General features: G+C 41.5%; 2 protein-coding genes across 2 annotated transcripts; both read right to left on the bottom strand.

Annotated features, from left to right (window-relative positions):
• Positions 1-57943: 57943 nt before the first annotated feature.
• PolE2 (DNA polymerase epsilon subunit 2) lies at positions 57944-84807 on the bottom strand. The gene is made up of 12 exons (XM_080278166.1): positions 84746-84807; positions 79412-79559; positions 77289-77461; positions 76195-76297; positions 73631-73775; positions 72474-72582; positions 71795-71936; positions 69744-69848; positions 67848-67978; positions 64217-64403; positions 59477-59653; positions 57944-58442 (listed from the first exon to the last, which is right to left on the bottom strand). Exons 1-12 carry the CDS (start codon positions 84802-84804, stop codon positions 58350-58352), a joined length of 1572 nt encoding a protein of 523 aa, XP_080134292.1. The 5' UTR covers positions 84805-84807; the 3' UTR covers positions 57944-58349.
• Positions 84808-86267: 1460 nt separating this feature from the next.
• On the bottom strand, positions 86268-117661 carry LOC145407248 (uncharacterized). Its single transcript, XM_080278281.1, has 26 exons — positions 117490-117661; positions 116671-116850; positions 114771-114923; positions 113824-114021; positions 111425-112226; positions 111084-111232; positions 109739-109858; positions 108680-108868; positions 107506-107617; positions 106628-106803; positions 105255-105447; positions 104555-104667; positions 104153-104255; positions 103055-103206; positions 102550-102676; positions 101611-101756; positions 99808-99983; positions 99387-99551; positions 97935-98048; positions 96489-96633; positions 95582-95737; positions 94193-94338; positions 92357-92530; positions 91366-91576; positions 88942-90117; positions 86268-86488 (listed from the first exon to the last, which is right to left on the bottom strand). The coding sequence occupies exons 1-26, from the start codon at positions 117659-117661 to the stop codon at positions 86268-86270; spliced, it is 5769 nt and encodes a 1922-aa protein (XP_080134407.1).
• Between the last annotated feature and the right edge of the window lie 17339 nt (positions 117662-135000).

The following is a 135000-nucleotide window of genomic DNA, read 5'->3' as shown; positions in this document are numbered from 1 at the left end:
TTCGCGACCCCAGCTGATTAAAGCTAGCTAAACCTCTTCAGGAGGGCTGGAACACTTCACGATATGGTTACTGTCACGTGATTTTATTCAGCAGAGGTTAGCACTCCTGACTGAATCCCTTTCACTCCGATGAAGTACTTTTCATTTTACCAAGGATGCCTTAAGACTAAAGGTTTAGTAGAGTTGGGAAGGACCTTTACCATCGCTTTTGCTAATGATTGTTATATCTAATTCCCCTGAAGTGAAAACTGCACCTAAGCTATACAAAATCATCTGTAAACAGCAAGTACAAAATGAAAAATATTTCATCTGACTGAAGGGATTAAAGGTAAAAATGTAATTCACATGCAAAACGAAGCCTATATATTATGGATAATTTTTAATTACTAAATATCGTTCAGAGCTTGGAAAGCACGAGATGTTGCACATGCGCACCAACTAACCCAAATTCAGTTAAATTAAATCGAATTCTCCGCCTTTTGAACAACAAATTATCGCGGACGTGATTATCGCAGCTTAATCACGAAAGAGCCTCTGTTTGGTAATGTGATTTGGGCTTTGTGTCTGATCACTGAACAGCTGTTTTGTAGGTCAGCCAGTGTGTTGCAACTCTGTATTTGTCAAAGTGCTTACAACAGCTGATATTACCACTGACCACCTGGTTGTGTTGCTCGCACAGTATACATAACATAACCAAACGTACTGCTATATTTATGTAGGGCCACTCATCCATACATATTTGCATTCTAGTTATTGTTTTTTATCATAATGTTAACCAGCGAAATATCTACACCACAGTTATTTCGAGAGGGATGAGACAGCGAGCACAAGAATAACTAGAAAGCACTCAGACAGGCATACCTCCGCCAGCGCCAATATAATTTGTGATTTATGTGCCAGTTCCTGTACAACGTCGTTGGTAGAGGTAATTAACTCAACTGTCTTTGTCCGCCCTATTACACAATCTCAGGGAAGCCATACCCCCGCAAAAGTCAATAAAGTTTATGATTTATTCCTGCACCCGGATCTGGAGCCACCTCAAAATCTGAACAACTATTCCTTGACCCAGTGCCCACCTATCCACCAAATTTCATCGAAATCCGTTAAGATATTCTTGAAAAATCTTGTGCACAAACAGATAAATGAGCAACCATTGTAATTAACATGAGTGATATTAGAACGGTTACCATGGTATCCTTAATGATTTCAGTACTTCCTCAGAGGAGCTTACCATGGTCGGGATCCGTTTCGCTGGGATGCACACAATTAACTGTGAATATGGTTCACAATCCAGGTTTAGTGTATACTCAGCCGCTCGTATGTCTGCCTTCCATACACCACAAGTACACCATATTGGGGGTTTTAATTATCCTAGCTACACTATAACCTAATCTCTTAAGAAAGAAGCCTGTCATTAACACTACAGTTCTTCCACTCTAAGTTAGATGAGGTATTTGTCATCTAGCAGCTTATTTCCCTCAGCTCATTGGCAGCATTTGACAATCCTAGGGCTCTAAATCCTTCCCACAGCATTTCCGAGAAAGTAACATCATATTCGAATGTAAAAATAATATCTTGATACAGTTCAGTATTCAGGGTGGAGAGATGGCAGTATCAAGCCAAATTAAAGTGGACAGAATACAATACAGAGGTGGACAGTATGTTATAGTTGGTAAAAAGGTGAGTACTAGACACTTCCCCACGTCGTCATCGCCACACCAAGCGCATATTCCCCAACCATAATGGACTAAGCAAAGCATACTGTAAATACGGTTCCATTATTTTTCGTTCGTATTTCAAGTATTAATGGTGTTCTACTTTACATTTTCCTAGAAGCTAAAGAGCGCACTATAAAATGTTGCTGGATGTCCCCACGAATAAGAGGGATGAACAGAAATTGTCTCATCTTTTTACTGTATCTTATTGTACTCTTTATTCTATTCATTTCATGAGTTCACAACTGTATCTTCTAGTCTATTAGCGTATTTTCATGACCAACTTTATATTCGTATTATAGGGGGAAGAAGAAAATATGCCTGAATATTAAAGGGGGAGTTGATAAGCGCAGTGGTTGTTGAGCCAAACGATGTGGGTTATAGTGTAGATGGTGACCGAATAGGTAAAGAAATCGTCTGTTGTCTGAAATGACGAAAGTGTGATTCCAGGCTGGGGCAGGGAGTAGTTCCGTGAATTGAACTGAGTTAAAACAGACTTATTGATCTTCCACAGCACTCACCCACATGTTATAAGAGCAACCTTGCTAATACCGATGCACCAGTCCTGAATGAGACTACTTCAGCATGTATTAAGTACGGTAGGTAACAATGTTGAAGTGGTGACATATAGAGGTGTGTGGCACTTAGGACTGTTGGACCTAAGGGAACGAGCTGTTCATGCCTTTGCCGAGAGTCGGACACTATTTAAAAAAAAAAAAAAAAAAAAACATGGTAACTTGAAGACAAAACAGAATGGGGATGAGAGTCAGGCGTGTCCGTAAGGTTACATGGCTGATACCCTTTAATGTAGTTCTAATGTATAATCATTACTGTGGGCTATATACGATATTGGACAGGGAGACTATACAGTAATGGAAAACATCTGTTAAAGGTCCCTCTCAAAGATGCTGAAAAAAGTATGACAAATAACTCCCATTTTTCACAGTAGTAAGCTTAAAATTAATTTTAAACATTATTTTTCCAAATTATCATAACCGAACACTTGATTCACATAAGATTCAATATGTACAAAGATTTTTAAGATCTTGGTCATTTATTTCTTGCAATCATATTTCTCTTATATACTGTATATGAAAACCAGTGCCTCTACTCATTACTCTGCAGTTCTTTATGTTTGATGACGATCTTAGGTGACCCTCAAGACAAATTTAACCCCATTACTACGAAGCCGTTTTAGCTTATTAAAATTCTGCAACTTCCAAGTGATTGTATTCAACGTGGCAAGTCCTTTTGTACTGAAGGAGTTCATGAAGCCTTTATTCATGAAAGCTATAATTATCTAACTCTCGCAGTCCGAAACGTTTCTTTTAAGTTGAAGAAAATCGTCCGGGAGTAAAGGATATATGTAAAACCTACGTCCATTGGGTGATGAGGTTACCCAGTCTACCAAAATTAGGGCTAAAGGATACCAAGTTCGGGACCGAAGGATACTAGATTAGGTCTCATTAGGCTTAGATTGTGTATAGTAAGTGAGTTTAAGATCGATGGTTCTTTAATTAGAAACGTCAAAATTACGCATTTCCTCGACTGGATAATCCCATTGGTATGTTAATTAGACCGTAATTTACAGAGGCACAGATACTGAACCAGCCCCATCAACCAAAGGATGTCTTTTTTTAATACTCCAAATTATTTCATTCATCTGGTAGAGGCAGTTTGAATTGCAGGAGGTCAATTAAACTGAAGAAAATAGTTTGGAGATAGTCAAAATTATATCTACGACTTGATTGTGAATGGGGTATAATATTCTCTGGTGTTATTCAATATTGTGATCCCTACCCTGACGTATGGAAGCGAGGCGTGGACCTTGCAAGAGGGGAACAAGTCAAGAGTGAGAGCAGTGGAAATGAGTTACTTGAGAGGAGCATGTGGAGTGACATGGAGGGACAGGTTGACGAATGAAGAAGTGAAGGAACGTTGTGGGGTAGATGTGGATGTGGTTGAAAAGATTAGGAGAAATACACTGAGGTGGTTTGGACATGTGGAGAGGATGGAGAATGAAAGACTGACTAAGAGGGTGTATGTAGGTGAGGTGGAGGGAGGGAGAGGGAGGGGTAGACCGAGGATGAGGTGGAGGGATGGAGTTGAGAGGTATATGAGGGAGGGGGGGGTGAGTTGGGGGGAGGGGAGTCAAATGGTGGGTGACAGAGTGACTTGGAGGCGTTTTGTCTGCGGCCACCCTTTGCGGGATTAGGGCGTCGGGCTATAGATAGATAGATAGATAGTTATTCAATACTCCTTCTGATAGACATAGACTGAGTAAATAACACACAGGAAAATATCTACGTGCCATGTGTAGAAATGAAATGACGAGGAAGAGGTGATATTAATATTTTTCAGTGTAGAAATATCTTGTATAAAAAAAAACATTAGAGAATATTACCGTGTTCTGTGTAAAAATAACTGGTAAGGAAGACGTCCTAGGGAGCCTTTTAGTATAGACATCAAGGTAGTTTGGATAAAACATAATAGGATCTTAGCATAAGGAAAATAAACAGGTGTCATTGGGAGGCCTCTTAGTACACAGGGTGCTCCATAAATTGCTCTTCACTTGGAGGTAAATTATGTGAAGCCGAGACGGCACAGTCTCCTTGTATGGTCGTGGGTGTGGCAGTGGGAGTGGGAAATAAATAAATGATACAGGGTATACATTGATAACACTGACTGAGCTGTCCCCGCAGCAAACTAGAAATCGACTGGCGGAACAGAGGAGGAGAATTATTATATGGACCACCTTCTATTTAATTTTTGTGCTAGGAAGAATGACCCAAAGGCCAGAAGCCTGCAAGATTGTTCCCTCCGAGAAAAAATAAAAACAAAATAACAGAGAGCCAAATCCAAGATCCGTTCATTTAGCGATGTCTGGACACACTGCTTTAACAGACTGGACGTCATAGGCAGTTGGAAATACAGACAGACGAAGACAGCTCCAGAGCTGACCTGTTGCATTCAGGAAGAACTGGGAGTAATGGTTAACTCTTGCATTAGAGAGACAGAAAAGAGATGAGAATTTGTTGCTAGACAGGTGCTACGCTCCCCCCGTAATGGCGGAGGAATGCCAGCAGACAGTTCAGAGAAGCAGTGTGTACGTAGTTTGGATTAAACACATGAGAACATTAACATCCACATGAAAAAATTAACTGTGAAGGAAGAGGTGCTACGGATCCTGCTAACCAAACAGCAATACGATCTACAGACAAAGCACCAAATAAAACAAACAGAAACTTGAAAATGAGCGATCCAGTCATCGCATTTGGGAGTCTGACGAGGAAGCATGTGTAATGAATTCTAATGTTTTCACCGCTGTGGTCAAAGCTTGCGATACTTTGTGCTACCTCCCGACGAGTTTATTCGGCAGAGAGAAGACAACAGCAAATAATGAAAAACAATATAATCTTTTCTGTCCAATGTTCAGATTCTGATATAATATTGTCACTGATAACCAGACGCAATGAATCATCAGAGAAACCCAAAGCAGAAAGGTTCAAAAACAAGCTCCATAGCTCAGAACAATAAAATGGTCAAACTTGTATTCTTTTTACTCTAACTTTACTTTAAACCCCCATTCATCCACCTTGAATGCCGAGGTGGAACAATAGATGAGCACTAGTAAATGATGCTGGTCACGAAGAAGTGTTATGGAAAGGATATAGAGCCGTACCACTGCATTTTTCTGCCACAGAGTTACATGATATTAATTCAAGACGATGAAAATCTGGAGAGGGTCACAGAGAAAGTACTAGAGTTACTGTGTTTTCCCTTGACAATTTTATTCAATAGAAACATTTCATACTCGAAGGAAAATATATATAAATGGTCAATGTCTATATGTATTTAATTGTCTATAGCCAGGTGCCTTAATCCTGAAACGGGTGGCCACAGACTTCATCGCCTCTGTCACTCTCCAAACCACACACACCCTCGTTCATATGCCTCTCTCTCCCTTCACTCCATCTCATCCTTGGTCAAGACGGGTGTAAAATAAAACAAATGCACAGTCTCCACCGCCAGAAATGAAGATACACTCCAGGAGGAATAACTCTTGCGAAATTTATGTGTCAGATATAAGATCGAGGTTCAGCATTTGAAGGGAAGACGGGTTAATGTGATTGTGACCTCCACCATCGCAGAGAGAGAGAGAGAGAGAAGAGAGAGAGAGCATAGGAACATTAGCACACCCAAATATTACACTGGAATATCGATGTTGGGGCGGTGAGGAAGGATATTGGATCGTCTCATCAACCTACCCTTACACCAGATCCTCAATATAGTCCTTTTACCTTTAGCATGGCCAAGATTCTTGTCCTTTTACAGTTTACTTCACATAGCTCATTGTCAGAATAAGACAATACTATGGCTGTATATCCCCTCCAAAACACTCCTGCGCAGCAAAAATCAGTTAATCTTTTACCACAACTTTATATTCAAGATGGAGAGACTGTAATTTTAAGCCAAGCTAGAGTAAAAAGGGTGTAGTTAAACCTGACACCGCTATGCCTCATTACTTTATTCTAGTTCTCTCCAAACAATTTTATTCAATTTTGAATAAAAATTTCGAAAAGTGGAATTTGATATAGCCTTCAGCTGTTCATTTACTACAAGATGTTTCCCCCACACACAAAACTGTCTGTTCGGTAGCCTGGTCAGAGTGAAGATGTCACCGTAATGAAAGGGTTAAATCAGCACGTAACACATAGATGTTGTACTGTATTCCTTGTGGCCTTCATGGATTTGGAGAAAGCATATGACAGTGAATACACAAGGAATGTGGAAAATATTAAGAATATATGGAGTATAATGGAAAGCTGTTGAATGCTCTGAAGTGTATGTACGCGGGTGCTAAGGTTGCAGTGCGTGTGGATAGTGAACTAAACGAATTTTTCTATCTGAATGTTGGATTAAAAGAGGGATGTGTCATGTCCCAATGGCTGTCCAGCCTGTATATGGATGTGGTTATAAAAGAGATACAAGGTAGGGCAGTGGATGTTGGAGCTGCTCTAATGAGAGAGGGCAGCGTTTGGAAACTTCCTGTACTGGTGTTTGCAGATGATACTGTACTGTTAAGTGAAGACGAAGGGGAACTGCAAGGCTTGGTGAATGAGTTTGGGAGAGTGTGTAAGAAACAGAATCTAAAGGTGAATGTAGGGAAGAGTAACGTTATGGTCTTCGAGAGAAATTAAGTCACTGGATGTACAGTAAGGTTGGACGATGAAGAAATGGAAAATGTGAGAGCATTTAAGTACTTGGGTGATGTGATGAGTAAGGATGGAAGTTTGGAGGATGAAGTGCTTGAAAGGGTGAAACAGGAAAAAAGATTGCTGGTTCTTTGAAAGCAGTGATTAGAAACAGGGAAGTGAGCATGGAAGTAAAAAAGTCTCTGCGTGATACTATTGTGATACCAACTCTAACGTATGGAAGCGAAGTTTGGACCTTGTTGGAAGGACACAAGCAAGAGTGAGAGCAGTGGAAATGAGTTACTTGAGAGGAGCATGTGGAGTTACTTGAGAGGAGCATGTGGAGTTACTTGGAGAGACAGACTAACAAATAAGGAAGTGAAGGAGCTTTGTGGTGAGAATGTATACGTGATAGAAACCGTTAGGAGAAATACACTGAGGTGGTTTGGCCATGAGGAGAGGATGGAGAGTGAGAGACTAACGAAGAGAGTTTGTGTGAGTGAGGTGGAGGGGAAGGGAGGGGAGGGAGGGGGAGGCCGAGGATAAGATGAGGGGGATGGAGTAGAGAGGTATATGAGATAGGAGGGGGGGAGTGTTGGAGGGCAATGAAATGGCGGGGGACAGGGCGACGGAGATTTGTTTGTGGCCACCCTTTATGGGAATTAGCCGTCGGGCAATAGATGGATAGGAAGATTTCTTGTTAATTTAGAAGGCTTCCTGGCACGTCTTCCTTACCAGTTCCATTTAGCTATAACTACCACTACTGCAAGTACTGCTGGTAGTGGTAATAGTAGTAGTTGTAGTAGTAGTAGGTAATTTTTTGCATTAAAGTTAAGAAGCTTGGGAAGATTCTGCACTCTCCTTTCCTTGTCCTTCCTACAATGACTATTCTTAGTAACGACAGGGAATTGTTAGTACGTTTGTGAGTCAACATCTTGAGTATTAGTGGGACCAGCTTATGACTGTGAAGGCTGTGTAATGCATTGGTTAGCTCTTTCAGCCGAGGATTATAAAACCCGAGTTCAATTGTCTGGGCGTTTAGCATAGTTTATCTTCACCAGGATGTAATATCAACTAGTTGGTTGTGTTCTTGGGGAAAATTAGGACTTAGCAAGACTTCTCAGGCTTAATGATCTTGGCACTGTAGACAGACAAGAATCAAATCCATCAAGTTTGTGTGCTAAGGCTGAGTGATGCGGCGAGAGTACCCGAATTGAGTGATGGGGCGAGAATACCCGAACTGAGTGATGGGGCGAGAGCAACGGAACCCTAGCTACTGATTAGGCCGATAAGACTGACTGGATCTGCGTCAGGCTGGGAGTGAAGCTGACTTTGTGTCCTTTGAGCAGAGGCGCGCGATGCTGCCTTCTGATTAAATGTAAACTTTAATTATACTATATACACTGACAATTTGAATGGTATTGATTTTAGTGAGCCGAATATACACTCACCTTCCCCTCTTTTCCTGTCATTCTCTTAGCTTCATTTATTGCTTCATCTTTCGTTCCTTATTCTCTGCTCTTTCCCTCACTTCATTCAAAACCCTTTACCTCATTCTCCTACTTCCTAATTTCCTTTCCTCTTGTTTTCTTGCTTCCTTTAAATGTTTCTTACTTCATTTTTAAATCCTTCCCGATTCATTTTTGTTCTCAGCATCATCTCCCTCTCTTTTATCAACAATATTTGAGGGTTTGCAGATCATTAACTTACTCCTCGCGAACTTAAAAATCATTATTTATAACGATTCATGCCGCCACCAGCAGATCATTTTTACAATACCAGAAGTTTGCAATTTTAGTTAAGCAAGGGAAAAATCGTTAGATTCTTTGGCTTTATTATAATACAAGACTAAAATTTCTGAACAACCGGTTAATGTGTCCTGTTTCAATAATCACGTCATTTTCTATACACTGTTAACTGGAGCCCAAAGACGTATACTGTCATGCCTTTTTTTAATCTGAAAAGGGGAGATGTCTTGTCGTGAAAGGTATAATGAAGTCATATTTAATCCCCCAGTTCGAAAAGTCTCTCAAACCGAGTAAAAAAAAAAATTGTCTGGGGCAGTAAAAAAAAAAAAAAAATCGGTGAAAATTATGTAAATTGATATGACGTTCACTTCTGTTTTTACTTCCTCAGAATTAACAAGCCTACCGAAGCAGTCTTGGAAATATCGCTGAGGTGGTGTGTGTCGTGGGAGGAGGGGTCGTTACTGACTAGGGACACAAGTGCCTGGGGGGTCCTTTAATGGAAGCCACCCCTCACAGAAAGCTGCACCAGTCAATACATAGATAGATAGAGACAGATAGATAGATAGGTAGATAGGTAAATATAGAGATTCATAGACATAGGTAAATAAATAGATAGACAAATAGATCAAAAAGATAACATTCATGGCTCATAGGTGACGATAAAGCCAGGTGACTTTATTGAAATTAACCCCCTTGTAAATAGCTGCGTATGCTCTTGATGTTTTCCTACCATCTCCAGACGATTTTATTCAAACGATGAGAGGGGTTTTCGGACTGGAGGGGTTACCAATAGCCTTCCTTAGTCCCTGGAATACGAGAGGTGTTTCTAAGGTTATTAAAATCGTCTGCAGGTAGGAAGAGTAAAAAGGAAAATAGACATCATGGGGTTGAATGGGTTTGAGGGGAATCTCTGCTACTCAAGAGACAAGAAACAAGCGCCATTAACCTCTTGAATACGGCGACTTCATTTGGGGCTCATTCTTGCGCCTTCTTTGAGAGAGAGAGAGAGAGAGAGAGAGAGAGAGAGAGAGAGAGAGAGAGAGAGAGAAAGAAAGAAAGAAAGAATGGAGACTATACATAATTATCTCCTCCAGTTCGAAAAGCTACCATATTCTCTCTTGAGCCGAAAAAACCGCCTTTAAGTGCCAAGAATAAAGTTTAAATATAAGTAACTGGAGCAAACGAGTTTATCTTTAGTATACGATGACGTCTTATTATTTTAGCTACCAATAGACTGAGTTATTCCGGCGTACTTAAGGCCTGTATTACTGCTGGCATTGAAGTTTTTCTCCATCAAATCCTACAGCCCGTTCATTTCGATAACTTTTTAAATTTTACTGGGGCTGTCGATTCATATTGATATTCAGCTTATGGGAGACTTCTAGTAGTTAACAGGTCAAAGCCTATCTCCCTTAAGTCATCTGGAACCGTAACTTTTTTTTTTTTTTTGTAGTTATTGATATCCACTTTTATTCAACCTAGGAAAGGCCTCTTGTGGTGAACGAGTTAAGATCTGTGTCCTCTAATTCCATCAGCATGAGTTTTTCTTCCATTTGCGGTATCAACACACAATCATATTTAGTTTTTGAAGGAGGTGTTGTGGTGCTTGTCCTCTCCCTCTGTAGTCGTTGCTGAGTTGTGTTATCGTTGCCGCGGGAGTCTTTGGATCACTTCCTTCATCACTGGGTTGCATATTATACCTAACTAACCTACTGATGTAAATTATTAATATTAACAAGATATCAGTAGCACACAAGTCAGTATTAAAGTGCAATATGCAAACTAAGTCGCTGAAAGAGAGGTGCTAAAGGTCTCCTAAGCCAGCGTGAACACGTAAAAGTGACAGTTTATACTTTGCACTACTAATTTCAGCTTGACATGTTTGCAGTCCTTTACATGTCTGGTTTTCCCAGGGGTCTCTCTAACAGTATTGCTCACCCTCGCTTGGGCTGCCTCCTGTGCTTGCCATTGTGCAGGTGGTCCGTGTTCTTTGGCGGTGGTCACTAACAACAGTGGCATAGAAAATATTATTAACACTCTCTCATAGTACTGACTTTTTAAGTATTTTATTCCAGCTAACGCCAGACGATTTAATTCAGCTAAGAGTGACTCATAGAGGCTAGGAGTATATAATAAGCAGTCAGCATTAATCTTCTGCTTGAAAGAGCTCTAGTATTTATTCCAGCTAACGTTAGACGCTTATATGAAGCTAAGAGTGACTCAGGGGCTTACGAGTGTTCAGGTGTAATGGTCAAAATACATCGCCGAGGAAGAGATATTACAAAACATCTAAAGCCAGTGAGAATACATCCCATCGCTGAGGGTGATGCGTGTATTTTTGGTGGTGGTCAGTAGCAACAATCCACCGCGGCCATTACCATCTGTGTGACCGCTCCACCACATGAATTATTTCCCAAACAAGCTGACTGTGAGACCCTGACCCGCCACGGTACATAGACACTTGACACCCCCACCAAATGGCAGAGGGGAGGGGCGTGGAGAGAACGAGTTTATGAGAGGACGAAACTTACCTGCGTTTCTCCTTGTCAGCACCCTCCCCATTTAATCTTTATTGAAATTTTTTGGAGACGTGGCAGCCTCTGCAAGTCGCAGCCTGCAAAGCACAGTTCAGACACAGCACAACGGGGGAATACATCAATTAACTGAAGTGCTGGAATAAAACGATCCCTGAATTTCCTATGTATTGTCACAAATAGGATACGGAGTTCAGAGGTTGAATTTGGACTTATCTTTTTCACAAGTATACCCAATCTGTGTCGAGTCAAAGAATGGTGTGTAGATACGTCATTTAATCCCCTTCACTGTGTGAGGAAACTCATTTCAATCCAGTGCCGTGTGTCTAGGTTCCATCTCTCATCAGTGACGAAGTGAATTACTGTGAATGACTACTATGTTTCCAGCACTTGACAACTCTCTCCTGTCCCGTGTGTAATGTGGTCAGAACTTCCTCTGCCTGACAAAAGCATTCATAATGGTTTTCTGTAGGAAACCTCATGTACGCTTTTCGCCCGCCGCTCAAGAAAGTGAGACTGGTTAGAAAGTACAGTATACAGTATAAACATTGTTGTTGTGTTACAGTGGAATTATAATTATGTGCCTAACAGGGGGCAGTAAGTAAGAGGGGGTTCAAAGGATGGCATATAATGTGTGTGTGTGTGTGTGTGTGTGTGTGTGAGAGAGAGAGAGAGAGAGAGAGACAGACAGAGACAGAGAGACAGAGACAGACAGACAGACAGAGACAAGCAGACAGACAGACAGACAGACAGACAGACAGACAGAGACAAGCAGACAGACAGATAGACAGACAGACAGAGACAAGCAGACAGACAGACAGACAGACAGACAAACAGAGAGGGGGAACCATAATTAAAGAGAAAGAAGACAGAGGACCAAAAACAGGAAGCAATAGAAAGAAAGGCAGATGAAATTTAAGGAGAAGGAAAAGAGAGGACGGAAATAGGAGAGCACAGAGAGGAGGAAGACACTAATTAAAGACGGGGAAGGGGCAGAGAAAAGGTGAAGGAAAGACTGATTACAAGCAGTGAGGGGGCAGAGGATGGTATGGTACAGACAAGGAAAGACATTAAAGACAGGGGAAGGGACATAGGATGAACAGAACTGGGGAAGGGTCGATGATGAGCAAGGAAAGATAGGAAGATTTTGTTCGTGCTATTTCCAGACGATTTTCGCCTTAGGATATGAGTACGTTTCGGTCTGGGTGGGTTACATACAGTCTTCGTGAACTCTGCCGTTGCTTGGGTGCCATCATAAGCTTAATAGCTTAATAAAATCTCTTGGTAGCAAAAGGAATAAAAAATAAATGACATCATCTAGTGAAAAAGTTAAATTTGATCGCGACACTGGAGCACTTTACGCCGAAGAAATTTTGTAAAGTCGTAAAAACTAATACATTTTGATTAATGACAGAGTTTAATCCAATCTTCTTCAAAATTTTGCGCCTGTGTTTTCATTTAGTCGAACCCGGAACCAGTTTTTTTTTTTTTTCTGAGAGCATTTAATTAGTTGTGTATCAGTCTATATCGGACGACTTTTTACTTTAATTTTTTTACTTTTTTTTCCCTATGGCTGAAGTAAACGATACGATATTTGGTGTATGGTTAGTTATGGATTCGTGAAAGCTGTGGAGTAAGAAAATCTATTGGTCGAAAGGGAAGAGATTCGTGATAGTGGTGTGGTGAAAAGAGTATCTGTGTGATATAAATCTGAGTGTATTTATGGGCAACGGTAAAAACGAAGGTTAAGTAAAGATGGTACGGAGTGGTACCTTATAATAGAGAGAGAGAGAGAGAGAGAGAGAATGCAAGTGATGATGATGATGATTTGTTTCAGCTTGGATAAATATAGTAATGCCACGGAAAAGAAATCTGCAGTGGAATAAAACATCAGTTTCTCACAACAGAATAGTATGCCAGTATATGTGCATGCTGATAATGAACAATTCAGCGTGAGTGGTTGCCAGTCGACTGAACAACTTACATTAAACTGTGTATCAGAGAATGACAAATGCCATTCATCTGGCTTAATTACCAACAGCAGCAGAGAGTGGACGAGTTGCCTACAATTTATCAACGCTATCACTACATTTTCTGCTTTATTCCGCTTTGCGATATTTAAAAAAAAAAATGTATTTGACACATATAGTCTGCCCTCTATCACTTTGAGCCTTGTAACTACACCGCGTTTATTCTAACTTAACGAAGATCCCTAACCCTTTTCAGCTCTTTTAACTTTGGCTCTGTCTGTCATTTTCTAGAATAATCCTTTTATAACGATGACGTATTCTTTAGTTTATCCTTGCTACCTACAGACGGTGCTATTCAACTTCAGGAAAGACTCGTGTTCATGGGCTAGAAAGAATCTCTCTTAACCCTATCAGTACCATGTATTTTATTTCATTTTAATCTTTCTGTTGTAGACGATTTTATTTAACTCTCGAAAGTGTTGTTATACTCTTAAGATTTTACAGTTTCCATTCATCCCCTCAGTACCACATCTCTAAGTTTATTCTTGCTGCCTTCAGACGATTTCATGCAACTTAAACCACGCGTGCTTAAAACGATCACTATCCCATCTACCTGACCTTGATTAGATAAACATTTCCTGCCACTCCGGATGTGTAATAAGCCACTTGTGTGTGTGTGTGTGTGTGTGTGTGTGTGTGTGTGTGTGTGTGTGTGTGTGTGTGTGTGTGTGTGTGTGTGTGTGTGTGTGTGTGTGTGTGTGTGTGTGTGTGTGTGTGTGTGTGTGTGTGTGTGTGTGTGTTTTAGCCTTTTTTACGCTGGCCAACCCCAGAAACCATACACTAAACAGAGACCGGATAACGTCTTCCATTTCGGTGAGCATAATTATCACTTGAATTCATTTGTGTAAGTTTCTATACCCTTGCTAGACCTGGGCCGTGCAGTAAACAGAGAGAGTATAACGTCTTCCATGTTGGTGCCTATATCACCTGAATCCCAGTTAGAGCTTCTGTGTGTTTGCTAGACTTCCAATGGTTGGACCTAGAGAGAAAACAGCAGTGAGGTGAGGTGAAGTCCTGGGTACGTGGAGCAATATGCCTGCGTCTGATCCCTGTATAAACACCAGCACCGCCATATTGCCTCACTCCCTCCCCCTCACCACATCCGACCTTGTGTTTCTTACGCATGGCTGTGTTCACAAAAAAAATAACTAAAACGAAAGAAAAGGGAAAAAGGAAAAAGAAAAAAGAAAAAAGAAAAAAATGCACAGAGCTTGTGTTCTCTTGTGAAAATATACACGGTCACTGCCAGTCCCATTTTGCCCCTTGTGAAGGGTAGGGGCCCACGGCTAAGCTATCGTATTCCGGAACCCATAATGGCAAGTGATCGACCTTACCCCCCTGGTAGAGCTTTAACATGATAGAAAATCCTCCTGTCACCTCTAGGAATCGACCGTACTCGTATCGCGTGTGCCAGAACCCAGTTCAACCCGAGAACTTTACCACCAGACCACCAGGTACAAAAATCACTCAAAGGATAATATTATCGTGGTATTCTTATGCAGTGTAAAGTTCCTGTGCATCACAATCACCATCATTTGTATCTGTACTCCGTCCGAGGACCACTGCATCACCGGACCTTCTTCTGGAGAAAAATGAGTTGTAATAAACTGTTCCTCATGCTGGGAAAGTATGATTCAGGGAGGGGTGTCTGCAACGAAAACAGTGCTTGTGAAAGTACCAGTGCTTTATTGGCTGTGTTTTTGTGGGTGTGTCAGTCTGCATATATTATCGGCATGAAGCAGCAAATTGTAACCATATGCGAGCATGTGTAATGCATACAACTAGCACCCATTTGAAATGTTTTGCATGGCTATATTTGAGCCCAAATGCATGGAATCACCACCACCACTACCACCTTATTCCCAGTACAGTATAATCAGTGAAGTACGTAGGACGCAACATCACAAAAATATAAAAACACAACTTTCATCAGACCGCGCAGGGAATATGGTTCCAACCCTTCATTCACTCATCAGTCAGGCTTGGAAATTGTGTCACACACGTATATATCCATGTTAGCCGCTCAACACGCGTCATGCAGCACAGGATGTGTTATATCCCAATGGTTATCAATCACCGTTTTTTTCGTATTGCCGGAGGATCAACCTGCCTCTATCACCCGTAGATTTTTGTGCATGGGATTGTGTAGTGTGCCTGCGTGGTTTTTATGTATGTATTTATATTTTATTATACCTGCGTAGCAAGAAGCTGTATATATGAGAGCGCCATGTATTTACCTCTTGTTCTGGGAGACTCTTTCGATATTTACCGTTAATATGTTGCCATTGTGGCCTCACTCTCATTTGCACACAAACTCAGTGAACTGCAGACTGAAGCCGCCCTCTGCCTGCAGTCTGCCATCCTCCTGTCGTTGGATGTTTGTATCGCACGGCAATGGATGTAGCCGGTTATATCAGCGCTTTCACGCGAAGGCGTTCAACAGCAGCACCACCGTTAATATAAACCAGTGATATAAACCACTTCCACTCTCACAGCGGCCAGACTACAATGGCCATTATCATAGGGTATTGTATGGCTCCCTTCCCCACCAGTCACCATTATCCAGACCCATTCCACCCACGCCTCTACGACCTCACCCGTCACAGCGAGTGAGATAAATCTGTGGTATGAATTTTCCCATCACTCACTTACCAGCATAAACAAAGCCCTTCTTCACTGGGTACACTCCTTCCACCCAGCACCATTATACCAGCACATCCCATCCACTCCTCTCTTCCCACCCTTTGTATGGCGATCATAGGGTAGTTTGGTTGGTGATGATGATTGTCTCTTGAGGTCTTAGTCTCGGCGTTTAAGGAGGCTCCCCAGCCGGCCTTTCCTTACCATTTTATTCTTGCACTTGGCACGTTAATATTCTCTTGTAGGTTATTTAAGCAACTTGTGTCAGTATTACAAAGACATACATAACGTACAAAATACAGCAACGTATAATATCCATAACAAATCTTAAAGAAAAGGATGCTTCGAAGTCTCCCATGGTACTGAGCATAATGTGATTACTGCGCGGTATATTAAACGAAACACATTTTTAATCTCATTTTCGCTCGTAACAAACATTAGAACAGCTTTGAAATATTCAGACATTAATACAAATACTGCCTAGTGTACAGTACATGAAAGGCAACAGAAAGTGAGCTTGTATCATGGAATTCTATAATATTTCTATACATGATCTGTTAAGGAAGTAAACAGTGTTGATTACAGATCATTGCAGCTCAGGGAAAGATACGATATATACTTACAGTACTAAGCCCTTCACTGACGTACTTAGACTATACGAGTAAAATACATACCAATGCGTAAAGGTGTCACATGTCTGACCCTTTGGCTTCTAGTGGCTTCCCTCAAATGACTAAAGTTGCATGGCATTTTCTGGAACATAATACTCCCAGAATGAGGTAGTCAGTAGTCTGAAATGGAAATAGTACCAAGTTACAAAAGTTTATAACACTTAAATTTTGTGAATATCATCACCCCACCGCTCTCCACTTATGTGCACCACAAAATTTGCAGTAACTGGGGTCGGCGAGATCCAGAAAGAGGAAAATGGGATCACACAAGGTACCAAATCTAACATCAGGGTAGCGTAAAACTCACACCACAACAATGGCCGCATATCAACGTCCATCGGGTTCACAACCACCTGAGCCACCGAGCGTAACAGTGGCATTTTAACATTGTCAGTTGAGACAAAAGTTCAGCAAATGTTCCACTGCATTTGGTTCACAGTAAGGCATATCCGTCACTTCCCTCTCGAACTCATCATATCAGACAGAATTACTACTGGCAGGGAAACATACCAAGCCTCTCTCAGCCTAGGAATGTTAACCAACAGGGGAAGCTGAATAGATAAAGATCTGTGTTATAAGGGAAGCTTTTGTCCCTCAGTGTACCATGACTTTTGTTTATATTCCTTCTACCGCCAAACTATTTCTTTTATTATACCTTAGGAAAAACGTCTCGTGCTGAAGACGTGAAAAAATAAGAAAAGGAAAAGAAAAAGTCACCGAGATCCAAAACCTACAAAGAATTTTTATTTATTTATGTCTCCAATCCTACTCGCACTGCATACTTCACAGCACATATTTTTTGGTGTGTATATTATTTTCTTCAGGACTGGCGCCTTATATGCTTTACCTGCAACCGTACCCTAGACCTCACACCTGTTATTTGCGCACATATGTAAAGGGATTGATATCACGAATATATCCTTGCCTGACCATATCACCACATCACCACCTGCACCTACATCCTCCTAACCACACCACTACCTGTACCTACACCCTTCTAACCACACCACCATCTGCACCTACGCCCTTCCAACCACACCACCACACCACCACCTGCACCTACGGCCTTTCTGACCACACCACCACCTGCATCTACACCCTTTTAACCACACCAGTCATTTGATCCACACTTTGTTCATTTTCACTAGGCGTAAATTTCCCATATCTCCATCTTGAATGTTGAGCTATAACGAGAGATTAACACTAGAATATGGTGCTAGTCAGGAAGAAGTGCTATGGAAAATATATACAGTCATAGTGTTATTATACTCTGCTACTGGGGTACGGAAAAAACAAAACTTCAGAAGGACAACAATATGCACCAAATTTAGGGGGAACGAATTACAGATCTTTACAAAAACCCACAAAGAAAATGTATGAATTTAAGTATCCTTTCTTGTACCCAATTCCACGCTGAACTGTATGCTTATTTTTTCTTTTTTTGTATTAGCTTCTTCCAGGCAGGCGACGAAAACTTTTTACCAACAACCGTACTTTACCTCTCAACCTCTTATTTGTAACCATACGTGAGGAGATTGATGTGATGAATACACCCTTCTCTGACCACACCATCATACCACCACCTACACCTACACCCGGCTCTAACCATACTTCCATGTCGTCATTTCCTACGAACATATCAGAACCTTATTATATTGCAGTCATAGCACTCCATCACCATCAGCTACACTCCTTTTCCATTCCTTTCCTACTTTACTTCCTCCTTTCAACGTTCTCGCCTTCCTCCCTGAAGCCTTCCCTCCCTCCCTCCTTCCTTCGCTCCATCCCCATCCCTCTTCTTTCCCTCAACCCCTCCTTGAGACTCTCCCCCCCCCCTGTTCCTACCTCTCTCCATCCCTCTCTGTTTCACCCACCCTTCTCACCCTCTATAGTATTCATTCCTCCATCATTCCTTCCCTCTTCTTCCTCCCTTCCTCATTCTTGACTTTCCCCGCTCCTTCTTTCCATCCTTCCCTTATTCTTTGTTTCTCTCCTTCCCTCTCTATCTTTCCTCTTTTCCTCCCATTTTCCCTTCTTCCTTCCCTCTACCCCTTCCTCCTTCCCTGCTCCCTGTCATGTCGTCTTCTCGGTCTCTGCGTTCCACATTTTCCTTTCATATTTTTGTGTTGATGCCGAGTACAGGTGATGTGTGTGTGTGTGTGTGTGTGTGTGTGTGTGTGTGTGTGTGTGTGTGTGTGTGTGTGTGTGTGTGTGTGTGTGTGTGTGTGTGTGTGTGTGTGTGTGTGTGTGTGTGTGTGTGTGTGTGTGTGTGTGTGTGTGTGTGTGTGTGTGTGTGTGTGTGTGTGTGTGTGTGTGTGTGTGTGTGAGTGTGTGTGTGTGTGAGAGAGAGAGAGAGAGAGAGAGAGAGAAGTGGAGGGAGGGGAAGGGATAGTGAAGCAATGACAACAATTTTGAAAACTTGACTGTTAAATGAGTGGATATTTGACCCAGTGCCAAACATCCAATAGATTAACGCTAGAATATAATGCTGGTTATGAAGTGCTGCGGAAAGGATGCAGAGCTATATTTTTTTCTACTACTGATCTACGTGACATGTTGCAAAAGAAATCCATACTTAGCCAGAGTTACTGTCTGCCTCGTCAATATCTAACCCATTTAGCCCAAGGACGTTGTATATCATTTTTTCTAGCGTATATCAGACTATATATTGAGCTAACTAACCCTCCTCGTAGAGAAGGGATTCATTAAGTTTGTATCAAACCTCTCCAGTCGAAAGTCTCACCAGAGCGAAACAAAACCGTCTGAAAATAACGAAAATAGAATAAAAATGCGTCATCGTAGCGAATGGTTAATTTTTACGTAAATACTCTCACACTAAAGTAAATGCGTCGTCCACTTTGTTTATGAAATTTTAAACAGCGACAAATGTTGAAATGTTAGACAGAATATTCTTACATCAGGAAAAACATTTGTGTATCACAGAAACACACAAACACATTAGCAAGAGATTACTTTCTCTTCCATTACGCAATTCACTTTAAAAGAATTACAGGTAAAAGCACACGTGCTGCGTGTTTATTGAAACGTGCATTGTGTTGGTAATAACAAACATTGTTGTGTTGCCTGATTGATGCGTCTGTAGTAAAGCCAACAAAAATGTATCGTTAATCTTATACACATTGTAATTTAAGCACATGCGTAGTTTGGTAATAGTATGTACTGTGGACTGATACTAGAGATATAAATAATTATTTGTGTGTGTGTGTGTGTGTGTGTGTGTGTGTGTGTGTGTGTGTGTGTGTGTGTGTGTGTGTGTCCTATTTCGCTATATGTACATTATACCGTATGTTACCCATTAATTAAGGCGCTGACTGGAAGCCTACACGTAGTGGCGCTGTGTACCCTGGCTGGGTGGAGAAGCTGCTGCAGCGTTCACCCAGGAGCTAAACCTCCCCACCCAGCAACTCGCTGTGGGAAGGATCCTGATCCGACTCTAGTGAGGAGCTTCCTAAGACAAGGAGCGCCGAATCCCTATATGGTATATGTTCTACACTGGACCTGTAGGACAGCTCCACAGAAGCAGTTGTTTACTTGTGGTCGACAGATTTACACGCGGTCAGACAGATCAGGGTTAAGCAACTACAGCAACAACTCATTAAATGAAGTGATACCTAGATTATGATGATGATGATGATGATTATCTGCCGGAACTTTATGATGTCTCCTTAGTAGTGATGGTGCCTCGTGGGTAAAGTTACTTAATAGAATGTTTTGTTGGTGTAACGTAAAGCCAGTGTTTCCTCGTCCTTCCTGGCAGCATGATTCTCTCCGTGGCCTGTGAAGGATGACCCGTCACACCCAATGAGAGCATGGAAGCTGAGAAGTTTTTCCATCCATTTTCATCTTTTGTCAAGTCTTTCAGCTCGTAAACTTTAGTTGGCATCAATAAAATTCCGAGTTCCCACCAAAAAGAAAGAAAAAATGTGGTATAGTTATTGTGTGTCTGTTGGAAGTGCTTCAGTATTTCTTTAGATCTGTTTCTTAATATATTTGAGGCATTTTGCGGTCTTAAGATAATTGATCTTTCTTCGTGAAAACATAATTATAACTGTGACAACCTGAAGATTAATTCACCAACTTCTGCATCTGCCCCCCCCCCCCACAGTGATGCTATGATAGAAAGAAATGAAACGTCCTTACTCCTTCAGTACGATGACACCTTATATATATATATATATATATATATATATATATATATATATATATATATATATATTCTCTCTGACCGTCATCGAATTAATCTGTCAAGTGCAAGGGTTAGCAGTCATCCCCATTAACCGTTTCAGTACGATGACTTTATTTTAGTCTTGTTGCCTGTTATATTTTTCATGGGGAAGGCCTCGCGTAGTGAAGAGGTTAAGCTATTATTACGTGCCTTATACACAAAAATGAGTGGTGTGTCCCATCATTGGTGGTGATACAATGAGATAATATTTACAATAGCTGCTGCAATACTAGCTGCCTGATATACTGCACTGAGATTTGCGATGTCCCTTCAGTAATGGTCAGTCAGTAGCATCATATTTAGCTGATATGATTTTACCTCTTGAACATATTGCACTAGTATGTGTGGCGTATTCCTATATTGGTGCTGAGATAGTGCCACTACCAAGTATACTTTATAATCATAATTGGTAATGTGACTGTGATGATGTTACCTGCATAAATGCTCCCAAATACCCTCAGTGGTGGTGGATCAATACGATATCCAGGTATAATACCCACCTGCCATAATATCATCTTCCCAGTATATTCATAATGTGTTCTCAGTTAACAGTGGGGTGATTAAGTATGATGTGAAGGTGTCCTTGAGGTAGTAAATGTGTGTTGTGCATCCCAGTATACCATAATGCGTTCTCTCTCCTACATATGTGTAGTGGGAAAGTACGAGGTGCAGGTGTTTCTGGTATAATATTCACTTCTGTTCCCTGCCAAATGCACAATCACAGCACGTGTTTCTCTCTCTCTCAGTGGTGGTGGACGGGTACAAGGTGCATGTGTACGACCAGCTAGTGACGGCGGGCAACACTATCGAGGTATGTTTCGTCGTGCCCTGACCCGTACCAAAACGTCACCATCGCATCTTGGCTACACCACACCTTCCTCAACCACCCGTCCTCGCACGGTGGTACGTACTCATTCACCATTGTATTCTGAGGCTGTGGATGTGACCCTGATCCAGTAAATATGCATCTTTTACCTTGTGTATATCGCTGCTACCGTACATCATTAATTTTCGTGGGTTTGATTTTCTTCGTAAGCTTTCATTGGTATGTAGCCGAAAGTCATTAGAGAAGGTAAATATGCAGGAGTATTCGACGTTATTCGTACATGTAAACAGTACTTTTCCTTAATGGGGCGAGGAAAGCTTAGAAGGTAAGGAGGGAAGGAAGGTTAGGAGAGAAGGAAGAAGGAATAAGAGACATGAGAGAAAAGAAGGAGGCGAGGAAGGGAAGAAGGGAGGTTTGGGAAGGAAGGAAGGGAATGGAGAGAAAGAAGGAACAAAGACGGCTGAGGAAGAAAGAGAGAGAGAGAAGAAAGGAGGTTTGGAGAAAAGAAAGAGGAGAGTAATGAAAGTATTGAGTGAAGTATGAAACAAGAAGGTTTGGTAAGGAAGAGAAGGAAGGAGCAAGGAAGGCTTGAGAAGGATGACAGAAAAGAGAGAAAAAAAAAAGAACGAGAGGAGAGAAGGAAGGAAGGAAAGAAGAGAAAAGTAAGGAGGGAGACAGGACTGAGGAGGTAGACAGAAATTTGGGAGGAAAGCAAGGGAGAGAAGAAAAGGGGAAGGGAAGGGAAGGAAGGAGGGACAAAAATCTAAAACAGGAGGTTTAGTAAGTTGAGGAAGTCGGAAGAAAAAGGAAATGAGAAAAAGTTAGTGTGTGTGACAGAGTCTGTGGGAGTTAGAGTGAGGTGGTGGTGACTTGTGTATGAGTTCTACCACCTGCAACACTACTCGCCACACTGCTCCATACACACTACCCTACACCCCAGTACTTTACATCACACATGCTACAGAACACTACACTACACTACAGCACACCATACTGCACTCCACCAAGCAACACCACATACCACAGGTAGGCCACGCAATGCACGAACCTGCATTACACTATTCCACACTTTGCTGAACCACATCGCACTACACCACACCACACTACCCCACACTACCTATGCTACACCACACTACACCAAGCAGTGCACAATAGTACACTACACCACATTACACTACACCACACAAAGTTGCACTACACTACATTACACTGTACTTGACTACACTACACCACACCACATTGTATCACACAATGCACCACAGTACACTACACTACACAACACCCCACCCTACCCTACCCTACTGTACACTACCAGACTGCACTCCAAGAAGCAACACTACACCAGATTACTGTACAGTACACTGCTCGTACATTACACCCCGTCACACCCCACAGCACCCAACTACACCACACCATACCACACACCACGCCATCCACACGGTTAAGTATTTATATTGCACATTACAAAAACAGGCAAACAATCAGGAAGAGAATACCGGTGAACAAAAATTGCTGTATTTAATGTTTAATGGACGATTTTGTGTACAGCTGTGCTCAAGAATTCGTCTACACACCCTAGGATCCAAATTCATTTACCGAGGACTCCCATGATTATTAACACTCTAAAGCTTCTCTGAATCACTCTCAGCTGAATATAATCATCTGGTGGTAGCAAAGCAAAGCAGTGGAGATGGCATGGAGATGATGAGGTTAATGGAAGCAATATTAACATTCTCAGTCTCATCTATTTTAGTCCCACCTGAGTAGAATCGACTCGTGTTAAAAAAGAAAAAAAAAGAAAAAAAAAGAAAAGAAACTTAACGCTACCATGAGAGAGTTAATGATAATACTCTGTTCACTTTATCATGACGTAAAATTACCACCTCTCCATCTTGAACACCAAGCTGTAGCAAGAGCTTAGCACCAAAATACGGTGCGAGTCACGAAGAAGTGCTACGAAAGGAATGTGGGGCTGTAGTACTGTCTTATTCTAACACTGAGCTACGGGAAACTGGCTGCAGAAGGACTAAAATTTCTGCTAAGTTGAAATGAAAGAACTACATGTCGGCATTATCTTAACAGGTTTTGATATTGTTCCGAGACACTGTAAGAATGTATTGGCCTTTATTGCACTGTTTGCATGCTTTATTGCTTTGGACTATAAGGGCGTTTTTAATTACATTATTCATTTATTTATGCCTGCTTTCTCTAGGCAATTGTAATCAGACAAGGGAAGATTTTTTTAACTGGATGGGTGAGATGACAGCCTTGATAAACTCCTTCACTACCAGAGGGTCTTCGTAAGTTAATATCGTCTGGTGATGGCAAGAAAGTAAAGGTGACTCCTCGGGTTGAAGGGGTGATTCTGTGGAACGTCGGTATGTGTTGTGTTTTGATAATTTCCCACCCGGAGTTTCTTGGTGAGAGAGAGAGAGAGAGAGAGAGAGAGAGAGAGAGAGAGCTATTACTAAATCAGAGCTGCCATGATTTTACTTCAGTCTCTGGTAGAAATCACTCGAATATTCAGTGTGTTAAGTATTTCACGTGCGGGAAAAACAAGTATTGCACATTGTTCCGGGAAAGAATTATACACTGTTTTTGAGTTCAGTTCCAAGCCTACTACTACTGCTAATACAAACACATTACCGGGTAAATGTATTAACTAGGATGCCTTTGAAATGTGGTCCGACCGCCCGCTTGGGGTAAATTTCTCCTTATTTTTAAGCCATGGCCTCCTTATTCGTATATGACGTAGTTACGGTTAATAGCACCTAACTTATGAAAATGAGGTGTCTGCATCAAGGCTTTTTTCAAATAATAACCCCTCCAGTCCGATGGCTTATTTTTTATTTAGTTATTTATTCATTCATTTATTTATTTATTCATTTATTTATCTATGCTACTTCCTGATTATTTTGTTCGGCAAAGGAGAGCGCCACCGTGCTGAAAGGGTAGATGAAGGCTATATTTAACCTCTTTATTTCGAGAGATTTTTCCTAAGCTGAATACAGACGATTCGTGTTAACAACAGTAAACAAAAAACATCACCGTACTGAAGGAATTAAGAATTTTGTCAGATAGACACACAGACAAAAATACTGACAGACAGAGGGACGGGACCAAAAGCATTACCTGCCTGCTACACGGAGGATAATTTTACGGCAACATGAACATACTCTGGCAGACACAAACACAGCCATTGCAACTCTGCGCTCTTCACTTGCAATGCTCTCACTACAAGCACTCCTTTGTGATTCATACGTGGCCAGCACGGGAAAGGATTAATTCTAATTGTCTCACTACGTCACTGGGGAGGTTTGGTCCTGCAGTGAGCCTCTTAACTCTCTAAGTCCGATGACCTATTCTTGTCCATTATTCTGGCTATCTCCAGACGATTTTATTTAACCCGGGAAAGACCTTTGATATGGAAACGGTTAATGAAAGCTATAAAATACATTCCCAAAAGTTTCTCCTAAGAATAATAAAATCGTCTAAAGGCGGCAAAAATAAAATACAAAATACGTCATTGGACTGAGGGAGTTAAGGACGGGTGCAGACATAGATTCGGATGCTGATATAGATACACACAGAACTATTGATACAGATATAGAGTTGATATGTAAACGGTTGCATATAGCCTATACGTAGAGTTTTAAATACAGAAGAAGGTATACCATACATGTTGATACAGATGAAGATCAGCATGTACTGTAAATATGGGTCATTAGGTCTGAGCCTGCACAAGGAAGGAGAATCGTATGTTGGAGCAAATGTCGTATTGTCCACAGCTCCCATCCCTGTTGTGTTCGTCTGAAGGTCTGAAGGCAGCGGCGACATTACCTCATATTTATTTATTTATTTATTTATTTGCATACTACACCTTATTATTCTTTTGTAATTCTTGTCTATCTTTTTAACATCGACACTGTTTGCAAAGGTAACATACGTACACACACCCAAAAAAGTATCGTCACACCTTCTGGACGATACAAACTGACACCACGAATGAAACGTTTGATAACAGCCTTCCTCCAACCCTACCCAGACAGCTGGATTGTTCAGTATGAAACTCATCGGACCCCCCTGTAACGATACTTCTTTGAGTGTGTGTACATAAGTTAGGGTTAATAAGGTGTTATACAGATACGGAGTAAATCGTTGAGAAGAAGGCCCTACGAACTCCACACTCAAAAGAAATTCAGTCCTGAACCCCTTGAATATCATGACATCAATTTCTCGTATAACCCTGCTGCTGCCAGACGATTTTGTTCAACTCAGGACAGCCACTTGATGGTACAGAGATCAATAAAGGTTGTGTCTAAATCCCTGGTTCAGACGTTGGCAATATCCTTTGTTCGTGAATATCGTTTGGAAATGTAAGAATTTAGTAGAAACTAGAAAGCAGTCAGAGAGCACATACCTCAGCCAGCGCCAGTATAACTCATGTTTTATGAACCAATCTCTGTCCAACGTAGTTGACGGAGACAATTAATCAGTTTTACGATTTTAGTCTATCCTCGTCACACAAAGAGAAGGCATACCTCTCCAACGTCAATAATATTTATTACTTATACCTACATCCAGATCTAGATTCACCTCAAAATCTAATAAACTTTTCCTTGACCCAGTGCTCACCTACCCACCAAACTTTACTGAAATCAGAAAACAGCTTCTTGAAGTATGTTGTCCACAGATAGACAGAGAGACAAGAGTGAATATATACAGTCTCTCAAATTTCATTGTCGGAGGTAATTACGTCAACGAATTGAAGGAACTAAACTGCCGCTGGCAGCACTAGTGGTTTTAGCTGGCCGCCATAAACTGCAGGAGGGAGCACACAGGAAAAGTAAGTAGCCAGTAAGTTTAAGGGTTAACCGTGTAATTACACTTGCCTGCAGCTCAGTGCCGCGGGTCCCGAACCAGAGGAGGTTGTTGCTATATTAAGTGCCTGTGTGACGCTGTTAGGTGCATAATTACAACCTGGCTATTATTTTTTTCTCTCTCAGCAAAAAGAAAGAACCCTACAATATTTGTCCTTTAAGAGAGAGAGGGGGGAGGGGAATTAAAGATCCATTCTTTTTCAGGCGACAGTATACATTACATTAAAAAGGAGGAATAGAAGGCATAGCCTGTGGGAAATACAGAATATGGAAAATTGTTCCAGACCTAACCAATTGCATACTTGAAAGACTGAGAGTATGTACTATAAATTCTACATTATTTTGACAGCAGTAGTAAATTATCCCTACCAACTTTGATACCAGATGTATACTGTGGGCTGGATTCACAGTTCCTGATAATGTTTCTGTGTTACCTAAAGTTTTTGTTTCACAGTAGTTTGCGAGACTGCTGTTCACTTTGTTACCATATTATTGAAACTAGACTGGGTAAATCGTAAATTGACAAGATGACGACTGAGATATTGAGAGTTTTGGTTTGCGTCAGTGCTAACTTTGCTAATCATGTTGGAGATCAGTGGTAGGCTACATAAAAATGGATTGTGAAATTGAATCTCACCAGCTCCGACACACATCAATATAGCCAACACAGGACTTCAACTTTCACAAGCATTACTTTCCTCCCCCATTCATACCTCTCCAGCATGGGAAAGGGTTAATGTTGGCTCTCACTCTCCCTCCGAAATCAAGACCCAGTCCTACAGTGAACCCAGCATGAACTGATATAGCCACAGTGATATAGACTCAACTTGAAATACGGAAATGAACTGGAATGGAGCAACTGCAACTGTGAGGAATGAGTGTAAGACTGTTTGGTGCCCTCCCCTGATGTCATTTCCTCTCACGCTCCCTCACAAGTCCCACTCATCTCGGCTATTTCCTTCGTGCAGCCGGGAGAAATGAGCAGCAGAAGGTAGGAAGGAGAGGGACAACACACACACACACACACACACACACACACACACACACACACACACACACGTACACAACCACATACTATAAACATATAAAAACGAACACACTTGCATACTAACAAATACATACTCTACAGTGTACTGTATGCTTACATACTTACATTATTCATACATACAAACAAACTCACACTTGCACATACACGCACATACTGTACATTCTCTCTCTCTCTCTCTCTCTCTCTCTCTCTCTCTCTCTCTCTCTCTCTCTCTCTCTCTCTCTCTCTCTCTCTCTCTCTCTCTCACACACACACACACACACACACATTCTCTCTTTCACACACACACATCTATTGGATCACGCAGTAAAGGTATTTTTTCTCCTCGGTGGTGCATTGGTTAACACGTCTAGGTTGCAATTAAAAGAACCCGAGTTCGATTCTCGGGCCGATCAGATTGGTGGATTCAGTTTGTTCCTCTTAGTCCCTGTTCACCCAGCTGTATAAGTGAGGATCCGGATGAACCATCGACTATTGCCGTTGTGTTCTAGAAAAAGACTTAGACTTAGCAAAACTGTCTAATTTAATGATCGATAAACATTAAGCTTTCTTCTTCTAGTGTGCACATCCATAGTTACATTTCTTCCCCGTGATGTCTTTTATTCCTGCAGCCCCAGACGATTTCACTTGGATTAGGAGAGATCCCCCACAGTGAAAATGTTGGGGCGACTCTCATTACACCCCTTGGATTCATGACATCTGGAACTATTCATGCCACCCCCAGACGATTTTGTTGAGCTGAGGAGAGACGTTTCGTAGCAAAGGTGATTTTTTTTTTTTTTTTTTTTTTTGCTACAAATATTATTAAAAACAGAAAATGCCTTTAATATGGAAGGTGTTTGTTAAGACTATATTAGAACCCTCCAGTTCATAAAGTATGTCCTAAGGTGGACAAAATCGTCAGAAAACAGTAAGAACTAGAAAACACTCAGAGAGCACATACATCCTCCAATGCCATTCCCATTAAAAAGAATCCGGTTTCGGATCCGTGGAGATATTGTGTGGAATTCATAGGATGCGGATCCGCCCCAAAATTTAATTAATTGTTCCTTGACCCATGGCCCACACTTCCACGGAATGTTATCGAAATTCATTGCGAACTTTTGGAGATCTTATACCTACTTCATAGGATCCGGATCCGGTTCTGGATTAACCCCAAAATTTTACCATTTTTTTCTTGGCCCATGGCCCACCTTTCCACCATATTTCATTGAAATTCACTGAGAATTTTTGGCGATATGGTCTGGACAAACAGACAGACAAAAATAGGTGAATACATAACCTCCTCCACCTTCGTTGGCGAAAATAATGAGCGTTGATCAATATACTGGTAATACTGAAGAACATGGGTGTCGTGGCTTGAGATGCAACAGTAGGCCTAGTTTTATTCTGGCAACCAACAGACAGTATTATTCAGCTGAGGGAAGCCTCTACCAAATAAAGAATTACTAATACTGACTAACCACTGTCGAGGCCTTCTTCGACACTCAGGGGTGCGTTCCAAAATATCTTTATTATACAGACAGATAAATAGACAGACAGATAGTTAGATATAGATAGATAGATATAGATATACAGTAGATCTAATTCTTTCTTTCTTTCTTTATACTCGTATATATGTACAGAATATGTATTTATTTATTTATTTATCTTTTTATTTACTTATACATATAATTCGTACCAAAAGCTGGATGAAAGAAAAACTCACCTTTATAGGCAGGAAGGGGACTTGAACAGGTAATATTATTCTAATTTTCTGTATATTTAATAACAATGAGAACAAATACTGGCGCAGTACAATGAGGCCGTAGTGTATATTATGTACTGTAATCCCAGGGGGCGGTAATGCCGGCTTTGTTATCACACGTCACACCCAGTGCTCTCATTATTTTTATCACTGCCAAGTTAGACAGGTTTATTTGTCACGCTGCCTTTTTCACACCAGCCACATATACACACAGTGGCCTCTCTTTATTGTTTTCAAACACGGTGTTTTGTTTCTGAGGTGTGTGTGTGTGTGTGTGTGTGTGTGTGTGTGTGTGTGTGTGTGTGTGTGTGTGTGTGTGTGTGTGTGTGTGTATTTAAGTATTTGTTTTGTTGCCTGCTTCGCCAGACATCAGGCTTACAATGAACATAAAATGAACTTATTGGAGAAAACTTTAAATAAGCCATTAATGAACTCAACCCATTAAACCTATACGTAGCATCCATTTTCACATAGTATATTCTCACGATCCCTCCCCGACCCTCAACGCAATTCCAGCTCACTCCAACCATTTTTGTGTCCCCCACGTCCATTTCTTTACCCACGGACACTTTCATTCTTCGATAAACCTTCAGTGCACTCAAAAAGCTTTCCCTTCAACACCGATTTTCACAGGTAGGCTTCCATGACCCAGTCCCACCGCCCACCAAACTTCCAACCCTTCCCAGCCATTACTGAACTTACCACGTGCACTTCTTTGCCCTACTTTTTACTTTTTCACGGTGCGATGGTGGACGAATGCGCTGGTTGTCAAGGATTGTATATCGATATGACGTGTTCAGGGGATCAATTGTACCTCATATACTGTCTTTGCAATAGCTATTATGAGATCCACTGCAGGACCAGAGAGGCTCGAAGGGAGGAATCGGGCAGAGGTCTGTAGTGAGAGTAGTACAAGTGCAGGTAGAAATATTGCAACGGCTCTTTTATGTTTTGGAGTTATTATCGGCTTCAGCAAACAAGTTGTATACATATGGTAGCGTAGGAAATGACATACTACCAGCACCCAGTTTAATCATCCTCCATGTGCAGATCAGGCTACGAAGGCGCTCTCGCTGAGCCATTGTGCCTCCTTATCTCTCCAGTATGAGCTTGTGTTTATTGAGTGGTATGCGAATGTAACTCGGCGTTTGTTTTCAGTGGAAATAATATACCCACACACTGAAACTGTGTTTATTTTAAGGCATGTGGATATATTTTACGGAATGCATTGAGGAGATAATGAACACTGATGTATTTAGTGCTTAATGTGAGATATGTGGAGTAGACTGTAGCACCAGTCGAGCAGGGCAGTACTCCCGAGGTGGATGGAAAGCTGATGACAGGGAGTGCTGGAGCTCCCGTTTCATCAGCCCTCAGGACTAGTTTCTGACCATCCCCCTTTGCTGAACTTTTTCAGTGTCTCAATTACACAGAGAGTAGGCCAGCATGCTCTCCAGTACGAATTTCTCTAACTATCTTCACCAAACTACATGCACAGTACACACTACACTTCCTATTCAAAATTTACCAAAAATGGCGTCGATTTATCAAGCCTCGGAGTCCCCAGGGGGGGGGACCATAAATGCCCCCACCATCTGCCCCTCTCCCAGTGACGACTCAAGGTGCCTGGAACCACTGTCTGACTCTCTTCTTCTTCATTTCTGCAACATTCGCGGCCTTTCCTCTAACTTTCGCTCTGTTGAGCACCACCTCTCCTCCTCTAAACCTCACCTTCTTTTTCTAACGGAGACTCAGCTGTCTGAGACAACTGACAGCAAACCCTTTTCTGTATCCTCCTACTTTCTCTATACTCATTTCAAAGCCAAAGGTGGCTGTTGTGTATATATATGCAACGACTTATCTTGCTCTCGTGTTCCTGAACTTGATTCTTCTGAATTCTCCACACTCTGGCTTCGGCTTTCCTGTCATTCTCTGACTAAATATATCTGTGCTGTTTACTTATCCCCTAATTCCACTGACTATCAAAAATTCTTCGACTATCTTACTTCTACGATGGAACACATTCTATCCATTTCTCCTTTCTCTGAAATCTCGATTCTTGGAGATTTCAATGTTCACCACCACCTTTGGCTCTCCTCTCCTTTCACGGATCCACCTGGTGAACAAGCCTACATCTTTACTATCCTTAATGACCTAGAGCAGCTTGTACTGCACCCAACACGTATCCCTGACCGCCTTGGAGAGAGCTCCAACATACTTGACCTCTTCCTCACAACTAATCCTTCTGCTTACTCTGTTAATCTTTTCTCTCCGTTGGGCTCCTCCGATCACAACCTTATTACCTTAACCTGTCCTATCACTCCGGTACGGCCTGTGGACCCTCCAGTGAAACGTCGTCTGTGGCATTTTGGAGCTGCGGACTGGGAGGCCCTCAGGCAGTACTTCTTTGATTTTCCCTGGAATGATTATTGCTTCCACGGCCGTGAGCCATCTGAGTGTGCCTTGCGCATTACGGAGGTTATTCTCTCGGGCATGGAAGCATACATTCCTTTCTCATATCCTTTGACTAATGCAAGAAAGCCTTGGTTTAATCACGCTTGTTCTAATGCTGTCCGCAACAAGGAGAGGGCCTACAAAAGGTACTGGAGCCAACCCACCCCTGAATCACATCATCTTTACGTTTCTGCCCGGAATCGTGCTAAGTCTGTTCTTCGCTCTACTAAAAATAATTTCATCCATACTAAATGCTCTCAACTCTCCAACTCGAATTCTTCCCGCTCCTTCTGGCATCTTGCCAAAAATCTTTCTAAGAACTTTACCTCACCATCCTTCCCTCCTCTTTTCTACTCTGATGGTTCTGTAGCTATTTCTTCTACTGATAAAGCAGATCTCTTCGCACAGACTTTCTCCTCCAATTCTACCTTAGACGATTCCGGTGCTGTTCCTCCATCACTTCCCCCCTCTGACTTCCTCATGGCTGACATTAAAATTTCTTCAGTTGATGTATTTTCTGCCATCACTGGCCTCAGTACTAATAAGGCATATGGGCCTGATGGGGTCCCTCCTGTTGTTCTCAAGAACTGTGCTTCTGTGCTTACACCCTGCCTAGGAAAACTCTTTCGCCTTTGTCTGTCAACTTGTACCTTTCCTTCTTGCTGGAAGTTTGCTCTCATTCAGCCAGTCCCAAAGAAGAGTGACCACTCCCAACCCTCCAACTATCGTCCAATTGCTTTAACGTCCTGTATTTCAAAAGTTTTCGAGTCAATTCTTAATAGAAAAATTTTAAGGCATCTTTCCTATCACAACCTTCTTTCCGATCGTCAGTATGGGTTCCGTCAGGGACGCTCCACTGGCGATCTTCTCACCTACCTTTCAGACTCCTGGTCATCCTCCTTTCGGGACTTTGGCGAAAGCTTTGCCATTGCACTTGACATCTCAAAGGCTTTCGATCGAGTCTGGCATAAATCTTTAATTTCCAAACTGCCCTCTCACGGTTTCTATCCTTCTATCTGTGCCTTCATCGCTAGCTTCCTTTCTGGTCGTTCTATAGCTGCTGTTGTAGACGGCCATCGTTCTTCTCCTAGATCTATCAACAGTGGTGTTCCTCAGGGCTCTGTCCTATCACCAACTCTCTTCCTTTTATTCATCAATGATCTTCTAAGCTGTACATCTAACCCTATCCACTCATACGCTGATGACTCCACCCTTCACCTTTCCATTCGGTTCCCGCAACGCCCATCTCAACAGTTACTTCAACAAACAAGGGATGAGGCTATGGCACACCTAATGTCTGACTTGGCTCGTATCTCTGACTGGGGTAAAAATAATATGGTTGTCTTTAATGCATCTAAGACTCAGTTCTTACACCTATCAACCCGACAAAATCTTCCACAGGTATACCCACTAATGTTTAATAATATTCATCTTAATCCTGCATCATCCTTGAACATGCTTGGGGTTTCATTTACACGGGACTTATCTTGGAAAGATCATATTACATCTCTTGTAAAATCTGCTTCCAAGAGATTGGGTGTGCTAAGCCGACTCCGCTCTTTCTTTACCCCTGCACAATTGTTGACTCTATACAGGGGTTTTATCCGCCCCTGTGTGGAGTACAACTCTCATGTGTGGGGAGGCTCCCCACATACAGCTCTTCTCAGTAGGGTGGAGTCAAAGGCTTTTCGTCTCATTAACTCTCCTCCTCTTACTGACTCCCTTCAACCTCTGTCTCTTCGCCGCGCTGTTGCATCTTTATCTCTTTTCTATCGCTACTTTAATGGTCACTGCTCCTCTGAACTGTCTGTTGCATTCCGCCACCTCTACGTCGGGCGCGTAGCACCCGTCTGGCAGCAAACTCTCATCCTTTTTCTGTCCAACTCTCTAATGCAAGAGTTAACCGTTACTCCCAGTCTTTCATTTATGCAACAGGTCAGCTCTGGAACTGTCTCCTTCTGTCTGTATTTCCTGCTGCCTATGATCTCCAGTCTTTCAAACGCAGTGTGTCCAGGCATCTCAAAATGATCGGATCTTGAATGTGGCTCTATATTGTATTTTGTTTTTCTCTTGGAGGGAACTGTTACTGCGGGCTCATGGCCTTTGGTTCTTTCTTCCTCGCATAAAAAAAAAAACATTATTAATATACAGTCAATATTTTACATACATTACAATCTTATATATATAGCATAAGGTATGCGAATATAATTCATCGTCAGTAGGTCACACACACACACACACACACACACACACACACACACACACACACACACACACACACACACACACACACACAGATACACACACACACACACGCAGTTTCCCCCACCAACAGCTGCGTTCAGTAATGCCAGCTTTCACATATGGCGTCAGTGCTTAGTGCGAGAGCCAATACTAGGGCAGGTTAGATTAGGCTAGATTGGACTGGGTTAGGTTGTGTGTGGTTAAGTGTGTAAATGTAACTCCTCGGCTGTTTTCGGTACCGCATCACAAGATTACATATATAGCGCAGGTGCGTAACGTGCTGGCCAATGCAAGGTTAAATTAGGTTAGGATGGGTTGAGTTAAGCTAGAATAAGTTAGGTGAGGCTAGGTATGTGTATATAATTAATCGTTTGTGTTTGGTATCAGCAGCTCATACTGTATATACCTTGACGTGAGAGTCAGGGTAGGGTTTGTTAAAGTTCTCTTTAATTGTTCCTGGAAAGAACTTGCAACCTTCCATGGCTTATTCCTGCTTGCATTAAAAACGTTAGGTATGGTGAGGTGAGGTCAGTTAAGTCAGGTTAGGTTTGACTAGTTTAAGTTTGGCTAGGTTAGGTTAGGCTAAGTTAGGTTAAGTTTGATTAGATGTATGACTATACCCCAACGTCTGTGTTCACCGTCACCAGCTTACGTCATATAACAGGCGTTTAACATGAAAGCCTGCAGGGGCTTCTGTTTTCTTTTCTTTCCTTTTTTTTTTAATTCGGAATAATCATAAGAGCATGTTGCAGCATCCATGGAATAGTTTTCTCACTGATTAAGCTGTAGAGAGCAAATTTTAATTCCGCTCCGGTAATGAAATTTATTGCCTGTATAAATAATTAATTAAACGCTGCAAAATGAATGCTGAAGTAAAGGCCTGTTTGTGTGTGGGGGAGGGAGGGGGGATGCGTGTGTGTGTGTGTGTGTGTGTGTGTGTGTGTGTGTGTGTGTGTGTGTGTGTGTGAATGCGCGCGCGCGCATGTAGGCGTGTGTGGCCTACTATTACTCATTAGGCGTTCATTAAAGCTCCATAGAGCTTTGTGATGAATGACTGCTGAAACAGAACTTGTGCTTGTGTAAGTCACGGTCGCATGAATGAATGGTTACTGTTGTTTCCTTTGTTACAACAAGTTGGTGTAAGGTACGATGTTTAGTAAAGCTGATTATAGTGCTTTGTCATGAAAGTAAGAGAGAGAGAGAGAGAGAGAGAGAGAGAGTGTGTGTGTGTGTGTGTGTGTGTGTGTGTGTGTGTGTGTGTGTGTGTGTGTGTGTTGTGTAGTTGGTGTTTGTCAGTAGGTGTGCTGTGTTGTTTGTGTGTGTGGGAATAGGATGTGTCACTAGTACTGGCATCATCGTCGTCTTCGTAATCGTCATTTTTTATCGTCTTCATGATCGCCCAACTTCACCGTTGTCATCATTCATCATCATGTTGTTGCTACTGTTGTTATTGTTGCTGCCCTTCTTCGTTCAAGTTATCCCACCACCATCACTACTACTACCACCACCATAATCATCATCATCGTTATCGCATCGTTATCATCGTCATCACAGTTATCTGTCATGATCATTTGCGTCATTGCTTTATTATGTCTCGTTATCGTCAACTTGTGATCGTATTCTTAAAACAGATCGCAAAGGAGTAACTGAACCCCAGTTATTTTCAGTTTGATGGAATAGTTCTCGTACTGGACGTGGTTTGTTTATGTGGCTCGTTATAGCGTGTTCAACAACAAGGAGACGAAGACGCTTTGCTCTCATCATGGACGCGTTAGAATCTTTAAGCCTACTTGCCATGGTACAGAGCGCATTCATTAGCGAGGTATAGGGAAGTCAAACACACTTTACTTTTACCGTGGATTTCGAAATTTTCTGTTTGAACCTGGAAGGCTTGCCTACACTTCCTTTTCCCTTGTATTAAACAGATTATTACGATGACTCCTTTTTCTCCTGCAACCCATAAACGACTTTATTCAGTTTAAAATGTCCTTTCGTACGGAAGGCGCCAAAAAAGGGTAATTATAACTTACCATTCTAGTCCGAAAAATTTGTAAAATGAATCTGTTCGTCTGTTAGTGTTAAGAACTAAATAAAAAAGGGTGTCACGGGAAGGAATGGGTTAAGAATACGACTTTTTCCACCTTATGAAATCTTTCTAGGGTCGTCATCCTTTCCCAGTGTAAACTTTGCTTTCTTTTATTTAAGCCAGTATTTACCTGCTGTTCTCACAGTATCAGTAACTTAGCCGTAAGTAAAGAAAATGAGTTAACACAGTACACGAATATATCACCCCAACCCGACCCTGATGTTCACACCTTCACCTCAAAAAGTCTCTCCTTAACTGAAGAAAATCGTGGGGAGATGGCAACAATAAAATGAAAACTATATCTTCCCAACCTCATTGATAATTTGCTCTAACCCACGTAATGTAAACTATGCCATGATTTTTACCTACACGCTTTCACTGCATAATTTTAGCAGTGTCTCTAAAGAAAAGGATTTAATTCAAGCATGGTTTCATCAGGTCAGCCCAGCCTTAGTATTTGCATAATATAACCCACGCAATGCAAATACTTTTCATTTAATAAGCCTAGTATTTATCCACAGTCTTTTACAATCATCACATCAACACACAAATCGTAAGTGAAGGTGTAGTCTTAACTTTCCCCTTCAATACGTTGGCGTGTTTTTATTTCATTCAAACTTCCTCCTCATGATGTTATTCAGCCTTGGAGGGACACTTCGAGGAGGGATTAGGTACAGCTCTTATTAACTCCTTTACCATACGATATTCCTAAGCCTAACAAAATCGACCAGCAGAGGCAAGAATGGACTACAAAAAGATACCACCGTAGTAAAGGTGTTAAGTAATGAACAGTTATATACGGTAATCATAGCCTAAATGTTCACCAGACACAACCCACGTAATGTAAACTTTCCTCTTATCAGGCCAGTATACATTATACCTATACTCAAACACCGCATCAGCATATATACTGTTATTAATGTTAGGTCTCAATCAACCCTTTCAGTACGATGACGTCCTTATATTTTATTCATTCTGCCACCATACAGCTTTTATTAATCTCAGTTTAAGGATTTACGTAAGTGAAGAGAATAAAGCTGACACTATACAATCCTTCATAAGCACCGACACACAAGCAATAACTAAAGGTAAGGACTTCATAACTTTGAAATTACATGAAGTCGCCTGGCCAACCACAGTGTTCACCAGACATAACCTTCGTAATGTCAACTTTGTCATTATCTAATTAGTAATCCTTCCCGAACACCGCACCAACACACAAGCCATAACTACAGCTAAAGACCTGAAACTTTTTAACTGTGTGAAGTCATCCCAGGGCAACCACAGCGTCCACCTGACATAACCCTCGTAATATCAACTTTGTCCTCATTACCGTGTGTTGCATATCCACAGGTAAAGCAGTTAAAAAGTTTCCTCGTAATTTTGCCCCAGCCACTGCCTCGACGTAATCAGTTCCTGTGATGTAGCCCTCATCTGCTTCACTCAGTTATGCTTTTGTGTGTGTGTGTGTGTGTGTGTGTGTGTGTGTGTGTGTGTGTGTGTGTGTGTGTGTGTGTGTGTGTGTGTGTGTGTGTGTGTGTGTGTGTGTGTGTGTGTGTGTGTGTGTGTGTGTGTGTGTGTGTGTGTGTGATTTAGTAAGTTTTATTTACAAAATTTTGGATGATGATTGGAAAGAGGTGTGACCCATTTTCGTCCTCTGTCTTTCCATAGTCGGTTTGTTTATCACTGGCAAAACTGGGCATGCTCACAACTTGAATACTAAGTCGTGGGAACATGAAATGCGATCATCCTTAGTCATGAGATACGATTGAGTCTCCTTGTTACTAGCCAAATCGACCCTTCATTCTCACTACATTTGGCCATCAACAGGTTAGAGATATTCGAAGGGTTAGAAAAACACACTATAGCAGGTTTTTATGCCTTGTAACTTTGGTTTTTGGTGACGTAAATGTTGAATAAGTGAAGGTGTGTGTGTGTGTGTGTGTGTGTGTGTGTGTGTGTGTGTGTGTGTGTGTGTGTGTGTGTGTGTGTGTGTGTGTGTGTGTGTGTGTGTGTGTGTGTGTGTGTGTGTGTGTGTGTGTGTGTGTGTGTGTGTGTGTGTGTCCCATTTTCGTTCTGTTCTGTTGTACTATATGATAGATATTTAAGTATTGTGTTTATCTTCGAAGACTTTACTGATGAATTAATGGAGCTGTACCCCAGTTCCGCTTTTTTCTGCTTCAGTGACATGATTAGGTATTTAATAGAATTACGAACAGCTGGATGATAAGTGAATTACGAACAGCTGGATGATAAGTGAGTGAAGGTGTGGCCTATTTCCTTCCTGCTCTGCCTTACAAAGTTATTATTGTTCTCGTTATGTGTTTAGAATCTGAGGGTTTGGCCCATTTTCATCTTTGTCTGCATTACTATCACGATTTTATAGTTTTATATGTTGAATTTAAAAGGCCTCAGTGAGGAGTGAATGGAGGTGTAGCCCCATCTCGACCTGTTCTGCTTTATTGACATACTTTTCTGGTTCGTATTTCCAGCTTCGAAGGCTTTCTTGATGAGTGAGGGAGACTTGTTGTTTACTTTCGTTTACTGATATGCTTGTTTTGTTTAGTATTTTGAATTTCGAAGATTTGAGTGATGAGTGAATGGGGATTTAGACCATTTTCACCCTCCTTTACTTTAATAAATGATACCTTTTAAAGTTTATTTTGTATAGTTTCGAAGACTGATAAATGAATAGCGGTGTGGCCCATATTCATACTGTTCATATGACCATTTAGTTCAGCTAATAATTTATCCTTTACAGTTTTGAAGAGTTGAATGATGATTGAATAGGGGTGTGCTCTATTTTCGACCTGTTATGCTTTATTAAAATGCTGGAAGGAGGGCAGTTTGATGGCAGAGGACAGGTTAACATGGAGACATTTTATCTCTGGCCACCCCTTCCGGGAAGTAGGCGTCTGGCTATTGACAGAGAGATAGACAATTTTTAAGATTTGAAAGATAAGTGAATGCATATGCGACACGTTATCGCCCTATTTCGCGTCATTCATTGTTATACACTTACTTTTTAGAATTTCGATTACTTGATTGATGAGAGAATGTAGTTCGTAAGTAGCAGTCCTGTATGAGATAGTCCTCGCATATAATTAACCTCTGCAGTCCGGTAACGTATTTTGAAAGTATGCTCTTGCAACCTCGACACTATTTTGTTCAGCTTCGGGGTAGCTTTTCTAACTGGAAGAATTAGATGTGGCCCTAAATTAACCCTTTCACAACCTTCACAACCAGACATCCTGCCTATGTAAAGAATAATCATCTCGTGGGTAGCAGGAATAAATCTTCTAAAAATACGTCATCGGTTTCACGTGATTGCAGTTACATGGTTCGATGGTGACAGGCAAGAGTGTCCCCGCCATCTGCTGGTACTTAGGAGGGCTGTTATGCCGCCCGGAACAGACTGTTAAACCCCCAGTCCAGTACATGAAAATAAACAAATAAATAACAGTAGAGGGGAGTTTCTGGAGTGGTGCTGGTGGTGGTGCTGGTGGTGGTGGCACTGGTAGCGTTGACGGCGGCATACTATAATGTGGTGTGGTATGAAGTGAGGTGGTGTAGTGTGGCATGGTAGTGTGGTGGTGGTGGTGGTGGTGTGGTAATGTGGTGGATATGGTATGGTAGTAGTGCGGTGATAATTTGGTGGTGGTGTGATGGTACTGTAGTGGTGGTGAGATGGTAGTGCGTGGTGGTGTGGTGTTGTGTAGCATAGTCGTGTGGTGGTTGTGTGGTGGTAACGTGGTGATAGCTGGGAGTGTGATGGTGGTGTAGTGGTAGTAGGGTGGTGCTCTACTGGTGATGTGGTGGAGGTGTGGTAGTGGTGTAATGGTCATGGTGGTGGTGGTGTGGTGTTGGTAGCGTGGTGGTGGCAGTGTGTTGGTGGTATGGTGGTAGTGGTGTGGGGTGCATGGGAGGGAGGGGCACCTTCTCTCCTGGGACACAATTTAATCAAGCAGCTCCCTGTAACAAACCAGCGCGAATCTCCCACTGTGTCCACCACTGTGTTGTATTGCCGCGCCTCACTCTGCCCGCCATGAGGTAAATGAAACTTGCACCATTACCTTCTCGGCATTTTTCTCCATATTCCCTGGATAATCTTGACATTTGGTCAGCAATTAAGAAGATGTTGATAATGATGAAGAAGAAGAATTAAAAGAAAAAGAAGATGAACTAAAAGAACATGTAGTGGATTTCCCATCTACACCACCACCACAACTTTAACTGACACACAAGGCAGAAAATTTTTGAGCTCAAATGATCTTAGAATCAAAAAGTGGCTTTGAAGATTTCGCAACAACTCTTTCATGGGTACTGTATCAGCACATTACACCTCATTATCCTCATTTCTGTCACTAATGCAAACTGTGAAACTATATTTATAACATACAAGAGAGTCTTAGGTACTATACACAAAATTTATCGCTAAAGTAGAGGTGCTATAAAGCCTCCTACGCTACTCAGAATATGGCACCTCTTGTGATATGAGGTAGAGGGGAAATAAGCTCCTTCCCATCTCTCCTTTCCATTGCCTTGGGCCTAAGGTGTTGCATGTTGAGGCTGATACGTCCATACACACCTTTGATATCTGCACTTCATAACCTTCGGCCTTTTAACAACGAAAGTGAAATGTCAGCAACTGATCGTGTGTGGCTGATGTTCTTTGAGTTTTGTTCTGTTTGAGAATTTGTGAGTCTGAGTTTTGTTTGCAAGAGATTTTTGTGAGTCGTGGGTAGCGGAAGAACTTGAGTTGAAGTTTCCTTAAAATTTGCTTCATATTTTGCAGTTTAGGGGCCACTTTTTTTACACATAATTCCGCTGAGGGGTGACTTCTTTTACAGTTAGCTTTACTGAGATTCACAGATATTCACCTTTACAATTGACAACTGTTCACAATTTCTGCACTTAAATATTCACATTGCCAATGTCTGAACAATTATCCTTCTCCACTTTCGGCAACCCCCTCCCCCCACCTCCAGCAGCCTCCTCCCCCACGACTGACAACCCCCTCCCCCTGTTTCTAGCCACTCCCTCCCGCACCTATGACCAGCCTTCCCTGCCGTGCTGTGTTGATATTAGCGTGGATGATCATTACGTGGCATCTGCCCAAGTGTGCCGCCCACCCACGATGTACTTAACTCCTTCACTACGATTCCATAATTTTGTATTTTACTCATGTTATCTCCAAACACTTTTATTCATCTACGGGAGATAAATCAGGTTGTGGAAAGATTATTGAAGGTTGTATCTAGCCCCTCCAGTTAAAAAATCCTATCGTAAGTTAATGCTTAGAGATGGCATGAATAAACAAGAGAGCAAGAATAATATAGATGGATCGTCTAACGATAATGAGGATACGGAAAATCGTCTGAAGGTAATAAACATAACAGGGAAATTTGTCTGACGCTAGCAAGAATGAAAAAGAGAAATAGTCTGACGGTAGCAAGAATGAAAAGGAAAAATAATCTGACGTTAGGAATAATAATGTGAAAAAATCGTCTGAAAGAGCAAGAATAATATGAAAAAAAATCGTATGACGGTAGCAAGAGTTACGTGGAAAAATTGTCTGACGGTTACAAGACTAAATTTGAGATCACGGAGCAGGGATTAATATTGTGGTGTTGATCATTAAGTGTGCCGTGGCCCTCAGTGACGCTAACTAAGTGGTCCCGTCCCGTGTTATTAGGATAGATGACGGCTTCTCACTGAATGCATCTTTTCTCGCTCACAAACACTTTATTCTAGGGAAAAGGGGATTCCTTCTGGTTATTGCTCAGCTCTTCCGCTTTGGCTGACTTTGCGTTGTGTTTGTTCCATCTGCATATTATATTTCTGTTTTGAAGGTCGTGTTCCAGTTATCCTTCTTTAAAGACGACCCACTACAGTCCAGTTACCTCTAAGTCAATAACCGCACTCCTACGTGAACAAGAACGTGTGGTAAACAAAGCATGTCTAACAGTCGTACCGGCCCAGGAACCGAAGTCTGGTTGTAACTGTTACACCACTGGCTCCCCCTGAAGTGAACGTTTTATATCGCCTCCTCGTGACCAGTCTCCATCTTTCTCACACGGGTAAAAAAAAAATAATAATAATAATAATCGTATCGAGAGGGTTAATCATTTGCAAGCCTTCCTTCCCTCCCTGCAACTCCCCTACCACGTCAGTATCCACCAGTCCCTGCAACTTGCTTAAACGACAGTACCCACCACCCCTGCCACTCCCTTACCACGTCAACACCCGCCACTCCCCTGCCACGTCAACACCCACCACCCCCTGCCAAGTCAATACCCACCACTCCCCTGCCACTTCAATATCCACCACTCATTGACACTCTCCCTCCCACTCTGTCTTAGCGTTGCATCTCACATCATTCAGTTCGCCTTGGTGTTTGGAGATCAGGGATTGGATTCTTGAACATTTTAACAATCAATAATCCATTATTAATCAGTTTTGTTTTTATGGAGAGGAAAAGAGAGTGGAAATCTTATCGTATGTGTTCTTTCTTCAAAATCAAATCTTAATCACCAGAGGAAAAAGTATCTTAAAAACTTTTGTTTTTAAAGAATGGTCAATGACAGGAGAGAATTGAATCTTCCCCTAACTAGTTCTTCCCGCAAAAACGAATCTAAGTTACGACAGGAAATGGATCGTAAATATGTTTGGGAATAATTATATGTTTGGAAATCCCACTCTAGTACTGCTTCTTATTTACGCAGGAGATATGGAATGGCACACTTCCACACGGGTTATGTTTCACAATTTCTTCCACGTCTAAGGCACTGAATGGCACAGTTCCACACGGAGGTACAAAATGGCAGTTTCACACGGAGGCACTGAATGGCACAGTTCCAGTCGGAGATACAGAATGGCACAATTCCACACGGCGGTACAGAATGACACACTTCCACTCGGAGGTGCAGAAATGACACAGTTCCACCGTAATTCTGTACCACAACTTGTATCATATCCGAATCAGTGAACAGTACTTTGGATCAGATGATAACTTGTGGGGAGCAGCGTTTGCATTCCGATTTTGAGTGGAACCATGACCGTGACCATGACGCGATGGTGGTGGTGGTGTGATAAACTTTAGTGGTGAGGGATGGTGGTGGTGGCTGTGGTGGTGATAGTGGTAGTAGAAACTTAATGGGTGAGGGATGATGGTGGTGGTGGTGGTGGTGAGGCTTTACGGAGGTACAGACGGCGGTGGTTGTGTGTTGAGAGCCAAGATGATACAGAATGAGAGTAAAGTACTCGATGATAGTGGTGTCGGTAGCTAGTGGTGGTGATGGTACTGTAGGAATAAAAGTGGTGACTGGTGAGAAATGACGGTGGTGGTAGCGGTGGTGGATTGATGGATGGTGGTAGTGATTGTGGTGATGATGGTGATGGTAGTGGTGATGATGGTATTGTAAAAATAAAGGCAGTGAGAAATGATTGAGATGGGGTGGTGATGGTCATGATGGTGGTGATTGTAGTTGTGGAAGTGATGGTATTGTTGGAATAAAGCTGGTGAGGAATGATACTGATGGTGGTAGTGCTGGTGGTGGTGGTAAAGGACGGCGTGCTGGCGTCTATCAATAAACCGTAAATATCGTGTGAAACACTTTGTGGTCATTATAGAGGGCAGACCGGGGGGCGTTATGGCCGGGGCGAGGCAGAGGCACGATAAAAGGCGGAGAAATGGGCTGGAAGTGTATTAAGGACCCTATATATATAAAAATACAGACGGTAGTATCGATTTTGGATTTGTGACTTTACTTCTTATTCCACTGGCGTGTTTTATCATTATTTTTGCCACCACCACATGATTTTTCTCAGTTTTTGCGAGACTTCTCACTCTTAAGGGGCTAGATGCAGCCTTTATCAACCTCTTCACTGCCACGAGTAAGTCCTATGTTAAATAAAGTTGTCTGGAAATAGCAAGAATTAAATTGGAAATACGTCATGGGAGTGAAGGAGCTGTCTCCACGACGTGAAAGATGGAGCCACACTCTTATTGGTTAAAACTTCTGTGCCAGTACTAATAGTCATTCTTTGATAAGTAAGGAGTTTATCATTCAGTTCGGGATTCTCAGGGCCTCAGTTCCTGCCGCGTTCATCTTTCATTCAGCAATATCTCTGACCTTTTTTCGAGGCCCAAATGAGGGTTACATTTATAGTGGATGCTAGTGGAATGTCCTTTCATGTGCTGGCATATGTTCGAACCCTGTTTGTTTTACCGACACGTATTCAGACTGACACATATGCAGGCAGACCGAGTCGGTAGGGAGGTGGTCTCTTATCCCAGTGGACGTGGGTGTTAGCGCTTAAGTGGTGACATTTGGAGGTGAATGGAACGTGGGGAGACTGTTGGGCTTCAAGGAACTGGCTGTTAAAGCCTATGCCCAGAGCCCAACGCATAGACTGATAGATAGATAAATGCGCGCGCACGCACACACACACACACACACACACACACACACATATATATATATATATATATATATATATATATATATATATATATATATATATATATATATATATATATATATATACACAATGAGTCTTTCAGGATGAACAGTGAAATATAACAAAAACTGAGATCCAGTAGCCCTCTCGTACTCCACAAGGCCTCGAACCCGCAACCTTAATATCATTGGTTTAGACACATCAGCATAACACTGGCAACACAAAACTCTCACCAACAATTACTGTGACCTTGACCAGTAATATGCCAGCTTGAATTTCACACCTCCCATGTTATTATTTACTTATGTTGTGTGTGTGTGTGTGTGTGTGTGTGTGTGTGTGTGTGTGTGTGTGTGTGTGTGTGTGTGTGTGTGTGCGTGTGCGTGCGTGTGTGCGTGCGTGCGCGCGCGCACTAGAAAACCAAAGTATACTGTTAGTTATTCCGTAAGTCCGCACAAAATCCATGCCTGAGGTGCATCAACGCCGGAAAAATAAGTGGAGCAATTAACCTCAAAATGAGGGACACAATTGCGAGCGACCACCACCTACAGTAAGAGCAACTTGTTCTGATATTTGAGGCTGCTGAAATGGAGCCGCTTACTGCTTTGTGAACCAATACTGAGTCGTTGATGGAGCCAGAAGTATGTCATTGCATCAATTTACCCTTTGGCTGTCACGATTTCTCTGTATTGAACAAAACAATCAAGTTTTAGTCCAAACATAATTCCTAGGTGTACCATATATAATACAAATATCAGAAAAGGATTACTTGGGGTAGTTTATGATTCCTAAATAGAATTCTCAGGTATAGATATGGCCGGAAATGGTTACTTGGTGTACTTTTTAATCCTAACTATAATTTTTAGGTGTACCAGTAGCAGAAAAATGCTGCTTCAGGTAGTTCTTGCATCCTAAATATAATTCCTATCTGTACAAATAAACAACTAACTCAGTGTCAAATGGCAACCCTTTATGGGATTATGGTGTCTGGCAACAGATAGATGGATAGACAAATAGCAGAAAAAAGGTTGCAGAGGGTAGTTTGTTTGTAATATTCATTGACTGCTACGATTCTTCAAACATTAATGATATTTTCGGTGTTAGCCTGAATTAAACACTTAAGTGCACCAGCAGCAACAAAAGAGTCCAGCTGCCATACACTTTCAGACAAAAGCACATGTTTGGCACGAGTGCAATGTTTGTGTATCAAAAGCATTACTTTCCGTTTTATGCAGGTCGATTATGTATGTCGAGTGAATTCCCCGATTCATCATCATCATCATCATCATCATCATTTCAATTCGTATCACAGAAATGAGACTGATAAGATGCGGACTAGGAAGGGGGAGGGGGGAGGGGAAACACAAACTGATCCACATCTTCCTCTGCTCACCATCAAAGCCTTAAAAAATCTTTAACTTACTTATGTCTTGAAAGCGTTAAGGCGTTAATATTCTGCATCAATGGCGTCACCATATTTTTTATATTTCTCATTATCTCTGTTTTTTACCATCTCTCACTGTGCCCTGTACAGCACTTTGACTAGTTCTAACATTTTTTTCACTATTCCTTACTTTTTCTACCTATTCCTAACCTTTCCTTGATATTATTCTGCTAATATTCACAATTATTATTTTCTCACAATTTCTCTATATTTCAATACTTTTTAAATACAAATATCTGGCCGCTACTTCCTGCTTCTATTTCTGACTTGTTCTTAACTTTTTTCTCCACTGTTTTTCACCGCTTCTCACATGTTCTCACTATCCCTTTGCTGTATCGCACTATTTCTCTAACATTAAGCGATCTGCAGTATGTGTCGACCCATATCTAGCCTTTTCCTCTCTTGGTTAAGGAAGTTCCCTATAGTACATCCTTCCCGACAGTACATTTCGACATATGGTACGGTTATTTCTTGTGTGTTCAAAATTCCGTGGTGATTTAGCGTCAACTTTGTGTGTGTGTGTGTGTGTGTGTGTGTGTGTGTGTGTGTGTGTGTGTGTGTGTGTGGAGAGAGAGAGAGAGAGAGTCGATACCTTTCTCTGGCTGTCCACTTACAGAACAGCTGGTAAATATAGTGCAGAGGCTGAGAGAAGGTGAGAGAGTGACCATCCCAATATCCATTAAGTGTAGCCTTGTCCTGTATTACCTACTTTACTTAATGAAGCCCAGGTAACGCATTGCTCCATGTTCCTTTACGAAACAATATTGCACCGGTATTAACAAGGCATTCCTAGTACCATCAACGCGCATTTAAGCTAGTGTTAATTTCAAGATAACCAGAGTTGCCTGTAATATTTAGCTTTTATTTTCATGAACGAGAAAACTTTATCGTCTGGTGTGAGCATCTGTTACATCACATGACTGGCCTCTTTAGAATATCATCTCTGGCTACCATCACACGGTTTTATGTAGATGAAGGAAGTACCCCGACGACAAAAGGATAATGTTTACTTTCATATTTATTACTCATATACAAACATAAACACCATGATCGTAAAATATATGCTTCATATTTTGATATCTGGTGATCGTAAAATATACTGGTATGTTTCATATTTTGATATCTGGTGATATCTCAAAATTTTATCAGTCGTCGTAGCAAAGGTATGAAGGATTATGTTTCATTCGTTTAACACATCGCTGGACCGCTCTTCACTGTAGTAGATGATAATAATTTGCTTTTGGTTTAGGGAATAAAATTGCTGAGAAAAATTACTGAATAGATTCACTCACTATCTACCCACTCGATGTGGTGCTGCCTGCAGAGGATTGATTCTATGTGACAAGCCTACTTCTGGAAACCATTTACCATGCTGAGTGGTAGCAATATAGCTAACGAATGGATGCCTGGTGGTCTAGTGTATTAAGATGCTTCAACCAAATGTGGCTCACAAGGGTTTAAATCCAACGGTTGTTGGGGTTCCCTGCTCACATACTGTCGGTCAGGGATGAGTGACTGGTTACTGTTGCCTTAAAAATCTGAATTAAATAGCCTAACCTCAGGTCCCCGCACTCCTGATGGGGCAACACAGGAATGAATTATACTGTAGAAGGAGAAATGAATATTATCATGAAATATATTGTGTACTAAACTAAACCCAATGCATTTCAGTAGTCATGTGAGGTGATTATGGCTTCATTAGTACGCAGTTGACTTTTAATGAGAAGAATGTGAGATCCGGTTATCAGCAGCAAAGGGGAAGTATAACTGTGATCACAATTTTCAGAGCTGGGTTTTGTGTCATTCGTATACTAGAGGTAAGTACCATTCAGAAACAGGAAAAGGGAGATACACAAAGCAAAATTGTCATCAGAGTATTCATGGAGGAGGACACATTCCTCTATTCACGCATGATTCAGTGTTTCGAAAACTCCATGTCATAAACATCTGAGAACTTGGTAACACTCATTCCAAGACCAGCGCTATACACGACAATATAGGATTATATTCTGATATTTCGTTTTCAGTTGTAGAGATGCGGGAATCAGTGACACTGTGGTGTAATATTGTTGTTAACTCCTTCACTGTGAGAAGTTCTCCCAGTGTCAAATGAAATCGTTTGGTAGTAGCAAGAACAGAGTAGAAAAATCAACATTGTAATGAAAGGTTGATGGAAATTGCTTATAATTCTCTTCCTGAGCTGAATGCAATCGTAGCGAGGTTGCCAGAATTAGATATAAAATGTCAGTGTATTGAAGGGTTGATAATGTTATTTTTAGGAGGACATTAACCCCAATCATTCTGAGTGTTATGCGTAAGTTGATAATTAAAATGTCATCTGGCCTTAAAAAAAAAAAAAAGGAGGGGTGAGGAGACGTTCTCGGATTGACAGACATTAGGGCACAACTGGCAGCAGGAACGGACACTCTCTCTCTCTCTCTCTCTCTCTCTCTCTCTCTCTCTCTCTCTCTCTCTCTCTCCACCGTACATATATATATTAGAGAGAGAGAGGGGGGGGCTACGTAAACTTCTGGATGACTTTACGCATGCGTGAAGCTTATTCCTTTGACATAAATCTTTCATATATCCAACGTTCTATATTGTCAGCTTTTCTCCTGACCACCACTAAATACCTGTTTTGTACAGGAGAGGTCAGACTCCGAGTTCGTCGCAGGTCACTGCCGGAGATAATATAAGAGATCATGAAAAGTTACTCCGATAAAATAATAATAATAATAATAATAATAATGATAATAATAATAATAAAATAAAAGTCTACGTTCCCGCTAATCCCAGTTTCAGTAATTATTAATTTAGAGTTTATTTGTATATCGATTTATTTCTATCTATCTGTCTGTCTATCTATATTAATGTTTACTTACCTACAGTAGGGCAGCGGTAAATACGCGTGCTTTAGTTCATGAAATTTTCCTAATTTTGATAACTGAGTCATAATATTATCCCCTTGTCCACTCTAACCAATAATACAACACCAACCCACATGCTTACCAGCAGCCTACCTCATTTTCTCATTAGAGTGAAAACTCCGCTACTTTGAATGACTGTAATACAATAACATTGCAATACCCACTGGAGTGTGTTTTTTGTTTCCCAGATGAGAAAGCATACAACTTTGGAATCGCAAAAAACATAAGCGGTTTGGTCTGTTTTGTTCCTGCATTGAAATTGCAAAAATTTTCATAAACGGCCTCACTGAAACATTGTGTATCAAAGCCGAAAGAACGTCGAAAATGATGAAAATAGACAAGTTCAGTGAGGGCGTGTGAACTAACTGGAGTATGAAACAACGAGAGTCATGACCACCATGTTTCAGACGTCATCTGCAATAGAATTAATTACACAATACAGTATATCCCAAGTTGAAATACAGGATTAACTGTCACCATATTCTGCCCTGTTCATTTAGATAAAAGCAATTAATTGTTTTCAGAAGAGATCATCAATATAAAGTTTGACTTGTAAAGCTACAGGTGCAGACTGTGTTTAAAACCTCTTCAGAAATTCGCGGACAGTCGTGCCGAACAAACAAATATAAAATCGAGAGAAAAAATATGTCTGGATGGAAACACGCGAGTGAACACAATGGTACAAATACGGATGAACACAAACACTGCAGGAGAAAATACGTGACGGAACAGCTAGAAATTATGTACAAAAGACAAAAATCTGGCAAAGCGAAGATTAGGTAAGGGCACTAAGAATATTATCAAGAAGGCAAGACTAACCTCATTGCAACCATTTATTTCTGCTTTTATGAAACGGATGGAAAAGATCCGGGATGAAGACAAAATAGGAACCAACTGAAATGCGAAAATGAAAAAAAAAAAGTAAAGTTCCCCGAGCACAAGGGAATATCTCAAAAATATATATTATATAAATAAAATCAATGCTAAAACCAACCGAATAAAAGATTAGGAAAAGAAATCCAAGATTATGATCAACAGAGAGAGAGGGAGGGGGGGGAAGCAGAGGATGAAAATAAGAGGGGAAAATACTGGATAGTAGAGAAGTATCTGAGTAAACGGGAGGACTGTAATGCTGTTAGTAATAATGATAATAACTGGGAATGACGATAGATATATTCATGCTTCCTCCAGACGATTTCATTCAACTTACGAACGACCTTGCCTACCGATGGGTCCAATGAAGGCTGTATCATGCGGATGCAGTTCAAAATGTTAAAATAAATAAAATCGTCTGAAGGTAGCAAGAATATAATGGAAAAGACGTCATGGGAGTCAAGCCCTTAAGTCCGGTTATCAGGTTTTCTTCTTTTTCATTTTCTTTCTTTTTTTTTTCTTTTCCTCTTTTTTTTTTTTTTTTTTCAAATTCGTATTACCACCCGACGATTTTCACTAGTACTGATTGGATTAAATACGGCTATACCTAACCCCTCAAATCCAAAAAGGCTATCTTAAGTTTAATAAAATTGTCAAGTTGCACATGAATAAGCTAAAAATCACATCTTCGAAACTTGAGAGAAATATTAAGGAAGAAAATAAGGAAGCACACGAGAGACAGTGGAAGATGATTGTTATGGTTTTGACAGTTTGGGAACAGAGCAGAGGAGAGTGGGTGGAGCGAATTGTTGTATCATAAAAAGAAAAAATGTAGAAAGGAAACAAGGAAATGGGAGAAATGAAGAGATGGGAAAAAAATAAAGGGAAAAGAAGAGAAGTATGCAGTGTAGGGAGAGATGATATAGGATAAAAGGAAGACATAAAAGAGAACAAAGGTAAGATCCAGAAACAGGAACAGGAAAGAACAGAAAGTGCTCGTGTCAGTAGACCAGCTTAATGTGCCACAAATCCCTTCACTCATTGAGCAGGCCTTAGAAATAATGACCTGTGGCAGATATAAGGTCGGCATGGAAGGATACATCAGTATTTTATTCTGATGTTATAATAACCAGGATCCAGTATACATTGGTATTATTCTCATTAACGTATAGTCAAGAGTAGAAATGTACCTAGTTTTAGGATCGAGGAACTTTAACCTGAACTGTACGCTTGGTAATTTATAACATTTATAACATCAGCCTTACTCTTTGTCTTAAATTAGTTAATCTTGCTGGCTTAGGAGATTTTGTAATATATCTCCTCGGCGATCTAGTTTGCATTTTGAGTTTAATAATTTAATATCATCTTATATGTTACTGATGCAGATCTGTCGATAATAAAATGATATGAAGTATTAGCAACAAAAATATGTAAATGTAAGATATACACGTGTACTAAGCAAGGGGTGCGACGAAGTTTCTAGTCCGAACTAAAATACTTTCTGTGCAGATTGCAAGCATAGCGAGAGTAACGATACTTTTTGCAAATACTTTTCCAGCGTCCATATACGGCCTCCCAGATCGTGGTGTATCAATGAAACAATGTGTGATATTATGTGAAAATTACCGGGAAAACAGGAGAAAAAGTCACATGTGCTCGAGTTCGCCAGGACATAAACTGTGCTGCTGTGAATAATGATAAAATGGTGGAACTTTTTACACCTTGACAATGCACTGACTGCCTGGCGTTGGGTGGAATGTGCGGCCGCTGAGTTGCTGAGAGAGAGAGAGAGAGAGAGAGAGAGAGAGAGAGAGATTTTACAAAGCAATGTGGTATAGATACAAGTCGAATTTCATTGACATATTACAGTAAAACAAATTTCTCTTATAAAACAGCCTATCAATAACATTCCAGTTATATTACGTACTGTTAAAAATTGGTTAGTGTATTTAGTGGTCATAATCTTCCATAATGGCGGCACTCCAGGAGGGGGGGGGGAAGCGAAACTAGCCTTTTACGGCTGGGTGGTGTAAGCCCCCTCCGTTTAATATTCTTTATTTCAGGTCAGGTCAGTATGTGGCCAGTGGGTAATGGACACCGGAGCTCTATTTAAAGGTTCAGGATGCAGTATTCCCAGTTCCATTCTCCCCTCTCTCTCTCTCTCTCTCTCTCTCTCTCTCTCTCTCTCTCTCTCTCTCTCTCTCTCTCTCTCTCTCTACTAAAATGCACGCTATGATGTGTGTCATTTTCAGTCTCCCCTGAATCGTGAGCTTAAAGGAAGTATATTTTCTAGATTTTCCTGAAAATTATGTCTTTTAAAAAATCGTTGATAAAGTCTGCATATTTCAAGTGTTTCTGCAACATTAAACCATACCACAAAATGAAGCTAATGTGGCCAAAAATTATCATGTTATCAGTTTTTTCAACAATATTAAAAACAGCATTCTGAGTCTTGGTGGTAGGTGGTGGCGACCATCATCCACTCACTTGATGTAGCGCTGCCTACTTCTTCCTTAGCCTTTATCATTGTTTTTCTGTGCCTGCCCTCCTCTCTTCCTATTTCTCCCATCTTTCCTGTCCTTTCTTACTGCTTTTCATTTCTTTAGAGGTGGCTTTACATTGAGTGACAAGCCAAATGGTTTCCTGTAAGCCAAGAAACCATTTACAACGCTGGGTGGTAACCATATAACCAAACCATACGTGTTCCCTACGTGTCAATAAGTGGGTTGGCGTAGGGTTAGTGCCCCTCCCCGTAAAACAAATAACTCAAAGTCAAATGGCCACCCCTTATGGAATTATGGCATCTGGCAATAGATAGATAGATAGATTCTGAGTCTTCTTCACAATACTGCCTAACACCATTAATAGGTTGCAAATACTGTAGCTTCTAAATTTAACAGTGGAAATGATGAAGGTCAATTTTTCTGAATAATCATTTATGTAAAGCCGACTCCGTGCCTTCTTTAACCTTGCACAGTTGTTGACTTTATACAGGAGTTTTATTCGCTCTTGTGTACAGTGCAACTTTCATGAATGGGGAGGCTCGCCGCACACAGCTCTTCACAGCAAGGTGGTGTCATTAACTCTCCTCATCTCATTGCCTTCCTTCAACCTGTCTCTTCGCCGCACAGTTGCATCTTTATCTTTTTTCTATCGCTACTTCAATGATCACCGCTCCTCTGAACCGTCTGCTTGCTTCCCTCCACCACTGCGGCGGGCGCGTAGCACTAGTCTAGCAGCAAACTCTCATCCCTTTTCCTTATAACTCTCTAATGGAAGAGTTAATCGTTACTCCCGGGTCCTTCATGTATGCAGAACAGGTCAACTCTGGAACTGTCTTCCTCTGTCTGTATTTCCTACTGCCTATGACCTCCAGTCAAAAGCAGTGTGTCAAGGCATTTCTAAACGAACGGATCTTGAATTTGGCTCTCAGCTGTAATCTTATTCTTATTTTTTCTTGGAGGGGACAGTTTGCGGGCTTCTAGCCTTTGGTTCCTTTCTCGTATAAAAAAATCTCTCTCTCTCTCTCTCTCTCTCTCTCTCTCTCTCTCTCTCTCTCTCTCTCTCTCTCTCTCTCTCTCTCTCTCTCTCTCTCTCTCTCTATATATATATATATATATATATATATATATATATATATATATATATATATATATATATATATATATATATATATATATATATATATATATATATATAATGTAACAGTGATTAACACATCTTATCTAAGGAGATCTTTTTATGAACCTGGGTGGCTTCTCCTCCATAGTCTATTTCCATGGGTCTTTATTGTATTTAAGTGTTAAACCCCTCCTCCCGCATTTCGAACACTGATATAAGCAAAACTAAACACAAAGTTTCTGTGATGTCAAAGTGGCGGTCAACCCTATTCTTCAGTGTCTGAGGCACGGATGCGTAGCGGTTCAGATCACAGATTAGAGGGCTGCTTCATCAGTGACGCTAATGAACCGATTGTTATGCAGGCAGAGCCGGCTATATCACTTATCAAAGTGTTATCGTGATGTGTACGAGTATACGCAGATACCGGTACAGTATATGTTTTAGTCTAATATTCCTGATGGCGTATGATATGCTGAATGCATATAACTATATATCGTACAGAAATGCGTATTAGTAGACTGCTCACTGTAGCGTGTCTACGCCACTTTTCTTTCGTCCATGTTAGATGTGAGTCCTGTTTATCACCGTTTAGGCTACCTAGTGAGTCAGTTCGGCCAGTTCTATGCTGGAATGATTGCTGTGCCCGCAGAATGGTTCATATTCATTACAAGCATTTTTATCTACTTGCGGTACTAACCAAACTACTCATGACAGTTAAGTTAGACATAAATAGTGGCTTAGGTAGCAGCTAGCTGTTTCACTGATCATTATTGTATATTAATTAGTAAGGCGAACTCAGAGCTGCTCACCTGATTTAGTTTCATTTTATGCCTTTCTTAATCGCCCATTTCCAGTAGTTCCGAACTTTAGTGTTGCCATAGTTTTTAGGCACTGACAGTTCAAGAGGATGTTGAAGTGCAACATGCAAGATAATTCACTGAAGAGGATGTATTACGAAATATCATAAGCCAACGAGAATAAGCCGTATAGTCTACTGTAATCCTCCACTCACTTTCACCCCAGCTCATTTTTATCCCACCTCACTGTCTCTTACCTACATCACCCTTCACACCCACACTCCACTTCTTCTCACCTTGCCGACCCTCGCCTGAATCCTCTCGCCCTGAAAAATAGCGAACTCGAGAGCCTATGCTGCTCTGTGTTGTAAAGTAAACAGCCTGTACCGTACTGTGTTGTGGGGTGAACAGCCAATGTTGCACTGTGTTGTGAAGTGAACACCCTGTACTGCACTGTGTTGTGAACAGCCTGTACTGCACTGTGTTGTGAACAGCCTGTACTGCACTATGTTGTGAAATGAACAGCCTGTACTGTACTATGTTGTGAAATGAACAGCCTGTACTGCACTATGTTGTGAAATGAACAGCCTGTACTGCACTATGTTGTGGAATAAACAGCATATACCTTACTGTGTTGTGACGTGAACAGCCTGTACTGCACTGTGTTGTGAACAGCCTGTACTGCACTATGTTGTGAAATGAACAGCCTGTACTGCACTGTGTTGTGAAATGAACAGCCTGTACTGCACTGTGTTGTGGAATAAACAGCATGTACCTTACTGTGTTGTGAAGTTAACAGCCTGTACTGCACTGTGTTGTGAAGTGAACAGCCTGTACTGCACTGTGTTGTGAAGTAAACAGCCTGTACTACACTGTGTTGTGAAGTTAACAGCCTGTACTGCACTGTGTTGTGAAGTGAACAGCCTGTACTGCACTGTTTGTGAAGTGAACAGCCTGTACTGCACTATGTTGTGGAGTGAACACCCAGTACTGCACTGTGTTGTGAAGTAAACAGCCTGTACTGCACTGTGTTGTGAAGTAAACAGCCTGTACTGCACTGTGTTGTGAAGTGAACAGCCTGTACTGCACTGTGTTGTGAAGTGAAGTTAACAGCCTGTACTGCACTGTGTTGTGAAGTGAACAACCTGTACTGCACTGTTTGTGAAGTGAACAGCCTGTACTGCACTATGTTGTGGAGTGAACACCCAGTACTGCACTGTGTTGTGGAATGAACACCCTGTACTGCACTGTGCTGTGGAGTAAACAACCTGTATTGCACTGTGTTGTGGAGTGAACATGTGCTGCACTGTGCCGTGGAGTGAACAGCCTGTGCAGGACTGTGTTGTGGAGTGAACAGCATGTGCTGCACTGTGTTGTGGAGTGAACAGCCTGTGCTGCACTGTGTTGTGGAGTGAACAGCCTGTACTACACTGCTTTGAAGTGAACAGCATGTGCTGCACTGTGTTGTGGAGTGAACAGCTTGTGCTGTAATGTGCTGTGGAGTGAACAGCCTGGCTGCACTGTGTTGTGAACAGCATGTGCTGCACTGTGTTGTGAACAGCCTGTGCAGGACTGTGTTGTGGAGAGAGCAGTCTGTACTGCACTGTGTTGTGGAATATTTCTTCACCACAGCAGATTCTCAGCAGCCCAGGACATCCATCTTGTAGTAAAAACCACTGTTGCAGGTGGTTCTGGCCCTGTGATCTGTCCTGTGGTCAACATCCTGCTCTTCTCGCATTCATAATATAGTTTCCCCAGTATTGTATACGATAACGTTTTCTTTTATTGACGTACAGGGAAGCCAAAGAAGATGGAGTCCCTTACATGGTTAGCAAAAATAAAGTGGATTCTATCTCGTGTATGCGAGTGTATGCGTTACCAGTGCCTTGACGTGGCATAATGTGGTACCATCTCCTCTGCCTGCAGTGTTACTCCAACCAGTACTATCCAGTGTGACCAAGGTCATGTACAGGGGCAAGCACAAAGCAAAGCACAAGGATAGTAACACACCCCCTGGTGCTATGCCCGAAGTGCTCCACAACAGCCATTCTCCACAGCGCACACGCTTCCACTGAAACAAGGTCGGGAGTGCCCATTGTCCTGGGCACTGACACCTCTTACCCTTTAGGCTCTGCTTCTACAGTCTCAGCTGCCGTAAATGATCAGGCCTGCACTTCCGAACGAATCATGCTTGGTGGTGGCAATGATGATGATGATGATGAAACCTCTCGCTTCCTAGCAGGGGATCATACATAGTAGTCAATGACCCTGTCCCCTAGTTCTGAGTGCAAGCCACCTGGAACAACACCCCCTGCCTCTTCTTGTCTTTCCAGCCCTGACAGCCCTGCCTCTCCCCTACCCCCCTACACACTTCCTGTGGACCCCAGGCCTCCTCCCCAGCCCCTCTTCTTTTCCCATCTCCTCGCTTCCATCCTCTATCATTGCCTGCTTCACTGCTAGCACCAGACAGCTTCCTCCTTTTCTATTATCTGCGTCACTCTTTCTGCTCCTTCTCTCCCTCCCTCTCCTTGCTTGCTCACCTCCCCAGCCTCACCTTCTGATGCAAGACTCCTCTGTTTTGTCCCTCTCTCCTACTCCCCTGCATCTCCACCCCTCCACCACCTCCTCCCCTCCTCTACCTTGTCTCCGCTTGCCTTAGTCACAGCGACTGCACACATGGGACTTCTCTCCTTTTCTTCTCTCTCACCTCCCCACCCACCATCCCTTTATCTTTTCACACTTCCCCACTCACCCACTTCCTGACATATCTCCATCTCTTCCCTTACCATAATGGCCCCTAAACCCAGAAACTACAACTTTTTATCGTGGAACATACAAAGCCTGCACCGCTGCCTGGCTGATCTTTCTCACTGTTCTTCGTCTTTTCACCCTCTGTCATCATAGTCCTATGTATCCATACTGAAGTGGGATATTCAAATGTTTTGAAGGAAACTTGGGCCTGCAATGATGCCAGCCAAAGTCTGAGTTCAAAAAGTGTGATAATATCAGCTCAGGTTATATGCTTATTAGTAATTCAAAAAACTGAAGATGCTGTGAAGCTAAGGTGATAGCATGTGAGAAAGTCAGAGGACTGAGAATAGTGTGGTGTACAAGTGGAACATTATGCATTGCACTTCCCTGTAAAATGATCCTTGCTATTGCCACACAAGTTTTTTATTAAGTTTAAAGGAGATCCACTGTACTTCTATCTATCAATTGCCCGACGCCTCAATCCCATTTGGGGTGGCCACAAACAAATCGCCTCCACGTCACCGTCCCCTGCCATTTCACTGCCCTGCTCCCAACTCACACCCCCTTCTCTCACATACCTCTCCACCCCATCCCTCCATCTCATCCTCGGCTTCTGCCTCCCTCTTCCCCCCTCCACCTCGCTCACATACACTCTCTTCGTCAGTCTCTCACCCTCCATCCTCTCCACATGCCCAAACCACCTCAGTGTGTTCCTCATAACGCTTCCTATCACATCCACATCCACACCACAACACTCCTTTATATCCTCATTCGTCAGTCTGTCTCTCCATGTGACTCCACAGGCTCCTCTTAAATAACTCATTTCCACTGCTCTCACTCTTGACTTGTGTCCTTCCAACAACGTCCAAGCTTCACTTCCATACGTTAGAGTTGGTATCACAATACTGTCATGTAGTAACTTTTTCACTGTACTTACAGGGTTAAAAATGCTCTATAATCTGCACTATGATGTCTTTTATTTTTTACACCACTATTGCCAGACTATTACATTTGGGTTTAGGAGGTCCCTCACTAAGAAAGGGTTGCCATCACATCAGCATTATGTCAGTGTACACAACAGTACAATGGTCACTGTACCACCAATACAACATACACAAGTGCACTACAATCAGTTATTATAAGCCAAGAATTTGTACGAAAATAAAAGTTTCATGCAATTTGTACTATAAACTGGAGGAAACTGGTAAATCAGTTTGACGGATAGTTAGCAGTCAAACTATAAAGGGCAATTTTTCTGTACTTACAGTGGGCTCAACAGCAAAAAAAAATACTATAAAAATAACTCACAATGAGGTCTTCATAATATCTCATTACATTACCACTAAGAAAATATACACACAAGTGTTGTTTCGTCACATCAGCACTATCAGCATATATACACAACACGACTATATCTCATCATCAGCAATCTGACTGTCCTCCACCTGTCTTGTCGCTGGAAGATACACCTTGAAGCTGAAGTCCGTCTTTGAGAAAGAACCCTGTGAAAATGATGTTGATATGAAAACTGGTGAATACAAGGGGCAGGACTGCTAGGGTGGTTAAAAGTTGAAAAGACCCAAAACGTTGAGAAAGCAATTAAAAACGAAACTAAAGAGGGTAGGCTTAGATGGAAAATACACCCCCTTGCACTGGTACAGGGATGAAGTAACACAGCGGTCCATGACAAATAGTGCAAGCAGTCCCAAACCTCCTACAGCATACGTATAGGAGGCCATACGAGGGGCTTCCTTGTTCATCTGATTCATGTTGTAAAATGTAACCATAATGCTGTACTCTACATTCCCCAAGCTGTAAGAATGTAGGAAATACAGAAGAAGAAAATGATGACAATGACAATGACAATGATGATGATGATGATGATGATGATGATGATGGATGAAGTAAAAAAGCAGGAGGAAATAATATGATGACAAGATAAAGAGTTAAACGAACTGTGGAAATAAAACGGAAAATCACAAGACAAAAACAGTAAAGAGTAAGCTACGACAGGGAGAATACAGTACCAGACAAGAAGAAAAAAAAGAGTGATAAGAACTCCTTTCTTTGCTGATGTTTTCCTGACAAAACGTGTACATCATGTAATACTCAGCATCATACAATATCTCGTAAACCACTAACACAAAATCTTCTATTTTGTGCTGCAAGTCTTTTGTTAGTGCAGATTATGACATCCAACAACTACAACATTAACAAAAGACCACAGCTCTTATTATCTCACTGGAAGACATGAAACAAAGCAGAATGAAACCCCAAGGTATAATCCCCCTCCACCCCACCAGTGCCACAGAAAACAGTGTTGCTGGCAACAAGTGTGCTGGATCAATGGTATCTGGGTCATCACATCCTATGCTAATACAGAGACCAGGGAGTTCTGTCCCTCCACTCCTATCCCCTTCAGCCACCTTTTACAACATGCTGGGAATGTCTAAGTAATATTCTTTTTCATCTGCCCCCCATGAATAATTAATATAACGATTAAACAAACTGATAAAAAAGAAACTTTAGAACTAACCGGGTTGACGACAACAGCATTATTGTAAGTTGCATTGAATGCATCACCCTTGTCAGCAGTGATGATGAGGTCTGGAGTTGGGTGGAGGGCCAGGCAGCGATCCAGTGGCCAATATGTTGGCACCACCTGAGGGGCTACTGGGGCAAGATGACCCTGGCTCACCACTGTCTTTGCAAACTGCAACAAGTGTAGAGAAAAGTATTATTTTTCTATCTATCTATTGCCAGACGCCTTAATCCAGTAATGGGTGGCCCCAAACAAATCACCTCCATGTCGCCCTGTCCCCCACCATTTCACTGCCCCACTCCCAGCTCACACCCCTCTCTCTCACATACCTCTCCATTCCATCCCTCCATCTCATCCTTGGCTCCCCCTCCCTCTCCCCCCCTCCACCTCACTCACATACACTCTCCTCATCAGTCTCTCACTCTCCATCCTCTCCACATGGCCAAACCACCTTAATCCATTTCTCCTAACGCTTCCTATCACATCCACATCCACACCACAACACTCCTTCACTTCCTCATTTGTCAGTCTGGCTATCCATGTGACTCCACGTGCTCCTCTCAAATAACTCATTTCCACAGCTCTCATTTTTGACTTCTGTCCCTCCAACAAGATCCAAGCTTCACTTCCATACATTAGAGCTGGTATCACAATACTGTTGTGCAATAACTTTTTCACTTCCATGCTCACTTTCCTGTTTCCTGTCATTGCTTTCAAAGAACCAGAAACCTTTCTTCCTTGTTGTAACTTTATAAGCACTTCACCATCTAAACTTTCATCCATACTCATCACATTACCCAAGTACAGTACTTACATGCACTCACATTTTCCATTTCCTCTTCATCCACCCTCACTGTACATCCCGTGACTTCATTCCTCTCGAAGACCATAACTTTACCCTTCACTACATGCACCTTTAGATTCCGTTTCTTACACGCTCTCCCAAACTCACTCACCAAGCCTTGCAGCTCCCCTTCGTCTTCACTTAACAACACAGTATCATCTGCAAACAACGGTATGGGGAGTTTCCACACACTGCCCTCTCTCATTAGAGCCGCTCCAACATTCACTGCCCTACCTTGTATCTCTTTTATAAACCCATCCATAAACAGACTAAACAACCATGGAGACATGACACGTCCTTGTTTCAATCCAACCTTCAAACAGAAAAATTCAATCAGTTCACTGTCCACGCACTGTAGGCTTAGCACCCTCATACATACTCTTCATGGCATTCAAGAACTTTTAATTACTCCATATATACTTGATACTTTCCACAATCCTTATCTATCCACCCTTTTATGCTTTCTCCAGATCCATGAAGGCTGCATACAACTTCTTTCCCTTCTCTAGAAACTCTTCCACTAAAGGCCTAAGAATGATCTACAGAACCTTTTCCCTTCCAAAACCTCCCTGTTCTTCTCCAACTAATTCCTCTGTTATTTCCCTAACTTGATCAATAAGTATCCCACAATATACTTTTCCTACTACACTAAGAAGACAAATGCCGCTATGATTACCACACACTTCTTTTTCCCATTTTCCTTTGTACAGGGGAATGATTATACCCGACTTCCAATCCTCCAGGACTTTACCTTCCTCCCAGGCCAATCTGCACATCTTCCACATCCATTCTACTACTATCTCTTCCTCATGCTTCAGCATTTCACCACATACTCCATCAATTCCTGAGGCTTTCCCCAATTTGACTTTCTTCATTGCTTGCACAACTTCCATCCTACAGATTTCTTTCTCTCTTCTCACATCCTTCCTTCTCCTAGCCATTCCCCAGCCACTTATACTCACATTACTTTCATTCTCTTTATTCTACAATTCCTTACAGTGTTCTCTCCATCTGCTTACTTTTTCTCCCTTCTCCACTATTAATCTACCATTTTTATCTTTCACTCCATGACTAACTTCTTTAACACTCTGTCTAATTCTCTTTACCATATTCCAGAACATACTCTGACATTCCCTCCACTTTCCACTCAAATTCCTTCCAAATTCCACATCCACTCTCTTCTTACTAATCTTTTCACATTTCTCTTCCTCTCTACATACTACTCTCTCCTCTGTCTCTCAACTTCCTCCATACCCCTGTTTCTCATCCACTCACTATATGCTTTCTTCTTTTGTGCCACAGCCTGTGTTATTTTTACACAATATAAATACAGTACAATGCATAGGAAGTCCATTGCTATCATTAACCCAAGGAGGTACTACCACAACCTTCATATGGAAACAAGCTTGGCAATAATTCACAACTCTTAGGTGGCAAACTCACCAACAGGTACAGGGTTTATACACAGACTCATTCCTCATCACCTATTTCTTTTTCCAAATACTTTCCAGCAACTGTCTGGTTCTCTCACATTCAAGTTACAACTCTTACAGGCTCAGGCTTTGCTTATTTCAGTTTTGGAAAAAAAAAAAAAAAAATCTATCTATCTATCTACAGCCAGATGCCATAATCCCATATGGGGTGGCTGTCTTTGAGTTAGCTGTTTTACAGGGAGAGGCACTAAACCTCGGCCAACCCACTTGTTGACAAGTACGGAACACGGATGGGTTGGTTATATGGTTACCACCCTGCATTGTAAATGGTTTCCTGACTTACAGGGAACCATTGAGGCTTGTCATTCAATGTAAAGCCACCTGAAAATGAATGAAGAGTAATAAAAAACTACAGGAATGATGGAAGAAATATGAAAAGAGGACAGACATGGAAAAAGAATGATAAAAATGAAGGAAGAAGTATGCAACACTACATTAAGTGAGTGGATGATGGTCACCACCACCTAATTTGGTTCGTGGTTAAACTTCTAGCTCACAAAAACCTTCAGCTGTATGTTACTTATTTGTAGCAGTCTGGTACTTCAGCTAAGCTTATATCTTGTATAATACAACTAGTTAAAATACAACTGCAGGGTGTCTGTGGGATGGAAATTTAACCAAGTAGCAAAGACAACAATTTGGGGGGACCAAAACAGGAGTTGATGTATCTGGGAGTAAAAATAAAAAAAAAAAGGAGTTAGTGTGCAAAGGAAATACAAAGTTCAGTATTACAGGGAAAGAAAGTGGCTGATGCTATGAAGGCCTTGATACAAAACAAGTTGCAGTTGCAATAGACTTGCATGAAGGAGCATTAGTACCGTATCTGCACTAACAAGGGTGTAAGCCCTTGATGTGGCATGGAAATGAAAAGCCAAGAGTGAGAAAAGTAGGAAATGGGGTTATTGAGGAATGTGTGTGGAATGCAGAGTGTGGACAGGATAGGGAATTATATTATTTGTGAAAGATATTGAGTAAGAAAGTATGTGGTTGCCAGAGTCAATAAGAGTGAGCTTAGATGGTGGCCTATGGTCATGTGGTGAAAATGGATGTGAACTGAGTGGTAAAAAGGATGTATCTGAGCAAGTTTCAACATGGGAAGAGGCATACTAGGTCAAGAAGGTGGATATATATTGTAAACGAGTTGCTGAAAAAAACAGGTATAGAGCTTGATGATGCTGGGGAACTAACAGTGGATCAAGCTGTTTGGAAGCCTTTTGTATGGAGGACACTGGATGCCGATTTTTAACCTGATAATCACTGAACTGACTCTGTCTGATAGGCAATTATAAAGCACACACTGATAAGTGAGTAGTGTGCTTGTCAGATAGAACAAGTATTTCAGAGCCCTGAATGGTAAGTGAATGTGAGGCCCATATAGCTGGGCAGAATTAAATACCATATTTCTTATTCTATCAAGTTTTTTCCTGCTCTCTGTGTAATAACCGGAATGAAACTTAACAAATTAATCACACTGTCCTGGCCGATATTCGATCTCAGGCCCCCACACTTGATACGCACGCACGTTACCACTGAGCCAAAAAGAGGATCCCATTCTTTGCCTCTAACCAATGCGGGCTTTAATTTACCCCGTTACATCACTCTTTTCTCCCCTTGATGATTAATTTAGTCAATTTCAAACGCACGGCAGCATAGCATCAAAGGCCACCATTGGGGATTTTGCAGGCCACACCCAACAGCATCCCCAGGATGTAAGGGCTAGGACGCTCCCAGCTCACCAACATCATTGCCCTTCAAGCCACACCTCACATCCCACACTGCTGCCAACCAATGTAATAACTGGCATGAAACTTAACAAATTAATCACTGCTCTGACTAAGATTCAATCTCAGGCCTTCGCGCTTGATACACGTGCACATTACCACTGAGCCAAAGAGAGGATCCCCATTTTGCCTCTAAACAACATGGGCTTTAATTTACCCTATTACATCTGGACCTTGCTTCACCCCACCCTTAGGTGGGAAGAGGGTCTGAATGATGATGATAACAATGATGATATGAAATAGACACAGGAGCCTGCAAAAGTTGTAAACTTTCAAAGCTGTACCCAAATACTGAGGCATTCTAAGTATCACAACATATCATACAACCAATGCATAATATAAACTGAAAAAAAGTTGGATTTAAAAATTCACTTGTGAATAATGCAGCTTTAATGGAAAAGTGTTCTATACAGTAATTCATTTTGGACTTGTAATACCAATAGTACTCAAGCAGAAGAGAGACAACAAGAAACTTTTTTTCCTCTCTCAAGCACAAGAAGCATGTGCATCAGCTGGAAGCATGTGCATCAAAATTATCTAGAGGTAGTACAGATCAGAGTAAACTAAGACATGACCATAAAGATGGAGTTCAGTAATGAGAAGCTGTATGACTCACATAGGCAGGGATGTCATCTGAATTTGAAGGGAAGTGGACAGAGTTACGACACATCTTAGCCACGATGTCTTCTCTGAATATGACCATCTCCTGCGTGCAATAAAGCAACCGTGCTGGGTTACTGGTGAACACAGCACTTGGCACCAACCGACGGATCTCTTCAGTCACGTACTGTGGTAGTGCAGGTCTGTAGGTGGAAGAAGATCCGAGTGAATACATCCCCTGCATTTGACATAATAAAACTCAAAGGCCTCTCACAAAATTCATAAAATCTGACAATGATGATAATGACAATGATGGTTGCCAAAATATAATAACAAAAGACATCATCATATTCACAAGGTTAATTGTGATTTTTTCAAATAATTTCAGTACAAGGGATCTCAGGAAAAACTAATGATGTTGTGTGATGGTTGCCAGAGAGAAATCTTTCCGCCAAAGGAACTGCCTGATTGCTTCTAACCATTCCTGCCTCAGAGATAAATAAAGTACCAGAATCTTACGGAAGTAAGCAATAAATAAACAAATAAAAATATGTAAACTCATACTTATGAGGTAAAACTGCTTGCCACAGCCTTAAGAAAGTTAAATAGGAAAATCGAATGTAAAATGAAAATTAAATTAATATGGAAGAAGTCCCTGAACTCCTCCTAATCCTAAAAGAATGCTGCCCCTGGTTTAGGGTAATGCATGCTGAGAATCCTGGATGTACAGCCTACATATGTAAAATGAACCTCAGTCTACACAACACCCTGACTTTAACTAATGAAGCTGAAATGGATATATTTTTCACACAAAGGCAAGCTGTAAGGTACAGCATAATATAATGTTTAGCAGGGCTATTCAACTACTTTACGATTAGGCCTGGATTATGATACTCAGATTGAAAGAAGGGCCAGACATTTTTTCCACATGCATTTTTTCCTCTACCTAAACATTTACACGAGGTCTGTTCAGAAAGTATTCGGCCATAGGCTCTAAAAAAATAAATAACTAACCCATTGAGGCAGGACATTAATCTCCCTCAAAGTAGGCCCCTTCTAACCTGACACACACAGCCCAGCGTTCTTTCCACTGCCTGAAACATTTTTCAAAGTCAGTTTTCGATACCTCCTACAGGTCCTTCATTGCATTCATCGTGATCTCTTCTCTTGTCTCAAATCAGGAACCCTTCGGCAGAGTTTTGAGCTTGGGAATAACTAAAAGTCGCTCAGAGCCATGTCTGGTGAGCAGGGAGCCTACTGGACATGTAGGATGTTGTGCTTGGCCAAAATTTCTTGAATCAGTTGAATGGGCAAGGGCATTGTCATGGTGCAGCTTCCAACTTGCCACTTTCCAAAGGTCTGGTCTCTTCCACAGAACTGTGTCATAAAGACAGTGGATCACATTGAGGTAGTAATGTCTGATGACAGTCTGAACTTCTGGTGCGTATTCGTGATGCACAACACCACGGTAGTCAAGAAAAACTGTCAACATGCGAGTACATTTCAGGCTGTGAAGCCTATGCCCAGTGTCAGAAATATTAAAAAAAAATAAATGCTGCTGACCTGTTGTGCTTTTTTTGGGTGAGGTGACTCTGCATGCTTCCACTGGGACAAATGTGCTTTAGTTTCAGGGCCCTACCCATACACCTAAGTCTCATTTCCAGTGATAACAGTCTTCAGAAAGTCTGGATCGGGATTTGCACACTCCAACGTGTCTTGAGCAAAGTTCATCTGAGAGATGTGATCATAATGAATGCGATGAAGCACCTGCATGATACCGAAAAGTAACTCTGAAAAATGTTCCAGGCTGTGGAAAGAACGTTGGGCTACGTGCATCAAGTCGAAAGGGGCCTACTTTGAGGACGATTAGTGTCTTTGCTCAACAGGTCAGCTATTTATTTTTTTAATCTAAGGTCTGATACTTTCTGAACAGACCCTGTACATAGGAAGAAACGAAATATTCATATATTACTTGCTTTTACATTTTCCATTAAACATATAAATAAAGAGAGAAAAGAATAACTTTGTTTTATATTTGTTTGTTTCTTTATTTTCATTCTTCTGAGTCTGTCAAGGGGCCAATGGAAAATGATTCAATGGCCTGATTTGGCCCACAGGCTGCCAGTTGGATTGCCCTGTTGTATATGATTAATGAAGTATAATGGTCAAGGGAGATATTCTCAGAACTGTCTAAAGATTCATATACTATGCTTGTGAGGCAAGGAAAAAAAGAAGGATGAGCTGGAGGATATCTGGTCAACAAATATCTTGCTGATGATTTAGAAGATAAGTTCCAGTGAAAGAGCAGCAGTTCTATCAATGCAGCTGAAGAAATGATATATGATGATGATAAGCCACGGACATGCTACAACATTAACCTCTAAAGAGAAGAGGTGTAACACTTTTATGAGATATAGTGGTTTTCAGTACACTGAAAACCTCCATCTGTACAATGGCCAATCCCTGAATGAGGTTCATACCAGGAAGTACAGAAATGGTTTTAATGACCATGTGAAAAAAAAAGACCAAAGAAAGAAAAACAGGTAAAAATATTTTATAGGTGACATCAATGAAAAGATCAGAAGAAAACAGCATGAGACTGTAAGAAATAATACTGGAACAGGTACCAAGAATGCTAAAGGCAACATCTAGTAAATTTATTTAGGGAGATAGTCTAAGGTACTGTCTATCTATCTATCTATTGCCAGACGCCTCAATCCCGTTAAGGGTGGCCACAAACAAATCGCCTCCACATCGCCTTGTCCCCCACCATTTCACTGCCCCGCTCCCAACTCACACTCCCCTCTCTCATATACCTCTCCACCAAATCCCTCCACCTCATCCTCTGCCTCCCCCTCCCTCTTCCCCCCTCCACCTCACTCACATACACTCTCTTTGTCAGTCTTTCACCCTCCATCCTCTCCACATAGCCAAACCACCTCAGTGTGTTCCTCCTAACACTTCCTATCACACCCACATCCACACCACAACGCTCCTTTATACTGAATACTGTATATTCACCATGTATATTCTACCACAAGAAAGAAATTAGAAAATGGATCTAGAAGTGGTCAAATAATGAAGCACAAAACAAAGATGACTACATATAATCCTCACTGACAATGCAGCTACAAGAAAAAACTGTTATCTGCACCAAGCACAAAAATGTTGAGTGATCACACAATGTAGATATATGGTAAGACAAGATCTGAAGGAAAACAAAAAAAGTTGGTTCTGAGAAAACAGCCAAAACTAGATGAAAAAAACATGACATAAAAGAATACACAGTATAGGAAAGTACACAGCAAGACTTGTGGGTCCTTTTGAAGCCATTTGTTGATGAGTAGGCTGTGACTGATTTGTGCTGTATTTGCTGAAGTTATGGGCAGCAAAGCAAGAGGGCCCAATCCAGTTTACCATATGAATACAATGTTTTACCTTTTTTTTCCCTCCATTATTCTCTTCAGTGATGTCATTAATACTGTACCTAATCCTGGCTATCACCAGATCATTTTGTTCATTTTAGAAGAGATCTATTAAACTGAATGGGTTAATGGATGAAGACATTAGGGATGTTCTAAAGAAAGGAAGGAATATAGTATATACCTAAGTTACACAAAGGAGATATGAGATGGTGGTGAGCTGACCTTGGGAAAATGTTGGAAGGGCCTGGATCAGTGGGTCCAGGAACAAAGATGAAGCGCGAGTGTGTCACCAGGTCTGGGAAGCCAGCCAGCAAGTTACCCAAGGATGTGAATGCTTGCCGTGCCTCTCTTGCCTGTAATGAGTGAGAGTGGGCTTACTTAATATCACGCTGTCTTCTAATCCCATAACCTGATCCTTGCTCATAATTCCTTTACTATAACTTGGAAAAACTAGATTACAATATGTAAGCATAACTGGATGATGCTGTAGGAGCCACAGGTGCAGATGTTTCCAGAGTATGTATTTCAGCTCACAATTTTCATCACAGTTATATTTAATAAACCAGTTTTTCTACCATGGGATAACAGATTTACTCTAGATGGAGAAGCAAGTCTTACAGTGATAATAAGAGTTAAAGAAAAGGACTGAAGTAAGGAAGAGCTGAAACAATAGCTTCCAAAACAGGTCAATCTGCCACACTGGGAGTGAGGCCCTCTTTGAAAGGAAACTGAAGAGTTGAGAGGAAGAATGGGACCAGAGTGTATTGGTGCTGTGATGAGGAGAGGAAGACTGAGATGGTCTGGACATGTGGGGTGGATGGAGGATGATACTTGGGTGCAGAAAGTGAGATGTGTGAATATCAGAGGTTGGGCTGCTAGAGGCACACCGAAAAAGACCTGGGATGAGGTCACAGAGTGTGACCTCTGGAATAAGGGACTGAATAGGGAGGCTGCCAGAGATCAAGCAGTGTGAAAAGCCACCATTAGGTGACCAAAGCCAATGCATGCTAGCATGTTGGAGCCTTTATAAACAATATGGATGATACAAAAATGACCTGTAGTGAAGATGACGCACTGACAATAAGTAAGCACCATTACTGTATAACAAAAGTCTTTCATATCTGAATTCCACAGGACAAGAGAATATCTAAACCATGGATGTTTTTGGATAACAGATTACTTGCTTATGTTAACTGAATATTGAGTCCTTATGAAACACAGTAATGCATTATCTGTATAAAGAGTACAGTTCTACAAATATCTATGAACTAAACAGCAAACAGCTAAAAATTACTTGAGAAAAAGCTTACTTCTCTGTTTTAAAACAAGTTTCCTTCTCTGCTTCCAACATGTCTTATCAGTCTATAGCCAGCCACCTAAATCCCAGACGGGGTGGCCATAAACAAACTGCCTCCATGTCACTTTGCCATCATGCCACAAACGTGCCTACAGTTAACCCTTAATAAGCCAAGCTTAGAACCATCAAAATTTGTTTTTTTCAGATTTGCCAAGGCACTCTAGACTGCCCCTTCACTCACTAGATATAATTTAAAGGTCTGTGAATTTCCTCAATCTTAGCAATTTGTCTGTTAATGAAACAGAGTCTAATATGGTGACAATGAAAACCTTTACCACTGTAAAGTTTGTCTTTACTTTAAATCTAGGATGTGTGTGGGCAATATGCCACTTTTAATTAAACAATTTTAAGTCATGCTTCTGATTCATGATTGAGAAGAAAAAAAAATAAGATTTCACACATTTAAATAATGAATCAGGAACATAAGTAAATGAAAATGGAGTGGTTAACAATTTTATGTCATGTTTCTGATTCATGATTGGGCAAAAAAGAAAACAAATCAGACTTCAGACATTTATATACTGAAACGGGAACATAAGTATGTGAAAAGTGAGTCGTTAGCTATCAGCAGCATAATATTGAAACATTACGTGAAACAATTTAAAATGAAAAAAATGTTTAATTTCTTAATTTCAGATATGCAATAAACCATTTACAGTATAGAATGAGTGAGAGTAGAGAATTTCAGAAGAGTAGTATCTGATATGAGTAACGGTATGGAAAGGGACACAACACTGCAGCAGAGAGAGACTGTAACTGACCTGCTGGGCTCCATGACCTGTTGAAAGGAAATTACCGCAGATTATGAAGGCAGTGGGAGGGAACCTGGAGTAACCAGCAAACAGGGTACGCAGTTTGTCCATCACCTGTTAAGGCATATCATCATCATCATCATCATCATCATCATCATCATCATCTTTATTCTGACTGATAATCCTTTCTGAAGATAGATCAGGTAGGATTTATAGTTTTTACACGAATGACTACTCAAAATCTCCAAGCTGAACAAAACTGTGGTATGTTAGCCTGAATACAATACACTATTTATAGAAGTTCATGGCAACAAATGGGTTAGTTAGATAAGTTTCTAACATCTGACAGTAATGATCTTCCTCAGCCAAACTGTCTTATGCTGGCCTGAAACACCTAGATGCATCCACAACACTAAAATGATCAACTTACATTTCTCATTTCCCAACTTTCTTCTTCTCTAACAAGACTACATAGGCAAATGGCTGCATTCATGAGGCCTCATGAGACTCTCTCGCATTTCTTCCATACAATATTGCAAGAATAAACTACAAAAAGAAACTGTCATACTCATACTTTTTTTTATGCTACTGATGCAGACATGTGATGTTAATTGATATCATTACCATCATGACAAAAAATCAAGAGTAAGAGCATTGGAGATGGGACTGCTGAGGAATCTATGTGGAGTCCAGAGGGTGGATAGGATACGAAATAATGTGATTCGTGAAAGATGTGGAGTGAGGAAGTCTGTGGACACCAGAATCGAAGAGAGTGTACCGAGATGGTATGGTCATATGGAGAGAATTGATTACAATAGAGTGGTGAAAAAGGTATATCTGAGCAAATTGAAGATGGGAGAAGATAAGTTAGGCCAAGGAGAAAGTGGAGAGATATGGTGGATGAGTGTGTGAGGATGAGATGTTTGGAAGTTGGAGAGGCAGGGCTCTTGTTTGGCGAGCCACAGCTCGCAAATGCGAGCATTTTTTCCCTTTCGCGAGCAAATTTTACATGCAAGTCACCTTTTGGCAAGGAGAAAATACATCCACTTCAAAACCCAGTAACTACAGAATAAGTAAATCTCACTTAAATGAACAAATAAGCACGTTGTGATCAATTATTAAGTCTTTCCTTGTCACTTTCCTTGTCACCATTGTGAATGTTTAAAACCTCATTATTTGATTCTAATCATCACAATGTGTAAATAAACAAATATATTTATTATAAAATATTTCGGCTGGTAGTCAGTTTGGCTACTAAAAATTTATTTGGTTCGAAAATCTGAACTCTTAGGAGCCAAGTGGCTTGCAACCATCGGCAGTTAGCAAGAGCCCTGTGAGGCTAGGGGACTGACAAGAGATTGAGCTGGCTGGATGAAAATTGTGAGAAGTGCATGATCAGAGATTTGGCACCCCTTTTTAAAGCGTCCGGACTGACTCTATCAGATACATTTATGTGAAGCTACAGAACATGGTGAATGTTTTTGGCATATCCGATACAGCCAGGATTCCGGGGGCTTGAATGTTGAGTGAATGGAAGCATGACCCATTGGACTGGGCAAATTTGGGCTGTCTGGACATTGCTACTCCTCACCCTGCCCTAGGGTGGGAAAGGAGGTCCGGATGATGATGATCATCATCATCATCATCATCATAATCATCATCCTGACCCTATTTTCATCTAAAGAAGGTGTGGTAGGATCCAAAAACAAGGAAAGAGAAAGCACAAATGTGGGTGAACTGTCAATAGCATACTGTACCTGGTGAAAAGGGCTAGACAATAACTCATACACCAAGCCACTGAAAGCCTGGCTCCACCTACATCTGCATACATTTTTTTGCTTTTACTGATGTACTTCACTTACACCTGTCAGTCATTCTATTACTTACCATGTTAAAAAAATGAGGGGTTGCAATATCCATATTATGTTGTTCTCCATATATATTTCAATCTACCAACTCAAACCTGTCAACTTCCTTGCCTCCTCAACCTCCATACCTCATTTTCACTTACACTCATTTACTACATCCATCTACCTCTTCTTCCCTCTGTCCTTCCTCACCTTAATCTTGTCAAGCCACACATCTGCCAAAATAACAAACATGGCACCAGCGTTGGCCTTCTCCAGCTTCACCAGCCGAGCATCATTCTTGGCACAGATGTTACCGGGGCCACCAAAATAGTTCACATTACCTAGCAGGGCCCTGGGGAAAGTTTAGGTACTTATGAATTTTAAAACTTCATCATCATCATCAGCAGCAGCATCAACATCAACATCATCATCATTATGATCAGCATCAACATTATCAACATCACTACCATCAACATCATTACTATTAACATCTATGCCCAAGTGCTGGGCAGTGAGGTTAATACATCTCTATGACAATACAAGCAAGAATTTCTAACTCTCACTACTATCTGTCTTGGTCACCTATTGCATGTAAGGAGTACATGGGTAGTACTGCTTCCTATCCCAATCATGGGGATCTAACCCTATGACTGACCTGGTTACCCACTGCTGAGTAAATGCAGTCATTAGCAACATATATGTCACAAACTGGTTGAAAATTTTGTTCAGTACACACAATACACAATAAATTATAAAGATTATGACTGAAACCAATAATATAATGGAATGCACTACTACATATAATGAAGTGAATAGAATGAGGTGTAACTGCATATATTTCTACTGCAACATCTTTCAGCATGTGCAGACTCTGAAAGTCCTTCCCCACCTGGTAACATCTGGAGCTTCAGGTGGAGGCAGACCAATGGCAGCCGCATGTAGAATTCCGTCCTCATACCAGCCCTCCACTAGCACCATGCAGTTGTGGGTGAACAAACCTGAAGGGAAGACAGAGGTGCTTTTTTAACCCCATCAACCAATGGGCATTAACCTATAATTCTTACTGCTGTTAGACAATTTTGTATCGAGTCAGGAGAGACCCAGAGCAGTTTTGAGGTTAATGAAGGCTACATCTAACCTGTCAGCTTTGAACTGTTTCCCCTAAACTTAATAAAATTGTTTATTAGTTCAGTAATACAAATGCACTAGAAAATACTTCATCAGACTGGGGGAGGGGGGGCTGAGCTGTCATCATCATCATCATCATCATCATCAACATTCCTACCCAATTTCCCAATAATACACAGAATGTGCAGAACACAGTAGGGAGAATAAATGGATGTGATTATTTTCAACATTCATTGTACTGTTATACTGTGTACAGGGTGTCATCGGAAAAGTTGCCATGTACTGGGAGGTTAATTCTTTTACTAATTTTCTGTAATAAATGTTATATTAACATGGGGCCAATTCTCAACCATTATGGAATTCCACGCTGACGACCTCACTGATGAATTATGAGGGAGACCATTTTAACCCATAATGTCACTGGTAATCTGAATTATGGAATGGTTTAGAATTAGACCCATTTTGATAAGACATTTATAACATCATTCCAACCTCTACTTCCACCTCAGGATGGGTGAGACAGAATCTGGAAACAACAGAATACCATAGCATAAAAGCAGAACCAAAACAACATGCCAGTTGCAATAACAACAGCTTGCCCAGTGAAATGGGCCAAGCTATTACCCACATATCATTCAAGCTTTCAAAATCTTTGTGTAGCTATGTGAAATTTTAGGTACAGAATTGGTATGCATGTATTTAAATTTCTTTCATCTTACCACAGCCCAGATTTCTGTCCTTTTGCTTTTTATTTCAACTAAGCTCAGTGGCTGAAAAAGACAGTGCTACAAGACAGTGCTATGACTCTCATGACTATCCTTTCTAGTGCTAATCTGATGTTACAAATCAGCATTCAAGAAGAAGAGATGGCAATTTTAGACCAAGTTACAGTGAAAAGACTATAGTGATGGTGTGTACCTGTGTGGAATTTAGTGGTGGTGAGAGACAGTGGTACGGCGCCAGTGTCGTCCTCAAGGTGATGGCGTCCCTCCACCAACTGTGTCAGCAGCCCCAGCACCACCACTTCCTCCAAACGGGTGCTGGACCCCAGCAGATACTCCACCTGGGCAATTACTATATATATATATATATATATATATATATATATATATATATATTTTTTAACCTTAACTAGCTAGGGAGAGATAATCATCCTTCTATAGCTTACTTACTGTAGTTCTGTGGCAGAATATAACAACTGTACAGTCCTACATCCTTCCCACAGCACTTCTTCAAGACTGGCACCATATTCTAGTGTTGTCTTGTTACAACTCAGCACTAAAGATGGAGAGATGGCAAATTCAGGCCAAATTAAAGTGAATGTAGCATAACATTAGGAAAGGATAATACAGGCTAGACAACTGCTGGTTCTGGTGCTCTTCCCCCACCCCCCCCCTTCTCACTGCTACCAAATGATGGGTATTTTATTCTGCTATGGGAAAACCTCTTGAAGTGAGAGTTAAAATGGTTTTACTTAATCACTTCACTACAAAACATCTCACCTAAGATGAACAAAATCACTTAAACAGTACCAAGAAAGAAAAAAAAGATATCACTCTACTGAAGAGGTTAATGGAGGTTGTTTCTAAGAGCCTCCCAGCTAGAGACATTCCTTCACCTTCTCCCTCATCAGCGTGCAAAGCTTTCTTCTCCCATACCACAGTGTCCATCTATCTGCTCTCCCAGTCATACTGTACAATTTTCCACTCTTTCTTTCGGCCTTGCCTGTACCTTCGTGATCTCTGTTTATGAAATAATATATAATGATTACCATCCATCCATCTATCATCCAATCCTACATTGCCCCATGAGGAGCATAGGAGCCCGGGGCTAGGCAAGTTGGTCCTGACATTTAAAATGAGAGTGACCAGCCTCACTCATCCCGGAGTGGCATTATGTGAGCTATAAACCCCAACCACCCCTTGGATATAAACCTATACAAGCTCAATCTGATTGGAGCATCTTAGTTACCCACTAAACCACCAGGAATCACAATCTGGTTATACAGTTACCACCCAGAGCAGTAAATAGTTTCCTGGTGTACAGGAAACCATTTGGCTTGTCACTCAGTGTAAAGTCACCCACAGGCAGAAGAATGAGGAAAGAATGTTCCTTCCTCATTCTCCTGCCTATGGAAAGAAAGACAGAAGAGGGAGTGTAAAGTCACCCACAGGCAGAAGGAAGAGGAAGGAATAAAGGAAAGAAAGACAGAAGAGGAAGGAAGGAAGAGAGGAAAGGGAAGACACCCAAAGCAGCACTACATTGAGTGAGTGGATGGTGAGTGCCCCCTAATGAGTACCTCTTCCATAAAGGTGTTTCCCAAGATAAATAAAAATAATCTGGAGGTTGAGAGACTAAAGCAGAAAAGGACCTCGTTGTACTGATGGGATTACTGGACAATTATTCTAATTCCCTTACTATATGAAAGCATTCTAAAGCTGTATGAAATTATTTGGATGTAGCAAGAATATAAAACGACTATCGTAGGAACACAATTAATGAAGTTAGTTCCTTACCCCTTTACTATGAAAGGTCTCCTAAATGCTAAATAAAATGAACTGGAAGTAACAAGAATAAAACAGCACAGATGATGTTAGGGAGGAGTTAAGGGAGACTTCCTTACCCTTTTGTTATACCAGATGTTCCCTAAGCTGAATAAAATCATCTTGAGGGAGCAAAAATAAAATTAAAAGCATGAATGTAGTTATGGGCTACCTTTAACAAGACCAGACTTTCTTGTCCTTGTACTGCACAAAAATAATCTGGAGATGGCTAATAAGAATAAAATTAAATATGTTATCACTGGGGAGATCAATGGAATTGAAACAGTTCCTTAAAGGAGTGGTTCTCAACATGAGTCATATGGTTCCCCAGGGAGTCATGCCATGGTTCTAGGGGGCCACATGGAATAACAGAACATCAGGGGGGCACAGTAACTTTCTGAGTGGGCCACCCAAACTTAATTGACAGGTGTACCACCAATTTTTCATAATCCTCACATTTCATTTTCTCTAATTTCAGCAGCATAAATATTAGAAATTACCATAATTTAAAACATATATAACTGAAAAAAGGGCAGCCTCTACTAAATGAAACTTTATGTTCATCAGAAATAATCTTTAACATTATAAATGCTTCGAGTTGACAAAACCAGACAACTCTAGCACATTCAAACAACAAAAGGTTAGTCACTAAGCTGCCACCAGCTTGGATCATTCATGTGCCTTTGATTACTATTTTTTTTCCAAAACAAGGTACGATTTGAATGTTAGATTCACATTTCACCATTGCTTATCCAACTGGCAGCAGATATGAAGAGGTCAACAGAGGGAAATGAGGCTTAGATGGGGTCATCAGAAAAAAAAAAAAAAAAAAAAAAAAGATAAACCCTGCCTTACACCATCACTACCAGAGGTCCTCCCTTAGTAAAATAAAATCATGAAGTAGCATGAATAGAAAAAACACATATGACTGAGGCCCACCTTCATGAGGCCAAATTTCTTGGTGGCAGTGTGACTGGTGGAGCCAATGACAGGCTGCCGGAATAGGTCGTGGTTGCATGTGCGCTGGTACACTATTGAGTATCTGCAAGGAGGGCATGATTTCATTAATCCCATCAGTACCAGATGGCTTTATGAAACTAGAGATGCACACTGAGGCAGAGGGAATACATATGATTCTGTGACAATATGAAACCACTTGTAAGTTGAAGGGCAGCCTGCATTTCAAGTGCGGTGGTCATTACTTGGAAAACACATGTACTGTTATGCAAGGGATTATTATACAAAAGTAACAGGTAACCTTTTCACAGGGTAAATTATTTAAGAGTTGTGGGATTCCCAACTCCACAACCACCTCCTTCATCTCTTACAATTCAAAAGGAGTATATAAAGTATTGTACTGTATATAACTTCCTCCCCCTTCCCTATGCCCTGCGATACCTACTTTAAGCCAGGAAAAACAGATCTAACATGACCATAAGACTGTTAACATTAAAAGAGTCTCACCTTAGCCCATTCGGCCTGGTTGATGGTCACGTGTATTCAAACTGGAGAGTTAATTTAATCAATGATCACAGAGACTCATTTCTGTCTTACAACTAAAGTTCATCAAACTTCAAGCAGCTGGCTCAGTTCCATCAGATGAAAACAAACCAACTATACAGTAGGTACCAAAACTGCCAGGCTGAGATGTGGACATCATCCAGCCTTTTTATCAGAAAAGGCTGGATGACTCCGTCGCTGATGTCTGTCCAGGATGCAACACAGCACACCATACTATTAAGCACATTATGGAAGACTGCATTGCACACAATCACCTATGCCAAAAACACAACATACACTCCTTGAGAGTTCTGTGGGAAAGCCCAGTTTCAGCTGTGGCCTTCCTTAGGGGCTCGAAACTGTTCAGCCAGACTGCCTAGGGAACAACTACTACTACTACTACCAAAATTGCAGCTATACATCATTCAAATGGTATGACAATCCTTCATTAGGTCAGTGATAGCAAGCCTGCCTCTACATACTGTATTACATCTACATTATTAAGCTGTTGTGTCCTCTCAGTCTCTGCCCACCTGTCTCTAAACATGGTTGCTTTATCCATGGCGTCCCCATGCAAGTTTGAATCTCTGCCTGATGTGAGTACAAACTTCCTCCGCTCTACACTGTATGAGAACTTTGGAATTTTGAAGATGTCAACAACATGGAACAGAGTTTCAATGTCATCATTCTCTGATGTCCCAACCTCCTGAAAAATAAGAGCGCAGGTTGTGTATTATACATTTATATGGTGCTCAGTTTTCCCAACAAAACTTTAAATCACAAACTTTGCTGTTGTTCTGAATTAAGGTCCTACACATGAATCTGGTGGACCTGCAGGCTGAAGATGCCTTTCCCTTTAGTCTACTAACTTCCTTTCAGAAGGAAGGGAGTTGAGGATTACAGTGTTATCCAGTTTATTAGTACAGTGCTACCATGTGAAGAAGTCCCTCTCCAATACCACAGCAAACTTAACTATTGTTGTACAGTTGCCAGTAAGGTATTCCTGATTGAAGAAGTTACCATACTTCCATTCATGATTACATCAAATTAATATTTCAGCTTTAACCAAATTAGTATCTGAAAATCTAGCCAGTAAAAACTAAGAAAAATCTGACTACCTGAATGCTCAATGATACTCTGTAACTCTTTTACTATGATATTCCTCTCCAAAGCTGAATAAAATTTGGGGTAAACAAAAACACTATATCCTATCAGTGTCTCAAAAGAGTTTTAGGTTAATTATATTACAAGCACATTCAATGAATGACAAGGACACAAAATCCTTAAAACAGCATACAAATAAAACATAAGATCAATACTAGACAGGGAGTTGCAGATGATGCAGTTATGCTTGCTGATAACAAGGATGGTGCTGTGGAGAAATTCTGGATGTGGAGAAGGGTTATGCAAAAGTCTGAGTGATTATTGAAAGGATAAATGTAGTTAGTGGGGTACACAGGCACATTTGATGGAGTCATCAGTGGCACTGTGCCACATGCAGGAAAAAGGCAGTTAATACAGGAACTGCTGCCTTATGCATTGTTTGTAGAGAGAGCACACATCTAAATAATAAAGCCATCCTGTGTAGATGTGTGACTGTCTGTGCATTTATTTGTTTCTTTCACAAGAACAAAAATAAACATTGACCTAATTCTTTTTTCACTGGGTTGGGGTGATGCCCAGGAGGAAAAAAAAAAAAAAAAAAAAAAAGCAATCATGCGCAAAGCAGCGATGCAAAATAACCCACAAAAATATGCAAAAATCATTTTTACAACCTTCTGGTCCAAAATCTGTCATTGTGAGCTTTATAACGGTATAATCCTGATGGTGTTGCATACCACAGTTTAATCATTTGCTGTGATCTGAATCACAAGGCACAACTGTGCTGTCTCAAAACCTCACAAACTTTTGGACCGTAGCTAGTTGATGGCTGGGGTATAGGTGAGGGCCTCATGATCAAAATAAAAAATTTCAGTTACAACTTCTTAATCTGCTGCACGGCGAGACCACCACAAATTTTTGCAGGTATTCACTAGTAAGAGACATAATATAGGTTAGTGGTATGAAATGTAGACTGCAAGATATAGTATCATCACTAGCTATAACAAGCGGTGTGTGTGTTATGTACAAGGGTGATTATGTGGTTCAGCCAAGGCTAACGGACAATGATAAGGCACCTGAATGTGCTGGTGTGCTTTGCTACTCAGGAGATACAATTAATGCAAGGAGTGTTGCAGAAGCTTGCTCAATCACATGAACCAAGTGGTTGAAAGAAATGCTGAGAGCTATAGCTCCAATGGAGAACTGAAGGGAAAGTGACTCTCTCCCAACTTCAGGGAAATTATAAGCTTCATGTGTGAGAAGTGTGACACTCTTATGGTCATAAAACATGGACATTAGGTAATGAAGATGCTTGCAGTTTTGAGTACAGGAACTGTCCAATAAAATGAGAATGGTGAAGTGAATGTGCACTGTCATACTGACTTTCAAAACAATGTAAACAGAAAGCATAGTATGCTTGGTCACTGAGGACACTGGAGAGGTGATGCACTTCTGTTCCTGTAGCCTCACACAGTTCTTCCAAGCTGGAGGGGCATGGCACAATTTCACCATGCTGAAGTAAATAGACTACAGCAGAGGCCCAGACATGACTGACCTGGGCTGCCTTGTGGATGTGATCCCTGGAGATGAGTGTGGAGTTAATTGGTAGCTTCTGTACGGCCTCAATCACCTTCTCCACCCACTCTTCATGCTCCTCTCTCGGCAGTGGCTCCAAGAGCTCACACAGATACTTTGCTGCTTCACTGTGTAAATGAGAAAAAACAACAGCACCCGTCAGTCCAAAATTATTGCACCTCTGTGATGTGTACAGTAGGAGGAGCCTGAGGATAGGCTGCTGTAGTCCAATATATTTAAAGGAAGGTGACCAGCTGACACAGCCAATTACCACTTGAGAATATGAACTGATGTATCCACTGGAACATCCCTGAGTACATTTTGTATTTCTGATAATGGAAATAGGACAAAACCTAGAACATCTACATATCAAAGATGCTGAAAAGTTTTTACTCAAAATGAGCTTCATTTTAGTGTAATCTACTTATGAAACCCAAAATCCACGAATATTACTACCACATGGGTAGAAAGAATAAAAAAACTAAAGTCCTTCCCTGAAAGACAGATGTCCAGCCACAGACATAACAATACTGTATAGCACACTGCAGTAATTACTGTATAATTCATTATGAACAATTAACTCAACCCCAATACCTACATATTCCAAATATAGTATGTATTTTTCTTCGTCAAAGAACCATTACATATGTACACATACGGTATTAATACTGGAATTACAGTATACTGATGACTGCTAAGATATATATACCATACAGCAGAACACAATGCATCCTCCAATAATGCTGATCACCTACATTACAACCCAGTAGGCTACTGGTTAGTTTCTAAGCTGTACTACATTGTGGGAAGATCCACTGCAGTGCATGATAAGGATCCAAACATACTCAAAAATGGCACTTCCAGCCATTGCATGGACACGTACCCCACAGCACAGGGCACATGACTGCTCAGAGGTTCACTGGTGTGGGGTGATGGTGTGAGTCAGTGATGGCATGGAATGTTAGTGTGGGTGATGGTGTGGAGTTATAGTATAGCCTACATGACTGTGTGGTGTGGCTGATGATGTGGGGTGATGGTGTGGTGATAATGTGGGTGATAGTCTACATGATGGTGCAGGATGATGTTCAAGGTGATGGTGTGGGTGATAGTGTGAGGTGATGCTGTAGGCAGGTGTGGGTAACAGTGTGGTTTACCACCATACTTCAATTTAGTTAAAGTGTTTTTAAGTGTCATTATCATTATTTCATACATTTAAGGCCAGTATGAGATGGCTAGGGCAAACATGAAAGGTCATTAGAGGTGACTCTACAAAGGATGTCAACCACAAGTCATTTTCCCATGGGCTCTGTGTCTTCAATATCACAATTTTCCATAATACTTTTCCAGTTGTCGACCATATATCTATTACAGCTAAGCCTACTGTACCGGTATTTTTTTTTTACATAAAATTTTTATGAAACTGTTTTTAAAATGTATAGAACTGCTAAGTTTGCCTTTTCACTACAGTATTTCTTCTTCCCACTCCCTACCCTCCCACAGCCAGCGACTAGTGGCAGCAACTCCTGCTACCTGTAAAAATCCAGCTGTCACTTAGAACTTAAAGATGCTTAGGTTTGGACCAAAAAAGCATATGTTATACTGAAATTTGGACTATATGATGGCAATGAAAACCAAAGGATGTTGCCTTCAACCAGGTCAGTCTCATTTGGCAAAAGTTCATTACATTTTTTGTGGTTACGAGTGACAAGGTTCTACTACAAATACTTTACGGTAATGTAAAAATTATTAATTTCTGGAACATTATTACATATAGCTACTACTACAGTGATCATGATATGGTAATCCTTAACCCCTGGCGGGCTGATCCTTTGTTAAGGTTAATTACCTTCCCTGAGTCATAGTTTTATGACCAATATAAATTGCACCTCACATGAGGCTTGGAGCGTGGCCAGTGGAGACCTTTAGTGTACCGGTACCTCATACGCGGTCTGCACCTCAGCAAGGGTTAGGCAGACATAGGACACTTATTTTGCAGTTTCTTGTTTTTCTTTATCTTAGCTCTTTATGGAATTCTTTGAGTATCTTCTGATTGTGCTGTCAAGGATCTTTTTTTTTTCTTTTAAATGCAGTGACAAATATTTAAGAAGTGGTGTCTGTTTACATTCCCTAACAGCGATGAAGACAGACAGATGCCATCTTCTGGTGCGCAAAGACAGACGAATGCCAAACGCCATTGTTTAACAAAATTACCGTACCCTTTTCAGTGGTTGTCATCCAAACCAACCCTAAATTTTCATAACTTGACCCACCTTACCTATTTTAAGCTAACCTAACCAAATTTAACCTAGTTTATCCCTTATATAGTTATATTTTCATTATTTATTGATGGACCCTCTTCATACTCTGAAATGCAGCTGTACACCTTTGCAGTCACTGAATCCGTTCAAAGGTAAAAATTTTTGATAATTTTTTAATCAATTCAAAGGTAAAAATTTTTGCTAACTTTTATGAGATGGTCCTATATCTCCTTAACCCCTTGACCGCGGGGCGTCACTTTCGTGACGCTTGGGAGCAAGGGATCATACCGCGGGGCGTCGCTTTTGTGATTCTGTGTTATTTTGAATTCACCCGGGCTTCCATGTGGGGGCTTGTATCATCTATCGGTACTGCCAATGTCCAACACTAGTCAGCACTCCTAATCTCATCTGTACTCCCATCCATTGTTGACAATTTAGCCATTTCTCCCTGTTCTTGACTCCCCTCCCTACCCCCCCTCCATTACCCTATCCTCTCGCCTGCCCGGCCGTGCTACGCTAAGTAAATCTTCCCTGGAATTTTTCACTGATTTCATCCATTGAAATAAGCCCTATGTCCTATTCTTATACCAAATAATATATACAAGAAAGAAATAAGGTAAGTGAGAGTGCCATACACCTGGAATTGGCTAATTATCACCTGACAACACCTCACGTGCACTCGTTCGCTAATTTTCGCTGTTTTTTTCCCCTTGAAATATGCCCTATAATCTATTTTCGTAATAAATATACATGTAAGGAGGAAGGGAGAACCCTAAGTGATATTTACATTCACCTGGAACTACCTAATTTATAATGTATTGTCTAGATTTCCTGCCAATCATATCAGTGCTAGACAAAGCTGTTTCAAGATATAACATTGGTAGCTCTGATTATATATCTCCTAAGTAGGCCTCTAATCTATTTTCGTAATAAATATACCTGTAAGGAGGGAAGGGAGAACCCTAAATGATATTTACATTCACCTGGAACTACCAAATTTATAATGTATTGTCTAGATTTCCTGCCAATCATATCAGTGCTAGACTTAGCTGTTTCAAGAAGTAATATTGGTAACTCTGAATAACCCCTAAAGCAGGCCTCTAGGCTAGCTGGTCTGGCAACTGCGTTATCAGTGTAGTCTCATCTACCGAAGTGAGAGGACGTATGTTTCATCTTGCTGACTTCAAGGCCTTTTTTCACCCCCATGCAAATGGCTCTGTGACCTTTACCCCCTACTAAACCTCGTGTGGAAAGAGGTAAAGGGCTGACAATTGATAAAAGAGTGACTACGATCTTTCTATTGAGTAAAACAGTGCAAGTGGAATTGTAAATAATGTGTAAATAATGTGTAAACAGCAAGTGAAAGTAATGAATGTAAATATACGTGAACAATGGAAAATAGTTTTATAAGTTATTTCAAGTGACAGTGCATAACACTGTAAATAAAATAGAAATGTAAATAACGTAAATAAAATAGAGAACGTAAATAGAAATGTAAATGAGTAGTATTATAAGAATACGAGTATATACCCTAGAAGTAATGAAAGTGAAAGTTTCACTCTAGCATGTCTGAATGCTATGAGTTATGAGAGTGAAGATGAAAGTGACATTCACTCTCAATGCCAGTATACAGGACGAGAAAGTGAATGCTACGTATTTTACTGAAAGAAATTGAATCCCTACAGTGACAATAAACTAATACTACAGAAGGAAACTTATGGATAAAGACTGTAGATATATATAAGTGTTATATAGTAATAGAAATATAAAGTGTGAGGGGTTTTATGAATAATAAATGACAGACTACCATGAGCGAACTAGTGCCAGTGCGCCGATCAGACGCGCTCGTAATTTCCATTGCTTTCACAGTGTTTTTTTTTTTAGTATGGATCCCAAACTACTTGAAAATTGTAGAATAGTGTTTATAGTGTTTGTATCTGGCTGTGGTAATCATATTACGGGTTGTTGGGAAGTGTAAAGTGGAGACTTTGTTACCCTACTTCAGAGGTCTCCACAAGTCCTACGGTAACCGACGAAGGCTCAACAATCATTCCAGGAGAAAGCTGAAGGTATGTGCCATAAGCATATGTAATTTTATTATTCTAGGACTAATAACTGATTTTTGGCAAATATTTTTTGAGAGTCTGTCGGAGCCCAAATAACCCCGCGGCACACGCAAGTAATTGGTAAACAAGCCCGCGGTGTAGGGGTTAAGGATTACCCAGGCTATACAGTATTTCATATTTAGTGAGAAAAACTACATTACCCATCATACTGTAACAATGGAAAGGGGACTTTAAATTTTCACCCAAAATTTGAACCATGTTATTGTAACAACTATATTCTTTCACTATTAGGTTTGGCTTATTCCTCTGGGTTAACTACTCTACCTATGCTGAAGATTTTTCACCTGAACTGCATTTTCTAAATTATGCATACAACCTACCATAGTATTGTATTTAGATTTTTGCAGTTTCTCATAAAGTCAGTGTACAGTTCTCTCTCTTAATGAAGTACTAGGCTCGTCTACAATCATTTCACTGCAAACCCACATGACTATACTGTTTGTAACCTTTTTCCTACTGTATAGTCATCAGTCATAGGACAACTTAATGGTATTCGTGAAGTTATTTTACTCCAGAAGCACAATATCTATCTATCTATCTATTCCCAGATGCCACAATCCCTTACAGGGTGGCCATTTGACTCTGAGTTATTTGTTTTACAGGGAGGGGCAATAACCCTCCACCAACCCACTTGACACGTAGGGAGCACGTGTGGTTTGGTTATATGGTTACCACCCAGCATTGTAAATGGTTTCTTGGCTTACAGGAAACCATTTGGCTTGTCACTCAATGTAAAGCCACCTGTAACGGAAAGAAAAGCAATAAGTAGTGACAGGAAAGATGGGAGAAATAGGAAGAGAGGAGGGCAGGCACAGAAAAAGAATGATAAAGGCTAAAGAAGAAGTAGGCAGCATTACATCAAGTGAGTGGATGATGGTCGCCACCATCTACCACATGAAGCACAATATCATGACACTAATTTCATCTTACCCTCTCACAGCCAGGCCATGTAACTTGAACAAATTCACAACATCGCTTTTGGATGCCATTTCTAAGTTTTGTTCGATAAAAGAGGAAAGTATGTATTTGAGTTCCCCTATGGCCTTGTCAGATGAGGTTATGTTGTGGTGTTTAATACTGGGACAGCTTGCATTACTGACGTCCTTATTCTTTGTTTTTACATTCCTTCGTTGGTGTAGTTGATTGGTACTGTTAGCTGTCCTCAGTCAAATCCTGCTAAGCTCGGAATATGAAAAAACACGAGATAGTCAAACTGTCGAACAGACATTTGGCGCGAAATTGTAGTACTTCTAAACACAGACCGAGGAATTCTGGCTGCACGAATTTCTAGTTCTACATGAGTTATCATTTTAATATTATCATTCAGTGTGTACGCAACATATATCATTCATTATTTGCATATCAGTTTAGCAACATCTAACTCATTGGCCTGATACACAACTAAGTAGCAAATGATCCCTACAAATACCCATATTAACTCAAAGCTACCCAAGTATTTTCAAGGTTACCTCGAAGCATAACCTTTGAGAACGTTTATTTATTTGATTCTGGCAACTCTCAGACTAGAGTCGGTATCGATAATGAATATCAGATCCTCTCTTCAATTTGCACCACAAAGAAAATGAAATAATTTGGCAAGGGCAAACAAAACCTCAGGTACTGACGTGGGCTTTATTGACATGGGTACAGTCACGAAGTCATAACCACAGCCTTATTTTACATTTTATTTATTTACAAAATCTAAACTATAGTCACTATGCAGTCTAAGAATCTTAAAAAGGAGCAGTTAGAAAGACATCACAGCACACCCCTCTAAGAGTTTACGAATAACACAATTGTATATATATATATATATATATATATATATATATATATATATATATATATATATATATATATATATATATATTATGAACTACGCCACAGTATACACTGCAGCATTGATGGCGAGTTAACATCACCGTCAGTCTCAAAAAAAAAAAAAAAAAAGTCTACGTAAATGTACAAAAATGCTATAGCCGATTTGCTTTTGCCGCACCCACAGGGGCGGCCAAATTGGCTATTGTGCTTGTTCCTGTGTCGCTTGCTCTCTCAGTCGCTGAGTTACAACTTACTAAGCCGTAGGAGACACCGCCCAAAAACCGTTAAGCACAGTTTTTTTTTTTTTTTTTTTTTTTTAAACAAGGAACACAAATTTTTTCAGTGTGGTGGAGTTTCACTCACCCCATGTTATAAGCATGGTCGGATACCCGATGAGTGCCCCAACAGGGGGTCCCTGGTGATCTAGGCCAAAGTTGTTATGCACGGCCAAGGTTTCTGACCAAAGAACATGAAATTTGCATACTGATAAATGTTCACCCCGGTCACGTTTTGGGAAGTGTAGAATCAATGAGGGTCGCTCCTCACGGAGGAGGGGGTGGTTCCCGGAGGTCCTAGCAAAGCCATTAAGCAGGGACATAGTTTTTAACCCAGGAATACGAAACTCTACCTACTAGTAAGCGTTTACCATAGCCACACTTAAGGCAAGGCGGGACCTCTGATGACAACCCCTCATGAACTGGAAGGCGGCCCCAAGGGGCTTAATGTCATAATTATTTACAAAACTTGAAATTCTGCTCAATGGTACATCTTTTGTGGGGTCCGTTTTAAGCAGAAGACCCCCAGAGGCCGCACCCCCATGAGCGGGGCAGCCCCTGGAGGTCCTGGCCAAACCTACAGTACAGTAGGAACGTGAAACTTTACATAATGGTAAACGTTCACCCCGGCAGCGTTTTAGGCAGGATGGGACCCCCGATAGCCACTCCGACGGGGGAAGGACTGTCCTAGGGGGACACCACCATGGTGTTTAGTAAGCACACGAAATTTTGCACATTAGACCTTCATTCGGACCAGAGTTTACAGAAGGTGGGACGCCTGAAGTTCACCCCTCCGACACCGAAAATAATCATTTCTTTTCCCTTACAATACTGCAGGGGTCGCTATCAAATGTGTCTTTTGTCTTGTTATCTGATGGAAGTGGACTGCTCTCACAACCTGAATACTAAGTCGTGGCTACACGAAATTCAGTTAGCCTTTGTATTGAAGCAGGAATGAGTCTCCTTAGCTACCTGGCTACCAGTCAAATCAACCCTCCAGTCGTCATTGACTACACTTGGCCATCAACTGAACTGTAAGGGGTTAGGCATACGGATCTTTATCAAATGAAAACAAGCCGACAATAGTAACTTCGGACTCAGAGATCGGCGTGCAAGAAAAGATGTGTTTATGCACAGTAAAAATACCGGTACGGTTAGATAATGTCTACTTCATAAAAAAAAATTAAAGTAACCTACATTGTGATCCTAACTATACAGTAGTGTTGAAGTTTTTCCAAGTAAGCTCCTGATGGTCATGTTACTGAAGATAACACTACACTTAGTTGATGAACATACAGTACGGTAGAATAGCCTATTTACATACTTCATCACTGTATCATTACTGTCGTAAAATCTAAGGTAACGTGGTAGCAGTCCCATATTACCACTATCAAGGTGTAGGGACCCCAGGATGTTATTGTAGTTCAAAATATTAAGGGTATATATCCAGCCTACGCCCATGGTGGCGTTATAGCACATGATTGAAGAACCCTCCACATATGTACAAAACCTTACATAAACATACATAAATATTACTAAAGTTAAGAATATAAAGTATAAATCTAGGTAATCCTTATATAATCCTTTCGTTGTTATGACCTTAGAAATAGCCTGTCTATAAGTATTTCATTCAGGTTTGAATTACGAGACTGATTATTATTGCGGCCATACTTGGGTATAAAGGTAGGCTTGGCTAATACCAGGCGAATTTGTTCAGGTCAACTCTGATACACAGAGTTGCCCGATATTTTGTCACTGCTCCTCTGAACTGTCTGCTTGCATCCCGCCACCACTACGACCGCCACGTAGCACCCATCTAGCAGCAAACTTTCTTCTCTTTTCTGTCCACCTTTAATGCAAGAGTTAACCGTTACCCCAGTCCTTCATGTGTGCAACAGGTGAACTCTGAAACTATCTTCCTCCGTTTGTATTTCCTACTGCCTATAACCTCCAGCCTTTTAAACGCAGTGTGTCCAGGCATTTCGAAATGAACGGATCTTGAATGTGGCTCTCTATTATCCTTTTTTTTTTTCCCCCTTGGAGGGAACAATCATGCGGGCTTCTAGTCTTTGGTCACTTCTTCCATGAAGGCTCCTCAGTCCTTCTTTCTTTCTGTCTTCTACATGAAGTCTTTCTAAAGCAGTGTGTCAAGATATATCAAAATAACCAGATTTTGCATTTTACTCTTGCACGTTTGACATTTTGGGGGATCAGTTTTCTGTTTATGAGCATTTAGTCACGTGTTAAATAAATTATGTAAAGCACAATAGGGTACGGGATGTGGATTCACAGGTAGTACTGTATACAAGTAGGAGTTTATGAAGGGATACAACGTATTATAAATTATACGGTTTTGATACACCAGTTTGAAATGTTGACAGGCATTCAAAGATCTCCCTCAAGTACGAGTATTCCCTACAGAATTATGGTACTTCTATACTGCCGTCACCTCTATCCCCTTTCCTCATCGAGGCAGAGGATGCATTTATCACATACCTCCCCTTCCCCCCTTATAATTCCAGCTACATCCCCGATACAAAGCTTCTCCCCATGAAGACGTTTTTATACTATACTTCTTTCACCTTAACTTGACACAGATTTACGTCCGTTTGCAAGGTATTTCACGTAACTCCAAGGCAGAAAAAGACAAAACGACGGCTTTGCATCATTTCCATGTCATCTCATCATGACTATCCTTATATTCAAGTGTAAATCTATTGTTACAACTCAGCACTGAATATAGAAAGATGGGAATTTAAGGACAAGTTAGTGTGAAAAGAGTTTGGTCATGTATCGTGCGCCCACTGCTGCCGGGCGTGTCTGTAGCCTACTTGACTTAATGAGAGTTTGTTGAGCCTGGACGAGTCTGGGATGTAGAAGGATGCTACTTTATTCATTTGTTAATCTCTCTCTCTCTCTCTCTCTCTCTCTCTCTCTCTCTCTCTCTCTCTCTCTCTCTCTCTCTCTCTCTCTCTCTCTCTCTCTCTCTCTCTCTCTCTCTCTCTCTCTCTCTCTCTCTCTCTCAGTTACTCTCCTCTTCTCCATTCTTCTTATTCCTCTCCTCTCTCGCTCTCCTAGTGGACCCCTTCCTAACATAGTCGTGTGGAAACTTGAGTCGTGGGGCTGTGGTAGGTGTGGTGGTGGTTGTGGCTGTGGTGGTGATTGGTGGGAGTGGAAGAGGGTCACTGCTGTTATTGCTGACACGCCCTTTGCTGTGGTCCGGCTGAGTTTTGCTGTGATTTGAAGGGGGTGATGTTGCTGTGCTTAATTCCTGCCGTCCTCTGTTATAACCCGTTGTTGTATTTTCTTGCTCTGCTCTGTTGTAACCTGTTGTTGTGTGTTCTTGCTGTGCTCTGTTGTATCCTGGTGCTGTGCTATTCTGAGGTGCTCGATTATAGTTCATTGCTTTATTCTCTTGTGGTGTCCTGTTGTAGTTCGACAGTGAGTTTTCTTGCGATGTTCTGTTATAATCCAATGGTGTATTCTCCTGATGTCTTCTGCTGTAGTTCACTGATGTGCTCCCTTGTGGTGCTCTGTTATAGTTTGCTGGTGTGCTCTCCTGTGGCACTCTGTTATAGTTTACTGACGTGCTCTCTTGTGATGCTCTGTTAAAATTTGATGATGGGTTCTGTGGCGTCCTGTTGTAATTCAGTGATACGCTCTCCTGCGGTGTTCTATTGTAGTTCGAGGATGGATTTTCCTGTGGTGCTCTGTTACAGTTTGACGATGTGTTCGGCTGTGTTCTGCTGTGAATTGAGGTTGCGTTACCATCACCCTGGGTTTTACCATAACTGGGGCCTGGGCTTCTATCCGGTACATGCTGTGATCTACCATAACTCCGAGGCAACGTACCACTGCTGTACCCATTCGATCCCTCCCATTGTCCCCTGTTGTACCCCCTTGTATCACCCTCTTGTACCTGCGTCCTGCCTCTCTCCAACTGATGCCCCACATTGTTATCTGCGTTGTAGTTCGTGGCAACATCGCAGTGACTTTGGTCCCTGCGAAGTGTTCCGTGGAAGCTGCTCCTGCGCTGGTGGTGATAGTTGTGGTAGGAGGCGCACTCGTTGAAGCAACAATCAGGTGGGCAGACAAGGCGAGGGGGAGGGGCTGGGCGGTGCAGGGCGGAGGCAGAATTGGAGTGAGGTGAGGGCACAGCTATACGGCGACTTCGAGGACCCAGCGTGGCATACCCAAGAGGGGGACCTACAGAGGAAACAATAAGGGAAGCAATTTAGATAACATTTCGGTAATCACACTTTTTTGCTGTCCATGGCCTCCACATCAGTATTCATAGTATGTTTTCCCCTTACATAATGACTACCACATTGGTTTTCTCAGTCACCTTCTTCCAACCTGTATCATCCACACCAACATCAATCTTAGTCTCTTTTCCTCTGCTTACAACCTCTACATTTATACTTATTCTTCCCCTCTGCCTATTAATTCCAACATACCAATCTTGTTAGTATGTTATCTCCCCTATTAAACCTCCTCAGTCTGCTTTTCGCACTACCTATGACCTCCACATAAGCACTACCGGTTTTCTACCCCCTGCTTTAAATCTGTCTTTTCCTCATGCTGACAATTTCCACACGAGTTTTTTCAGTTTCTCGATTTTGTTGTATAACTTGTGTGTGTGTGTGTGTGTGTGTGTGTGTGTGTGTGTGTGTGTGTGTGTGTGTGTGTGTGTGTGTGTGTGTGTGTGTAGTGGCAATGTGTGATGTAATTAGTGGGATAATTCGTGTGAGGAGTGGCAGCGAATGGCATGCGAGTGTGAGGCGTGTGTGATAGTACGTGGTATGGCAGTGCGTGGTGTGACAATATATGGTGTGGCAATGTGTGGTGTAGTAGTGTGCGTGGCATGGCAGTGTCAAGTGCACGTGTGTGAAATGTGGCAGTGTGAAGAAGGTATATGTGGTATGGCAGTAAGATGCGCAGCAGCAAATGGTGTGGTGTATCAGTGTGTGGCGTGACAGTGAATGGTGCGCCAGTGTGTAATGTAGCTTGCCTATGCCATCCCAGTCTCAGTTTTAAGGATACCGTCTTTTGAGCTGTAGTGTTGAATATGAGCAGTTGAAGTTGTAATCAAGCATCGAGTATCTGAGAGTCATTCATGGACGTTATAAGCATTAGATAACTTAGATGTGATTAACTTGTATGTCACTCTACTTTGCATATTCAGTTGCTAAACAGAGAAGTTTAGAAACGATCCAGGATTATATGGGTTTCAAAAATGACTGTCAAAAATAAGTGGAACCTGTGGGATATGTTGTTTCTATTAACCTTGGCTGCTGCCAGATGATTTGATTTAGTTTATATGAAGCTCCTTTAACTGAGGTTGATAAGGCCATATCTTTAAGAATGTCTATACAGTATATTATGACATCTTTCTGCAAAAAAAATGCGTGCATCCAGGGACAAGGAAAGTGAAACTTGAGTAGAGGCACTGACCTCCGGAGTACGGCGACTGGCCACACCGGGCCTGATAGTACTCTGCACTGAGGCTATACAAGTTGTTGGGGTCCAGGCTGGTGTATGTGGGGCCGCGGACCCCCTCTGGCTGTTTCTGGGGGTAGTAGGGACATCCAGGAGGGGGTGGAGGTCGCGTGTACCCTTGTGACGTGGTGCGAGAATGGCTTGAGTGATATGAGGCCAGGGAGATCTGTAGAGGAAAAGTTTACAAAGAACCTTAATATTACCGTGAACAGGAGAGATTCCACATTAATACTACCATGTATAGAAAAGAAACCAAATTAGCATTACTGTTTACAGGAAAGGGAATATACTAGTACTACTGGATACAAGGGAAATCCACCTTAACCCCTTTGATACTATAACGTCTTCTGTATTTTATTCTTGCCCACATCAAGTGATTGCATTCAGACTGAGATTTTCTAACCTGGAGGGGTTAGATAGTGTTCAGCAACTTCAGTACTACATGACAGACGTATCCCAAGCTTAATATAATTGTATGGAAGTACCAAGACTAAGATTTCAAAAAGATGTTACCGGGTGCAGGATAAGCAAACTTCCACAGCAGTTGAACATTATTTTTAAAAATTTTTGTTTTTAGTATTTTTTACCTTAATTTTCGTGGTTGCATGAATGACGACATAATTATAAACAAACAGTCCTATAGATAACTTAATTCCTTCAATCCGAGGACGTCATTTATACTATGAATTTATTAAAGTTGTAAAGATCCTCTAAGAGTAAAACGGATAATGAGAACTATATCTGACCCTTCCAGTTCGAAAAGATTCTCCTAGCTATATAAAATCATCGAGAGAGAGAGAGAGAGAGAGAGAAAGAGAGAGAGAGACAGACAGACAGACAGACAGACAGATAGACGGACAGACAGACAGACAGACAGCGAGGAAAAAAATGACGCGATCATATCGAAGAAGGGGTTAATCTCAAGGAAGGTATGTATATATGGTACCTGATCCTCTTGCTGTGCGTTGAGGGATGCGGCGTGGAGTGGCTCGTGGGAGTTGGTGGCAGAGGTTTGCTGGTCCTGGGTGTGTAGGGCTGGGGTTGGCGGCTGGTGTGGCGCGCCGGGGAGACGATCATAGGTGCTGGAGGTGAGGGAGCACACTTCAGGGTTACCGGGTGGCTTCGATGGAGGTGGAGAGAACGAAGAGATTTGATTGGAGCGGCGAGAAGGGCTTGACATAACTCCATTTCTCTCCTTTTCTCTCTCCCTCTCTTTCTCCCTCTCCCTGTTTCTCTCTCGCCGCTCTCTATCATTCTTCACGTCCCCGTTCTTGAAGGATGCAACGGTTCCATTCGCTAGTCTCCTCTCGCCAGACTGAGACTTGGGGCTGATATCTTCGTCCTCATCCCTGCTGTCTGCCTCATCCTGGAAAGATGAAATAATCTTTTTTTTTTTAATGAAAAGAAGAAGGAACCAAAGGCCCGGAGCCCACAAACTGTTCCCACCAAGAAAAAAACAAAAGCAAGAGAGCCAAATTAAAGATCCTTTCATTTCGAGATGTTTTGGCAAACTGCTTTTGAAAGACTGGAAATCATAGACAGTAGGAAATACAGACAGAAGGAGACAGTTCCAGAGCTGACCTGTTGCATACACGAAGGACTGCGAGTAACGGTTAACTCTTGCGTTAGATATTAGGGCAGAAAAAGGATGAGAGGTTGTTGTCAGACAGGTGCTAGGCGCCCTCCGCGCCGTAGTAGTGGAGGGATGCGAGCAAACAGTTCAGAGGAGCAGTGGCCATCGAAGTAGCGATAGAAAAGAGATAAAGATGCAACAGGACAGTGAATAGACAGAAGTTCAAGGGAGCCAGTAAGAGGAGGAGAGTTAATGAGATGAGAGGCCTTTGACTCCATCTTGTTAAGAAGAGCTGTATGTGGGAAGCCTCCCCACAAGTGACAGTTGTACTCTACACAAGGGCGAATAAAGCCCGTATATAAAGTCAAAACCTGTGCACGGGTAAAGAAGACACGGAGTCCTCTTAGCACACCTAATCTCTTGGAAGCAGATTTTACAAGACAGGTAATATGATCTTTCTAAGTTAAATCCCGAAAGAATGAAATCCCAAGTATTTTTAAAGATGATGCTGGATTAAGTTGGATATTGTTAAAAATTAAGGGATACTCATGTGGAAGATTTTGTCGGGCTGACAGATGTAAGAACTGAGTCTACCTCTTTATTTCTATCTATCTATCCTTCACTGCCTGGACAGTTAGGCTTCACGGCCTTTTCCGTTAATACGGAGTACAGACACACAGACTGCGACAAAGAAGGTACGTGAACTATATTTTTATTCATCCCCAGCTCCACTAACAAACACTCCACACCACCGCATGGGTATACCCGAAGGAAAGGAGGCGGGGGTCAAATGCTCCAACTTGGGGAATCTAAACTGAATCATGAAATACTAGTGACTTCAGTTCACATTATTTCCTTTCCTCCTTCCCTATCATCGTTCCTTGTCCTCCCTTGACGAAATGCAGGCTTTGTGCCTGTGGTGAGTATGCAGAGTATTTAGTGTTTGGTTATGGTGCAGGTCAGTGGAAGACCTTAGCCTCACAGCATCACCTGTCTCCTTACAGCTGGCCTCTACAGCGCATCTACGATGAATAGTTTCTTTACAGTCTCCCAACCATGTCAAAAACTAATGAAATCTTGTAAATTAGGTAGTAAAATTTTGGGGAGCCTGATAGTCTGAATCTCTTCATTAATTCAGAAACCCAGATGTGTCAAGGGATCAAATATCGCAGTTGTTACCGTGGAGAATGAAATGAGAACAACACGTACCTTTGTGGTGGTGGTGGAGGTGAGGGAGAAAAGAGTCTCGTCCTGGGAACAGCTTGGTCGCCGGTTGTGGCGGTGATGGAGTGAGGGAGAGGTGAACAGGTGACCACTGCCACCTTCACCACCCGACTTGCTGCCGGAGCATGACCCTGGGAAAGTAGTCATACTCATAACTGATATTAGACAGATTTTATGACGAAAAGAATTTCCAGAGCAGTTGTACAATTATCATTCCTGTATCATTTTTGTCACATTTTTCACATTGCTATACACTCTATCTCAATTGAGTAGTGTCTGGTTGTTGTGAGAGTTAAGGCAAAAGTACGACAAACGACCTTATGTGGAACTTAAGCCGAAGAAAGATTATGAATACGGAAAAAGATTTTTTTTTTTTTTTTTGTGGCACCATTATCTTCTTTCTTATTTTCATCATCCATACCTACCATCCCTCCAGTACATGTAGTGGGTACCACCCAGAAATAGGGAAAATGAAATTTAATTATCAATAAAGTGCCCAGTTGGAAGAACTTTGGATTCAATAACTTATCATTCAGGCCTTAGAAATTCTCGACGCCATCCCATCGTTAATATACCAACCACCACTGACTTTAAGGACATGAAGCAGAGGAGAAACGAAGCCCCAGATATCTTACGGTCCTTCCTCTTTCCTCCTTCCTGTATCAGATGAGGTTCAGAGAGTTTGTCAAAAATTCATTTATACCGTGTCAGAGCGTAATGAGCTTATGCTAACTTATGTATCATTAACCAAGTAGGACAGATTTTCCCTTAATTTGTTTTAAGTCCTGGAGGTGTAAAGGAATTAATGACCACAGCTGTACATGACTGCTTCCAAAATAATGCAGCATAATGGGGGGAGGGGGTATCGTATTATTTCATTCTTACGGCTGTATCATTAAAACTGAATACACCAATTTGTAGACAAGCCTCTAATTTATGGCAGACAGTCTCTAATTTATGACAACCTCTAATTTATAACAGACAGCCTCTAATTTAAAACAACCTCTAATTTATGACACCTGTGAGGAGAGGAAATGGTTAGACTGTATACGACTTACTAACGAGGTAGAAAGGTCAGACTTGTACTGTCCATCATGTACCTCAAAAATTATATAAAAATTCTAGGGTTTGCCTTCCCCTTCACAGTCTCAGGATGAATATGTCTGATACTAACAGTTCCTCGTACCTGTGTGTTTACCTACTAAGAAACCTGCTTACCAGCCTACCTACCAATGGGCTACACCTACCTACATACCAATCTGCCAGCCATCTTACCAACCAACTTTTCTATCTCTGCCTTACCTACCTACAGACTACTTACCAACCTGCCAATCAACCAACCTATCAACCTACCTACCTGACTCTGTGATTTACCTGTCTGCCTGGCCATGGTGCGGCGGCGTACGAAGCAAGCGATGATGACGATGTTGAGGCAGAGCAGAGCCAGGCCTGTGACGCTCATGATCAGAAGGATAAGACGGGGAAGGCGCCATCTGTTGCCACTAGTACCGTTGCTGATGCTGGCTGGGTCTGGCGGGAGAAATGCACAAGTGAATACAATCGTCTGGTGACAGAAAAAAATAAGTAACGGTCTAGTAGCAGCAAGAGTTTAATAATAAGTAAATGTGCACTTTCTTCCTGTGCATTCATAGCAAACATGGAAACTGCATACTCACGCCTGCGATATGCATGCCGGTTGAAAAAGAATAAAAAATAAAATCACTGCGCCATAATAGAAGCTGTATCACGAGGCAAAAGCCTCATAAGCACAATGGTGACATATAATGAAGGTCCGATGTCCCAGGATACACTCAGTGAGTCCACAGGTGTTGCTTTTGGTTCGGGGGGGGGGGAGGTCTAGTAAAAACGGTAGTGAATACATGTTGCCGCCAACTGTTTTATCCATTAATTCAAGTAAAAAAAAAAAACTTAATTTGATATCAATTTTGTTAATTTTACATTCATTTCAGTTAAGTTTCGTACAGTACTTTTAATACTGCTTACACTACTGATGTACGGAGAAATGTGATATAGCATGATATGTATGGGAGTGTGGTGTGGTTTTGTCTGGTGTGTGAGGAATGTGCTATGGTGTGGTGTGATGTGATATCTGAAGAGAGAGGTATGATGTAGTGAAGTGTTGTAGCTTAGTGTGGTCTGGTATAGCGTAGTATAGTGTAGTGGAGTGGAGTGTGGTAATGTATAGTATAGGATGGTATAGTGCACCGTGCCGTAGTATACAGTAACGGATGTGTGAACCAGAGTACAGTAGTAAACTAACCTTTGGTGGTAATGAGTAGTGGCGGTGTAATCCAAGGTGAGGTGCCCTGTGTGTTGGTGGCTTGAATGGAGAACACGTACTGGGTGGAGGGTAGAAGGCCGCTTAGGGTAGTGCCTGCCGTGTTGCCCCCACTGATCTCAACAACCTGGAGGCATCAAGAATATCATCGTCATCATCATCATCATCATTACTCTTTCCATTATCATTATCAACATCTTTATTATATTCCCACTGTTATATCCTAGGGAGATGGCATTCAGTAACAGGAAAATATAGTTAACCGTTACTCCCAGTCCTTCATTTATGCAACAGGTCAACTCTGGAACTGTCTCCCTCTGTCTGTATTTCCTGCTTCCTATGAATCTCCAGTCTTTCAAACGCAGTGTGTCCAGGCATCTCGAAATGAACGGATCTTGAATTTGGCTCTCTCTTGTATTTTGTTTTTCTCTTGGAAGGAGCAGTTATTGCGGGCTCTTGGCCTTTGGTTCCTTCTTCCTAGCATAAAACACACACATACACACACACACACACACACACACACACACACACACACACACACACACACACACACAAAGAAGTATTATCATAATCATCCTAATAAGATTTAAATCTATTCCTCGTCTTCTTCTTCATCATCATCATTTTACTTAACCCCACATCTCATCGGTATAATCATCACCGTAAAAACACTATATATTTCCCATTACATCCTTCATCATTCTACCTCCCACTATGGCGAATGGGGAGTGTAGGATCCAGAAATAAAAAAAAAAAAATGCAGAAACAGGATAAAAAAACTATCATTAAAATGGATATTGGAAATCGGCCACACTCCCTCATTCACTCGTCAGTCAGGGGTAAGTAAGACCTGTGAAGCATATTGTCTACTGCTATTCCTTCTTTTCTTCCCCAGCATCACCTAATCCAATATAATGTCACCAAGCTTAACCAGATCTAGCATGACATCACCGAATCTAACTATGTCTATCGTATGTCCCCTAACTTTCTCTTTTCTATTTTGACATCACCTAACATGATCTGATACTACTCAGCCTTTACATCACCTAATCCTGACATCATCTAACTTGAACCGATATACAGTAGTCCAGCCTTAATATTACGCAACTTTATCTGATGCTTACTCGTTTTTCCTAACATCATCTAACGTTCTCCCTGACTCCTCCTTAGTCCTACCTGACATCAGCTACCTTAGTCGTACCTGATATCACATATCTTAATTCCCCCTAAAGTCGCGTAATTTATCTGATGTCAGTAAACCTGATTTTGTTCTCCGTATCATCACAGAATTGACCTTGAAGTCATCTAACATAAAATACTTCCCCCCAACCTAATGGGCATCACCCTGACAACAACTCCACCTAACTATTTCTTCCCTAACCTGCACTAGCTTTGCCTTACCCTAACAAGTAGTCCTCCCTCATTTACCTGTGGGGTGAGGGCTGTTGCAGTGCGGTACCTGAGAGAGTAGCCCCTTGGTAGGCCCCCGGAGAAGCTTGGAGTCCAGGTTAGCGTCACTGAGGAGGAGGTCACGTTGGTTGCCTGTTGGAGAGACGGACATTACGAGCGACATCGGTTAAATATGTCTGTGTGTGTTTAGAGCATTAGAATCTTCACTGTTTTTATGATTATTTTTTTTATGAACTCCATGAATCCGATTAAATATCTTTCCGCTTTTCTTCTTTTTCCTCGGTCGATTTTATTTAGTTTGAAACAGACTTTTCCAACTGACGAGGTCAGCTATGTAGCATTCATAAATATCTCCACTACTAAATTAAGTCGTATGGAAGTAGCAAGGATGAAATGGAAAATACAGTACGTAATCGGACTGAAAGGGTTAATTTATTCTTGCTACCATCAAATTATTTGACCTAGCTAAGGACTTCAGTCGAAACGGTAAAAATAAAAAATCCCCATTAATCCCATATTTGTAATGACTTCTGATGGTAGCGAGCTAAAGCAAAATAATCTGGGTAGGAAGAATGATGGTCTGATATGGTGAATGAATGTATGAGAAAGCGAAGAGTGAAAGATAAAGAAGCAGAAGTGACGATGGATAGACGTAGGTAGTATGATTCGGTAACTAACTATGTGGGAGAGTGGGGTATGGAAGTTAAAATGCAGGACAGAAATGGATGGATATTATGAAGTGTGTGGAGATAAATGTGACAGAGTTGCACCTTCTTTGAATGCTGTCAGTCTGAGGATATTTTCTACCCAATAGGTGACTGTAGTGCTTTGTCAGCTGTTAACCTCCCCCCCCCTTTTTTTTTTCTCGCAGTACATTTCCTAATTCCAGCAGGTAGTAAGCGAATTAGAATATGAATGAATCCATAACTATACTCTGAGTTACTGTATTTTGCGAGCTTATTTCATTAACTGAAACCATCTTTGCTGTAAAAATTACTATACCCCTTTTAATCCAACTTGGCCTAAATTTGTCATCTCTCCATCTTGAATTCTGAGCTGTAGCAATAGATTAATACTAGAATATGATGCTAGCCACGAAAATGTGTATTTGTAGAGTTGCAGTTCTACCACTGTGCTACGTGAAATAAGCTGCAAAGGAAGAAAAACTGGGCCACGTAAGAGTAAAAACAGTATGGTAAATGGCAACATCCAGCCCCATACTACCCGTTAGGAGATGTAAGGCCTGGGGGTAGGCTCTCTTTGGCCATAACTACTAAGGGTAGGTGACGTGCCTTCTCCCCTCCAGTGATCTATTATAAATTCAGTATGATACAGCTGATAGACCTGAATTCACTTTGGAGATTTAGACCAACAGACCACCAAGCGATCCATGTTCTGTTTTACAAGCATAAAGATAGAACAATAGATTATAAAGCTAAAGTCTGCATCACTGGGTGTCCGTGCACACACCGTAAAGTTTGTGGGCTGGTGTGGTCGTGATGGTGGGTTGAGTGTGAGTGTGGCAGTGTGGTGGCCGAGTGGGTTGTGGGCGGTGCAGGTGTACTGAGTGTAGTCTGCCTCCTCAACATTGCCCACTTCTACCACTGACGCCCACAGCACAAGACCATCCACAAGCTGACAGGAAACAGAAACTGAATTAAAATAACACTGGCTGGCACGATTAAGTATAGTAAATGACTGACACTGAAATAATGCATATATTATGTTCTGTAGCTCTCAAACGGAATAGGAATATAAATTAGTTAATACCAGATAAACATATTAGAGAGACGTAGCTACGTACAGATAGACAGACACAGATATGTAATTACAGTATTCCCTAAATTATTCGGTGTCATAGTCATGGAGGAACTGTGCCCACCAACCATACCTGTGGACGATGAACGGTATACTTTGGTCCTGACTGTAGCGTGAGACCTGCTGGTGTTGTCCATGTGAAGGTTGGTGCTGGTGCTGCCCTCACACGGCACACCAGACGACCACTGCCGCCCAGACCCGCCCATGACCCATTGGCGCCCGCGGCATCACTGGCCATGCGGGGTGGCTCTAAGTGAGAGTATTTGAAAAACGCAGATAGTAGACATAATAGATATGGTAAGTTTGTAAGAAAGAGTGTTATATGGACGTTAATAATGCTAGGGAACTGACAGGGGATCGAGTTGGTAGGATGAATTTTATACGGAGAACACATGACATGAGTCTGGCCTTTTTTTTTTTTTTTTTTTTTTAATCCACGGATTGACTCGATCTAGAAGCTGTATGTGAAGTGTATCTATGTGGAAAAAAAAATTAAATTGTGGAAATGGTTAAGGTTTGAGGCGTAGTCACGATTCCGGGGCTTAAATAATATATGAATGATTGTGTGGCCCGTTTAACTAGGCATGCCGTTGAGTTTCCCCTGTTTTCTAACTTTCTCTTTCCTTGTTTTTGCATCCTACTGTACCTCCCCCCATCCTTAGGTGGGAAGGTTTTCATCATCATCATCATTATCCTACCATACTTCTCAACCATTCATAAGTAATTTAATTGACCTCATGCCTGCAAGGTTTGTCCTAGTTTACAAAGCCATCATTATCATCATCATCACCATCATATGTATGAGTAAAACTACGAAGTACGTCTGTTGTAGGGAAATGGTTCTTAATCATCACCGCCATCACTGTATTCATAACCGAAATAGTAAGAGAGCGAGTACTGATACAGGATAGATCAAGATTTTATTACATATTCTATGGATATTAATGATAATTATGAATGAAAGATGAGTGGAAGAAATAGCAGATGTGTAAAGTACAATACCAGAGGTCCTCTGTAGTCTATACAGATGAGAGTGTCACCTGATATAGTAATTATTGAAGCATATGCATGAAATGTATGATACATAAGAAAAAGTTAGGTAAAAGCAGAGAAGCCAATGATGCACGATGTACTGTACAGAATGGGAATCAGAACGTACCTTCCAAATTTTGTCTGAATAACAGGCAAATCATATTCAGTGTCTATGCTGGACTAGTGTGTGTCCCGAATGACACCTGTTCACTGAATCATTCACTAAACCTTAAGCTACACAAAATACCGTTACTGCACACGACGTTAAGGACGAGTGTAATGTGATGGATAGTGTATGGCGGTGTGATAGTATGTGGATGCAGCAAGGGGCTATCTTTGTCTGGGAAGTGTATGTGGGTATAGGCCTTACTGTTCACCAGGATGCTATATTTAACCCCTTCAGTATGATAGGTCTCTCCTAAACAGTCTAATATCGTCTGGTGGTGGCAAAAATGAAACATAAACATCATGGTACTGGTGGGATAAGAGTACGTCTGGTGGCGGCGGCAGGTATAAAGTAAATATGTTGCAGGACTCAGGAATATCGCTGAGAATAGTATGACAAACTTACTCGTGACGATGAGCTTGGTTCAGGCAAGAGGCAGAGATGGGGCAAGAAAAAAAATACAGAAGACGTCATCGTACTGAAGGCGTTAAGAATGCAACTGAAAATCACTAATAAGTTGCCTGTACCTACCATTACAAACTAAAGCGTGCACAGTGAGTTTGGATGAGGCTGGACACAGGGAGGCGACGGAGTCTGAGGAGTGGCAAAGGTAGTGGCTGATCTGAGAAGGACAAAAATATAATACAAAAGGCTGAGATAACTGAAATATTTGCTTACGCGTGACGATAAGCTTGGTTGAGGCTGGAGGCAGGGATGCGACGGAGTTTGAGGCATGGCAGAGGTACTGGCCGGTGTGGGAGGGCGTGGCAGCGTCAATCACCAGACGAGCCACACCCAGCCCGGAGCTAAGCGTCTCCGTCGTGCTGTGGACAAATATCATCGTCATAAGCATCATCCTTATCGTCTTTCTATTGTTGTTTTTGGGGCGAAAGGATCCGTTACTATTATCATTCAAACACAATAGTACTTACCTTATTATTCATGGGCTGGATAGGATATGTTATCATTACTGTCGCAAGCTTGTTATACTATACTCGTACTTCAGACTAGTAGACTACTCGTATACTCTGTTAGTGTGTGTGTATGTGTGTGTGTGTGTGTGTGTGTGTGTGTGTGTGTGTGTGTGTGTGTGTGTGTGTGTGTGTGTGTGTGTGTGTGTGTGTGTGTAATGGATAAAAGGGTTAGTGAATAATGGAAGCAGGAAGCACTTTAAATTCTGTCCGCCTGCAGAATTACACCGCGCTCTCATCATTTGCCAGTCTCATCCTCTGCTGGTTGACTTACCTCCCACAGATGAAAGGTATGAGTAACTTTACCCAGTGAGAATGAGTTATCTTCCTGTGAAATTTTTCGTCCGCACTACGCTGCACTCGGTTTTAAGTTCAGAAACACTGCAGACTGGAAAGCTGGGGATTTTTTTTTTTTCTTCTTTTTTTTGTAAGAAGTGAAGCTACTGTGAGGGCGAGGAAGGGTAGGTTGAAGAACAGCTCTAGGCTTTTTTTTTTTTTTAATTACTTATAAATCTCTGTCTAAGTCAGTGTTACTGTTACCTGATGGAGCAACTTAACCTCGTGATGAAGTTAATTAATAAACTTCGTGAGTTCCTGATGGGCCATTACATAACCTGGTAGGATTAGTAGGTCACAAATGACTCACCTATTATGACCATCCTTGGCCCAGGTGAGGTGGGGTGTGGGGTTACCATGGGCGGTGCATTCTATAGTGGCCGCGCCCCCCTCACCCACCGTCACCCTCTCTGCTGATTGAAGGTGCTCGGGGCCATCTGGAGAGCGGAAAGGAGTATTCATTATCGCCATTATAATCAGCATCATCATTGTAATCATTATTACATGGGAAACAGTATGGCAATCGTGGGAGTGTGAAGGATCGGTGTAACTTACACCTAACAGCTTATAAGCACCATGAGATAATGCTAAAGTTTATACGAAGAAAAACGCATGAAGACTCCTGACAACAAGGCAAAGTTCATAAAAAAAAAAAAAAAAGGCGTATGAGAACCATAAGTACCGGTAGCCTACTGAGGATCATGTACGGAAGGTAAAAGAGTTGACGGCACAGATAGAAAGAACTAAATAATAACGAGATCAACATACTATTAAGGTTAAGGGATATGATAGACTATAAACTGCTGACTCCTTACACTGGACATTAAGCGTGAATGAAGCGTTGACGGCACCACGTGGGTTATACGCGTTGACGGAGTACTGGCCAGCCTGATCCCTCTGTACATGGCCCAGGGACAGCTTACCCTCTGCCCCCTCCAGTGTCTCCTCACCACGACGCCACCAGTACCTACCGTATAATTATAATAATAATAATAATAATAATAATAATAATAATAATCCATCCATCATCCAATCCTCTGTTGCCCCATGAGGAGTGTAGAGCCCGGGGCTAGGCAAATAATAATAATAATAATAATAATAATAATAATTCATCTCATTCCCTTTGTTTAATCTCATTCTTAACTTCTTGCTTTCAGCATATTCCGTTTCTTTCATTTCTTTTTAATGAAAAGAAAAGAACCACAGTCTGGAGGCCTGCAAAATTTTTCTTTTCAAGAGAAAATTAAATAAAATGAAGTTTAAATCACGATCTGTTATTTCAAGATGCCTGGACACATTGCGTTTTAAAGACCAGAGGTCACACACAGAAGGAAATATAGACTGAGGAAGACATTTTCGGAGATGACCAGCTGCATGTATGAAGAACTGTAAGTGAAGATAGACTCTTGCATAAAAGACTTGGGCAAGAAAAGGCCACGTTCCTAAACAGGTGCCGCGTGCCCGCCGTAATGGTGAAGGGATGCAAACAGATAGTTCAGAAGAGGAGTGACCGCTAAAATATGTACAGCAGAGGGAGAGAGACGTAACATTGCTACGAAGAGACAAAAACTAAACCCATTTATTTTTTATACACCCGGTCCACGATTTACTTTTCTCCTCCACCACTAATTCTACTTTCACAACCCGACATGCTGTTCTTTTTTACCAGCTGAAACCCCTACAGTGCCACAAATGTTTAGTGTTTCTACCATTCATAACTAAATATTCTAAATCCAACCATTCTCAGTTTGATAATCTTAACTCCTCTGCCATTTGTTCACATTCATCTGCCACTACATTGATTTTCAACATTTTGCTAAACTAATCAACAATACTCATACGAGTTGAATCTTTGCTTCAGTAGTTAGGAACTCAGACATATAGATGAATAAGTGAGGGTGGGTGCACTGTACCTGAGAGGGCCCGGATTTGCTCTAGCGGTGGCTGTGATGACCAACTCTGATTCTTCCTCCACGTTAACCTCTTCCGGCGGCTTCACCACCCACACCGGGGCATCTACAGAGAGAGATTTCAATACAGCTCTGACAAACTGACTTATCTGTCTGCCCGACTGCCCCATCAGGTCCATGCCCAGGATATTTTAAGGCCGCGTGAGTAAGGGTTTGGACGATACATACGCCTCCTCGAGGGGATATGTATGTCATAACTTGATATATCAGACAGGGTCGAAACACTTGTATCCCCACAATATACACAGTTTCATAATGTACGTATATTTCTTCCATCTATGTAGTTCACGGCATTGTGAAATCCAGACACAAATAGGCAGACATACAAAGCCAAGTGGTACTAACGCAATACTGATAGAGTGAGTGCTGACGTAAGAGCCACACCCAGCCCGTTACTGGCCTCACACTGGAACTCCCTCCCGTTGTCCTCCGCTAACACCACCACCGTTAGCTCCGATCTGCGGAGGGATTTGAATTTTAGGAAAAATATATTAGACTTGGTTCGATGTAGATATATTAGTAAGAATACATTTGATATTACGTATGAATTCTTTTGGACTGGTCTGGATTCTGCGTCAGTCTGTACGAGGCCCACTGCAGGACCAGACCTTCTCCTTAGAGGAAGAGCGATACCTAAAATTATTCCTTCCCAGCGGTGGTCAAGTACCACTTAAGAAAAGATGTCTGTGGTAATAACAGACAGTGTGTGATTGTGGGAGATGAGTTGTATCGGATGTGTTGTATGCTGTAAATTATGTCAGTCTGTATACGTAATTCGTCTTCGGTATGAACAGACAGCGTGCGGACATACTATGGCAGTAGGCATATACTGTATAGACATACCTTACTACCGGCACCCACTTTAAATGTCCGCCACCACTCAGGTTTCATGACCCAGGGTCGGAGTACACGTAGATCGTGATAACAATGAGCCACTGTAGGGTAGGCCACTTCTGATTCAATATCATTTAACACAGTATTATCAAAGCTTCATTTTTTTTTTTTTAATCATATTACACTTGGTTCTCGACGTTCCTTTCCTCACCTGGTCACAGTGCCTCCAAAGGCGCCGTGTTCGTGTGAAGTAACAGGTGACGGGTCTTGGATGGGAACCCCGCCTGATGACCACGTGATGGATGACGTGGGGTGGCTGGCGGTGGTGTGACAAGACAGCACCACACTGCCACCCTCCTCAATACTGCTGGGACGCACGCCGCTGTACACCTCCCACGGCGGGACTGGTTACGATAAAATTACTGAACAAATACAACAGAGTGATGATAAAATGCCATCTTGTATACACTTAAAGCTCAAGAAATGTAATGAATGAGGCCACTGATCTTTCCTGTTTATCTGTCTTGGCAGATATACCACTCGTAAACTTCAATATCTAAACATTTGTAATTTGTCATCATTTTTTTTTTTCAAATATAGTCTAAGTACAGTAATAGAGTTTCGGTCACATCCTCATCCTTATCATCCTTGCACTCTTTCTCCCCTCCATTCAACCAACACGTCACGCTATGCGACACATAGTCTCTAAACAACCTTCAGTTCACTCTTATCCTAATTAACTCTCAGATCATGCCTCTAACTGATATTTATAAAATCGGAACTACTTTGCGAAAATCCTGTTAATGATACAAACTATCACAGCATACGATTAGTGATTTTAACAGTCGTATGCGTAAACCTTATATTGCGAAGTAGAAAGCAATCTCTCATATTTAACAGTAATTTCTGAAGCACCTGACGATGACGGAGCGCACCTAGCCGTACTCTGTAATGTGGAACGCAGGCTGGACATACCTAATAACCACAGGAGTTACATAAATAACCCTCAAAATTTAGTGATTTACATTTCAGTTCTCGATTGAAGGCCTTATTATACGGGTCTAAATGTGATCTGCTCACCTACACAGCACCACACACCTATACACTCCACTCCTCTACATACCACCAACCCCACCACATACCACCATTCTACCATATTCTACTATATCCTGCTATGCACCACTCCACACCATACCATCCTACCATATACTGCTATACCTTAATACAGACTAGCATACCTCAATATACACCATCATATCTCACTAAACACCACTCCACACTTCTCTACACACCACAACCATACACCTCCACACACCCCACAGTACACCACTAAACACGACTCCACACGCCACCACACCATCCCCCAATTCCACATCACACCACACTCCTCCATACATCACCATACTCCACCATACACCATCTTACCCTATCACACAGCACACCCACATACCCTACCACAGCACTCACCACCACACCACTCATCATGCACCATAACACAATCCTCATTCTCAACACCACGCCACATTACCTTGCTCCACACACCACCACACCATACACCACAGTCCTCAACTCCACACCACTTACACAGCACTTCCAGGGTGGCGGTGGTGGTGAGTGGGACAGTGGAAGCCAGACCACTCACTTCACAGGTCACCTCACGCCCGTTATCAGCAGCCGTCACCTCCACGCCCACACCCGCTCGCGATATGCCGCCCACCACGCCCGTCTCGCTGGCCAACTCTATGCCGTCTTTTAAGACTCTAGAGGGAGATTGTAAGATGTGGGAACTAAGAAAGAATCGTAAGAAATAGTAAGAAACAGGATATTTGAAAAGTTACACGTTTGTGTGTGTGTGTGTGTGTGTGTGTGTGTGTGTGTGTGTGTGTGTGTGTGTGTGTGTGTGTGTGTGTGTGTGTGTGTGTGTGTGTGTGTGTGTGTGCGTAACTGTAATCATCCTGCACGCTCTCCGTACATAATGCATTCCTAAATTATTATTATTCATGTCATGGTGTGAAAGTCACGCTCAGTCTTGCTAAAGGCAGACTGAAGCAGAGAAGGTATTAAGCTGGCTTAAGGTTAGTTTAAGTTAAATGAATTTTAAGTACCAACAGATTAGGTTCTTACGTTAGATCAGGTAAAATTAGCCTTTTCTTGTAAAAATGTAAAAACTTTGGCCAGACTACTGCGGTCTTTGACCCAACGAGGGTCCTAGTCAAGCCAAACCTGCCATATTTTTACATTTTACACGATTTCATTATGTGATTGTAATTCTACCCTCAGAGTGAGTCAGATTAGTTAGATTAAAGTAGATTAGGTTAAGTTAGGATCAGTTAGGCTGACTTTAAGACATGGTTAGATTAAGTTTAATTAGACTGGGGTGTTCTCAGGTAGGGCATAGATGAGATAGATTGTCAATTGAGGCTAGAGTGAGCTAGGTGTGGTGAGGTATTGATGGGGCTGACCTGATGTGTGGAGGCGGGTGTCCTCCCACACTGACACAGGACAGGTCAAGCAGGGTGCCCGCGATCACTGGCTCCCTCAGGTCACTCTGGAATATTGGCCGTCCCGCTGACCCTGCAAGTTAAATCACATCATCAGTAACTCCTTCCCTTCGAGACTTCTCCATTAACCAGTTAGGGACTACTGTCGTCTATGAATGACTGAGACGGGTATTTTCGAAAATCAGTTAAGGGTACGTTCCCATGAGCTTTACGATTACGAGCCGGTAGGAAGAGGGTGGTACATTGAGTCCACAAGCAGCAACCTTTGACAGTAGCGGGTTAAGCTGAATAACATCGACTGGAGCTACCACAGGTAGAATCTGAAGAAGTCGTTGTGCTGAAACTGTTTATGGAAATTGTTTACAGTCCCTCCACCACAAGAGATGAACAATTCATGCTGATAACAATCACCTAATAGAGTCGTTGTAGCAACACCTGTAGGGTTGACTCAATCTAAAAATTACAAAAGAAAAAAAAACTCGACATGTATGTCTCCATACATAATTATTTTCATCTACCCACTTCTATCCTTGGTCAGATCTTCCACTTCCTCAACATCCACACCTCACCTTCTCACACACGCACCTCCCACATCTAGGCAAATCCACCCACTAAGTTTATTTTACTCATTAAATGAATGGAGGCGTGACTCATATGTGCTAGCCACTCTGATGATTACTTGCACACCTGTGTTTTTCCTTTTTGCAGCTCTTAAACTCTATTTATCCTGTGAATGATACTGGAAATAAGGTTACGATGATGAAGATGGAAATGATGTTGACGATGACAGTAATAACAATGATGAAGACGACAAGAATGATAAAGGTGACAAAGTTGGCACTGACATTTGATACTGATGATGACGATGAAGATAGTGACGACTGTGATGTCGATGACGATGACGATGTACTCCCAAATCTTATCCTACTTACTTATCTTCGAAAATTTACATAAAGGCTATTCACGTATACTCTACATTGTCCACCTCTCTCTCTCTCTCTCTCTCTCTCTCTCTCTCTCTCTCTCTCTCTCTCTCTCTCTCTCTCTCTCTCTCTCTCTCTCTCTCTCTCTCTCTCTCTCTCTCTCTCTCTCTCTCTCTCTCTCTCTCTCTCTCTCTCCTTATACCTGTACTCACTTATAACAGTAATGGTGATTGTCCTCCTCACCACCTTCTCCACGGCGGGGTTGAGGGCTCTACACTCCACCAACACCTCCCTCACCTCCTCGGCCGCACCCACGCCATCCACGCTGAGTGAGGAGGACGTCACCCACCCGCCAAACCTCTCACGGGCAACCACAGACCTGCTCTTCTCAACAACCTCACCTGTGAAAATGGAACTGGCTGTAATGTTATCGTATGAAGCAAGAATCCACTCTGCCCTTACCATTTGTAGAAGATAATTCATTATGGTGCCACTGTAAATAGGAGAGGAGCCACACTAATTTTATCACGTAGAGAAGACAACCTTTGTATTACCGTAAGCAAAAGTAAACCCATCTTTATTTTACCGTGTACAACAGAGAACCCTCCTTAACATTACTGCATACAGGAAGGAACCCACTTTATAATAATGTCATATAGATGGGAAAACACACTTTAATGATCCTGAGAGTCATTGAATAATACCCGTATCGTACACAGGAAAGGACTCGCTTAAATATTACTGCATGGAATAAAGATCCCACTTTTAATATTACGGCATACAGTAAAGAACCCAGTTATACATCACCACATATAGAAGAGAACCCAATTATACATCACCACATATAGACGAGAACCCAGTTATACATCATCACATACCGAAGAGAACCCAGTTATACATCACCACATACCGAACAGAACCCAGTTATACATCACCACATACCGAACAGAACCCAGTTATACATCACCACATACCGAACAGAACCCAGTTATACATCACCACATACCGAACAGAACCCAGTTATACATCACCACATACCGAACAGAACCCAGTTATACATCACCACATACCGAACAGAACCCAGTTATACATCACCACATACCGAACAGAACCCAGTTATACATCACCATATACCGAACAGAACCCAGTTATACATCACCATATACCGAACAGAACCCAGTTATACATCACCATATACCGAACAGAACCCAGTTATACATCACCATATACCGAACAGAACCCACCATCGCTGCATACATGAAAATACCCACCTTGCACTATCCACGTCACAGAGGCAGGAGGGTTAGAACGAGATGTCTCACAGGTAAGATTCAGCTGCCCCCCCGCCCGCACCTGAGCCGGCCCCCGCACCGTCACGCTGGAAGGGGCGTCTGCGGAAGGGAGGGGGAGACTGTTACATATTTATAGAGATTGATTTATTTAGGCTTTACCTATATGTGCCAGTTACCACAAATAGGTTCATTTGCGCGCGCACACACACACACACACACACACACACACACACACACACACACACACACACACACACACACACATTGGGAAACTGATATACACATTAAGAGCTAAACATAATGCTTAGATAAATAGGTCGCTACAGACAGACTGATAGATACAGACAGGCAGATAGATGGATACAGTCTACCAAATTTTGTGCAACTCAGAAGAGAATTTTCAAACTCCAACGGCTGGATAAAGCTTTCATTAACCCTTTAGTGGGAGAAGTCATTTATAAATTGCATAAAATCGTCTGCAAGTGGCAAGAATAAACCGAAGTATCTATCAACGTAATGAAAGAGTTCAGGTACATACTCGCAGAAAGCTAAAGAGTACCTAATTAATGTGAACGTAATGTATACTGCCACTGCGGCTTGTATGAGGCTGTGCGCGGGGTTCTTTGAGTCTGTTCGGTTTCATGTTGAATAAGCTCATGTGGTGTCAGCGAGAATAAAATAATCCGAGCGTTTGTGATCGCTGATAGTGCTGTACACCTGCATCACGCCAGCATAAGAGTTTGCCAACGTAACTGCCAGAAAACAACAATCGAAATGGCCTAGTGTTTTTCTTGCATGATCTATTTTGCAACAAGTTGACCCTGTTATCAGTTTAGGCCACTCCAGGTTAATCCCAATTCATTCAAGTTATTTTACGTCCAGTAAACCTCAGTTGGATTTATGTAGGAGTATAGGGCTTACTTCGCGAAAGATTGGGATTCCTTGGGGAGCGGTGGGAAGGTGTGGTACAAGATTTCACTTTTGAAATTCTATAGCGGGAGAGGGGGAAGTGGAAGAAAAGGGACGGATTTGGCAGAGAGGAATGTGAGTGATGGTGATGGACGGTGGACAGTGAGACAAGGCATGTGTAATATACGAGTATACTCTGTGAGGACAGAAGTAACCACAGGTTGGTTAGTGTGGGCATAATGATGGTAGGTAAAAATAAAAGATTCGTCAAGCAACTACGGAAGTACACACCTCCTTTATACGAGTATACCTAGCTTCTTGTGACACAGGTATTAATAAGACAGTGCACTGCATACTGTAGAGTAAGAACTACCTGCCAAAATTGCACAAAGAGTAGTGGTGAGTGAGGACTTACAGTATACGGAGAGTGTGAGATTTTGTGTGAGGGGTTGCTTGAGTAGATCGCTGGTCACCTCACACGAGTACTGTGCACCGTCTTCCTCTTCTGTCACCACCATCTCGTGCTCGTTCACAACACCCGCACGGTTTTCTCCCTCCTCTCTCCTTCTGGTTTGTTTTCTCCCCTCTGCTGCATTTTCTCTCCTTCCCTCCCTTCCATTGTCTTTCTTTCCTTCCCCTCCGTTAACTCTTCTTTCCTCTTCTTCATGCGCTTCTCTCCCTACCTCTGCATTCACTCCTTTGCCTTCTTTTCCATATCGTTTCCTCTCTGTTCCAAGTTTTCCTGACAATCCCCACTTTTCACTCTTGCTAATATTAAAGTATTTCTTTCCATTCTCCTCCTCCGTTCCGTTTACAAGTTCTCTTCGTGTTCCTAGCTCGTTCATGATCTTTTCATGACTTTTCTCCTTTTGCATCCACTTCCCATTTTGTTTTAACTTTGCTTCCTGAATCTTCTTCTTCCCTAAATCCCACTTTTCAATTGTTGCACTTTGTTGTTTTCGGCTTTGTTTCAGCTTATTATCGTTTAGCCACTTCATTCTATTCTCTTCCTCCCTCTGCCACGTGTCAGACTCCTCTACTGAACCAGATATTAGACTGTCATTGTTCTTGATTTCTGCCCTCAGTGAGTTTTTATCATAAGGATCATCCAGGAAAGCCAGCTCGCTGTCACTTATGATACTATCACCACTTACATTACTGGCTTCCCTGGCCTCCCTGTTAAGCACCATGCCTGTCCTATTAAGTAATTCTGATGATGGCACTGAATATGAATCATGTGGATCATCTAAGAGAGGGAAATCACTCCTAGTTTCGGTACCAGCACCATTATCCATTCTGGCTTTGCTGACTCTCCTGCCGCGCAGTTCCCTCAGTGATCTTGTCTCCTCCCTGGCGTCTGAATTGCTCCTGCGCAGCTGGTACATCTGGCTAGGGTGGAGTGTGGATGAGGTGTCGTCTATCAGTTGTCCATTGCGGTACCAGAGAACCCAAGGCCGCGGGTTGCCCCCCAGTGAGGTGCAAGTGAGGGTGCGACGCTCCCCAGCCACCATCACCTCACCTGGGTTGTATCCACTCACGACTGGCGGCCCAGGAGGGTCTGTAATTAGTGATTCATGCTTATTACTCACCTATACTGTATAGACATTAACATTTTCATAAGGTTAATTAGGAAACACGTGCCTCAGTACTCTGTATTGTAGGACACAGTAACACCTAGTTATATGTAATGAAGCTGTTGGTGTTCGCGGTGGTGCCTCTGATTTAGTCACATGTAATGCAGCTGTTGCTTTTATTGGTGGTGTCCCTGATTCCTGTTGACATGGAAACAATGGACTGCAGAAATCTGGCCACTTCAGTCAAGCGTTTCAAGAGATATTTTGTTGAGATTGTATTGAAGGTTTGTGTTGTACGAGTAAGGCGCATGATGGCAATAAGTGCGTTGTTGAGTGCCGGATGACATTACCATTAGAACAGTGGGTGTTGTGAGAGTAAGAAGCATGATATGAATGTATGTTGGGTGACATTGCAATGAAGGCAGTGTGTGCTGCGAGAATGAGGTGCATGAAGTGAGTGTGTTGTGTGTGTGAGAGGTGGTATTCAAGTGTGTGCTGTAAGAGTGAGGTGTATGAATGAGTATAGCATTACAGTGACAGCAGTGTGTACTGCGAAAATGAGGTGCATGAAATGAGTGTGTTGTGTGTGGGGGGACTGTGGGGTGGCATTACAGTCACAGCAGTGTGTGGTGTAAGAGTGAGGTGCGTGAAATGAGTACGTGTGGGATGGCACTACGACTGAGGTACATGAAATGACTGTTGTGCGTGAGGGATGGCATAATAGTGAGGGCAGAGTGGACTGTGTGAACCGTACTGGTGTTGGTAGTGAAGCAAGAAAAAACAGTAACTTGTGTTAAAGATTTTGACCCTGGATAGGTAACCTTTCTTTTTTTTTATCACATTAGGTAACCCGGGGTCACGCAGACCTCGAGGAAAAAATTAAAAAAAGGAAATTACTTCCGTTTGATTTACTGGACTATGCTTGAACAGACAAATAATTCAAGCCATTTTCTTTCATTGAGATTTAAAAAAAAAAAAAGTTTAAATGAAAAAATGTTTTTTAAAAATTTTTGAAAAAAGTGCAAAATCTTGTATATGCAAATTTTAACCTTAACCCTAACAAAACTGAAAGCTAATATCTTAATCTCTTGGGTCATCTGCTGTAGACCGATGTTGGGACTTCCTGTAAACAAATGGAGAAACGCAGGAAGTGAAAATTAACTGCACACAAGGAACGACCAATGACCTAACATGTTAGGTAGCCTGGGATCTGACAGACCCCAATGGCTCTAGAATGCAAGATCAGAGCCAGTTCCAAGAATGACTCCATCACCCCCATGAAGGACTTCACTAGTCAGGAAAGTAGACGGAAGGACAGATCCCTTGGCTTTAATTTCATATGTATAAAAGATAATTTTCAGGGCCTGGGATCTGGGAGACCCCAGATTACCCAGGTAACCTGTGACTGTAATATATATCAGATGACAAATTAATGTAATAATAATAGGAAAGCATGGAAATAAGCAAAAGATAATAATCATCCAAGAAATATATAAAAGACAAGAAATTACAATAAATTAACCAACAAAGGGGTCAACAGAAAAATATGTATAACCTTCAAACTCTTCAACAACAACTTACGCAGGACAGAGAGTGTGACGGAATCAGTGAGTGGCGTTGCAGCAGTGTGGTGTAGAGTGGCGTTGGTTAGGGCGGGGTGGTGCGCCAGGCAGGTGTATGTGGTGTGGTCGTCTGACGGGCTGGTTTCTATCACCAGTCGGCTCCTCACACTCCATCTCCGGGACTTGGCGGATTCTTCTATGATGTCCACTTGATTTTCTGTGAAATAAGTAGATAGATTAGGTAGACAGATAGTTAGCAGTAGACACATAGCTTAGATAAATAGATTAGATAGACAGATAGATTATAAATACTGAATTGCAACGATCAGCTTGTTTATGCCTAACGAGAGGTGGGCTTTAAGGGCCAGATGATTCATACGATTAAGGATTTCCGTCGCAAGAGAAGTGACACGCCCCCACCCTGTGCTAGACAGACAGGTACACGCGTGAGAAACATTTGGAGTGTTGGATGGGAAGGATATGTGGAATATGTTTATTTGGAGAAGCAGCATTTATAACAGAGTGAATGAATCTGTATATATCCTCGAGGAATCCTGGACAGGGTGAGAACACATGTAGAGATATACTACTGCCCTCTCTTAAATGTCTGCACCCGTGTGAGATTAAACGCAGGTTTCGGTATGTTGGAAGGTCGGCACACACGCTCGGCCAATCTGACCACTGGAGACTCAGATAGATAACATGGTATACATACATACGTACATATATGCATACACACACATATATATACATACTTACATACATTCAGATACTGTACACCCTGTATGTATATTTACATACATATCAAATTGCTTTGATGTAGATAGTACATACTACAGTCGGAAGACGTGTGCATTGATGAGTTTGCTTTTTCCTGTTTTGGGGCCCCACCCCGCTGGAACGGGTAACGGTGATAATGTTGAACTAACCCACGTTGAAAATGATGTAAAACAACAAGTGACTTACCTTGTGGTATGGGCGTGCCTGCCCTGGTCCATGATATGGCGGCTGGTGGCCTGGCGGGGCTGACCAGACACTCGAGGGTGATCACCGTGCCTGCCTCCACCTCCACCACACCACCATCGCCCCAGCCCACAACACGCACACTGCTCGGAGCAACTGAAATAACATTATAGGTGTCAGGTACGAATACAACACATCATTTCAGACTAATAATCTGTCGTACTATATAAATCATCCGCTTACTAAATGTAGTGACTGTACACTGAGTCGTAAGTCAAATAGTTTCCTGTGGCCCATTAGTCTCAATAACCCCTCAAATTGTCTGAGGAACATCTACGTATTTTACTCTGCTAATATCGTTCCATTTTCTCAGCTGAGAGAAATTCGACACAGACCAAGGGCAAATAACCTCACAAGCACTGGCATTTATCCCTCCACTTCGAGAGGGCCTCCCTGAATTTAATAAACTAGCCTGTTGTTAACACGAATAAAAAAGTATTCTATGCAGTTTAAGGAAGGAGGAAACCTATTTTTAATACCTTAAGCCAAATTGCTACTGTATGTTTTGAGTTGAATTACATCGTCCGAAGGTAGTCACCAAAAAAAAAAAAAAAAAAAAAAAAAAAAAAGCGTCACCTTATTAAAGAGGTTAAAAGGAGAGAGATTTTTTTTTTTTCATATTCGGGAGAAGGATCAAAGGGTGTCCCATTAACATATCACCGACACCACCACCACCACCACCACTACCACCACCGCCACCATCATCATCATCATCACATCATAATCATCATAACCTGATCTCATTATAACCAATGGGGTGAGGAAGGTTTAGAAACAGGAAAAACGAACAAAACACCAAAATTTAGCTAAGTATCATTAGAGCGCCAAAAGAAAATGGACCATATTTACATTCATTAATTATTCAAGGCCAGTTTGAAAGAGAGAGAGAGAGAGAGAGAGAGAGAGAGAGAGTACGAAATTATCATTTCGATTCTTTTCCTTCGCCACCCATCACCCTCTTCAGATGCAAATTTCTCTCTCTCTCTCTCTCTCTCTCTCTCTCTCTCTCTCTCTCTCTCTCTCTCTCTCTCTCTATCTATCTATCTATCTATCTATCTATCTATCTATCTATCTGTCTATCTATCTATCTACCTATCTATCTATTTCTATCTTATGTACTTCCCACTCTATTCTTTCTCCTTATTCTCAGTCTACCTCTCCTTCCCCACCTCTGTCTCGATCTGTTCCTCATTTCATACACTCCTCACAATATCATCCGCCTTCATTCTCACAACATTCTTGGTCTATCTCTCCTTTCAACCTCACACTCTCCCATCGCGTCCCTACTCGTCGTTCTTAGCCTGCTTCTCCTTCTACTCACCTGCCCTGCTCTCGTACATCCTTTTATATGTTCTCTCACCGTCTCCCACCACTTCGTTCTTTCGTTCCTCTACCTAATTCTCGGTCTACTTCTGTTCATCTCGCACTGTTCCTTCATTTCATTCTCGGTCTTCCTGTCCTATTCATATATTCCACTTTCATACTCTCTCTTGGCTTTTCCCCTCAACCTCGTTCTTGGTCTGCCTATCCTTCCCCCACCTGGTTTTCGCTGTATCTCTGCTCCCTCCATCTTTTTCTTGGCATACCTCTACTCCCTCCAGCTTGTTTTCGGCCCATCTTCCCAGTCGCTTGAACCCCCTTGCACATTTCCTACCTTCCTCCTCCATGTTCTTCTCGGCCTACCTCTCGTCTCAGGCACCTAGTTCTTACATTAACTTAATTACTCCTTCTTCGCCTCGTTTTCAGCCCCTCCTGCTCACATACTGCACATTACTTTTATTTTTCCTCTGACACGTTCCCCGACCTTTTCCCTCAGCTTAGATTGTGGTCAGTTTCTGCTTACCAGTGACTGTCACATTAGCAGCAGCCCATATCGGAGGTGTGTTGTCCGTGGGTCCCACCTGACACTGATACTCCCCGTCCTCCTGCAATGTGGCGCCCGTGATCACAAGGTGGTGTTCCCCAAGGCTGGGGTCACCCGCGTATCGAAATCTTGGATATCCAGGCACATCGCGTTCAAATCCTGCAGTAAAATGAGAGCAGTTACAAGTTAGACTAAGCTCGGTTTAGATAACTGAAATACGTATATGAAATTGTGCTAAATAAATAACAAAGTAAATTTTAAGAGGTGCTCTCCGCGGCTCAGATCCCCTTTGTCTTTTAGACTCGGGTAGCCGAACGCAAAGCATTCAACTCTTGGAGTAGAGAAAGTCAAGTTAAAAGTTACATCAGTTTAGTGGAGACGTAGCCAAGTGGTTAAACAATTGTTCTGCTATCCCAAAGGATGTCCATTTGGTTCCATGCTGAGGAAAGGAATAGTCCGAGGCGCTTTATTTGCATTTTTAGTTAGTTCTTTTTACGGGGTGGGGCACTAACCCACCACCAACCCTTTTAGTCGCCTCGTACGACAAGCAGGGATACTGGGGGAGTATTCTTGAAACCCCCCTACCCCCAGGTTTTAATTTCGTTAAAACAGACTTTGCTTATCTCCACAACACTTACCAAGTTAAAAACATCCTTATCATTCAACATTATATCAGTCTTGAGTGACCCACCTTCAGTATGTATTCGACAAAGCTAATAAAATGTCAGTTCAGTATTTTTTAATTTAGATAATAAAAATATCAGGAATCTAAAACAACACACTGCACTATAAACAAACCGAGAGCGAATCCATCCTTTGTCCACTGCGCCTTGCCCTGCTGGTTCTCCACAATGCAGGAGAGGAACACGTCTCCCCCAGCCGACACCACCACACTTTCCGGCACCACACTGAACCTCTGACCTCCACAAGCACACCCTACCAAGTACAGAGATATTAGGAGTACTGTCATAGTAGTAGTAGTAGTAGTAGCAGGATGGGGAGGAGGAGGAGGAGGAGAAGGAAGAAGAGTTACCAGTATATGAGTTGCCTAGTTGTATAAGTATCCCACCACTGTCACCAACACTCTCCTTGAAACCACGATGAACTTATGAACACCACTTACAGTAAGTACTTTGCTATGTAGTATACACGTAGTAGTAGCAGTAGTGGTGGTGGTGGTAGTAGTAGTAGTAGTGGTAGTAGTAGTAGTAGTGGTACTAGTAGTAGTAGTAGTAGTAGTAGTATAACTTACTGATACATTTTTTTTTTTTTTTAATGTTGGTGGAGGCGCCCACCATCCACTCACTCGATGTGGTGCTGACTTCAGGTGACTCTGCATTGAATAGCAAGCCAGAAAACCATTGACTATGCTGGATGGTAACCATATAATCAAATGACGCCTGATGATCTAGTGCGTTAAGAGCCCTAAGTGAATGGGGCCCGCAAGGTTCATCTGAGTTGTCTGCCCAGTAGACTGCAAGCTGAAGTTACCCCCGTCCTGCAGTCAACCTTCCCCTTTACCAGACTTACGATTTTCATGTCACTTCAGGCTTTGTTGCGCCTTGTTCCTGACGATTTATATTACATATCACAGCTCATTCTTCTCGTGCATTTTAATTATCTTCTTACATCGAAGCAGATTGCATAAATAGCATACAAGATAATGATGTACCAATCATAGAAATGATTGGTACATCATTATCTGGTCTAAAATTACCCTCTGTCTATCATGGTTGCTGGGTTGTAAGAATACAGTAGCACTAAAATGCCATGATTATCACGAAAAAGTGCAGCTGAAAGGATGCAGAGCCATAATATTGTCTTTTTCTGCCACCGAGCTAGGTATAATAAGCTGCGGAAAAAACAAATGTCTACGAATAGTTAAAGTAAAAAGAATATAGCAAAGAAATGATAGAGAGCTTCCTAAAATGACGAAAACACGGGCTCAAACAACTTCACTCCTCATCTCCTCGCACACTGCATCATTCGCCATCAAATGCCGTGGACGTGTACAGGTAAAGCTCAAAGGGACTAGAGTCCCCTGTCCCTTTGCCCTGTCGGTTACAAAGTGCCCTCTTACACATCGTCGTCGTCAGGTACTTTGAATAGTAGCCGGCAAGAGGCATGCTCTGGTTTTAGCAATAGCCCCTGCCCCTAAAATTATCTGTGCACACCGCTGACACAAGCCCCAGACGGTTCACAATCAATACCTCCTTTTCTCAGAACCACTTCTCTCCAAACTGCACGCGCCCACACGCCCCTAACCCCGTCACTTCAAGAAGTCCTTTCTAAGTAATCGTCTGAAGCTAGGACGGATGAAAATAAGAAAAATCGTTCTCGTGATGAGGAGGCTAAAAGAAGTTCTGACTCATTACGTAGGCGAGACGTCTCCCAAGTTGAATGAAATGGTAGCAGGAATTAATTTAATATGGTAGCCATCGTAGACATGGTGGCAAGACACGGCAAATCACTATTTTCATTAACGTTATTATAACTCACCACACCAATGGTGAGATATATTGCTCATGTCAGTATTATTATTATTATAACTCATCACACCAGTAGTGAGTTATATTGTTCTTGCCACTGTTATACCTATTATTATTATTATTATTATTATTATTATTATTATTATTTCTTACGAAGAAATAAATTTCTCGTATTCACTCTATTTCAAAGTTACGGCCATCATACTTGGCCATCTGAGTCCCCCAGCTGGTGGCTTCATATGACGCAGTATCATCCAGTTCCCAGTACAGTACTGGTTTTCCAGTTACATCCAAAAACCTTAAATAATAGTCTATTCGCTGATGCTCAGAAACCGCTAAAGGTGCAGACTTGAAATTGTTGTTGCCCATTTGGGCCAGTAGTTTCTGAGATCGCCTTGGGTCAATGGAGAGTAGCTGGGGATCATTGAGTGCACAATTTAAAAAACAAGAAAGAATTGAGCTACAATCACCAAACTTGGTACATTTATTGAACTTGATATGTTGTGCAAGGCTACCAAGTATGAATGGCCTTGACCCAAAACTCAAGGCCACAGCCAAGGTCAAAATTCAAAAATTTGCTTATTTTAATGTACAGTACTGCGATCACATGCAGAAGACGGATGACCTTGTCATATGGTGAGTTACTGAAATTGCTAATGGCAATTTCCATTTTCTAATTATTATTATTATTTATTATTATTATTATTATTATTATTATTATTATTATTATTATTATTATTATTATTATTATCCTTTCTAACGAAGAAGCAAATTTCTTGTATTCACTCAATTTCAAAGCTATAGCCATTATACTTGGCCATCTGAGTCCCCCAGCTGGCGGCTTCATATGACCCAGTATCATCCAGTTCCTAGAACTGGTTTTCCAGTTAAATCCAAAAATCTATAATAATAGTCTATTCACGGATTCTCGGAAACCGCTAAAGGTACAGACTTGAAATTTTTGTGGGACAGCCAAGATCCGAGAGCAGGTTTGAAATGACTATGGGCCCATTTGGGCCAGTTGTTTCTGAGATAGCCCAGGGGTCAATGAAAAGAGGTTAGGGGTCATTGAGTGCACAATTAAAAAAAAAATAGAATTGAGCTACAATCACCAAACTTGATACATTTATTGAACTTCATATGCTATGCAAGGCTACCAAGTATGAATGACCTCGATGCAAAACACAAGGTCACAGCCAAGGTCAAAGTTCAAACTTTGCATATTTTTAATGTACTGGGGTCACATGCACAAGATGGATGACCTTGTCATGTGGTGAGTTACTGAAACTGCTAATGACAATATCCGTTTCCTAGTCATTTTTATTATTATTATTACTACTACTAATATTACGGTATTGTTATTATTATTATTATTATTATTATTATTATTATCATTAATATTATTATTAATATATACAAGGGATGGTTAGGGTTTATTGCTCACGTAATGACACTCAGGAATGCGTGAGGCTGGTCACTCAAATCTTAAATGTCAGGACCAACTTGCCTAGCCCAGGGCTCCTACGCTCCTCATGGGGCAATATAGGATTGGATAATGAATGATGAATGAATGAATTATTATTATTATTATTATTATTATTATTGTCATCATCATCATCGTCGTCATCATCATCATCATCATCATCATCATCATCATCATCATCATCATCATCATCATCATCATCTTCTCCATTATTATTCATTATTATTATTATTATTATTACTATTATTATTATTATTCATTATTATTATTATTATTATTATTATTATTATTATTATTATTATTATTATCATTAGTAATATTATTATTATTATTACCGTATTATTCTCTCTCTCTCTCTCTCTCTCTCTCTCTCTCTCTCTCTCTCTCTCTCTCTCTCTCTCTCTCTCTCTCTCTCTCTCTCTCTCTCTCTCTCTAACTTATGCAATTATAATAACTACCATGTTCTTAAGACTAACAGTGCGTGGGTGTATGCAACTCCCTAGTTTCTGACGCTCATTTAGGGAACAGTTCTCTCTCTCTCTCTCTCTCTCTCTCTCTCTCTCTCTCTCTCTCTCTCTCTCTCTCTCTCTCTCTGAACGGATCCCAAGCTCTTTTACGGATACATAAACGGCAATAAACTTTTGAGAGGTACTGGCCCACCCATTACCGCCAAGGGTGCCCTTATCTTCAACGACAAAAAATGGCATCTACTCTAAAAAATTTGTTTCAGTTAAGTCCTAACGAAAGATGCCAGTGAGACTACTGAAGAGCTACGACAGATACACCACAGTGTATTAAATGAAATAACATATTAGCAGCAATGAAACCAAAGATAAAGTTAATAAAGTGAATAGTAACAAAACTCCGGGACCAGACAATTTCTACACAAAAATATTAAAAAGCTTAGCGGATGTAATATATGGTCCCATTACGTTTAATTTTAATAAATCTCTCCAGCAAGAAATGGTTCCGGAAGACTGAATACTAGCAGACGTAAACGTAATTCATATAATAGGGTCAGCAGAGATCAACCAAGTAACTGCAGACCAATTAGCTAAACCTCTGTCATGGGGAAAATGCCTCAGTCAGTAATAAAAGACATGATAGTTGAACGTATTAGTATCAGCCGCCGTGGCTTTAGGTTTCGGAGATCATGCTTCACAAATCTAATTGAGGTTCATGGTAACCTTTTTACAATTAATGATAGTAGCAGGTCCCTAGATATAACTTTCCAAACAGCCTTTGACAAAGTATCACACAATGAATTAATGAGAATGGTATGATAACTAGGAATCAACTGAGACTTTCATATGTGGATAGATAGATAACTAAGTGACAAAATGTCGTGTCGTAAAAAACTAAGTAGAGTCAAACTGGGCCCCCGTGACTACTGGAGTTTCTCAGGGGTCAGTGTTTGGACCAGTTCTGTACATAAATGTAAATGAATGACATCGACGTTGGGCTATAGACTTCCATTTTTGAATTCGCGGGTGACGCAAATATCGGCAGTACTGTGTTAATTGAAGAGGTCAGAATTAACCTTCAAAATGACCTTAATAAAACTGGAGAATGGTCAGAAAAATGGCGAATGCCCTTCAATGTAAGTAAATGCCAGGCACTGCAATGTGGAGCAAAAAACAAAAAGTATGATGATACGATCTACAAGGCCAGGTCATCAGTATATCTTCACAAATTAAAGATTTAGGAATAATAATTTCAGTTGATCTCAAATTTTTCAGTCAGGGAATCTTCGTCGTGACTGAAGCCAACAACTCCCTGTGACTCATGAAAAGGAATTTTACTTATAGAAGCAAAGATATTGTGATCCCTTTACACAAAAGCATAGTTACGCCATACTTAGAGTTTGGGGCTCATTTCTGGGCACCATATCTGGAAAAGGATGTACAGATACTAGAAGCTGTGAAACATAGGGTTACCAAGTTAATTCCAACCCCAAGGAATAACCCATATCTCGAGAGGCTTAAGGAACTGAATTTATTTTCTGTTAAAGAACTTAGAATCAGGGAACAACTAATTAATGCTTGAAGATACTGAACGATTTTAGTAATATCGAATCAAACAATCTGGTTAAAGTTATTACCGAGACCACAACTCATGGTACCGGCATGAAGCTGCAGGTCTTGATCTAGGCTGCAGGCAAGGAATGTTAATCTTGAAACGGCCAAAAACTTTTTCACCTTCTCCATTTTAAATATTGAAATAAACTCTCTAGGAATGTGGTCGAAAGCGGTGCCACAAATATTTTTAAAAAGATATTAGATATACATCTTGATGTGATCGGTATTATGCAGACACAAAAGTAAATGAGTATTGATATCTGTATGTGTGCACATGTACATATGTATGTGCATGCATACGAATAAGAGTATTTCATGTCTCTGGGAGTGGGAGGAGAGGGTAGAGTGGCGATCTATGAACTCATTTGACCTGACCTGATCTGAGCAACTAAGCTGTACCAGCAGTGGCCATCGCATTCACCAAAGTATCCTAATCCTTGTTTGTTCTCTCGGGACTTGAAGCAAGTATAAGTGTGTGTGTGTGTGTGTGTGTGTGTGTGTGTGTGTGTGTGTGTGTGTGTGTGTGTGTGTGTGTGTGTGTGTGTGTGTGTGTGTGTGTGTGTCTGTGTCTGTGTCCAAGTACTGACATAGGTAAATATGAGCTTGTGCGTTTATGGGCAAGCGCATGGATTTTTGCATACATGCGTAACAATTAAGCATACATTTCACTTGCACAATATGTGTGAATGCATAATAAATATCTGCAGTAGCTAAACAAAAAGATATCAGGAATCAGTTTTCCCCCTCGCTTTATATAAATTTAAAAAAAATTGTAATAAAATGTACAGGCACTTGGTTTAGACTGGAATTAATGTGGCTGTATTTTCAACCTTTCCATTTTCATTACCTTCATGCTGATCCTATGAAATTTCTGTTAGGCTTTTTAAATCCTGCAGGGTGCTATTTCTCACCTTTTTCCCCTATACGTCAAAAGCTGCAGGATGAGGGGGAACCTTCTGCTGTGTTATGCTTTTCTCTGACTTCTGTGATTAAAGTGCTGTGTTAGTATTAAGGCCGACAGCCTTGATGGGACCGTGGGGTGTGTGTGGTCTGTGTATCTGTGTAATTACTGTAATTCTGTGCATCTCTCTCTCTCTCTCTCTCTCTCTCTCTCTCTCTCTCTCTCTCTCTCTCTCTCTCTCTCTCTCTCTCTCGTTTCTTTCATCCATTCACTCCCCTCCCTCCTTCACTCCCACTCTCCTTCTTTTCTTCCTCCCCTCCCTCCCTCCCTCTCTCGTCTCCTTCTTTTCTTCCCGTGCCCCCTCCCCCTCATTACAGACGGGGGACTAGGACCCCCCGGGGGCCACAAGTAAACATAAACAGACAATAAGAGAGTAAACACGTTTGCAAAGCCACTCTCTCGGCTGCTTTTTAAACCTCTCTCTCTCTCTCTCTCTCTCTCTCTCTCTCTCTCTCTCTCTCTCTCTCTCTCTCTCTACTTACCAGCCTTCTTGCCGATCTACCTACCATCACCGTCGTCCCAAGCTTCCTGTCTACTTACCTACCTACCTACGTTCTTACCCATTTCCTTACTTGCCACCTACTTACATATCAACACACTCACTTCCCAGCTGAAATGTCTACTTACAGCCTACCTACCTACATATTTCCTTACTTGCTTCCTATTTACTCTTACATACCTACATATCCTTTTCCCAACATTGCTACCTACTTACTGTACATACCTACTTACCTACCTATTTCCCTACTTGGCTACCTACTTACATACCTAAATACCTACCTACCTGTTTCCCTTCTTACCTACCTATCTGTCTAATTCCCTAACCTACCATCTTAAATACCTCCTGCCTCTTTACCTACATACCTACCTCCTTCCCTACCTACCTTCCTGCTTACCTACCTACCTATCTACCTACCTACCTGCCTACCTACCTACCTGCCTACCTACCTACCTACTCACCAGCCTATTCATCAAAGGATATAATGAGTGTTTCTTTGAGTAAGGCAACGCACATCACTTTCACTCTTTCACGCCCACTTTCTCTTTCTCTCTCTTTCTCACTCTCACACCCACTTTCTCTCACTCTCTCTCTCTCTCTCTCCCACTTTCTTGACACTTGCAACCCTTGTACACGATTCTTTTCATGGAGGCAGGTTCTTCCTCTTACACTTATATTTCTGTTTTATACCCCTCTCTCTCTCTCTCTCTCTCTCTCTCTCTCTCTCTCTCTCTCTCTCTCTCTCTCTCTCTCTCTCTCTCTCTCTCTCTCTCTCTCTCTCTCTCTCTCTCTCTCTCTCTCTCTCTCTCTCTCTCTCTCTCTCTCTCTCTCTCTCTCTCTCTCTCTCTCTCTCTCTCTCTCTCACTACATCTATCTGTATCTATCTATCTATCTGTCTGACTCTATATCAATTTATCTATCTCCAAAACATGCAGGCTACTTTAGGTCTTACTGCACTATACAAAGATTGAATAACCTAATATCCTCAGTACGATTATTATTTACTCTCTCTCTCTCTCTCTCTCTCTCTCTCTTACTGCACTACAAAAAAAAAAGCCGAAATAACATACTGATAACTTCACTACGATTATATATTAGCTATTTTATTCTTTGCTACTCCCAGACGACTTTATCCTCTTTATGAGCTGCCCATTGGAGTGAAGAGATTAGAATTGATCTCAGTTATTGCTGTGAATATGATGTCATTCATGCCTTAATATTTTGTTCTTTCTACCGCCGGACGATTCTTTATAATATCTTTGAACAGTGTCTTCGCATCAATATATTCAACCCTTTAACTGTTAAAATATCGCTCAGATGAATAAAATGGTTTCGTGCGAGCCTGCGTTGAGAATGCAACTACTTCCACAATAACGAGCGGGTAGCTTGAGTTAATAACTAATCGTATTATGAAAACTTCTAGCTGAAGTAAATCGTCTGGCGTTGTCCTACGTCAAATATCTCCCGTAAATACTTCGATAGCAGAGAAAGAGTTACTCGCGGTTGTTTTAAACCTTTCGACCATTGGGATTTCTTTCACCTGAATGAAAATGTCTGTCTATGGTTAGCCTGCAAAATGTAGAGTTCTCTGAGTGCGTCTACAGTAAGATTATCCGATTTTTTTTTTTTTCATCCTTTGACCTATCCATGTCTTACAGCAAGTAAATGTTACTTTCCAAGACACTTCAAGACTCTTACATGTGTCTTTTTATTTTAATACGTCTGAATTTTATTTATATCATGGATAATTTTTACCTGCTGGTAGGCACAAGTTTAGTGAATAAATCAAACTTTTTTATTCATTGCCATGTGTTTCATTTGGTTTTGACCCTCATTTTATGTGAAAATTCCTCGTTTCCCTGTTTTTCCTCCCCCTCCATCACTTCCCATCGACTTTTGGGACGCGTGAGAATGTGGGGTTATAAGTTGGGTGAATGCAGGGAAAGGAAGCATTTCCACTGGGAAATGATGGTATATATCATATTAATCGCATAAAAAATAAGTAAAACCATCTTTTATTCAAACGTAACGACATCTAATGAGATGATTTCGTCCCCCGAGCCACTAGAAACATTAACATGGCCATATCTAACCACACCACACCTCGCATAAAGAAAATGAGACTATTAAACCGGTGATTTTAAACACTAATTTAACCTCATTTGACCAAACCTGATCGAATCTAACCTAAACTCGTATCGCCTAACTAATGCATCTCGATTACTGACTTTCGGAGGAAATTGTATTGGAAAAGTTGTTACCACGGATGAGAGGAACCCATAGAAAACACATAAAACTTTATACCCGGTGTTTACCAATAAATAAAAAAAATACTCATACCATATCCTTCTAAAAACCTACATATAAAATTTACTAAGAAAATGATGGCAGCTAGGCGCCAGTCAGTAGAAAGGTACGGGGAACCGTAAATAATGGACTCGGCTGGGTGTGCTAGGCACTGCTGAAAAGTAGGCAGTTTATAAAGTGAGAAATTTTTAGGCAATGTGTGAACTGTCTAATTCACTCGGTCAGTTTAGAGATTAGCTGAAAATTACAGACAGCTTACAAACTGGGATTTCTTCGGTTGGGTGGGGGGGGGGGTACTGAGTGAAATGAGAGTGCTTAATTTGTGTTTGGGTAGTGGGTAGATTGCCTGTTAGCATCAGCCTTAATGTAAGGTTGTGCTCTGCTGGTGCATTACACTCACAGTAGAGTTGCATTTAGTACAGCCATTACCACTGACCATAAATGAGCGTTGCACAGCCTGACAGAGCACTATTTCCCTGTTTGTACACACTTCACCAAGACTGTACAGCTGCTGATTTCACATATCACTACCGGATTGTATTGTAACGACCAATAAGTATTCCTGCACTACTGTTTTGTTCAGAATGTTTTCATTACGGCTTTTGATAACGCCCATTACCTGGCTCAACCACTGGAATGGAAAACGTAACAATATCTCAGGGATTACCAGAAGTGGCATCATCTGTTCAGCCCTCCAGAGTCCGAAGGTCAGTTATTTGGACTGAATGAGTCCCAGGGTGAATCATCTGGACTGACTGAGTCCCAGGTGAATCATCTGGACTGACCGAGTCCCAGGGTGAATTATGTGGACTGACTGAGTCCCAGGGTGAATTATGTGGACTGACTGAGTCCCAGGTTGAATTATCTGGACTGATTGAGTCCCAGGGTGAATTATCTGGACTGGTTGAGTCCCAGGGTCAGTCATTTGGATTAGCTGAGTCCAAGGGTGGATCCTTTGTTGACACTTTGACCTCTGTCAAAATGTATTGCAGGTACGGTACTCATTATCATTCATCAGTAAGGTTTTATGTATGATTTTTTATCTATTGACCCGTTTCTACGAAAAAACAAGTCCACTGAATTCACCCTCTGTAAGGAATATGCAGTGACCTCTACAAATGCTGATATCTGCTGCCTGTCACAAGAATAACAGCACAAGGCTTACCAGTTATCAACTGACTCACTGCTCACACTGCCACATACTAACTAGACACCACTGGTTTAACTCGCGTGTACTCTGTCCGGAATTCTCATCTACTTTGTAAACTGACTGACTCAGGCGATTTGCAAATTGCCTAAAAATCTTAGTCACCTAAAAAATTGTCCGTTTCAAACTTTAACAAATGCGTTATAAAAAATGCCTTTTTAACATTTTCTTTTACGTATTAACCGTTTCTATATGGTATTTCCCATTGAAATATTACATTCTTGATTAATAATTAATGCATAACCACGGGAAAATAATGTCAACAGCACAAATTCGACCCAGTACATAAGCGTGACTAGAAAAAAAAAAATGCACAGTGAAATATGGAATTAAAGCTACCGTTTGAGATTCGGGCTGCCAAGCTTATCAGTCAAGTACTAATTCTACTCGCTTAACAATAAACCTATGGATAGCTTACGATGCGCGGTATGCCACCACCACCTTGCAAGATAAAGTTCATATTTTGATTATTACACTCTATGCACTTTGACAAGGTGTAAAACTGCCATTTCCTTCTTGAATGCTGAGTTGCATCAGGATTTTAACACAAGAATATGGTGCTAGTCACGAAGAAGGGATATGAAATGGATGTTGGGTTGTAGCATTGTCTTATTGTGCCACTGAGCAACGAGAAATACATGCAAATGGAAGAAAGTCTCTGCCAAGTTAAAATAAATGAACTATAGCACATCTCTCTCTCTCTCTCTCTCTCTCTCTCTCTCTCTCTCTCTCTCTCTCTCTCTCTCTCTCTCTCTCTCTCTCTCTCTCTCTCTCTCTCTCTCTCTCTCTCTCTCTCTCACATACACACACACACACACACACCTTTCTTGGTAAAATACCTACCTACCTCTTTACTTACCTGCTTGTATAACTACCTATTTATACGTCCATCAAAATCCTAAACAGTTACTTCTCTCCTGCCTGTCCGTACGTCTGTCTTACTTTCTTATGTATTCATCTGACCACATGTCTACTTACCTAACTACCTACCTACCTGCCAACGCGGATCTAACTGCCAGCCTACCTACCTACGTTCCTCCCTTCCTTCCTCCCTTTGTATATTTCTGACGGCCTATCTACCTACCTATCTATAGCTACCTACCTTCCGACAAGCATATAACTACCAACCTGTCTACCTACTTACCTGGCTTCTTTTCTTACTTTCATATACACCTACCGGCACCTGTTTAACTACCCCACAACCTTTCTACTTACCTACCTACCTACCTTTAATTACCAGCCAATCTGCCTGCCTCCCTGCTTACCTACCTACCTACCCACCTTTAACTGCCTGCCTATCTACCTACCTAAGTGCCTACCTGCCTACCTCCCTCCTTCTCCTCTATTGTGATGATGCTAAAGTGGAATATATTGATTCCTTCTTGAACCTCCTCCCCTTTCTCCTCTCTCCCCTTCCTCTTTCTCTTTACTATCTTTTCATCTCTCTCTCTCTCTCTCTCTCTCTCTCTCTCTCTCTCTCTCTCTCTCTCTCTCTCTCTCTCTTCATCGTTTTCTTTGTTTACTACTTTCATTAATCTTATTGGTTTCCTTTCTCTTTAATTTCCGATATTTCCTCTTAATCGACTTCTCTTTCTTCCTTCCTTTACCTAGATCTTTCACACACACACACACACACACACACACACACACACACACACACACATATATTGATTCCTTCTTGAACCGATACTATCTTTTCATCTCTCTCTCTCTCTCTCTCTCTCTCTCTCTCTCTCTCTCTCTCTCTCTCTCTCTCTCTCTCTCTCTTCATCGTTTTCTTTGTTTACTACTTTCATTAATCTTATTGGTTTCCTTTCTCTTTAATTTCCGATATTTCCTCTTAATCGACTTCTCTTTCTTCCTTCCTTTACCTAGATCTTTCACACACACACACACACACACACACACACACACACACACACACACATTCAGAAGTCAAGATAAATAGTGTGTGTGTTTATACCGTCCTTCGCCTAGGCTTTTACTCAGCAGCGGCGGTGTTGTTTACAAAGGGGACGGGGCCACCCTCTTTCCCACTCCTGTGCCGGGGTATCGCGAAGTCGCCCCTTTGATCAGACGTCTTGCCAGTTTATCAATCAAGAGAGTTTATATCCTCGGCGGCTGTTTCCTATAAAGTCCGGATGTCCTAAACTTCCAAAGACATTAAAAAAAAAATCCAAATTCATGATCAGTTCACTCTGAGATGACTGGATACCCTGTTGAATAGACAGTGAGAAATACAGAAAGAGGAAGACACATAGCTATCCAGTCCAGTTGCGTACATGAAAAACAGTAACAGAGTACTTTTGCGTTATTGATAGAATTTTAAGTGGGACTGGGTAGCTACACGGGTATTGCATGCCCGACGTAAGGGGTGCGAATGAAAGCAGAAAGTTCAAAATAAGAGCAACCAGAAAAGAAGTGATAGGAAAGAGAGAGAGAGAGAGAGAGAGAGAGAGAGAGAAGCTGAAGTGAGTCCGTGAGAAGAGAAAAGTTATTGAGACGAATTTCCTTCAACTCCACCCTGTTACGAAGTGGTGCTTATGCTGAACCTCCTCACATGTGATCTGTTCTGTACTCCACACAGGGGTGATTGAGGCCAGCAGCTGAGTTGAGTTACAAAATGCACGGAATAGGTTCGCCGCACTTAAGTCTGTGAAGCTATTTTTGCAAGAGAAGTAATATGGTAGCATAGTGGTCAAATGTTTCTGTCGATACACGTACATACTGGATCATCACTCTACATATGCACAATAATTAAACATGCAGGAATGTCATGAACTGGTCAGGTTTCTTCGTAGAACGTAACAGATGATAACCTAGTGACAAAAAGAGAGGAAGAGACAGACGGAGGACGATTAGGGTGGCAGAATCATAACCTACTAATAGAAGGAGAGGAGGAGATAGGCAGAGAACGATTAGGGTAACAGAATGATAACCTGATAATGGAAGGAGAGGATGAAATAGGCAGAGAACCAGATGGACATTTAGGATAAAAGAAAAGCAAAGCAGAGTTGGAGTGAGAGGAAGAGATATCTCGTAGAGAAAAAACTGGATATACACCCAGAGACAAACCGAGAGAAAGAGGTAAGCAGAGAACTAGATGAACAACTAAAATAAATAAGTAAGCTAGAGATGGAATGATAAAGGATGTATGCCGAGAATCAGATGGCCAACTATATTCATTTGTTTCAGTCTGACAAAGATCCGTCACCCATTTTAGCTGAGTTGATGGCCAAGTGCTGTCAGACTTGAGGACAGATTTGACTGGTAACCAAGAAGACACATTTTTACCTCATAACTATGGTTCATTAAATTTCATGCCACCACAACTTAGTATTCAGGTTAAAGGAGTAGTTCAGTTCCCTCAGATGAAAACAGACCATCCATAGAGTGACGGTGGCTACCCAAAGTTGGAATGAGAGGAAGATGTAGACGGAGAACTAGGCGGAGAAATCCTTAACTAGCCTATGAGGAGCTGAGATGGAACTGGATATCAGCCAAAGAGACAACTGGTGAAAGTTAGGAAGTATTTGTCCTGCAGTAGTGTGACAGACTGAGGTTAATAAAGACGATGACGATGATCATGGTGGTGATGTTAAGGATTATAAACTTGGTGACGTAATAATAATGATGATGGTCCTGAAAAAAATGATAATGACAAGACTAATGATAATAATAATAAGGACACTGTGATGTTTATGATTATCGTATGATGATAATGGAATAGTGACAATGACTATCGTAATAATCGTAATAACTATAATGATAATGATACCGGAATAACAGATAGTGATTATGATTGTATGTTAATAGTAATCAATATTTTAATTATGGTTGACAGTATTAAAAAGAAAAAAAATAGGAATAATAATAAGAACCAGAATAATAATAATGACTGTTTTAGGACCTTACCTTTAGCCAGCAACAGGAGAAAGAGAAGAGGGAGGATGACTTTGATTGTCAGCGGTGACGTCATGGCCCTCCACGCTGTCTACCGGCTAGTACGGTCACAAGACGGGCTCCAGTGCCGGCACCTGACGACGCGTGTTGACGTCGGTTACACATCAAAGCCGCCTCCACGTCTGTCAACTGCTCTGATCTCACTCACGCTGGGTCGCAGTCTCCTGGGATTTGTGAGACTCCCTAGCAACCTTGCCTCATCAGTTTATTTCTGCATATGGCTCATGAATACCCGCTTCTGCATTATTTATCCAATCTGTGTCTTTGTCTAAAAATTGCAAACATTAAGCAAAATGAAGGAACCACAGATTTAAAAAAAAATAAATAAATAGATAACTTCCCAGGAAAGTCAAACTAAAGATATCCAAAATCAAGATCCGTTCATTTCGAGATGCCAAAAATATATTACATCTGAAGGACTAGAGGTCGTAAGCAACGGGAAAGGCAGAATGAAGACTTCCGTAGTTGACTAGTTATTTAAAAAAATGAGAACACCTGCTAACTCTTGCATTTTTGAGAAGGAGAGAAAAAGTGTAAGAATGTTCTGTAGCTTAACGGGTGCTGAGTGTCAGTCATAAAGGAGAGGGCATGCAGGCAGAGAGTTCAGATGGACAGTTTCCAAAATAAAACACACACACACACACACACACACACACACACACACACACACACACACACACACACGCAGGTCAGTATGAGGTGGGGAGTTGATGACACAGTCCCTTTGACTCCATTTTGCCACGTTGATTTATTGGGCTATATGTGATGACCTTACCTCCCTCCCTCCACACACACACACACACACACACACACACACACACACACACACACACACACACACACACTAACACACACACACACACACACACACACACTAACACACACACTAACACACACACACACACACGAGCTGCATTCAACATAGGAGCGAATTAGGTACAAAATCATCAGTTGTGCAAAATTAACAAAAGGTACGGAGTCATCAGCACGCCCAACCCCAAATAAATTAATAATACAAAAGAAACATTATGATCTCTTAAAATTAAATAAAAAAATAGACACTAAGATTAATAACCCCTGCACACCGAGGACGCCTTTTTCATTTTGTCCTCAGTAATATTAGACTTTCTTTCAAGCATAAAAGATCCCATAGTAGTGAAGGGATCAGAGTTTGAAAAATCTAAAGCTGAATATATCTGTCTGGAGGTGGAAAGACAAACGAAAATAAAAGTGTAATAAAAAAAAAGTAACAAATCGTGAAGTGCACTGTGTTCAAAGCAAGGAAAGAGTATGAAGTCTCTGTTATATAGTGAGTAAGAACGGAGAACAGTAAAGAGAGAACAAGAAAGTGCAGTGGACAGCAGTGAAAGGGCAAATGAAGAACCGATGAACAGAGAACGAGGAAGAACAGAGAACAGGGGAGAATAGAGGAAGAGAACAGGGGGAAACCGAGATCAGAGAACCTGGGAGAATGGAAGGAGGGAGAACAAAGCTTTGGGAAGGGCAGAGAATACGGGCGAACAGAGAAAGGGAGAACAAAATAGACAACAGGGAAGAACAGAGAACATGGAAGAACAAGAGAACAGGAGGAAACAGGGGGTAAAAGAGCAGAGAACAAGCAATAAAAGAACGGAGAACGGGGAGAACAGAGGAGAGAACAGGGAGAACGGAAAGGAGAACAGGAAGAACGGAAAAGATAACTGGGAGAACATGGCAGGGAGCAGGGAGAACAGAAAAAAGAACTGGGAAAACAGAACAGAGAACAGGGAGAACAAGCCAGAGCATAGGGAAGAACAGGGTAGAACAAGGGTAGCTAGAAAACAGGGGAAAGAGAACAGGGGAGAACAGAGAATAAGAAAGAACAGAAGAGAGGACAAAGAAGAACACAGAACACGCGGTAGAAGTGTCAAGAACCCAATAACTAAAGGAAGGTGTGTGTGTGTGTGTGTGTGTGTGTGTGTGTGTGTGTGTGTGTGTGTGTGTGTGTGTGTGTGTGTGTCGCAGTGATGCAGGTGATTCCTACATTTTCTCTCTCTCTCTCTCTCTCTCTCTCTCTCTCTCTCTCTCTCTCTCTCTCTCTCTCTCTCTCTCTCTCTCTACCTTATCTGTCTATCGATCAATCTATCTATCTATCCATCTATCTATCAATCCATCTATCTATCTATCTATGTCATCCGCAAAATACTGCTAATGTCCTACACACTACAATCACAAATCGCTAGATGTTCCAGTCGTTCTGTAACATTTGCCCTGCCTAATTAGACCCTCTGAATACACTTAATTATTGCAAAGTTTTTCTGTTTTTGGATCATGTTAATTATCAGTTTCTCAGACTCGCCAAATTAATCCAGGTGGTACAATGTCTTCTGTCACTCACACTAAAGATATTCAGATTCACAGAGCACAGTTAATTAACACATATTCCCCACTTCAAAATATACATATCCCCTTAACTCTGGGTATAGTCACATTATGTCTGTGTTTTCCCACGTAGACTGTGAACTGTCATCTTAGATATGCTTGTGAATATTTCTGGGACATAACGAGGGAATCCCGTCAATTGTGTAAGCAATTTAGTTTAAATCACTGCAGAAAAAATATATATATATCCTCTGTACTAACATTAGAAATTAAAGTTTTGTAGGGGAAGTAATAGTTTTCTAGAAGGAAACTTGGGTCCCTTGAATGCCTTTGCATCTTCATGGTTAATCGAGATAATCGTGAATCGCATCACTCCTGTTCTGTGGTAAAACTGTAATCCTGATCTTCAACGTATGACGGGTTTCTAAAACACAGATTGGCCGAGGTTCAAGTTGGCGACAGAGCCGAGCGGCACAGTACCTCTCCCAACGGTGACTTCACGCGCACTGAAACTTCGGTAACATGTAACATGTTGTGGTCATCTACTAATGCTACTGATACAGCTAGGAAACAATTTTTTGATGCTCCTGGAATTTACATGACTGAATCAGAAGATATGGTGAAACAGGGATGGGCGTATGACGCAAGCAGGGAAAGTTCGTAAAATATGGTTAATTAAATACATCTTCGTGACTAATTAAGAGTGCCATTACGCCTCATATATTTGTAATGAGTCTCTCTTTCATGGCTGAAAAATTTCCAGACCCCTACTGTATGTGGGCTTAGAACCGTTGCGGAGACTCCGTAGAGCACCTGACATTTACCTGTCACATATCGCACAGCTGTCTATTGCCAATCACTGCATCCTGTGTAGGGGTTGTCAGGCCAAAAGGCTCTTATCTTCAATGTTTTGGTATGATTAGCCAAAAATGAAGTACATACAGTACGTAGGACAAAAGTT

The sequence above is a fragment of the Coenobita brevimanus genome, chromosome 72 (genome assembly GCF_032717465.1).
Source record: "Coenobita brevimanus isolate Jiangsu-jjx chromosome 72, ASM3271746v2, whole genome shotgun sequence".
NCBI lineage: Eukaryota > Metazoa > Arthropoda > Malacostraca > Decapoda > Coenobitidae > Coenobita > Coenobita brevimanus.
Note: the sequence above shows the minus strand (reverse complement) of the source record. Positions and strands in the feature narration are given on the sequence as shown.

Bases quoted from the DNA above. Each gene is read 5' to 3' on its own strand.
- PolE2 (XM_080278166.1), bottom strand. From the start codon at position 84,804: ATGGCATCCAAAAGCGATGTTGTGAATTTGTTCAAGTTACATGGCCTG. The intron at 79,560-84,745 runs GTAAGATGAAAT...TCATTTACACAG, and splicing joins CATGGCCTGGCTGTGAGAGG to TGAAGCAGCAAAGTATCTGT. The intron at 72,583-73,630 runs GTACACACCATC...TCTTCCCTTCAG, and splicing joins CACCACTAAATTCCACACAG to GTTTGTTCACCCACAACTGC.
- LOC145407248 (XM_080278281.1), bottom strand. From the start codon at position 117,661: ATGACAGTACTCCTAATATCTCTGTACTTGGTAGGGTGTGCTTGTGGA. The intron at 114,022-114,770 runs GTAAGTCACTTG...CTTATTTCACAG, and splicing joins AGGCACGCCCATACCACAAG to AAAATCAAGTGGACATCATA. The intron at 104,256-104,554 runs GTTAGTACCACT...CTCTCTCTGTAG, and splicing joins ACTCACTCTATCAGTATTGC to ATGCCCCGGTGTGGGTGGTG.